The sequence below is a fragment of the Mesoplodon mirus genome, assembly GCF_964341445.2.
Source record: "Mesoplodon mirus genome assembly, chromosome: 13".
NCBI classification, from domain to species: Eukaryota; Metazoa; Chordata; class Mammalia; order Artiodactyla; family Ziphiidae; genus Mesoplodon; species Mesoplodon mirus.
Window position 1 is genome coordinate 46689879 of NC_138989.1, and position 109308 is coordinate 46799186.

At 39.4% G+C, this 109308-nt stretch overlaps 2 protein-coding genes across 2 annotated transcripts in view; both read left to right on the forward strand.

Annotated features, from left to right (window-relative positions):
• The window catches only part of DSG3 (desmoglein 3), a gene marked incomplete at both ends in the record, with an annotated part of 58953 nt that extends 34748 nt beyond the window's left edge, over positions 1–24205 (forward strand). The window contains 11 exons of the mRNA XM_082641315.1: positions 7905–8071; positions 8931–9059; positions 9335–9520; positions 11981–12249; positions 13435–13574; positions 14611–14835; positions 16762–17025; positions 20612–20751; positions 21054–21117; positions 22510–22796; positions 23717–24205. Of these exons, the coding sequence (XP_082497441.1) occupies positions 7905–8071; positions 8931–9059; positions 9335–9520; positions 11981–12249; positions 13435–13574; positions 14611–14835; positions 16762–17025; positions 20612–20751; positions 21054–21117; positions 22510–22796; positions 23717–24205 (2360 nt within the window). The remainder of the gene's footprint in view (positions 1–7904; positions 8072–8930; positions 9060–9334; positions 9521–11980; positions 12250–13434; positions 13575–14610; positions 14836–16761; positions 17026–20611; positions 20752–21053; positions 21118–22509; positions 22797–23716) is intronic.
• Positions 24206–42086: 17881 nt separating this feature from the next.
• DSG2 (desmoglein 2) lies at positions 42087–91131 on the forward strand. The gene is made up of 15 exons (XM_082640175.1): positions 42087–42174; positions 60017–60052; positions 62436–62570; positions 66542–66703; positions 66850–66994; positions 68018–68184; positions 70258–70395; positions 70510–70695; positions 74444–74709; positions 77460–77602; positions 77895–78122; positions 82858–83085; positions 84954–85075; positions 86296–86631; positions 88295–91131. Exons 1-15 carry the CDS (start codon positions 42136–42138, stop codon positions 89312–89314), a joined length of 3351 nt encoding a protein of 1116 aa, XP_082496301.1. The 5' UTR covers positions 42087–42135; the 3' UTR covers positions 89315–91131.
• The last annotated feature ends 18177 nt before the right edge of the window (positions 91132–109308 follow it).

A 109308-nucleotide genomic window follows, 5' to 3' on the forward strand; every position in this document is an offset into this window, starting at 1 on the left:
TTTGTGTCCTCTATATCGGCCACCCTTCCCCTGGTGCACAGTGGCTTTAGAAGGTTAATTTAGAAGAGACATCAGTGCATGAATCCATCCACCAACAAATAACAATATTAGTCCCTCTACAAAGAGCCTCCCCTGGACTTCCCTGGCAGTCCAGCGGTTAAGACTCTGTGCTTCCTCTGCAGGGGGCGCAGGTTCGATCCCTGGTTGGGGAACTAAGATCCTGCATGCCTCGCGGCATGGCCAAAAAATTAAAAAATAAAATAAAACAAAGAGCCTCCCCTTATGGCTGTGCCCCTGAAGGAATACCCCAGGAGGGTGCATGAGCGCTCAACTCCAGCACACTGCTTGCCAAGAGCTTCATGCTGCCAGGAGACACATAACAGCCTGCAGGAAGGGGCAATTTGCCCAACTGGTATGCCCAGAGTTGACACTTTTTCCTGCTTTGTCTCCTCTCTGGGGAAATACTTTTCCTCTTTGCACAAAAACACTGTACATGCCAGGAGAGGCCTTATCTCTACAAGTTTTAATAGTAGGCAAACTAAAGTTTGTAGAATGTTAATTAACATTTCCCCTCCTTTTCTAGATTACCTGTCGTGCTCTCAATGTCCTGGGACAAGATGTAGAGAAACTGCTTTTACTAACAGTCAAAATTTTAGATATAAATGACAATGCTCCAGTGTTCTCACAAAGTATGTTCATGGGTGAAATTGAAGAAAATAGTGCTTCGAGTAAGTATTTTGCAGTAACTACCATTTTTAATTTTTTTTTCAGATACAAGTATCACTATAGTACATCATTTTTACAAGCTAATTTATTCTCTTAGTTTCATCAGTAGTTTTGAAGAAAAATTTGTCAAGATAACCTGAGTCTTCCTTTCTTTTCTTTTTTTTTTTTTTTAATTTTTTGCCTTATAACAAATTTAATCAGTTATACATATACATATGTTTCCATATCCCCTCCCTTTTGCATCTCCCTCCCACCCTCCCTATCCCACCCCTCCAGGCGGTCACAAGGCACCGAGCTGATCTCCCTGTGCTATGCGGCTGCTTCCCACTAGCTATCTACCTTACGTTTGGTAGTGTATATATGTCCATGCCGCTCTTTCACTTTGTCACAGCTTACCCTTCCCCCTCCCCATATCCTCAAGTCCATTCTCTAGTAGCTCTGTGTCTTTATTCCTGTCTTACCCCTATGTTCTTCATGACATTTTTTTTTCTTAAATTCCATAGATATGTGTTAGCATACAGTATTTGTCTTTCTCTTTCTGACTTACTTCACTCTGTATGACAGACTCTAGGTCTATCCGCCTCATTACAAATAGCTCAATTTCATTTCTTTTTATGGCTGAGTAATATTCCATTGTATATATGTGCCACATCTTCTTTATCCATTCATCCGATGATGGACACTTAGGTTGTTTCCATCTCCGGGCTATTGTAAATAGGGCTGCTATGAACATTTTGGTACATGTCTCTTTTTGAATTATGGTTTTCTCAGGGTATATGCCCAGTAGTGGGATTGCTGGGTCATATGGTAGTTCTATTTGTAGATTTTTAAGGAACCTCCATACCGTTCTCCATAGTGGCTGCACCAATTCACATTCCCACCAGCAGTGCAAGAGTGTTCCCTTTTTTCCACACCCTCTCCAGCATTTATTGTTTCTAGATTTTTTGATGATGGCCATTCTGACTGGTGTGAGATGATATCTCATTGTAGTTTTGATTTGCATTTCTCTAATGAGTAAAGATGTTGAGCATCCTTTCATGTGTTTGTTGGCAGTCTGTATATCTTCTGTGGAGAAATGTCTATTGAGGTCTTCTGCCCATTTTTGGATTGGGTTGTTTGTTTTTTTGTTATTGAGCTGCATGAGCTGCTTATAAATTTTGGAGATTAATCCTTTGTCAGTTGCTTCATTTGCAAATATTTTCTCCCATTCTGAGGGTTGTCTTTTGGTCTTGTTTATGGTTTCCTTTGCTGTGCAAAAGCTTTGAAGTTTCATTAGGTCCCATGTGTTTATTTTTGTCTTTATTTCCATTTCTCTAGGAGGTGGGTCAAAAAGGATCTTGCTGTGATTTATGTCATAGAGTGTTCTGCCTATGTGTTCCTCTAAGAGTTTGATAGTGTCTGGCCTTACATTTAGGTCTTTAATCCATTTTGAGCTTATTTTTGTGTATGGTGTTAGGGAGTGATCTAATCTCATACTTTTACATGTCCCTATCCAGTTTTCCCAGCACCACTTATTGAAGAGACTGTCCTTTCTCCACTGTACATTCCTGCCTCCTTTATCAAAGATAAGGTGACCATATGTCCGTGGGTTTAACTCTGGGCTTTCTATCCTGTTCCATTGATCTATCTTTCTGTTTTTGTGCCAGTACCATACTGTCTTGATTACTGTAGCTTTGTAGTATAGTCTGAAGTCAGGTAGCCTGATTCCTCCAGCTCCATTTTTCGTTCTCAAGATTGCTTTGGCTATTCGGGGTCTTTTGTGTTTCCATACAAATTGTGAAATTTTTTGTTCTAGTTCTGTGAAAAATGCCAGTGGTAGTTTGGTAGGGATTGCATTGAATCTGTAGATTGCTTTGGGTAGTAGAGTCATTTTCACAATGTTGATTCTTCCAATCCAAGAACATGGTACATCTCTCCATCTATTTGTATCATCTTTAATTTCTTTCATCAGTGTCTTATAATTTTCTGCATACAGGTCTTTTGTCTCCTTAGGTAGGTTTATTCCTACATATTTTATTCTTTTTGTTGCAATGGTAAATGGGAGTGTTTCCTTGATTTCACTTTTAGATTTTTCATCATTAGTATATAGGAATGCCAGAGATTTCTGTGCATTAATTTTGTATCCTGCAACTTGACCAAATTCATTGATTAACTCTAGTAGTTTTCTGGTAGCATCTTTAGGATTCTCTATGTATAGTATCATGTCATCTGCAAACAGTGACAGCTTTACTTCTTCTTTTCCGATTTGGATTCCTTTTATTTCCTTTTCTTCTCTGATTGCTGTGGCTAAAACTTCCAAAACTAGGTTGAATAAGAGTGGTGAGAGTGGGCAACCTTGTCTTGTTCCTGATCTTAGTGGAAATGGTTTCAGTTTTTCACCATTGAGGACGATGCTGGCTGTGGGTTTGTCATATATGGCCTTTATTATGTTGAGGAAAGTTCCCTCTATGCCTACTTTCTGCAGGGTTTTTATCATAAATGGGTGTTGAATTTTGTCGAAAGCTTTCTCTGCATCTATTGAGATGATCATATGGTTTTTCTCCTTCAATTTGTTAATATGGTGTATCACGTTGATTGATTTGCGTATATTGAAGAATCCTTGCATTCCTGGAATAAACCCCACTTGATCATGGTGTATGATCCTTTTAATGTGCTGTTGGATTCTGTTTGCTAGTATTTTGTTGAGGATTTTTGCATCTATGTTCATCAGTGATATTGGCCTGTAGTTTTCTTTCTTTGTGACATCCTTGTCTGGTTTTGGTATCAAGGTGATGGTGGCCTCGTAGAATGAGTTTGGGAGTGTTCCTCCCTCTGCTATATTTTGGAAGAGTTTCAGAAGGATAGGTGTTAGCTCTTCTCTAAATGCTTGATAGAATTCGCCTGTGAAGCCATCTGGTCCTGGGCTTTTGTTTGTTGGAAGATTTTTTATCACAGTCTCAATTTCAGTGCTTGTGATTGGTCTGTTCATATTTTCTATTTCTTCCTGATTCAGTCTTGGCAGGTTGTGCATTTCTAAGAATTTGTCCATTTCTTCCAGGTTGTCCATTTTATTGGCATAGAGTTGCTTATAGTAATCTCTCATGATCTTTTGTATTTCTGCAGTGTCAGTTGTTACTTCTCCTTTTTCATTTCTAATTCTATTGATTTGAGTCTTCTCCCTTTTTTTCTTGATGAGTCTGGCTAATGGTTTATCAATTTTGTTTATCTTCTCAAAGAACCAGCTTTTAGTTTTATTGATCTTTGCTATCGTTTCCTTCATTTCTTTTTCATTTATTTCTGATCTGATCTTTATGATTTCTTTCCTTCTGCTAACTTTGGGATGTTTTTGTTCTTCTTTCTCTAATTGCTTTAGGTGCAAGGTTAGGTTGTTTATTCGAGATGTTTCCTGTTTCTTAAGGTGGGATTGTATTGCTATAAACTTCCCTCTTAGAACTGCTTTTGCTGCATCCCATAGGTTTTGGGTCGTCGTGTCTCCATTGTCATTTGTTTCTAGGTATTTTTTAATTTCCTCTTTGATTTCTTCAGTGATCACTTCGTTATTAAGTAGTGTATTGTTTAGCCTCCATGTGTTTGTATTTTTTACAGATCTTTTCCTGTAATTGATATCTAGTCTCATAGCATTGTGGTCGGAAAAGATACTTGATAAAATTTCAATTTTCTTAAATTTACCAAGGCTTGATTTGTGACCCAAGATATGATCTATCCTGGAGAATGTTCCATGGGCACTTGAGAAAAATGTGTATTCTGTTGTTTTTGGATGGAATGTCCTATAAATATCAATTAAGTCCATCTTGTTTAATGTATCATTTAAAGCTTGTGTTTCCTTATTTATTTTCATTTTGGATGATCTGTCCATTGGTGAAAGTGGGGTGTTAAAGTCCCCTACTATGAGTGTGTTACTGTCGATTTCTCCTTTTATGGCTGTTAGTATTTGCCTTATGTATTGAGGTGCTCCTATGTTTGGTGCATAAATATTTACAATTGTTATATCTTCTTCTTGGATCGATCCCTTGATCATTATGTAGTGTCCTTCTTTGTCTCTTCTAGTAGTCTTTACTTTAAAGTCTATTTTGTCTGATATGAGAATTGCTACTCCAGCTTTCTTTTGGTTTCCATTTGCATGGAATATCTTTTTCCATCCCCTTACTTTCAGTCTGTATGTGTCTCTAGGTCTGAAGTGGGTCTCTTGTAGACAGCATATATATGGGTCTTGTTTTTGTATCCATTCAGCCAATCTGTGTCTTTTGGTGGGAGCATTTAGTCCATTTACATTTAAGGTAATTATTGATATGTATGTTCCTGTTCCCATTTTCTTAATTGTTTTAGGTTCGTTATTGTAGGTATATTCCTTCTGTTGTGTTTCTTGCCTAGAGAAGTTCCTTTAGCATTTGTTGTAAAGCTGGTTTGGTGGTGCTGAACTCTCTCAGCTTTTGCTTGTCTGTGAACGTTTTAATTTCTCCATCAAATCTGAATGAGATCCTTGCTGGGTAGAGTAATCTTGGTTGCAGGTTTTTCTCCTTCATCACTTTAATTATGTCCTGCCACTCCCTTCTGGCTTGTAGAGTTTCTGCTGAGAGATCAGCTGTTATCCTGATGGGGATTCCCTTGTGTGTTATTTGTTGTTTTTGCCTTGCTGCTTTTAATATGATTTCTTTGTGTTTAATTTTTGACAGTTTGATTAATATGTGTCTTGGTGTATTTCTCCTTGGATTTATTCTGTATGGGACTCTCTGTGCCTCCTGGACTTGATTAACTATTTCCTTTCCCATATTAGGGAAGTTTTCAACTATAATCTCTTCAAATATTTTCTCAGTCCCTTTCTTTTTCTCTTCTTCTTCTGGAACCCCTATAATTCGAATGTTGGTGCGTTTAATGTTGTCCCAGAGGTCTCTGAGACTGTCCTCTGTTCTTTTCATTCTTTTCTCTTTATTTTGCTCTGCAGCTGTTATTTCCACTATTTTATCTTCCACCTCACTTATCCGTTCTTCTGCCTCAGTTATTCTGCTATTGATCCCATCTAGAGTATTTTTTATTTCATGTATTGTGTTTTTAATCGATGCTTGATTCATCTTTAGTTCTTCTAGGTCCTTGTTAACTGTTTCTTGCATTTTGTCTATTCTATTTCCAAGATTTTGGATCTGGGAAATAGAATCTTGGATCATCTTTACCATCATTATTCTGAATTCTTTTTCAGGTAGACTGCCTAGTACCTCTTCATTTGTTAGATCTGGTGGGTTTTTATCTTGCTCCTTCTCCTGCTGTGTGTTTTTCTGTCTTCTCATTTTGCTTATGTTACTGTGTTTGGGGTCTCCTTTTTGCAGGCTGCAGGTTCGTAGTTCCCGTTGTTTTTGGTGTCTGTCCCCAGTGGCTAAGGTTGGTTTAGTGGGTTGTGTAGGCTTCCTGGTGGAGGGGACTAGTGCCTGTGTTCTGGTGGATGAGGCTGGATCTTGTCTTTCTGGTGGGCAGGTCCACGTCTGGTGGTGTGTTTTGGGGTGTCTGCGGACTTTTTATGAGTTTAGGCCACCTCTCTGCTAATGGGTGGCATTGTGTTCCTGTCTTGCTAGTTGTTTGGCTTAGGGTGTCCAGCACTGTAGCTTGCTGGTCGTTGAGTGAAGCTGGGTGCTGGTGTTGAGATGGAGATCTCTGGAAGATTTTTGCCGTTTGATATTATGTGGAGCTGGGAGGTCTCTTGTGGACCAGTGTCCTGAAGTTGGCTCTCCCACCTCAGAGGCACAGCACTGACTCCGGGCTCCTCAATTTGGGATGATGTGTTGTCTATTCATGTATTCCACAGATGCAGGGTACATCAAGTTGATTGTGGAGCTTTAATCCGCTGCTTCTGAGGCTGCTTGTTCTAGCGCTTTGATACCATCTCAAGTAGATACAGCTGGAGCCAAACCACTTATTTATTCCTGCTAGTGTTGGAGGGTCTCCTGCAGAGGCAGGGGGTGGCAGTGGCTCACCATGAGGACAAGGACACTGGCAGCAGCTTCCTTTCTAATATTTGTGGTTGAGCTACTTGTCCACTGCCAGTGTACTATATTTCCAAGTTGTGATTGTGTTATCAAGTCAAAGCTTATCCTAGTCACAAAGCTAAGGAGGTGGCTTTAGGCAACCTGGATGCATCTGCATCTAAAAAGCTGGGCTTTTTTAGATTATAAGGGACAGAGATACACTCATTACTTGGATAATGGGGGTGGGGGGTGGGGAGGGAGAATTATAAGGCCATCCAGCAAGGGAAAAAATAAAGAGAAAATAGTCCCAACCTCAACACAACCAACCAAGGCTTAGTGAGAAGTGGAGGATTTTTACGGAAGGCAGTGCAGCTCACCTGATTGAGAGAGACAGAAAGAGATATTGCAAGTGACATGTAATATTTTTTTAGCACACAGATAGTTTTTGTTGTTGTTGTTGTTGGTTTTTAATTAATTAATTTATTTTTGGCTGTGTCAGGTCTTCGTTTCTGTGCGAGGGCTTTCTCTAGTTGCGGCAAGCGGGGGCCACTCTTCATCGCGATGCGCGGGCCTCTCACTATCGCGGCCTCTCTTGTTGCGGAGCACAGGCTCCAGACGCGCAGGCTCGGTAGTTGTGGCTCACGGGCCTAATTGCTCCGCGGCATGTGGGACCTTCCCGGACCGGGGCTCGAACCTGTGTCCCCTGCATTGGCAGGCAGATTCTCAACCACTGCGCCACCAGGGGAGCCCCACACAGATAGTTTTAAGATTTCCTTTTTTAATTTTTTAAATAGATTTATTTTATTTATTTATTTATTTAATTTTGGCCACGTTGGGTCTTTGTTGCTGCGCACGGGCTTTCTCTAGTTGCGGAGAGCAGCTTGCAGTGCGTGGGCTTCTCCTTGCCGTGCCTTGTCTCTTGCGGAGCACGGGTTCTAGGCGTGTGGGCTTCAGTTGTTGTGGCCTGTGGGCTCTAGAGCACAGGCTCAGTAGTTGTGGCACACGGATTTCGTTGCACTGCGGCAGGTGGGATCTTCCCGGACCAGGGCTCGAACCCGTGTCCCCATCATTGGCAGGCATATTCCCAACCACTGTGCCACCAGGGAAGCCCTCTAGTTTTAAGATCTTAAAAGACAAAGATCAGTTTGAAATTGTGCTGAACATTTCATGTGAACATAATGTCAATCTTTACAATTCTTTAATAAACTTCTCCCGTATTCCTAGACTCACTGGTGATGATCCTAAATGCCACAGATGCAGATGAACCAAACCACTTGAACTCTAAAATTGCCTTCAAAATTATCTCTCAGGAACCTGCAGGCACATCCATGTTCCTCCTAAGCAGACACACCGGGGAAGTCTACACTTTGACCAGTTCACTTGATCGAGAGGTAAAGCAAGGCACTGGGGAGCGTTCAGTAACTCAGGATTCGGTTGTAAGAATGCTAAGAGAGGTGACTCCTTTCTACCTGAGAATGAAAGGAGGAAGGAATAGAGGTTCCCAGGACTCACTTGGCCCAATCTAGGGAAACTCCTTGCATCCTAGTGTGATTCTGCTGGGGTGGAATGTGTACTTGAGACCTGCGCAATCAATTGTACCTGAGGAAACAAGTATCAGCATACCTGTGGGAGTTAAAGCGGGAGAGTAAGGGAAGGCATTGCATGCATGACAAAGACTGAACTGGGGTTAATCCCTCATATGATGGAGGAGAAGGAAATTTCTTAGATGGAGGGAGAAATTTCTATCTGGAGTAAAGCCTTCTCTGGTGTCGTGCTTCTTCTCCTGACTTCTTTCAAATTTACCCCTACTTCCGGAATACTAAAGAATCCCCTTCCTCTCTCTGCTCCATTGTCCTACCACATCTCCATCAATGCATGCTACCCCATCAGACTCTGTGTAACTTTTATACAAGTGATTTTCCAAACAGACCAACAGGGAAGCTCTGTAAGTGAGTTTCCCTCTGATAAACATCCCATCATCCTCGTTGTTCATTTTTGCTCTAAGTGTACTATCCTGCCCTAAGAAGCTCAGAGAAAACCTGAACTAGCCTCATAAAGACTTCCGCCCAACCATCCAGAGCCCCACATACCTCCTCTATGATGGACAATGAACAGTGCGTGTGGTCCTTCTAGAGAATGAACCATGAACTTGAATATTTTCACCTCCTTCCCACAGGAAGCAAGTAGTTGTCATTCGTATCTCTGGCACTAGAGATTAACCATTTTTCTTTATTTTTTCTCCAAATTTAGCAAGTTAGCATGTATCGTCTGGTTGTGAGTGGTGCAGACAGAGATGGAGAAGGACTAGAAACACAATGTGAATGTAGCATTAAAGTGAACGATGTCAACGATAATATCCCAACCTTCAAAGAATTGCAGGTGTGTCTTTCATTCCTTGAAAAATAACTATATACTTTTTTAATGTTATACCTTGCCATCTTAATCCAGGATTTGCCTGCTTGCTGGCTTTTATTTAAGCTCTCTGCACTTTTCTTTTAAAATAAGCTATTGTAAAATATAAGAAGTCAGTAACCAGCAAGGAGGCAATACATAATTAGAGAATTAATGACTAATGCCATTCAGGATGAATATAATTCATTTAGATAAAACCTGCCGATGAGTCTTAAATTTTGCTTTTTTTTTTTTTTTTTTAGTATTCAGCAAGTATTGAGGAAAACACTTTGAGTTCTGACTTGCTTCGATTTCAAGTAATAGATTTGGATGAAGAGTTCACAGATAATTGGTGTGCAGTGTATTTCTTTACCTCTGGAAATGATGGGAACTGGTTTGAAATACAAACTGATGCCAAAACTAACGAAGGCATCTTGAAGGTGGTTAAGGTAAGGTCTGATTTCCCTTCAGTGGGAAAAATGTTCTGTATTAACCAAAACTATTACTATATTTTAACCAAAACTGTCATAAATAAACTTTATTCACTTATGAATAATAATACCACTTCTTTATAGAAAACATAAAAAACACATAAAAGTAGATAGAATTTTGAAGACACACATAGCCCCATTACCTAAGAAAATTCTCTTAACATGTTGATTTGTTTCCTTCCAAGCTATCACACTTTCTATAGAAACACAAACACACTAATATACATATATTTATCAGTGTGCCTGTTTTATGCGCAAGAAAGTAAAACACACTTCCTGACTTAAACTCGGGAACAGACAAGAATACATGGAATAGTTGCTTGTGAATTTGTCAACTTACTTTAAATGGATTAGCTACGGTCCTCAGAGGGGGGAAAATGTGACATTTTCTAGAAAATGGAAATGTAAAAACTAAATCTGAAAAATAAAAAATAAATAATTGAGTAACACTTCCATTTAACAGGCTTGGCTACAATAGACCCTTCATCTGAAATAACATAAGGCTATTTATGCCTGGATATTGTATAGACTAGAAAAATATTACCACTATTTCAGGACATTCCTTGCCATAGAACATTGGACTATATGGGAGCTTCTCTCTTTAATTCTGTGACTCCAGTAGAATGACAGCTCCATAATATTCCTTAACAGGGAGATCCCTGGAATTCTAGATTGTTGGAAGCCACATAAGTGGTTGCTATTACTCTGCTTTTCAGAGTGGGTTACAGCCATCCTCAGTTGCAGGGGTTTTGTTATAAACTCCCAACAATGCCTAGGAATGAGATATTCCCAGTCTTCTGTGTTGGTGTCATCCAGTCCCCCAAACTAGAAACCTGGGCCTTATCCTTCAGTCATGGCATTTTCTCACCACCTAGAGCCAGACATCAAATTCTGTCCTAGAAACTGCCCTTAAAGTCTAGCCCTGGTGTTCCTTCTCACAGCCTGTGTTCTTCTCGGCCTTGCCCCCTCCCTTCCTGATGGACGTACCTACCTCCTGTGTATACTTCCCTTCATTCTCCTTCGACCACATTTTTCTTAAAGCCAATTTGGACCAGTTCCTCTCCTCTTTAAAAACTTTCCTTGTTCTCCATTGGCTGTGAAAATGGCCCTCAATCAAGATTGTCCATGTGAATCACCTGCAGCTTCTCCCAGCCTGTGGCAACTACTGGTTCAGTTGGTCTGCAGGGAAGGCCAGGCAGCAAGCGGTTCTTAAAGGTTCCTCAGGGGACTCTTAATATGCAGCCAGGGTGATGACCACCTGCTAGCCTTTGAGATGACCTTCAGCCCCCTCAGAATTGCATCCAAGGTCTCTCAGCAGTCATCTCCCTATCACCTTCTGTAATTCTGGTATTTGCAAGTGCTTTCACTCTGCCTGAATAACTCCTCCTCAACCTGTATCACTCTGCTCACATGAAAACCTCTCGGAAGCCTTTCCTGACTTTCTCAAGTACAAGTCTTCACTCGCTTTCACACACAGACTCTGTAATCTCTTTTGTCAATTACCCCTTATATTATAATTACCTATTTAAGCATCGTTCTCTTCTTCTCCACTAGGAAACACCTGAGCCCACAAAACCAGTCATTGCAAAGTTAAAACTCAAATCTGGATCTCATACCTTAATTATTTTCAGTTATACACAAATGTAACCAAAATGAACATTTCCTTAACCCATCACCCTTAAAAATTTACTAGTGAATGGAAAAAGCTATCCTGGGATACCTCAGGCCTTGATTTGGGCCACTCAATAACAGGATCAAACAAATAGGTAACACACAGGACTGTCTGAAAATGGTTCTATGAAGAGTCGGTGGGCCACCCACTCATCGTTTTGCAGAGGCCTATTTGCCAACCAAGTTTATTAGGATACTTTATCTTTGCCAACAGGGAATTTTTAAAGCCAGAAAAGATATTATTGCACAGGAATCCAATAACTATTCTGTGAATGGGCATAGCTGCCATTTACAGGAATGTATTATGGGCCTTAATTAGTTCAGTCCTTACAACAATCTGATGAGGTAAGGGTTTTTTACCAGAAGCAAAAAGTTGAGGATCAGAGATAGTAAATATTGTGCCCTGAGTCACATAGCTATTAAGTAGCAGAATCAGGGTTCAAACCATGTGACCATAGAAAATTTGTGATTCTTTCCACTGTACCACACAGCCTGAAGAAACTATAAAGGTGTTTTGTTAGTCTAAAAAGAAGTACTCTGCTTTGTAAGTATCCGTTACCAAACTGAGGTTTCATGAGTTACAAATTCTAAAGGATTCTCATCACAGCATTGCGAAGATCTGTGAAACCATTTCGCTGTATAGAAATAAAGGATTCATTCATAGCACGTAACATAGAGCTCTCTTGTCCTCTTTCCAGATCATATTTTTGTGACGCCTCTTTCCTCCTAATTTTATTTTTACTCTAGTCTCTAGATTATGAACAACGACAAAGTGTGCAACTTGTTATCGCCGTCAGAAACAAAGCTGAATTTCACACATCAGTCTCTCAACGTAGGGTCCAGTCAACCACACTCACAATCCAAGTAATAAATATGAGGGAAGGAATTATATTCCGTCCTTCTTTCAAGACATTTGTTGTCCCAAAAGGCATAAGCGGTACAAACCTGATCAATTATATCGTGGGATCATATCAAGCCATTGATGAAGACACTGGCAAAGCTGCCTTATCTGTCAAGTGAGATTTTATTTTAATATTTTATTATTCTTTGAATTTTTTTTATTTTATTGAAGTTTAGTTGATTTACAATGTTGTGTTAATTTCTGCTGTACAGCAAAGCAACTCAGTTATACATATATAATCTTTTTCATATTCTTTTCCATTATGGTTTATCACAGGATATTGAACATAATTCCCTGTGCTATACAGTAGGACCTTGTTGTTTACCTTGACTAGTTTTAATTTATAAACTATTACAATATAACATCTAAACTATTCTGTGCCAAGGATACAAAGAGATACAAAGCAGCCAACTCAAGGAACCATATAACTCAAGAAGAGGCATGCTATGAGCAAAGGTAGCATAAGCATAAGTTAAAGTGGAAACTAAGAAAAGAATGACTTAGCCTGTCTAGAGAGATCAGGAAAAAGTTTCATGGAGACTTTCAGTTGGGCCTTAAAAAAGAGTAGAATTTCACCAGAAGACCGTGGTGCAGTCAGATAGAACAGCACATACAAGACACATATGCCTAAAATAGTAGAGCACCATGCAAAGTAGCTGCTGCAGTATAAAGAGCAAGGACACAGGGACTTCTGTGGTGGTGCAGTGGTTAAGAATCCACCTGCCAACGCAGGGGACATGGGTTCGATCCCTGGTCTGGGAAGATCCCACATGCCACGGAGCAACAAAGCCCATGTGCCACCATTATTGTATTCTGCATGCCTTAGGGCCCATGTGCCACAATTACTGAGCCCACGTGCTGCAACTACTGAAGCCCACGCACCTAGAGCCTGTGCTCCACAAGAGAAGCCACCGCAATGAGAAGCCCGCGCACCGCAACAAAGAGTAGCCCCCGCTCACCCCAACTAGAGAAAGCCCATGCAGCAACAAAGACAAAACGCAGCCAAAAAGAAATTTTAAAATAAAACAATAATAATAATCTTCATTAAAAAAAAGAACAAGGACACAGTTATTTTACTGAGCAGAGCAGAAAATTGAAAAACCAGGCTAACATATACTTAAGGATTATGAAATACTGCTTGTCTGTGCTAATATGTTAAGCTTCTGCTGCTTTTATAAAAGTATATTTCATAGTCTTATACTAAGTATAAATATATTAAATATTAATGAGTCATCTTCATTAAATAGGTAACATTCCATGTTTAAAAAAAAACCTATTGTTGTTTTCTATTACAAAACAGATACATCTTGGGACGTAATGATGGTGGTTTGCTAACTATTGATTCAAGCACTGCTCAAATCAAATTTGTCAAAAATACTTTTCGGGATGTTACTTTCATAGCTAACAAGACAATCACAGCTGAGGTTCTGGCCATAGATGGTAAGAAAAAATATTTCATTTTTAGAGAAATGTTACTCCAACTGGCATTTCTTGATGAATAGATGATTGTGATTATTAACATATTACCTTTATCATTAGATGAAGTTAATTATCTGAGGTGGCTAAATCCAGGAGAAGACTGAGCATCCCAGCTTCTCACTGGAGTTTGTTGGACCAGTGAATTCTGTGTTGGTCCTATTGTTGGCTGTTGGGGCAGGAATTTCTGGGTTTGAGAAGGTGGATAAAGATTGAGACAGAAAGCCTATCAGGGAAGCTCAGCTCCAATGTGAGGTGCCTCTGTGAGTTACTTACACACAGAGTGAGTTACTTATAGACATCTCAAGCACTTATATCATTGAACAATAAAAATCTTTTGAAATGTTTTTAAAATAATATTCATGGACTATGTGTGTTTCCCTAAGTGTAAAATTAATTTATGCTCAAGGCGATCGGCAAACATAAAAATAAAACAAAAGAATAAACACCCAAAATCATATTATCTGGGAAAACAGAAAAAAGCACTAAGGGAAACAACAGAAATAATTCATAATACCACCACTGAGAGATTTTTATTTTATTGTTTTTGATTGTCAACATTAAAAAATTTTTCTTCAATAAACTTTATATTTTGGGTAATAAAAATAAATCATAGTTTATTCCAAATACTTTGGCTCAAGCTTTAGAAGCAAAAATCTTTCACACAGTCTGGGCTCGTGCAGTAGGATACATTTAAGAAAACTATTATTTTTATGTTGATTTCATTTGTAATCAGTGAATTTATCACCTTAGAGGTCTTGGTTCCAAGCTTATTAAATTAATAGCCATGCTTCTAATCAAGACATCTGCCAAGTTGATAAATTTAAATTTGCTCTCAACAAGGTGTGGAAATTGGGTGACTTGTGGGAATAACGAATACAATTTCTCATGAGTAGATATGCTAATCTGGTTGCATATGAGAGAAATTTTAAAGGTTTATTTAGTTATTTTTTGTACAACTTGTGTATATTTCTCTAACTCTAAAATGTTACTCTTATAGGAAAAACAGGTGAAACTGCTACAGGCACCATATATGTCCAAATAGGTTCTCTTAATGAAAATTGTCCAACAATTGTCCTGGAAAAGGAAACAATCTGTAGTTCATCACCTTCCGTGGTTGTCAAAGCTATATCACTGGACAGTGATAAATATACTGGCTCCTACACATTTTCACAGGACAAGCAAAATATAGGACTGTCAGTGTGGACGATCACAAGACGTGATGGTGAGTACTTGTAAAGCTGCTTCCGCAAATGAAAGTTGCTACTTCTTTATATTTCCAGAAGGTTAAGAGAGAGTTCTTTTGGGAGCAGTTCCTTTCCAGGAGTAGTTTTTAAAATTCTTTGTAATGAAGATGAGGTCCTAGCCTCATGAATTTCTTCTCTCTTCAGGAAAGAAAAGGGATGATACAATATAATATTAGCACTATTTAATATTTTCTGCTTTTCATGTGGACTCTAATTTTTGGATATCTTTATATTTTTAATTTTTTATCTGTACCTCCACAGCACCCCAAAAAAATAAAAATAAAAAGATTATAGTCCGGCACCTATTTTACTGCAGAGCTGTTTAGGTTTCTAAATACAGCCTTCATGTCTGCAGGCTGTCAACAGACATGAAGCACTGAAGGGGTCAGCCTGCTCAAGGCTGTCACTAGTCGGTCACTAGTCAGGAATCTTGAGAGCATGGTGGACTGAAATTTGTAAACCTATTAGCCAATGGGCAAAAGCTAATCCATCCTTCCTTTTCTCCGAACCTTTATCATGCTAATTTCACATTTCCTGTTTTCCAGGAGTCTCACAGAAAAAGCCATTAGACAATAAGAATCTTCTCCCTTTTAGGATTTTATAATGACCAGCAGGCCACTTCAAATCCTTTGTAAATGAACTCACTTATCTCTAGCTCTTTTCTGAACTACTCTTGCTTCCTTTCATGAATGTGCTTACTCTGTGGTACCTTAGTCATAGGGATCTGCCATTGCTAGAGTCACCAAAGGCATCTTGTTCTCCGTGGCCTTCTTTCCCGGGGTCTTACTGATCCTGGTGTAGGGATCTGGCTCCAAACTGTGCATGTAGCCAAATGGGTTTACCAGACACATGTCCAGTGAAAAAGCTACAAAAGAAACATCATAGAGAGACAGGACCTGGCATTAGACACACCTGTGTGGGTGAGGGTAGGCACGGTAGCAGTGGTTGGACTAGGTGGGTCAGGCACAATGTCAGGGGGCATGATGGGGTCAAGAATGATTCAAGGGATACAACCCTACAGCTTATGAGAGCTGCTGCTGGAGCCCACTTAGGAAGGGATAGCATAGCAATGAAGAATGGAGTACGATCATTGCTCATGAGTCAGAGAAGCAACAGGCCTTCACCGCAGGGAATCCCATACAACTGGCATTAGGCTCGTGGGATGAGTACTGACAGGAGCAGCTGAAGTAGCAGCAGCCAAAGCAGAAATTCAGTCTTGATAAGTCAGGCACCAAAGCATGGAGTGAGGCGGAAGGGATACATTCAGAGGTCTACACCAGGTTCCAGGGGTTGGTGCAGACGTACAGAAGAGTGGTTAAGTCCCAGAAGAAGGAGGCCTGGGATTTAAATGATGCCCATCTCCCCTCCTCTTTTGGGGGAAAATCAAGATAGGACTGAGGGGCTTCCCTGGTGGCGCCGTGGTTGAGAGTCCGCCTGCCGATGCAGGGGACACGGGTTCGTGCCCTGGTCTGGGAGGATCCCACATGCCGTGGAGCGGCTGGGCCCGTGAGCCATGGCCGCTGAGCCTGTGCATCCGGAGCCTGTGTTTCGCAATGGGAGAGGCCACAACAGTGAGAGGCCCGCGTAACGCAAAAAAAAAAAAAAAAAAAAAAAAAATATATATATATATATATATATATATATATATATGACTGAGTTTTCACGGGGGAGAATAATGGGCCCCTCTGGGGCAGACAGGAGGACAGGAGGAAGTACAGCCCCATACACCCACTGATCTCCAAGAGCCCTCATATCTGCTCAAGCCTCACCCTACTATTTGTGACAGTGATGTCTGTTACAACTCTGGTTCTGTTCACCAAAAAGAAAAAAAAAACGTAGTTTGCAGAGCAAGGAGCAAGATACGCCTTGTTCTACTGCTGATTTGTTTGGTTGTTTCCTTTCAGCCACCTCCGCAAACCTACAAAGCATGAAGCAGGTATCTCCCGGTGTGTACAGAATCCCCCTGATCATCACGGACAGCAAGGGCATGTGGTGCAAGACCCCGGAGAACTTGACTCTGGAAGTCTGTCAGTGTGACAGCAGTGGCACCTGTAGAGATTCGGGCACGACCAAAACCCCTGTCTCTGGGACCCCTAATAGAGAGAGTTCCAGGAGGCTGGGGCCTGCCGCCATTGGCCTGCTGTTCCTCGGTCTTTTGCTGCTGCTGTGTGAGTATGCCGCAGCATCATCCTGCTTGCACTGGGTGTCAGCACATGCAGAGGCCTTCCCGCTGCATGGACAATGCATCTCCGCAGTTGTTTTAGAGGCAAAGCTGGGGGGAAATGGCATTTTCAGGAAGAATCGGAAATGGCATTTTCAGGAAAAATCAGAAATGTTTAAAGCTAACACGTCACCTGCCAACAATCTGTATTTATAATACAGAAAAGCAAGTCGTATATGTTAGACATATAGAAAACAGCACGAGAGACTCAAGAAGGAAAAAAATGAAGCATGAATAGTCTACACACTGGCCATGATGTTCATGGTCAAAATAATGACTTTATCCATGAGTGTGGCACTTTCTAAAATGTCTTTTTTGTATACAGATCTCATGAAATTCTAAAATAAAATAGAACCCTGGCCAAATAAATTTAGGGAAAATATATAAGATATCATAAGCCTTGAGCTTTACAGTGCACATAAATATATCACAGACTCTGAGAAGTTATTGCTTAATCCAGAATTTCCTCAGAATAGCTTTCTACCTGAAAATATACTCCTGTAAGGCTCTCATACTTAATATATTAAGTTTATTGAACACATTGAGGGAAATTACACACATGTATTATTTTTCAATAAAACTAAAATTTATTTTTTTAATAGGTAGGTTTCAAAAATTACACTTAAAATCGTGTGAATCAATTAGTATTTTGACTGTAACAAGTCTCTATTTAAAAGAACTTCATGGCAAATTCTTATATTATAAATAAAAGAAATCCTTGATAAATTCACAGTCACTTCCCTAATTTATTATAGAACCATAGACTTTTAGAGTTAAAATGATTATTCAACCTCTTAATGTATTTTTTTTAATTTATGAGATATTTTTAAACCACAAAGAAGAACAGAAAATTGCCATGACAAGCACAAATATAACCACAACTCAGACTTAACAGATAGTAATATTTGCACATATATAATCATATAACATATAACTATCACTCAGACTTAACAGACATTAATATTTGCCATATTTATTCAGATCTCTTTTAAAAAAAGAAATAAATTACTATCCATACATTTAGTGGCCTCCTACACATGCCATATATTCTCCTTCCTCTTTCCCCTTAAGTGTTTACTATTCTAAAGTTAGCATGCATCATTTCATTTAATAGCTGAAACTGACACTCAGAGTTTCAGTTTTCCAATGTCATGATTAGTCAATTTCAAATCCAAAAATTTTTCAAGTACCTATATATGAGTCTTTATATAGATCAATCAAGTTCAATCAATCAAGTTCAATCAAGATCAATCAAATTCCCAAGAAAGGGAACTTGATTCTGGTTTTCATGTAGTAGTAGATTTATGCATGTCTAACTCTATGGAAAACATATACCATGATAAAGCTGTAATATATATAATAATATGATATAAAATAAAAGTGAACACTAAGGAATATTGCAGAGGTTTCACAGACTCAGGGGAATCATCCATTTGAGCCTTGGAAAATGAGTAGGATATAGAAAGTACAAAAAGAGGGAAAGGTGTTTCCAAAGGGTAACAGCATGAGCCAAAGCCAGAAAATGCTTGGCAGGTTTTAGGAAGCACACAGCCTTGAGAGGCTAAAGCAAGGGGAAATTGTGGAGAGTGAAGGAGATGAAACTGGAGAATGCTTTGGGACTAGTTTGAAAGAGCTTACACACACATGGAAAGGAGAGTTTGCTGAGAGTATTTGAATAAAAGACTAACACGATCATATTTGTATTTTAGAAAGATAACATTGGCACAGTGTGTACTGTAAATTAAAAAGGAAAGAACAGTTAGGAGGTTATTGTAATAGTTCACAAGGGATGATGGAGGCCAGGTTTTGAGCCATGGCATAAGACTGGAAAGGAAAGGATTGATGTGCAAGGCACGATGTGGGTACATGGAGAGGATCTGGAGACAAATGGATAGGAAGAGTGGAACAGAAGTCCATATGCACCACTGAATTTGGCTGCTACTGAAACCATTAAATGAAATTGAAAATATCAGAGAAAGCACAGATAAGTTGGGTGGCAATGATAAGTCTGATTTTGAAATGTTGAATTTTGAGGTATGCATATATCCTCTAGGCTACTGTACATTTAGGACTGTGGCTCAGGATGACAGTCAGAGGTAATATACTCCATTATTCCCACAATCAAATTTGCTTCTTGTGAAATATCACCATTTGCAAAATGTCGTACCTTGAATTTTGTGCAGGACAGAACTTTCTCTGGATGCATATGTAAAAACCTAATACATATTGCACACACAATGATAAACAAGATTTCTAAAAGACTATTATGGCCACCTAAAAATACTGATCATACAGATATATATTCATCACTTTTCAAAACTAATTTGTCCATTTATAATATTCAACCCTTCCCACACATTTAACAAAGTCATAGAATTAAGAATGGCAATAAGTAAAGAAAACCTTTAGAAGTATCACTTATATGAACATTACGTTAAATTTTGAGAAAATGTATTATGTCCAACTTACTTTATTTTATATACTTGGCCTAATTTTTTTCATTTATGTATATATAAAATATATAAAACTGACCTAATTTGTACAACTGATGTAGCCCATCCAAACAATACTGGCAAGTCCTCATGGCACTCAGTACCATCCTTTATAGATATTATCTCATTTAATCCTCACAACAATCTATGAGGTAGATACTATATATTCTCCCATTCTTTGGATCAGTTAATGGAGGCAAGAAAAGATGACATAATTTGTCCAGCTGGTGAATGGTGGAACCAAAACTCAAACCCTAGAAGTCTGACTCCAGAGGCTATATACTCTTAAATCTCTCACTAAGCTGCCAGTAAGTGAACAGAATTCAAACATTAGGATTCAGGTGGCCTCAGCAGGCCAAAGGTGGAGGTGGGGTCACTGACTACCTAGACTGAGAAGTGCCTCCTTTCTCTCTTGGCCCATTAGCCTGAGAATGATGTTAATCTTTATTGCTAAGACTGATATGCACAGAAAGAATGGTAATTACCCAGGCAGGAAGGCCCCCCCAAGCTAAGAATTCCTAAGTCACAATTAAGAGTGCAATGATATTAGATCATCACTCTAGTTGCTGAGGGAGTTTGCAAGTTAATGGCTATTCTCTAAGAGATCATTAGAGACCAGATTACCAAATCACTATAATGCCCACCTAAAATCTTGACTCTTCGGGTGTGTATTCACTTGACACGATATACATTGCCTCAACATGTACAAATAAATGCAATAATAAAAAAAATATATTATGGAAAATGATTGAGGAACTGAATGGCCACCTTTATCATTCATCAAACAGTGCCTATTTTAAGAAAACAATATACGTGTCTCAAGAATAATCTGATCTGTCTCCTTCAGTTTCATAGTCATGTGAAATTTAGTATGCTTAATTTACTAAATTTTATTTTGTAGAAGCGAATTTTGCTTTCTATTAGATTATCCATAAGCGTTAAAAATTATTGTATTTTCTTTGTAATGTTTCTGACAATTGCCATGTCAAATTGTTTCCAAGTGATTCAAATGTTCTGATATTTTGTTTTCCTATATACTAGTGGTCCCCCTTCTGCTGTTGACCTGTTGCTGTGGGACCGGTCCTATCGGGGGAGTGACCGGTGGATTCATCCCAGTGCCTGATGGTTCAGAAGGAACAATTCGTCTGTGGGGAATCGAAGGAGCCCGACCTGAAGACAAGGTGAGGATACACTTTGTAAAACATTTATTTCAATCATACAGAACAAAATTCGATTTATATTCATATAGATAAAGAGGTAATGGGGTATAAAAATGATACTTCTGACCCTCAAGGACCCATGAGAGTCAGTACTAAAATGAATGGAGCCTTTTAGGATCTTAGCTCTTCAGATGTCAAATCATAAAAATGTTACTCCTGGAAGAATTTGAAATTCTTGTAATGTCTCCATTTGCATATCTTACTTATATTGGTGAAATCTGGGTAATTTTTAAATGTATTTTTTTTTTGCATATGGTTTGTAGGAAATTGCAAATATCTGTGTGACACCTATAACTGCCAATGGAGTAGATTTCATGGAAAAGTCTGGTAAGTGAACATAAAATTTATTTTTGAAAGCAATAATGAGTTAAATAAGAAATATTGAAAAATAAGAAATGTTCTAAATTATTTTCTTAATAATTTGCATATTTGTGCACATACTGAGAGATGTTACCCCTGAAATAGGGTTTCAATGAAATGGTTTACTGTTAGTATATCAGTCAATTCTGTGACCTAGCTCTGGCTTCAATAAGTTCATTTGTCCACTGATGTCACCATTTTTTACTAGCTGAAGATTTGCTATACATTTCCAAACTTTAATAAACTGAAGTAGAGCTCTCAGGGGGTAAATTATTAATTTTTTAATAAGCAAAGATTTCACACATATAGAAAAATGTAAAGGAAAATATAACAAACACTATGTACTCACCACCCAACTTTGCCTATCAACATTAGTAATATTTGCAGTTAAAGCCTCATGTGTGCACATCCTAGGTCTTGTTGCACTTCTTCCTTCCCCAGAGCTAACAGGATCCTGATTTGAGTTCAATTACCAATTCTTATATTTAATCATAATGGGACAAGAATCGCTTATTTGTCATATAGGTGAAATTATTTATTTCTTTGGTTTACCAAATGACTATTTTACTCATCTTATCTCAACACTACAACTAAGGTGTAAACTAGAACCATAAGACCTAATGCCTAATATTCAGTTTTTTCTTAATTCCATGCTTAGCAATAGATTGTTTTTAAATGTCCAGCCTGAAAACTCCACATAAGATCTCCCCCAAGAATGTAACTGTCTTTATCAGCTACCTTAATCCTTAATCCTTACCTGCTTCTCCCATTATAATTACATAGCAAAAACTATATTCAGAATTCTCTAGAAAAAATAGCTTCCCATGAAAATGCAATGTAAAAGTAACAGGCAAAATAGTCACAGCTTATTAAATTTTCATTAAGCACCAAGACACCAAATTAGCATCTGCTAATTTGCATGATTACATTATGTATGCTTCCTCTTTGGTTTCCATATTGAGCCAATATGACAGCTTAATTATAATTTCTTTTTTCCTGAAAACAAACAAGCATTACATTAGAAGCTTTCCAATGCTGTGTGCTGAATATTCTGTTTTTACTTTTCCATTTCTGGCCGTTGTCACTGAAAATCTATTTCCTTTGTATATTTTTTCAATTAGCATGTTTTCAGAGCTATTTCATCTGCTAATATCCTCTGTTACGTCCTCACCTCCTCTGTTACTCTCACATAACAGACTGCGGGATGTTCTTATCACCTCGAGTCATAAAATTGTATTTTCTCCCACATACTTGCTTTACTTGGCAACTGCTCACGGATATCAAAGACCAGGAAAAAAAACAAAACAAAACAAAACAAATCACAGCATGAGATGTTATCGAATTTTCTCCTGTTTTTAGAAGTTTTTACAAATACATACGCTGGAGGGACGGGGGTGGAAGGAACTTCTGGAATGGAAGTGACCACCAACCCTGGAGCAGCTGCAGGATCTGGAGCCGCTGCAGGATCTGGAGCCGCTGCAGGATCTGGAGCTGCTGCAGAATTCGGAACAGCCGCTGGACTTAGCAACTATTCTGCAACTATTGTGTCCGGAACGATGAGAAGAAGGTATTCCATGGAAGGAACCAACAAGGACTATGGTGAAGGGGCAATAAACATGAACTTCCTAGACTCCTACTTTTCTCAGGTAATTTGGTGGAAAACTTTGTTATCTTGTTTACATTAGAGATCTTTCTACTTGACTCTACTTCAGTTTTACAGTTCGTTTGTTTGCAGCTTGGGGAAATACAAGAAAAAAAAAGTAGAGACTCCTTGTAAAATAATACAGATAACCTAAGATGGCTGCCAAAATCCAGCTACTGGTCAAAAGGAAGAAGGGGCCGGTAGACATAAGATGAGAGAATATGGCACCTCATTCCTCCAGCTGGAATAACAACAGAAAGCAAAACCTTTTGCATTTCAGATCAGCAGCATCCTCTTTAGGAATACAAAGCAGCTTATTTTCTATTTCCAATACCATGAAGGATGTCAGAATACATCTGCAAACATTTTTCTGAGAGTGTTAGAGTATTCTTCACATTGTCAAGGAGTCCATGTCCAAAAATGTTGAAGAACCATTGAGTTAATGACCCAAACATAAAAGGGGGAGCGAGGGCTGTGGTCCAAGATTAGGTGAAGTGTCAGGAAGCATAGAATCCAAATGGGACAAGGGTGCAAGAACAGAGAGGACTTTGGGAGGAAGGTTGCTTGCCTCTTGGTTGGTGCATCTTTAGAACGGATCTCACCTACAGTTTCGGTATCAGAACTGGCAACTGCTGGCATCTAGCCTGGTAGAGCAGATGAAGGCTGACACTGTGTGTGAGGAGAGACTGGCAGGAAGGGCTTGTTTAGGATGAGGATTCTTGGAATATTCCGAGGTGTGGCATGGGCCCTATTTACGGGTCAAGCTCTCACAAGATTACTGATACAGAGGATGCCCTTACTTCTATGGATTACCTAAATCACGCATTCTTGATCAAACCTTGAGTTCTAAGAATGGTATAATATTACATTTTTCCACTGAGTGTCTCTTACGATTCATTTTTTTCCACTTTTCTCCACCTTTAGAAAGCATTTGCCTGTGCCGAGGAAGACGATGGCCAGGAAGCAAACGATTGCTTGCTGATCTATGATAACGAAGGAATGGGTGCCCCTGGTTCTCCCACCGGCTCCCTGGGTTGTTGCAGCTTTATTGCTGATGAGTTTGATGACAGCTGCTTGGACTCACTCAGTCCCAAATTTAAAAAACTTGCAGAGATAAGCCTTGGGATGGATGACGAAGCCAAAAACTCTCAGCCACCCACCAAAGAGAGCGGTTCTGGGACTGAATCCCGTGGCCAATCCGTACAAGTCCAGCAGTCAGAATCTGTTAGGTATCAGATTTTGTCAGGCAGCCAGGGAGCGTCTGCTTTGTCTGCTTCTGGCTCTGTCCTCCAGCCAGCCATTTCCATCCGTGACCCTTTGCAGCATGGTAGCTATTTGGTAATGGAGACTGGCTCAGTTTCTGCTTCCTATGTGCAGCCTTCCACTGCAGTCTTTGATCCACTTCTCACATAAAATGTAATAGTGACGGAAAGAGTGATTTGTCCCATTTCCAGGGTTCCTGGCAACCTACATGGTCTGGCAGAGCTACAAGGGTCAGGTCGTAAAATCTGTACAGAAGATCCTTGTTCCCTTCTGATGTGACCAGAATGAACTGGAATTATATACTGGCCAAATATGGATATTTGAACCAAATTATTCAAAATAGCATAGCAAATCTCACAGTATTGGTCTGATTTGGCACTTATTTGCTACTCTCATAAACTGATCATGATTACAGTCTAAATTGTCTAGTTTATATCCCCAAACTGGATGTGTTGTCACTCTTACTTCTCAAATACTATTCAAGTCCTTGTAAATCTTAATGTTTTACAAAAAAATCTTGAGATCATATTCAGTGGGGAATTTTCCTAATAATTTTTAAACTTCAAATGCCATGTGTTTTAGTGGATTAAGTGCTTGGAGTCAAGAGCCCCAGTTGTTGAATCTTTCACCTTTTCTTATATCATTAATAATGATATGTCATAAGGTCTTTGCTAAAGCATTTTGAGCTGCTTGGAAAAAAAGAAGTAGTTGCAGTTGAATTTTTGCTGTCTTCTTGGTGCTGGGAGACCCTGTGTACATCTTTTGCTCAAGCTAATGGTATTGGTTTATGCATTAAACTTGCTGCATCTATATTCCTTACATTCTCTCAATAAGACAATTTTGAAATAGAAGTATCATAGAAAACTTAGGAAAGTTTAGTATGGTGTAAATATTTTGTGTTTTATTAAATCACCTTGAAAGGATCTACCTAAAGAAAATATTTTACATTAAGGTACTCCCTACATACTTCTCAGTAACAGTAATCCTGTGTTAATAGTCTTTGAAAATTACTCTTTACTTTTTAAATGTCAGTAAGTAGCTGTAACTTACATATCACTTATAGTGATGTTTATCTTGTTAACCGTGTCTACAGACTTCATGGGAATACAAAACATGGCTTTTCTCATAAGCAAAAGAGGCCTCTAACTAGAATAACACATAGTGAAATTTGTGAATGTGTATTATACACAGTGTTTCTGGTCAAAAAGCAATACAGAAAGGAATTATCAGTAACTCTATTTTATTAAGCCTCACTCCTTTTAAATTAAGGTGCTACCGCAATTTAATTCTTGAGCATAACAATGTTAGGCAAGCGATGGCTTAGAATATGTCATTTCAGGGGTATTACCCTGATGGCAACGCAGTTCTTCAAATCATTTCTGATCATTCAAGGTCTTCAGCCTTTAGCCCATAGAGAGCACCCTACCTCTTATCAACTTTTTTGTCCTTAACTGAGTCTTTACAAGGTCATTGCCTGGCTCCATGCTCTATTATCTCTAATTGTATATAAAATAATCCTTTCTGGGTTTTGCCGTATTCAAAACCTATATTTGTTTTTTAGATGGAATGCAAAGTAATAAAGTGGTTTTTTTTTAACCCAGAAGTGTCCAGTCCTGAGGGTTCCTGTGGGGGAAGAAACCCCCTAAATGTCCTTACATCTAACATTCTTCCCTCTCCCTGGTGCCATGACTACCAGGAAGGCATGTGCTAAGACAGCCCGAGAAGCACAGACAATCTGTTCTTCCAAGACTAGGCAGCTGTGGCAACAAGCTTGCAGGGTGCCCATCTTGAAGTGAGGGGAGCTAGACCCTTTGGAGCAGCCTGCCAGGTCCTGAGGAAGTCACCTTGCTATTACCACTGGGGCCTCTTCTCAATAGAGGGGTCTTGCTCTGGGATCTAGAACACAGAGTTGACTTGTGACTCTTGTTTATGCATGAGAATTAAATTAATAATCAGAATAACCCTTGTGCCAAGTTCAAATGTGTTTTCAGGATCCTCAAAGTATTTTAACATTGCCTCTTAAAATCAAACTTATGAAATGGGAATTTTGCTTCGTTGTCAAACTGCAGAGGAAACTATGCCATAGTAGTAAAGACTAATAAAGGAAAAATTGAAATTAAAGGAGTTTTAAAATAAAAATAGATCAATCTTGTCTAGGAGGACCTAAAATTGATTTGCCATGTAAATGAAATCCAAAGCAAAAATGTATCTGTATTTTTTCACTAAAAATAAAAATTGTTTTCAACAGAAAAACTTTTTAAAAGCTGTCTTTTGACTTAATGTATTATAATTTTAAACAGTATATACTAAAACTTTAACAGTCAAACATTGTTATAATAAAACTGTTTTGCAACAAATTTATGAGTACTTCCTTAACCATTTAGCAAAAGCTGAACTACTCTCTGCAGTTAATAACTGTTAAGAAATATGATGTAAAAAAGAGATTGCACATGCATTTTTATCAGTATTCTACATTGTTTTTCTAGTTGATACTTTTTCTGCATCCTCCCAGGCAGGAAGGAAGTACTGGGAGACTCAGGATAGAAATTTCGGGTAGAAATTGTGCTGGATAAGGTGCTGGACGAGGTCAGGGCAGACTTATTAACTGGATGATTTAACTCATTTATTATTTGTTTGATAATTTGGAATGGTCTCTCAGGCAAAAAAACTGACATTCTATGAAGACTCAGAGAGAAGTTGAAGTAAAGAGAAAGTAAGGTTTCCAGCCTAACATGGTGACAAAAATGTACCATGACCTTGGTGACAGCCATCAGCCCCTGCGGTGAGTTTGTCTCCCAGTAAATGCCTGTTATTTTTATGTCTTCCTTTAAAGGGATGCTACAAAACAACTCCTTTCAGAACTCAGATCTTGCTTTGGTTGACCCTCCTCATTCTTAAATGCAGACAATTCAACCTGGACCTGGGGTATGGGGAGCAGAAACTGGATTAGAGTGAATGTTGAGTGAAGAAAAGTGGATGGCTTAACTCAGCCTTCCAAATCAATCTCAGGAAAATGAAAGCTATGCAGGTAAATTCCAAAAAAATCACCAGTTCCTCTTCTTCACAGAAAGTTGAACAAATAAAAACAGCAAGATCAGTTTCTCTTATCTTAATTTTCAGAAATCAAGTAAGAGTGTAAAGGAGTACATTCAACTGACTAGCTTCACTGCAACTAGCAAATAAGAAATAACTAGCAATTAAGTAAAAATTATGGATCTTTCCTTCTTGTTATTAGCAATCCAGTATTTTCTCAACTCCTTTACTGAGTCTACAAAGAGTAATTCTGAATCCGTGATCACATGATTTAAGACTTGCTCAACAGCACAGTCTGAGATCATTTTTATGTAAGGGGGATAACTGATGAGAAAAGAAGATAATTATTTAAATTCCAGGTGCCAGAAACAACACGTTTTCCACAAAGAACACTGAGCTTTCTTCTGCTTTGCCTGATCCAGAGTGCACTGCAATTCCCTCTATGACAAGACATAGGCCATTCCAGGTTGGTGTCTTTTTGCTTTCTTTTTCTTTTATACATGGACTTTTTTTTTTTTTTTTTTTACAAATGCAAAAAAAAAAAAAAAAATCTAAGCACAATGCAGATGTAGTTAAAACTCAAGATAATGATGGTCTAAAAGTGCAAAGGATGCAGTTACCAGAGCAGGAAGAAACGTGACATTGGTGAGGTCTACCAGATGGCCAAGAGAGTTATATTCTAATTTATTTCTTACAGTAGCCCTGAGATTACAGTCACAAAAACAGAGACCCAGAGAAGCAAAGTAACTTCCTCAAAGTCATACAAGTGACACAAATCTAATTATATTATTATAATTATTATAATTTATAATATATCTCAATATATTTATAATAATGAATATATTATTATTTATAATATACTTCTTAAATATTTATAATTATAAGTATATAATATTTATTATATTATAATAATATTATTATATTGCTGAATTATATTATTCAGCAATAATAATACTTATTACTCTCTCGGAATAATCTGTTTATTTTCAGTTCTGACTTGAGTAGAACATGAAAAATTGGAAAGAAAACAATGAAAATTATACAATAAAAAGATTATAAATCTAGATATAATTCTAAAGGTTAAAGAAGCAGTACAATGTAGGCATATATATGTATACATATATACAATTGAAAGGTAGAGATAGAAAGATAAAAAGGTAGGGATAGATGAAAGAATGCAAATACATGATTTGTTGCTGTTTTGAAAAATATTTGGGTTTATTTTTCAGGTCACAGTGAGCAGTTCTCCTCCACATTTAATAACAGAAACAAGCTACCTGGAAGTCATGGAATCTCTTTTCCGGTAAACTCCTGAAGACTTACTTTGACAGCACACTATTTAGAAGAGGTTATGTGACATGTGTCTAGATATAAAAAATAACTTTGTATTTAAATTTTTTTATTTGATATTTATATATATTGCAAAATGATCACCACAATAAGTCTAGTTAACATCCATCACCACACATAGTTACAAAAAAATGTCTTTTCTTCCGATGAGGACTTCTAAGATTTTAACAACTTTCAAATATGCAGTTCAGTATTATTAACTATAGTGATCCTGCTGTACATTACATCCCCAGGACTTATGTATTTTATAGCTGGAAGTTTGTACCTTTTGATCCCTTTCATCCATTTTGCCCATCTCCCAACCCCTTACCTCTGGCAACCACCAGTCTGTTCTCTGTATCCATGAACTAGGTTTTTGTTTTGTTTTTTTAAAATAATAACTTTAAATGGTTCCTTCCACCTCAGTGTTTCCATGATTTGTGAAAAGCAACACATTTTAACAACTACAACAAATGTTTTATTCCCATGAAAGACATGGGACCATTGTATTTTTAATTTTATGCCTCGGAACATCTCTGATGTTTTCTGTGAGCTGAATTTTTATTAAATTAGCAACAGTAAATTTTGTATGAAAACAGAACATCAAATTATGATAAAAGCCAAACATTGATATTGAAAGAATATGTCCTCATTTCCTCATAAGGCAGAGGAAGTATTTATATTCTTTCATAATCAAGAGAAGATTGCAAAGAAGTTTCTTAATTATAAAGCAACACAGAATCAGGTAATCTTGGATTTATTTAAATGACATAATTGTATGGTTTCTACTCCTGCAAGGAGGCATTGTTACTAAGCCAAAAATGAGTATTTAAACACAAAATGTGAGATTAACTTAGTCATGGCTTCCCATGTCCTACTGACTAGTATTGATAATAAGATTGTATGGTCCTAACTAGGAGGAGAAACATACACACACACACACACACACACACACACACACACACACACACATACATATTTGCCTCCAGTAGCTATGAAGCTTGGTATAGCTGAAGCAGTGTCTTTCCATCATCCAAACCATGGATCAGACACTAATGCTCAGTAGTATTGCAGAAACAAAGTTTCTATACATACACACACACACACACACATATATATATATATATATATATATACACACACACACAATACAAGGAGTCTACTCTCTAGATGTATGATTAAAAAGAAAAGAATCACCTAAACTTCTTTAGGTAAGACACAACAAAGAGGCCTTGCTTGACCAAACTTTTAATTATTCTCATCCAGGGCTGACACCCACAACTTTTGATTCGTAAAAACATGTGAAATAAGAAATGGAGCTATTAGTCAAAGGTACAAAGTTTCGGTTGTAACTGATAAGTCCTAGAGACTAATGTACAGCATAGAGCCTATACTTAAAAATACTGTATTGTATACTTAAAATTTTGCTAAGAGGTTAAGTCTTATGTCAAGTGTTCTTGTCACACACACAAAATAACAGTAACAAACAGAAGGGTAGGAGGAAACTTTTAAAGGTGATAAATAGGTTTATGGTATAGATTGCGGTAACGGTTTCATAGGTTTATATTTATCTCCAAACTCATCAAGTTGCATACATTAATTATGTACAACTTCTTGTATGTAAAAAAAATGTTAATGTATAATAAACCCTTAGTCTAATAAATTTTGACAATATTTTTCTTCATCTTCCCTTTTCCTCTCAACTGTTATAAACTGCTATGGATTCTTCCTCAGAAGATATTTTATGGCTGCTGATGTTTGAAATCTAAGTTGATTTTCTAACTAGCCACTCTTTCTATACACATTTTCTTGGACCCTGGAACTGTCCTCTTTGTGCTGGTCTTTGAATATTCTTTTGAATTGCAAACCAACAACAAAGGCATATGCTGTCAGGATGATCCAAGACCTTCTCTATGCAACACTCTCCCAGGGCCTCCAGAACAAGCCAATGCATGCTATTGCCACCTTTACCAACTCTAGCTAGGGAAGGATGTCTCCACTGAAAGAACAAGTCAGGAGGTGTTATTGAATATTTTGATAGGAAACTGTGAGCTGTCAGGCAAAGAAAACCTGTTAGTTTGCATAAAATGAAAACTTACTACTGGAGGACCTAAGAGAAAATTATTAAATTTCATTCCATCTGTTAGTCAATCAAAAATAACTGTATATTATATTTTAGTGACTAACAAAAGATAAACTTGAAATTTTTGTTTTGTTTTGTTTTTCAATTGTGTGTTTTAAGTTAATGGTTAAGAGTTCAGGCTTTGGAGACAAAGTACTTGAGTTCAAATCCCAGCTTCACCACTTACTAGCTGTGTGTCTTTGGCAAGTTACTTACCTCTTTGCACCTCTCTGGACTATTGTTACAGAGATAATAACATTCCCTACCTCATGAGGTTTCTGTAAAGAAGTTACAAGAATGCACTTGGGACACAGCACTCATAAAGATTTGAAATAAAAATAATTATTACTATTTTTTCAATCTTTAAATGAACTCAAAAAGTTGAGTGGTGACATACAAAACTACTGAAACCATAAAAACTCAAAACATCTATATTATCTGATCCTAAGTCCTGTTTCACAGATGCTCAAACAGGCTGAAAAGTAATTTGTCCAGGGCTTCCCTGGTGGCGCAGTGGTTAGGAATCCGCCTGCCAATGCAGGGGACACAGGTTCGAGCCCTGGTCCGGGAAGATCCCACATGCCGCGGAGCAACTAAGCCCGTGAGCCACAACTACTGAGCCTGCGCTCTAGAGCCCGTGAGCCACAACTACAGAAGCTCGCGCGCCCTAGGGCCCGTGCTCCGCAACAGAGAAGCCACCACAATGAGAAGCCCGTGCACCGCAACGAAGAGTAGCCCCCGCTCGCTGCAACTAGAGAAAGCCCGAGTGCAGCAACGAAGACCCAATGCAGCCAAAAATAAATGAATAAATAAATAAAATTTAAAAAGAAAAGTAACTTGTCCATCAAAGGTAGAGTTAGGAATTAACTAGGCCAATTCTCTTCTTGTGATTCCAAACTGCCACTATAATATTTCTTTTTCACTAATCTTTTGCCTAACCACAGAGCTTGTCCTTTCTACTCTACTCTGCACTGGAAATTCCTCTGAATACACAAGCAAATAGAGATGAATTCATTCAAATCAAATTGTGACTTGTAGCCAAACAAGTAATGAGAATTTGACCAGGTGACTGCAATATTTCAGTTGAGCTCCCTTGGAAAAGGACAGAATGGGAGGCTTTTTTACCCTAAGAGTTCTAACTATGTCATTTCCACCAAGTAAAATAGGGCAGCTAGGTGGCTTTGGGCAAAAAAAATAGTTACTTCCAAATTAGCATAAAATTAGTATAAAATTAGCATAAAATGAATGATGCTACTGACCCAACTTCCAGTAGGATACGCATGTTAGGGAATGCTGGTAGAACAGTAATTACTGTACAAATAAAGTGACCACACTTTACATCCAGTTTCTATAGGATTTATGGTGCCAGGTGAAAAGAAGTTTTATTTACAAAAGCTAGTTGACCCAACATAAAATAGAAGGAAGTTAAATTGTCTTTATCTTTGCATATTTTATTACCTTATTTCTAGAATAGGATATGCTTAATGTTTTCATAATCACTACTTCCTACTTCCTTTAAAAATCTGACCATAACTAGTTGATAAGTTTTTTAATTGTTTGATAAATTAATTCACAGCAAAGTATAAATCACAGAAAATGATTTATTCTCCTCCTTGGAGTATATACCTTTAATACTTAAATATCTGCAGACTCAAAAAACAAAGTGAAATTTCATTATCATTAGGTCATAGGTCAGGAGGTGGAGTGTTTAGTGCACGGACACTTTCCTGTCAAATCACATATGTGGCACCTATCTGTCCATATAGGACCACGGAGCACACCTGAGATTCAGGTTTCACATTCTGACCAATTGACCTAATGCATCTAGTCTCTAAGAAATAAAAGTAAATAAAATGTTCCATAGAAATTCCATCATCTTTTTATTCCTGAAGACTAGAATAAAAATTGTCACCTGATTTAAAAAAATTTTTGGTTTTAGATGGCTTACTCATTCTTCTAAAGTGAAAATCCGAGTTATAAAGAACAATAAACCATACTCTACGGACTTGAGATTCTTATTACTGAAAATTCCAAGGTCCAAACAATGGAAACTCACAATGGCACTTTTATGAACCATAAAACAATTCTTCCATATGACCCTTCACATGGATTTTTCTTTGTTCAACAAGTTTTCCCTGTAATACTGCTCTGCTTAACTTGTTGGTCATAAATTTACTGATTACTTCAGATGAATGTTCTAATCCTAAAGTTAAGCAAGAAGTACAAGGATACACTCTCTTCTTCTTTCATACCCACAGGAGAGTTAGTCACAAGAAGTCTTTGTTGGCTGACTTGCCTTTATTGTAGCTGACTCTGCATGAAATGGGTGTGACTCTCTCCAAAGGTATGAATCATTCAGACATTGTTTCAGTAGAAGTTAAGAGAGGTCCACCTAAAAAAATGTTATAGCAAATTAGCAGACAATTCCCTTGTAAAATAAGAGGTCTGCTTTCAAGGTATATGGTAATGTTCATAATAAACACTATGATTTAAAAAAAATCTTTAACCACAAATGTCCTCAGACCAGCCGGTAAGGGTTACTGTGATCGTTAAAACTAAAATATCAGGAGCAATTTTTTTTCCCACTGCCTTTTTTGTATCACAGTTTTGTTTAACTGGTTTGATAATGTTTGAACATATTTCTGTCTAATAAAATCTCTAAATAGGAACTAAAGGAGGTGATGAAACTCAAACTAGGTCCACCGCAAAAAAAAAAAAAAAAAGTACAGTTCAAGCAAAACGGGTTTAAGAACACTTTCCTGAAATGCTCACATACCAGGGACATTTTGATTTTCTTTCTTATGATATCTGAAAGACTGCTTCAACTCTCAAATTTCCTGGGTGTGTACAGATGTAAGTGAGTTAATTAAATTATTATTTATCATATTAAAAGATTTTCAATTGCTTATGCTATAAAAGTAAAGTTACATAGAAATAATTTGCATTCGTAATATCAAATTTGGGATTCAAGAATAACAATATCATAACTTTTGCTCAGCAGGGTAGTAGTTCCCAATATTTCTTCTGTGTAATACGTGTGACAAACGACATTCACAAGCTCACACCCTCCCATGGACAAGTTCACCCTCAGGCTCCGTTTGCTTCCCCCGCTGGAATCAACCCTTTCTCCACCCAAGGGGGATGTCAAAAATACAAGTAAGTAACATCATTACTGAATAACTTTAAATGTGCTCTAATGATTTTAACAAGTAAATCAATCACAAATTTCAGAACTTGATAATTAATGTTACTGCATCGACTTGCATGGTACAAAAGTTTTTTTAAAACCACCAACAACGTTAGTTTTGAAAGCAAATTAAGATCAGTTAATTTCTTTGAATCCTTGTTTTTTCTTTAACATGGAAATTGTTCTTTATTTTTGAAATTTTGCTTCTCTCTACTACAGTATTTATAATCATCAATCAGATCATTTTGAAAAGGTCTTTAAAGCCAGTATTTTACTTTCACCTTTGCTCTCCCAAGCCATGGCATCCCTTCAATTTCACTTTTTCTTGATATGCAAGAATGTCACTTGTTTACGTGCAAATGAATGAAGTAACTGCCAGAAACCAGGATTCTTTTCTGTCTTCTGAGGGGTTTTTTGGTGGATCTCCCTAGGCTCATTAGTCACATTTGGGTCAGCATGATGGTTTCTGTCTGACGCTCTCAGTAAACACTCTTGTGCTGCCCGTAAGCCCTACAAGTCCTGTCACACAGTCCAGGGCTGCTATTAGCAACCAAACTCTCCTCCTCTCTTCCCCAGCCACTGCTACTTTCCTTATCTTTCCAAGAATTCCTATAAACAAACGCTAGGGTGAAATCAAAGCTAGAGATTTATTCTGAATTTTTTTTCAGAAAACGTAGGTGGAGAGATAAAGTCAACATTGTCAAGTGGCACACTCTTGTAATGAATACTAACTTTGTTCACCTCCAGAGGGAAAAGGGATTTTCCATATTGTTTATGGTTTCTGGTTTTGCACTTTGTTCCCTCTGTAAGGAAGGGAGTCTTGAAAAAGAGGAAGAACACAGAAATGTTCTCCACTGGCCTCTAAACACCTCAAACTTTATACTGTTCGGGAAGCCTTAGCAGGCCCATCTGTGATAAAATTGTGAGGTAGGGGGATTTTGTCCACAGTGAAGCAGGCCTCCCAGCACACCCACACCTCCGTTTGGTGACATTTACTCATGTCCTTCCAGGAATATAATGCTCTCTTCTCTTTTCCCCTTTACCCTCATTTTACACACACACACACACACACACACACACACACACACATACACACCTATCCTCCAAAATAACCTTGAAAATATTGGGTTGGCCAAAAGGTTTGCTCGTTTTTTTCTGTAAGATGGCTCTAGTAGCACTTAGTTGTCTTTAACTTCATTGAAACAATTTTGTTAGATTGTATGTGACAGCTGTCATATCAGCGTGCATTTAAAAAAACACTTGTGCTTGCTTTGGCAGCACATATACTAAAATTGGAACGATACAGAGAAGATTAGAATGGCCCCTGCGCAAGGATGACATGCAAATTTGTGAAGCGTTCCATATTTTTTGATTCACTTTGTTTTACGGCAGAAACTAACACACCATTGTAAAGCAATTATACTCCAATAGACGTTAAAAAAATAAAAAATAGAAAAAGACTTATCAAAATTGGTGAATTTTTGTGTAGCCATTTCATTATTGAAGGTGGAAGAAAAAAAGCAACATTTTTGGCATATTATGCTTTATTATTTCAAGAAAGATCAAAACGCAAAAAAAGATTTGTGCAGTATATGGAGAAGGTGCTGTGACTGATCAAATGTGTCAAAAGTGGTTTGCGAAGTTTTGAGCTGGAGATTTCTCACTGGACGATGCTCTACCGTTGGGTAGACCAGTTGAAGTTGATAGTGATCAAATCAAGATATTAATTGAGAAAATCAATGTTATACTACGCAGGAGATAGCCGACATACTCAAAATATCCGAATCAAGCACTGAAAATCATTTGCACCAGCTTGGTTATGTTCATCACTTTGATGTTTGGGTTCCATATAAGGTAAGCGAAAAAACCTTCTTGACCATATTTCCACATGCGATTCTCCACGTAAACCTGATGAAGATGTTCCATTTTTAAAACAAATTGTGACGGGCGATGAAAAGTGGATACTGTACAATAATGTGGAACAGAAGAGATCGTGGGGCAAGTGAAATAAACCACCACCAACCACACCAAAGGTCGGTCTTCATCCAAAGAAGGTGATGTTGTGTGTACGGTGGGATTGGAAAGGAGTCCTCTATTATGAGCTTCTTCCAGAAAAGCAAACGATTAGTTCCAACAAGTACTGCTCCTAATTACACCAACTGAAAGCAGCACTCAATGAAAAGCGTCTAGAATTAGTCAACAGAAAATGCATAATCTTCCATCAGGATAACTCAAGACCGCATGCTTCTTTGATGACCAGGCAAAAACTGTTACAGCTTGGCTGGGAAGTTCTGATTCATCCGCCATATTCACCAGACATTGCACCTTCAGATTTCCATTTATTTCAGTCTTTACAAAATTCTCTTAATGGAAAAAATTTCAATTCCCTAGAAGACTATAGAAGGCACCTGGAACAGTTCTTTGCTCAAAAAGATAAAAAGTTTTGGGAAGATGGAATTATGAAGTTGCCTGAAAAATGGCAGAAGGGTGAATACGTTGTTCAATAAAGTTCTTGGTGAAAATGAAAAACGTGTTTTATTTTTACAAAAAACCAAAGGCACTTTTTGGCCAGCCCAATATATTCACTATTCTTTCATTCACATGTTCCACTAGTATATACTGAAGACCTACAATGGATCAGGCACTGTTTAGGTGCTGAATACATAGCAATTCATAGAGAAAAATCCCAGCCCTCGTGAAGTTTACATTCTAATGAATGGTGACAGATAATAAATAAGTAAATGCACAGTCTTTTAAAGTGTGATGTGCCAAGAAGAAAAATGAAGTAGGAAAGGGCGATGGGGAGCCCTGGGGGTGGGAACAATTATAATTTTTATATGGGTGGTAAAGAGTGAGTAAACCTGGTACATGTCTGGAGCAGAACCTTCTCAGGAAAAGGAACAGAGAGTACAAGGACTCTGAGGTGGAGCATGCTTGGTGTATCTGTGGTGTTGTGTTACGATGTAAATAACTGATAAGAGATTAGCATGCCACCCTCCCAGGAATATGCATGTATCAGCCAAGGGAACCTTCAGCTAACGGATTTCAGACCTTAGTCAGTAGGAGGGAGAGGCATTCTGATGGGCCACGAAGACCTTGCTGAGGTTTGCTCGACAATCGTTGCTTTGTACACACCTCAATTCAGCATTATTATAGTCTCATCACCTTGTAAAACTAGTGTATGATTTATTTCGAAAAAAAATCTCTGACGATGTTGGTTGAGCACTCTACTTAGACCCAAGGATAGACAATTCTGTTTTCTTTGCTGAGCCAAATCTCATTTTGCAACTGTAGTGTCTTCCTCTAACTCTCTGGTCTGTGAACACTGTTGACAATTTCCTTAAGTCATTTTGGTTCGGGACTTTGCATCTGAGGAGTCAGTCCTCATCTACTGACTCACAAGGAGGAGCCTCTGGGGAACAGCTCAGCTAGAGCCTGTGACTCACCACGTGAGGCTCTCTATCAGGCAGGGTGTTGGCGGTGACTGTTCACCAAAGATAAGCTGGCTTCTTTGCGCTAGACCACGGGGCTGGCAGTCTACTGGGCTTATTACTCTGTAAGTTCTAGCTCAGAAAGGTAGCAAAGCTTTTCCCACCCTGTTGTTAGAGGCCCCACCCTCCAAATCAGCCAGTGCTCCTCTCTTACTGCCTAAGGCAGAGGCAGCTCTTGGTCCAACTAACTGGAGAATCCATGAAAATTTCAACATCCTGACACCTAGTGTCTGTGATGTCCCTCTTGCCTTGGCCTCTGTGGAAAAACACCATGATTCCTTCTCCAGGACAAAGGGGAAGGATGATCCTCTCCCATTTCTCCACCCCTAGTGTAATACACTCTCTTCTCAACCTGGCCCAGCTTTGCCTTGTCCATGTCCTTTCTGCCGCACTCAACTCCGGAGATACTATATCCCAGACCTCTTAATTATCAGCCAGGCCACTGTGAAACTCTGACTCACACCCACCATCCGCTACCCCTCTCCAGCTCCTGGGCTCCAGTATCGTTGGGGGAAACAGACAAACACCCACCAACACACGTGCATGTGTGTATGTGCACATGTATGCATGTGCATCTCACACACACACACACGCACTCACACACAATCCCAGACCAACATTTTCTGACCAGATCCACTATTAACCCATCCAGAGTGGATATTTCAAACACCTTCCCCCTGTAACTCTCCTTTTCCACTTGTAATTAGTTCCTTCCATGTGGGCTTGGTTCAACAAACCTTTTTTTTTTCTTCTCTTAAGGTAAAGTAGCTTTATCTTTTTCTTAAATTTAATTTATTTATTTTTTTATACAGCAGGTTCTTATTAGTTATCTATTTTATACATATTAGTGTATATATGTCAATCCCAATCTCCCAATTCATCACACCACCACCCCACCTCACCCCACTTTCCCCTCTTGGTGTCTGTACGTTTGTTCTCTACATGTGTCTAACAAATCTTTATTGATCATCTAATATGTGCTGGACACGAGGGGCTGGGCCCACTATGAATATGATATGGCCTCTGCTCTTAAAGAAGTAACAATCTTGAGAAAGGAAAACAGTCGAAGTAGCAGACAGGAAAGAACTAACCATAAACCACAGTGTGACTGCTGCTATGTAGGTTGTGTGAGTCACTTTGAACACAGCCACAGAGAATGAAAGGAAAGTTAAGTACAGTAATTGGAGAGAATGCAAAAAGGAGAATTGAGGATGACTCTCAGGTTCCTGGCTTGGGTGGCCAAGTTGACAAGGCATATGAGGAAGTAGCAAGCTTGAGCTGGAGAGGTATAGAGGGATAGGGAAATCTTTTTTGTCAGTATGCTGAATTTGATATCCCTACAAAATTATGGTAGTTTGATGTCCCTATGAAATGTCCAAATGGTAATGTCCCATGTTCGAAGCTCAGAAGAGAAAGTTGTGATGGATCTGCACAATGGGAGTGGCTACAGAGTTGTGCTAGGTACCAAGTAAGAAGAAAAGATAGAAAGGAAAGAACTCAAAAGGCATAAACGCTTAACAGGTTGGCAGAGAATAAGAAATGTATTGAGAAAGAATAGTCGAAAAGAAAGAAAATTAGGCGACTCTTTCTGCCTCCTAAATCTACCTGCAAATGTGTTCTCATTTCAAACTACTTGCTGGACTTTTCCCATTGGATATTGCTCTAATATCTCAAATTCAATTTTCACACACACACAAAAGTCTTTACTTCTGACTTTCCTGTTTGTGTCAACGTTATGAAAAAAAAATGCTTTTTTCTCAGATAAATCTGAAACCCCTGACTCTTCACCAACAGCTTTTATGCTTTGAGTTACTCTGTCCTGACAGGTTCAATGTCTCCTTCACAATTATTCGTCCTTTAAGAATTAGCTCACCACACCACTCCACCCCAACCTCACGGTCCAAAGCATGAGTTAGGTACTCTCTTCCCTACGTTTGCTTTATACCTTGCAAATAGTTCTACCACTGCACTTATAACAGTCTATATGTTAGGTATAGCTATACTATTTCATAAGCATCTATTTTTGTTTCTTGGATTACTTATCTTTGTATTGACAATAAAATGCAAATTAAATGTTTGGTGAACAGAGACAAACTAAATGTTGAATAAATGAACAAATGAGCAGAACTAAACCAGAAAACAAACTCCTCCTCTTTTCGTCCTTCTCCCTTTACCTAGATATATGTCATAGTTTTTCCTGTATCCACATACCCTTTATTTTTTTCATTTTTTAAACTGAGATACAGTTTACGTACAATATTATACAAGTTACAGGTGTGCCATATAGTGATTCACAATTTTAAAGGTTATGCTCCATTTATAGTTATTATAAAATATTGGCTATATTCCCTGTTCCACATACCCTTTATTAATCAACGTTCTATGAGAAAGCTTCTTGACTGCCATAACCAGTTTTTGTTGGTCTTTATGAAACCTTTTTTTTTTAACATTTTTGTTTTAGATAATTCTAAGAGATGATTCTAATAAGCTAATCACCTGTGTGTACATGTGAAACAAAGTATGCTGGGAAACATAACCCAGATAGATATTTTGAATATATCTAGATGTTAAAGCTAATTATTTGCACAAAGTACGTTTTTTAACAGATGCATTATAAGTACATGTCTTAAAAGTACATTTACCATAATGTTCAACTAATTTAGGGGGAAAAACCTGCAAGTTAAACCTTTCACATCTTGTTAACACTTCATTTTAAAGCAATCAGCACTTCATTGGGAATGGCATTTGTTCTTGTGCAAAGAGATTTATGAAAGAGATTGACTCTCATGCCAGCAGAAAAAAGTCAGGAGCTAGAGAACTAGCTGTGTATGATCTGACTTCCAACAAGTCCCTTCAACTCACTGAGTCATAAGTTTCAGAATTTTTAAAGAGGAACTAATTCAAGAATGACATACTATGGCATTGGATTGTACACGTATTGACACCTTCTCTCAAAGCCTTACAATAAATGTCTTATAGAGGAATACTTTCCTGAAACTGCCTTTGACGGCCTCCAGGGGAGAGTAAATACTCCAACAGAAATAAAATTTGCATTAGCTTTTCTCATTCTGGAATCTACAATTATCTTCATTACTAAACAGAGATCAAACTCTAGATAATGAGGCATAAATACTTACTTGCCTATAGGAGTCAGTTGCAAGAGCACTAATTTTAGGTAGGACTTATGTATAGTTTCCAGGGATGATTTGTGAGTGTTTTGGTAAAGGCTGCCTTGTTTAATTAGTAGCTTTCCCAGCAGTGATGGGGAATGAGAATTATCACCAAGGGTGCTACCAACCACACCTAATTCAAGAGAAAGGAGTGGAAACTAGACGACATTCTTCCCTCCTGACTCAGCTACGTAACCAACGTTTATTGAGAGTCCATCATGGTACTCTGCACTGTTCTAGTCACTGGAAACAGTGGGAAACTAAGCAGACACTCCTCCTAGATACTTAGTCCTCAGTTTAGCCACTGATACTTAAGTAACACTATGAGAAAAGTCACTCTGCATTTACTCCCTAAACAGAGGAAAATGTGGTTCTCAGCTCAAAGAGGGAGTGGTCCCTGGCAGCTTAGGAAGAAAGGGACTAAGGCAGAGATGGCCATTGTACTGGATCTGGAAAAGTGGCAAGATTAGAACTGGGGAAAGAAGGGTAGGAGATACTGGGGGAGGGAACTTTTAACCACAAAAGGAACTCTGCTATTTTGGCCAACTCTGATGTCAAATGTCTCGTTCTAGTAGCAAATCAACCCTTTATACTTTTATAGGCTCTTCCAATACTTCATTGTCAATAATTAGCCTTTCTTAGAAGTTTCCTAATCTGTTGTTGATTCTAGAGTTTCTGTTTTATTGAGAAGAATCCAACTTAATATTTACACTTGCAAAAATAATACCACCACCACCATTTGTTGAACTCGGATGTGCTAGACACTACAGAACACATCATATAGATTTTCTGATTTAATCTTCACAACAGTCCTATTTGTTGGATGCCGTTAATCCCATTTGACAGATCTGGAAACTGAGGCACAGAGAGGTTGTCCAGGTCACACAGCTAAGTAACTATTGCAGAGAGGATTCTGACCTCTAGTGACGCTTTGTGTAAGAGATTCTGTAAATCATATCGAAGCGTATATGTTTCCCTGAACCCCTCTAGAGTTTTCTCCCAGTCGAGGCTAGTTAACAAGGGGCCGAAGAACTGTCCATTTGGATCATGTGTGATTCTTCTAATAACCGCTTCTCCCTGAGCCAGACAAGCGGCAAACCTGTGGGAAGCACTGAAGGGGCCAGGGGAAGAGGTGAGAAGCCTTCGCGGAGATAACCACCCGAAATCCTGCTCCAGAACCTTCGCTCCCGGAGAGCGGGCCACACGCACCCGGCCGCGGTGAGGACGCGGGTCCGGGCGTCACTCGTCTTTTTCCTCCGCGCCACCTGGGCCTCGCGCACAGTTACAAAGCGCTGGACCTTCCGGAGGCCTCGGGCGGCCGGGCCGGCTCACTGGCCGCCGCGGGCCTCTGCTGCAGAGCCGGGCCACCCTCCGGCGAAGAGCGGGGCGGGGAGGGGAGGATGGCAGGGCGGGGCCTGCCACTCCAAGTCCCCAAGCCGGGGACGTCACGGCTCCAGGTGCGTGTGCGGCGGGGGGCGGGAGTCCACCGTGCGCCTCCCTCCTCCACGCAGGTCCCACCTCAGCGCGAGCAGCTCGGCCGGGCTCCGGGCTCCCGGCTCCGGGCTCCATTTTCTCGCGGAGGCCACACCTGGAACCGCGCCTTTGGGCAGGGCCGCACGGCCGCCGCGAGAGAGGGGACCCTCGGGGCGGGGACGCCGGGGAGGAGCGGCCGCGCGCGCGCGCACGGGGACGCGGGGAGCCGGCGGCGCCGAGGGGTGCTGGCGGCCCGAGACGGAGGCTGCGACGCGATGGCGCTGGGCGCGGGGGGTGCGCTGCTGCTTCTCCTGGTAAGTGCGGGGAGCAGGGGCGCGGAGCCTCGGGCGGGCCTGGGCAGCTGCGGGCGCCCAGCCCGCGCCCCGACCTGCCCGCTTCCGCCGGGCAAGGATCGGCCCGCCCGGCGCTCCCTCTTTGTGCCCCGAGGTGGGAAAGGGCCGAGCAGGCGGCGGCGAGCGCGGACCCTGCGGCTCCGCTGGGAAGGAGCGGGCGTGGGAAGCTGGCTGAACTTCCGTTTTTCTTGCCGCCACGCACAAGCCCTGGCGCATTTCTGTACCTGCGATCCGCGGGTGTAGTGAGCCCTGGAGCGGGTACACCTTTCCTGGAGGTCGAGGGCTTTGTCCGGAGTCTCCTCAGACGGCAACATGGAGGCGGTGGGAGCAGCGGCCGCGCCTCCTTCCCCGGGCTCCCGCCACCCGGGCGCGGCAGTGACCTGGGGAAACACCTGTGTTCCTAGACTGCAGGAAAGGGCCCCAAATAGTTTCTTTAATGTATTTTACAAAGTGAATTTTTTTGGTAAAAGCCACGTTACTTTTGAAATCACCCACATATAGTCTGAACTTAAAGTTCCCAAAGTTGGTGTTTTAAAACAGTCGCCTAGTATTAAAGGTAATGAACATATGTAATAGTTTTAAGATTTTTTTCATTTTAAAAGATTACACAAAATCGATATGCAGCGCCACAGTCAAAGGGGATTTTCAGAGGTTCTTAAAGGAACTGGCAAACAGTGTTCCGTCTCTCGATCTGCATTTCTTATGCCTGGCTTCTACATTCAGATGGGTTTTTAAATATGTTTGTTAAAGGAATCGTACAAAATTAAGAAATGTATCTGCTTTATAAGGGTTTGCTAGATGGGTTTTGATAAAGTGACAGTTATCCTGTTCATATAGGCGTGCATTCACCTTCCAGAGACTTAACAAATGTATGTTCACAGAGATTAGGTACAAAATCATACTGCTTTCTTATATAATGGTGAAAATAAAAAGTACAAGTACCTTCTCTGTATTGAAAGCGCTAACTTCCAAAAGATTGCCTTCTCTCTATCCCAGAATTACAATGAAAGAGGGAAAATATTTTTTTTCCTATATCTCACACAGGAAGAAACATGACTAATGAAATCTAGGGATTTCAGTGATATCTCACTTGCGTGCTATTTAGGACCTGCGGACCTTTGGCACACCAGTTACTTTTCATGCTTTTTATCCATTTTGCCTAAGTCATTGAGGTAATTTTCAATTCAAGTTTATTTTGTTAATAAAACTTTTCAAAGATAATTTGTGGTTTCCTTTTTGGCCTCCAGAGTAGCCAAGCAACTAGTTCCCTCATCATGGTACTTCCTGACTAAGGAGATTACAAAACTAGCATAGCACCTAGCTTAGTTTGAGGGTTAAATATTAAATCCTAGAAAAGAAATTGCCTTTGTTCTCAAATGATATAACAAGCAGGCCAGTTCAAGTACATTTACAGAGAAATAAGTATATAATTTAGGCATAATTTTTACTTTAGCAATTCAGTATTTTTACTTTATTGAGCAGTGATTGCTCCTTTAAAAAGTGATTATAACTAACTGAATAAGCAAAATTCTTGGACACTTCTTTGTATTTTCTGCAATACTTTGCATGATATAAATTTGAGTATGTTTATTTTTGGTCAAAGAACAGTGGGCATTTTGCCCACCGATGTGTTTGAAGTTGGAAGTTTAGATTTTAGTGAAGAATATTTGAAAGCAGCTATGCTGACAGAAGGACTTCTCCAGGACACAGCTCTTTTATAGAAGGTAATAGAAATTGTAGTGCATACGGGTCAGAGTTCAGTTGTAGATCACAGAATTCACTCCAGCTAGTTAAAGCAGGAAGATATTTATTTCAGGGTATTGTGTTGATTGCATCCGTGTGGCAAGGACTGAGGAAACTCCATTTTGAGCTGTCAGTGACTTCAAAGCCATCCGTCCAGCAGAGCCTAAGCACTTAGGGGGCTGCTGCCTCTCCTGTGATCAGGAGCCAACACTGCCACCCGGCAGTGTGGAAACGGCCATGATCAGGGTGCTACTTTGCTAGCTCCAGAACCATGCCACGTTTGCTAGGATGCATACCAACGAAATGTGCCAGGACTCTGCATCTTGGTACCCATGAATCTAGTACGGAATCTACTAGATGAACACTAGAGCCCAGAGTAAGATAGCTGCAAAAACCCAGCTCCATTCTCCTCTATGCTTGCCAGCAAGAACAGCAGACATGTAGCTTCTGCTTCACTTCCTTCTTTCACATCTCATGTAGATGCTGGTTGTTGAACCTAAATCACATTCAGAACCTTAGCTGCTGGGAGTCTATGATATGTGGTCTCTAGGTTTCCTCTGAAGTTCAGGGAGATAAACCAGAAGCGAGATGTTGAGTGGCACCCACATAGCTATCACACAGATAGAGCCCAACTCTATCAAAATGGGAAATAGAGGTAATATTGTAAATAAAGTCAGAGAACCTTTCCTCACCAAGAGTTCTTTACCTGGGTTTTACCGACTCCCAAATGGTCCATAGATAGAATTCAGAAGGTCCTTAGACATGGCTGGGAATAAATGACATACCTGTTCTCACTAATGTTTAACTGAAATGTAACATTTCTTTAAATTATGTGTAGGAAAGACACTGCAATAGCATAGCAGTACTTGTGAGTTTAGACAATAGAATTCATAGATATTTTCACATAATACTATAGGTATCTTAAAATACCATTTTTCTCATCATTAATAGACTTTCTACTATATTTTATTTTATTATTTTTTGTTTGTTTGTTCTTGTTTTTTGTGGTACGCGGGCCTCTCCCGTTGCGGAGCACAGGCTCCGGACGCACAGGCTCAGCGGCCACGGCTCACGGGCCCAGCCGCTCCGCGGCATGTGGGATCCTCCCGGACCGGGGCACGAACCCGTGTCCCCTGCATTGGCAGGCGGACTCTCAACCACTGCGCCACCAGGGAAGCCCTATTTTATTACTTAACATGTTGATAATGAAGTACATGACATGACTGCATCACAAATTGGTGTTTTTTAAATAATTCTGATAACTATTTCAATATAATTGAGTTCATTCATAATTCGATGTTTTTTATTTTATAAATTTAAAAACATTATTCTGAGAAGAGGTCCACAGGCTTCAACACCCTGCTAAAGAGGGCACTTGAAGAGATTTTCTGGTGGTTGCCTCAGTTTTGCCTTTGACATTAAGCTTGTCCTTCAAAATCAAACTACATTTTAAAGATTAAGTGGGAGCAAATTATACTGTGAATGGTTGTGTCTACTAATATGTTAGTTTGTTAGGGTTGCTATAACAAAGTACCAAAAACTGGGTGGCTTAAAACAGAAATTTATTTTCTCACAGTTCTAGATGCCAGAAGTCTGAAATTAAGGTGTGGGCTGAAACCTACAGGTTTCCTTCCTTGCCTCTTCCTGGGGTTGGGTGGTTGACCACCAATCTCTAGGATTCCTTGCCTTGTCGGTGCACACTCCAGTCCTCTGTCTTCACGTGACATTCTTCCTTCTCTTCATACCAACTTCGCTCTGTGCATGTCTGAGTCTGTGTCCAGATTTCCCTTTTTTATAAAAACACTGGTCCTGTTGGATCAGGGCTCACACTAATGACATCAACTTGGTTAAATCTGCAAAGACCCTGTTTCCAAGTAAGGTCAGATTCGGAGGTACTGGGGGTTAGGACTTCAATATATCTTCTTTTGAGAGACAAAATTCAACCCATAACAAGTAGGTTCAACTATCTATAAAGTATCAACAACTTTGGAGTTATACTTAAGGTTCTAATATGCTAGTGGATAGCAGATTTTAGAATAAACTCAAGTATAAGTGAGATGGTAAATATTGAAGCTTATAAGAATAATCAGTTATATTCAGGGATTTTAGAAATGTATGGTTTCACATTTGTTTTTGTTTCTAAAAAATTAATAGGTAATGGGGAAATGGCAACTCTTAACAGAAGTTTCTTTAATTATAAACTTAGGGGAAAGTACTTTACAAAAAGACATGAGCATTAATTTCATTTACATTCTCCCTGATCATTAGAAATACCTGATGAGCTAAATTAAAATCTCCAAGGTTAAAGTCCAGAAATGTATATCGATAGAAACTTCCCAGTTAATCTAATAATTAGACAGGTGTGAGAGAATGACCAATCTAAATTTTGCAAAATAGTTTATTCATGAATGAAGCATACAAATATTTATATGGAAAAGAAATTACACATTGAATAGGGGTTCATATTTTTAAAACCGCCAAATTGCAGTAAAAGTCAGAAAGCTTAATTGAAATTATAAATGAGCTTTAGATCAATTTTAGCATTTCTCAATCACAGCTTTTTTTCTCTTTCATTGTGCCACAGATTTTAACAGCTGATAACACTTTTCAAACATACAGTCCACATATGATGAAAGATTGTTTTCTCAGTTAAGTTTATCTTAAAGTTTCAGATGTATACCACATATGACATTGCACTCTTTTTTTTTTTTTTTTTTTTTTGCTGTACGCGGGCCTCTCACTGCTGTGGCCTCTCCCGTTGCGGAGCACAGGCTCCGGACACACAGGCTCCGCGGCCATGGCTCGCGGGCCCAGCCGCTCCGCGGCATGTGGGATCTTCCGGGATCGGGGCACGAACCCGTGTCCCCTGAATCGGCAGGCGGACTCTCAACCACTGCGCCACCAGGGAAGCCCCCATTGCACTCTTTTTGTTTACTTCTAATTATTTTAAAATTTATTGAGATTTTTATCATATGCAAAGCTTGATGATTAGGGTGAAGGAAGCTGGAACACCAGGATTTGTACCATAGTCTAATGGTAAGATGAATGATGCCCACAAGAATATAAACTAGGTAGGAACTAACCCCATAGGACCACTATTTAGTGATTCCCTGCTCAATTCTAAACCATGTGCTATAGACATTGGGAGACCAGTAAAAAGTCAGGTGGGTTCTGCCCTCATGGTGCTTACAGTCTAGTAAACAAGTAAATGGCTAAATTCCAAAGGGGTGATGGTAAGAAGAGTAATGATAAAAGAACACACAGTGCCATGGAGCCTACAGAAGGAGCTCCAGCACTGAGCATCCCAGCTAAGACCTGAGAATAATTATAAATTAATGAGATGATATGAAGAGAAAGAGGGGGAAGAATGTACTAGGTAGAGAGAAGCGCATATGCAAAGGCCTGAAGACAAGGATGCATGGTTCCTTGAAAAAACAGAAAGAGTCCATGTAGCTGGAACACAGTATGCAGAGCAGAACGACATGCTGAAAGGTGTCTGCAGCCTTCTTGATACCAAGGGAAGCCACAGAAGGCTTAATTGACAAGTGAGTGTTTTTAGGGAGGTGTTCAAATCATAAAGAAAATGAAAAGATGAATGTTAGTTGAGTTGGTCAGGAAGGGGTGGAGAAAGAAAGAAGAGATGGTAGTCGACTGGGTACAATTTTGCCTCATTATTAAAAAAAAAAAAAAACTTCCAGAATTTGGGATGCTGCGATCAGAGACGGCAGAAAAGCCCAGACAGTCCTGTGGAGGGAGGGTGCAGCCTGGCAGGAGGGTTGGTTTGGGAACAAGGGTTCTCGAGAAAATGTCGGGGCTGGGGGTGGGGGGTGGGAAGGGTGTGAAAGGGGCATTTTGATTGTCACAAGGTGCAGGATGCTACTGGCATTTAGTACTCCAAATGCAGGGTGGCTAAACCTCCAGCAAGAACAGAACCTTCAAGAAAAAATTGGCCACTCAGGAAGACTTTTCCTATCAGAAATGCCGATAGCTCCCCCGCTGAGAAATGGTGATAGGCAAATAGTGAGAGATTCTAATCAGGGATTCATCTTACTTACCTCTGTCTTTTTAAAATGCAAATGTCCTCTCAGTTGATTAAGCCTTGATACATTCATTTATTCAGCAAGTATTATTGAGCACCTACTCTGTGCCAAACACTTTTCTAGGTCTTACCTCAAAATCGCACCTTCATGGGAATTCCTTTCATCAGTCTAGCAGGTGCCTCCTGGCTGATGGAATGGGAAGGCAGGTTTGAGCGGAGACGAGAAGAAAGAGGTCCCATTTCCCCTATTCTAAAATACCTCCATCCCACTACTCTTTCAAGTTCCCTACGATACAAACTAAAAATACACAAATAAGTGGCCCATAAACTCCCTCATGTTGGAGATCCACTCTCCTTACACCCCAAAAGTGCTAACTGGGAAATGGGGCAGGGCGCCTAGCTCAATCGTCACCTTGTTCTAACACTGTCGATCGTCTCTTCTTTCAAATATCTCCTTCCTTTGCTTCCATAGTACTCTGCTGGGGGGTCCTTTCACCTCCGGGAGGCTGCGGTGGTGAAAGGCACAGGAGGTTATGCTGTACTCACATCACCAGGAGGCACAGGAGGTACATGGGGGAGGCAGGGCGTGGCCGGTAACAGCGGTGGCTGAGGCGCGCGCCCCTGGGACCGCGCGGTAAGCCCTGCCCCTTGAGCCGCAGCGCCCTACTCTCGAGCCTGCTGCGTCCTCCCTGCGCAGAGCGTTTCCTCAGGATTCTAGCTTAGCATTTCTACAGTTCGTGCTCTGAGAATGCATCCTTCTAACTACTCAGCCTCTGATCCCTTCCCCTATCCTCCACACGCAGGGCACTGCCAAGCACTAACGTCGTCCCCATAAAGACTGTTGCCTCCACCCACCCATCCCGGTGCCATTACCCTATTACGGGCCCTCATCACATCTGCTCTGGCTTATTTAAACTTCAAACCGTCTCCTGCCTCTCGTCGTGGAGCACTGCCAAAAAAAAATCTCTCCGAAGCTCTGGGGGCATAGTATCCGTCATCAGAAGCTGATCCTTATAGGATCAGTGAAGATCCTTAGCACAACTTTGTGTCCTTATTTTCTACTCACTACCGACACACGGTCTAGGTGTCAAATTGCACGCCTTCCTGTTCTTTACCCTCCCTCTGCAAGTTCTGGCCGGTGCGGTCTTTAAAGCAGATCATTTCCTTCCGCCTCCCATCTGCTCCCACCTGCTCCCACACCTAAACCTCTCCTGATTTCTCCAGAAGGAGGTCATTTCTGCCTTTTCTGAGCTCCCCAGAACTGCTTTTGCAGCTGCCTTTCACACAATGAATTTTTTCTACCTCTGTTATAGTAATTTATGTACACTTTATCTCTCCTGCTAAACTTCTTTGGAACAGGATCTACGTACCATTTATCTATACTAGCTCAATGCCTTAGACACAGAAGAATCCTTTAAAAACCTAAAAGCTAATGTATCTTTCTATGTTTGGAAAAAGGTGGGATAATAATCTGAATTTCATTTGTTTAGAAGAAACATTTAACGCTCAGATGGTGTGGGTGGTAAGTTTTTGTTTGACCTTTAACACATTTCGGCAGTTACTAGGTGTGCTTTCGCTATATGCCAAACAGCCTTCTAGATGCTTGTGAGCTGTCCCACCCACTATCATGAAGCCTACAGTGGGGGAAAGGAGAATGTAGGGAAACTAATTTGACATTTTTGAGCACCCACTGTGTGCCAGTAACTGGATTTACTGAATGTTATTAATGGATGAATCTGGGTAGAACCCAAGTCCCCCGACACCAAATGCCTCTCTGTCAATCCAAAGGCATCACTGTGACCTCCTTTACAAGCAGTTTTCTATAGTTAGTCATACGTAAGGCCTGAACTTCTGGAACTAGATTAATTGGTTCAATTTCATTACAAGATAGAATCATTCTAGAAAGGAAAAAAAGGAGAAGAAATGTACATTGAAATTTGCCTAATTGCACAGTCCTGCAGAAGTATTCTAAACAACTTTCTAAAACCATTGATTTTTCACTGTTCAGTTTTGCCAGTCCACTTATTTGAAGCCAATTGAAAATGCCTGTTTTCCACTTTGGACCTTGGAGTCAATTGTTGGTCAGTTTCTACTAGTTCCTGCAGTTTGACTTACTGACAGGACAGTGCCAGCTAGTGATGAAAAAGGACAATTTGAAGTTCTTGGTTTTCTTAAGCTTCTGGGGGGGGGGAAGAAATCTGGTTTTCTTCATTCTATTTTTTAATGTAATTTTCAGGAATATATTGCAACAAAAGGGTGGAAACAGCCCATCATTTTTGTTTAAGAAATTATGTATTATGTAGATGTATCTGAAAAGATATATTTTACAGATTTGCTTGTATTTTGCCTAATTCCAAAAGCATTTGTAGCAATTACAGAAAACACCAATAAAATGGTAAAATATTTCAAAAATGATAAATGCTCAGGATCAGTAAATCTTCAGCTAGAAGAAGAGATATGAACCAGGAGAAAACACTGTTTAAAGCAATTTTATTGTAGTTGATTACTACTTTTAAAGTGGAAAATCTTCTGGCGATGGGAATAACTCAGTTGCTGAATTTCCTTATTTGGAATGTATCATTTCACACATCTCTGTAATTAAGGGCTAATTCTCCAGTCTATGAATTATGCAGGCTCTCCTTCCCTTTCCTTTGCTACTCTGATTTTACACAACTGTTTACAAAAGTGGGGTCTCTGGACCAGCAGCATGAACATTACCCGGAAACTTGTTAGAATATAGATTTTTATATCCCACCCAAGCCCTACTGAATCAGAAACTCAGAAGTCTTGTGTTTCAACAAGATGATTCATGTGCCACTCAAGTTTGAGAACCACTGTTTATTAACATCCCTATTAGAAAATAATTGGGAATGGAAAAAGAAGATTAAATTTGAAAAAGCCTACTTTTAGCTACTTATTAGCAACTCTGATTTTTTTTTTAATGTTTTAGGGGCCAAGGAAATTGACTAAATAAAATAATGTTGACTTTTTTGGGTCTTCTGTTTATTTGTCTATGCCAAGTTAAAAATAGGAGCTGTCCATGATTACACAAAAGGCAACTTGAAAGGACAGTTCACAACATGCTCTAACAACTCAAGTGTAGCACAGCATTGCTAACTCTGTATTTTAAAATTCTTGGCACCAATAAATGTTTCCAAGGAAAATATCTCCCCCTTTAAAGTTAACTTCAATATGACTCACCCCAAATCATATTTATTACATTAAGATTAGCCCAGACATCTAAAGAGCAGGCAAAAGATTATGATCAATTTATAGAATTTATGATCAATTATAGAATTTATGTCAGACTTAAAGTATATAATTTTACTATCTAAAATTCAAATTCAGAGTTGAAAAATTAAAGTTCAAAATATTGCTTTTCTTGGTTGTTGAGTTTTTTTAAACAGCAGCCATGAAAACAAATGTATGTTTAAACTAGCTGTTGAGTGAGGCTGCCCTAGGAATTGTACTTATGTATGGGTCATTTATAAGTTGGATTTTTAAGTTGGGAATTTCTAAATATGGTATAATGTTTAGCCATAAACTAAGAAATTTTATAGACTACCTCACCTTCAAAAAAAAAAAAAAAAAAAGACCAGAGGAAAATAGTATGATAGGTGAAATTCTAACATAAGTCTAACATCAGGTTTATCAGACCTTCTTGTGGATACAGAGTCTACTGAGGACCAGTTCTGTGTATACAATTAGAAAATTCAGGATATGTAATCAGAGGAAATAAACAAGTGGCATCCATGACCTTTATTTTATCTCGTTTTATTTCCTTTAAATTATTTTAGCCAAAGCTGGAAACGCTTTAAGAATGGGTTGGGGGGGCTTCCCTGGTGGCGCAGTGGTTGAGAGTCCGCCTGCCGATGCAGGGGACACGGGTTCATGCCCCGGTCTGGGAAGATCCCACATGCCGCGGAGCGGCTGGGCCCGTGAGCCATGGCCGCTGAGCCTGCGCGTCCGGAGCCTGTGCTCCGCAACGGGAGAGGCCACAGCAGTGAGAGCCCCGCGTACTGCAAAAAAACAAAACAAACAAAAAAAAGAATGGGTTGGGTGTAAGCCAGGGACCTTAAGAGCAATTTCTGATTCTGCATTCTGTACAACGAAAGGGAGAAACAGAATTTTAAAACATTCTGCGTGGTTGGAAGGGTGAGTAGGAAAGAGAAGTAACAGGTTTTTCCGTGATTGTCTGCGGTGGGCATGAGGTTGAAGAGCAACAGCGGGCATGTGTTAGGTCACCTCTATTTGGGTACCGAAGATCATCCGTTGACCACCCTGCTAAAGTAGGCTAAAGTTCTTTCTGGCTGAATGGAAACAATAAGCCATTATAATGCCTCAAAGTTAAAACAATATTTTAAACTACTTTGTACCCCTCTACATCTCATCTTCAGTAAGTTATCTATTGGTCTGAGATATTAAAGTTTAAGGGGTCACCTAACCTTGGACTCATAGAATCACAAAAGAAAGCTTCAAAATCCTCTACTTCAGGCCGACAGCCTATTAGCCAGGAAGACCTGTCATCACTGACTTGTAAGTCCTCCACGATTCTGTTTGTTGAACTCATCAAGGTGACTTCAGAGCAGGAAGTCTTTTCTAAAAGTGCTGACCTTGGGAACAAAGAGTCATTGATTGATTGTATTTTTTCAGTGATATTTGACTTTCCCTGATGGCTCTGCCAAAACAAAAAAAAGAAAATTATTTTCTTTCCAGTTACCAAGAAGGCCAGTTTTTACAGGATGCATGGGATCTAACGGTAGAAATTTTTTTTAATTTTTTCTAAACTTCAGTAAATTGGGAAAGCTTTTGAAGGATTTTTCTGGTTCATCTAAAAATACTACTTCTTTGACTACAGAGACTAGAAACTTACGTTTCTTCTTCGGTCTTAAAGGCATGTCACACATGACATTTTTCTATCACCAAGTTCCTTTTGAGAAAAAAGAATGACAGATTTCATAGTTGGGAGAAACCATAATGGTCACCTTGTCCAGACCTCCTTCCAGTGCTTGAAATCCTTTTACAACATCACCACAGGACATCACTCAAACTTACAGAACTGAAAATGTTCAAAGGGAAGTGGGAAGGAGTGGGAATGGAGGACAGAAGACAGAGTGTGTCAGTTTCTCCATTTATATTGTCTGCAATATGCTACCAGTTTGGAAATTTACATAAATTCATAGTCCTCCCGAACTTGCATGACCTTCTTGACCCTAGCTATTACAGTAACTTGCAATCAGAGAAACATGGTCTAAGTTAGGGTTTCTCAACCTTGGCACTTTGCATCTAGAGCCAGATAGTGCTTTGTTGGGGGAGGGGCTGTCCTGTGCATTGTAGGATGTTGAGCAGCTTCTCTGGTCTCTACCCAGTAAATGCCAGTAGCACTTACTTCCCCCCGCCCCCAACACACACACTCTGGTTTGATAAGCAAAAATGTCCCCACACTTTACCAAATATCCCAGGTGACCACAGGATGTCACAGGAAAGGGGTGGGGGGATTTGTGTGCACAGAATCTCCCCCAGCTGAGAACTACTGTCCTAAATTAAGAATGTGTGCTGTGAGATACACATTCCTAAGGAAACATCCAAATCACTTACTTTAGGAAGGAGTAGTTAAGATCTCAACTATTTCCTTAGTCAAATAAACAAACAGTTCCACAACTGACAAAATGTTGGTACAACTCTCTTGGGTTGTTTGTACCATGAATGTGGAGCAAATATTTCAGTCTATCATGTCTTTATTAAGTGTCTGTGAAAACAGGCTATTGCAATAGATGCTCTAAAATGCAAACAGCAGAACTATTAGGTAGATTCCAAAAACCCTCAGCTTTAAGGTGCACATCAATTTTGGTAACTTTTTAGTGAAGTGTACTGAATTACTGAATTTTCACAAACCGAACATACCATGTAACCAGCAACGAGATCAAGAAACGTAACCGGCACCATGACACCGTCTTCACTGAATCCCTCCCCTCTACCACCACCACCTTGACCATGGCACTCTCATTCCCACCTCCTGGTCTGGCTATTCCTTTTGCAGGGTTCCACCTGACTTGCTCCCTCACCCCATTCCGGTCTCTATGCAGATGTAACCTCTTCTGAGAGCCTCCCCACAGTCTTCAATCTCTGTACTACCTTGGCCCTGCTTTAATTTTCTTTACAACTTTTATCACACCCTACTTTTGTCTGTCTCCCCAACATGTAAGAATCCAAGAGGACAGGAACATTGCAGGAGCTTGGGAAATTGAAGGCATGGATAAATTCAGATTTCAGAAATTTTAAGATGAGGAAAATGCAAGTCTTAGAAATGAGGAAATACCATCATAATTGTATTCACTGAGTGCCTGCTATGTGCCAGTCATTGCAATAAATACATTTATGTATTATTTCTTTTAATTTGTATAATAACTCTGAACAACGGTACACGTTAGGCTGCTTTCAAATGTAAGCACCAAAACCCAACTAAAAGGTTAATTAAAAGGAATGTTTAATATCGCATAACAAATGGTCAGGAGATGGGGTGGCTCCAGATTTGACCAATTTCGTAACTCAAAGATGTTATGGTTTCAGTTTGTCTTCTCTGCCATTTTATTAGCTTTCTACTCATGGTCACAGATGGCCATTGCAATTCCAAATGTCACATCCTTGCTCACCAGTCTCCAGAAGCAGGTAAAAAGAGAGGCTATGCGTATGTTTTTCTTCTTATCAGAGAGAAGAACCTTTTTCCAGACTCTCCTGATATCTCATTGGCCAAATTCTCTTACACGTTATAGACTGAATGTTTGTGTCCCCCGAAAATTCATATGGGATAGTGTTTGAAGATGGGACCTTTGGGAGTTAATTAAGTTTAGATGAACTTTTTGCTACTGAAAAATAATTAAAACACAGCCTCTGGTAACAACAAAGTTAATAAGAAAAGCTCTATCTTTATTCCCTCCCCTTTAAAGTGGCTGAGGAAACTGAAAACAATTTTATAATGTGTGTGCTACACCTACACGCCCAGATCTTGGCTTCTAAATACCATTCAGTATTAGAAATCAGGGCTTCTTGATGAAATGGTTGATTCTAAAGCTAGGACGGGGAAAATACAAGATGAGCCTGGAGCATCTTGTAATACTAGACAGTAAGAAAGAGCTCAAATAACAAAACATGGGGACATGTCAAAGGGACACAGAATCTAACCATAAAGATCTTGCAACGGCCAAAGCTGGAACTATTTAAACAATAAAATAAATTAAATAGTATTGGATTATAACCCACAGAATAAAATCAATATGCATGAGTCCAAGCTGATAAAAATGATTGAATTAATAAACAAATAAATGAGGGAAGAACAGACAAATCTTTCTTACTAAAGAATTCCAAATAATATATATAGGTGCCCCCCCTCGGAAGTGGAGCTTAACCCCTCTCCTCCCGGCGGCATCCCTACTCCAAGGGTGAGCTAGACTTAATGATACATTTCTAAAGAACACAGCAGGTGAAGGGAAAAACAGCAACTTTACAGTGGAGAAACCTACAAAGACTACTTTAACAAATATTGTCAGGTGAGTATCATGTACCCCTGATATGCTGTGAGGAAAAGGGCACTTCACCACCACTCTGTGGTGTTCTTTACAAAAACACATCACCCGGTTCTAAACATAAGAAAAACAACAGATAAATCCAAATCAGAGGACAGTCTGCAGGATAATTGGCCAGTACTCCTCAAAACTGTCAAGGTCATAAACAAGGAAAGCCTGAGAAATAGTCACAGACCAGAGGAAATTAAGGAGACAACAACTTCACGCAACGTGGGATCCTAGATTGGATCCTGGAACAGAGAAAGGACATTAGTGGTGGAAACAGTAAAATCTGAATACAGTGTAGAATTTAGTTAACTGCGCATTATCTAAATATACCAATTTTGATATCTTAGTTTTGACAAATGTACCACAGTTATTTAAAATGTTACCTTTAGGGACTTCCCTGGTGGCGCAGTGGTTAAGAGTCCACCTGCCAATGCAGCAGACACAGGTTCGAGCCCTGGTCTGGGAAGATCCCACATGCCACAGAGCAACTAAGCCTGTGCACCACAACTACTGAGCCTGTGCTCTAGAGCCCACAAGCCACAACTACTGAGCCCGCGTGCTACAACTATTGAAGCCTGCGCGCCTAGAGCCTGTGCTCTTCAGCAAGAGAAGTCACCACAATGAGAAGCCCGTGCACCGCAACGAAGAGTACACCCCACTTGCCACGACTAGAGAAAGCCTGCACGCAGCAACGAAGACCCAACGCAGCCATAAATTAATTAATTTTTTAATTTTTTAAATAAAAAAATAAATAAAAATAAAATGTTAGCTTTAGTGGGAAATGAGTAAAGGCACCCTTGGTACCCTCTGTACAATATTTTTGTAAATCTAAAAATATCCCTGAATTAAAAATTTATTTAAAAAGAAATGTGTGCTGAAACAAATATTGTATGTCAAATGTACTTCAGTTTAAAAAAAAAACATTTAGGGAAATTCTCAAAAATCAAATGCTGCTATAACTAAAGCATTAACAATAGTAAAATGTAAATGGGATAAAACCCCTTCAGAAGCAATGGGGCAAAGAAAAAAAAAGTGTGTGCTACGCAATTGTTGAAACTGGATGCTGGCTATGTGGATGCTCATTGTACTGTTTACTCTGCTTTTGTATATACAGTCATCTCTCCGTAATAGCAGGGGGTTGATTACAGGATTCCGCCCCCCCCAACCCAGAAACCAAAATACGTGGATTCTCAAGTCCCTTATATAAAATGGCGAGGCGCGTCTTACTCCGTATCTGTGGGTTCTGCATCCGCGGGTTCCGCGTTTGCAGATATGGAAGGCTGACTATAACTGCAATTTAAAAGTTTTTAAAGGTTAAAAATAGTAAATTCATGAAATAAAAGATTCTCTGCTTTCAAGGTATTAGCAATCAAGAGTGACAGAGTTTCTTGTGTTAACTACTGAGATAATAATGAATAGGTGGGGCTTCCCTGGTGGCGCAGTGGTTGAGAGTCTGCCTGCTGATGCAGGGGACACAGGTTCGTGCCCCGGTCCGGGAAGATCCCACATGCCGTGGAGCGGCTGGGCCCGTGAGCCACGGCCGCTGAGCCTGCGCATCCGGAGCCTGTGCTCTGCAATGGGAGAGGCCAGAACACTGAGAGGCCCGCGAACCGCAAAAAATATAATAATAATAATAATAATAATAATAATAATGAATAGGTGGACTTTGTTGTCTGTATCCCTCAACAAATGTACTGCATATCACAGTTCTGCAACTTTGCTACTTAAAGTGTGGTTCAAGAACCTGCAGCCTTGGCATCATCTGAGAGCCAGTTAGAAATACAGAGTATAAAGCTGAACTCCAGGCATACTGCATTGAAATCTTCATTTTATCAATAACAAGATTCCCAGTGAACAAAATACACATTAAAACTTAAGCACTGTTTACAGTCATGTAGTTTTCTTAACAAGTCACATCTAAAAAGTACATTCCAATAAAAAATGAAGGTACTCTTATAAAGAGTTTATGTTTGACTAGAAGACTATAAATTGGCCCCTTTTGCTTACATCCTGGGACACATGATATTTGGTCAGAATGATAACATTTACTTAAAATAACACATATTTAATATCACACCTTTGCTAGGCCCAATAAGATTCTAGGGAAGAATAAAAGTGGTAAATATTTTATCCAGCCAACTCCTCAGTGTGGCCCATACAGAGAAAAGAAACCAGTAGTTAGGAGGCTGGGCAAGAAATATATCACTTTTTAAGAATGTCCCCTGATGATGTGATAATGAGGAATCCTGGATCTATTCCCTAGTCTTTCCCTTCAAAAATACCCACCAGAGAAACATGAAGAGAGGAGTGATCCATTCAGCATTGCTTTCACTTGTTTTTTTATACCATGCCACCTCTGAAAGTACATAAATTTGGGGAGCATGACTTTGGTTGGAGATATCTCTGGCCATTGCTAGCTGGTAAACTAGTAATAGAGAGGATGAGGAAGAAATAATATATCTGACCATAAAAGAGAAAATTAGCCATGGTGGCTCATCTGCCCCAGAGAAACTCATATTAGAGGCTGAACATCCACCATCCTTAAGTATCTCTTTGCAAGGGTGGAAACAAGAACACGTGCTACAAGGTAGAGGAAAGAAAGGAAGGTGAAAGATCCATGTGTAGAACAGACCCTGCAAGAAGCCTTCAAAGGGATGTGAGTAAGCAAAAGAGACTGAAAAATTTTAGAGAAAGCCCTGCTTTCCATGATTTACCAACCAAGGCTTCATGGATCCGTGTGACCTGAGATGCACACGAAAAAGGCAGACAAGACAGAAAAATCCAAATTTAACACAGCTTACAAAGAATTAATACATAAATAGCAGGTGAGGAAGTAAAGGCAATAAATATAGACAACTATTTCAGGTTGGAATTATAGTAGAAGAAGGATATGGAGCAGTAGATTAAATGTTAACAGAAACAAGGAAGAGGTTTGTTTGTTTGTGTGTTTTTAAGATGGGGAAGGTCTAACTTTGTTTGACCAACCAATGGGAAGGAAATAAACATGTTTGATGAGCCAGCAGCAAACGAAGATAAAAGATTAGTGAAAGGAACAAGTTTCTTGAGAAGATAAATGTGGGAGAATAAGTGGAAAAGTGGAAAATAAAGCACACAGATGATGGTTAACCTTGGAAAGGCATCAGGACACCTCTTGGAGAAAGAAGGGAAGGAGAGGGTGATGGAAGATACAATCTCAGTCAAATAAAATGTGGGATCATCTAAGAGTGGGTTCAGAAGTGTGGTCAATGTGATTGGGGTATTGCCTGGAAGTTTGGGATGGTATGATAGAGATGCAATACAAGAAGCAAAAAGATAAGGCCGTTGTATAATTTATGGTCTGAATGAGTGCACTTTTGAGAATGAAAGGGGTGCTAACAGATGGGATGCCTGCACAACAGGACTTGCCTGGGCAAACGTAAACATACATAGTCACCCTAGAAACAAACATCACCCCTGTGGAGGGAGCATGGATGTGTGATGGGCCCATTCAATCTCTCTGGCCCACTCTAGCAATGTCAGTACAGGGTCAAAAAGAATCATACTTAGGCTTACAGAGTTGGGGGAAAAAGTGAGGCAGGAATATTAGAAGATCAAGAGATTGAGGATCCCTGAGTCATTGGCAATATCTTTGGAATGGCTGGCATTGGTGGAAGTGTTCTTAAGCCACTTGCCTCTTGTGGCAATTGAGCAAATTTATCGATTTCAATTAATTTAAGTGTAAATAGCCACATGTGGCTACCCTGTTAGAAGTGCTGATTCCGATTAAACCCAGAGAAGAGGGAAGCCAAGAGGAGATTAATGGACTATAAACAAAGTGCTGCAAAAGTCAAAAGGCAGGATGGGGGTTTGTTGTGCAGATTTAGAGTAAACATAACTGTATTTAGTTCTGTATAATGATGTGTAATATAAGTCCAGAGTGCTTGATAAGAACCAAAGAAAAGAGTTGGTAGGCCCGAGGAAGCTGAGGAATGAAGTCTGAATATGGGCAGTCATGTGTGACCCGAATATGGGGCATGATGGGAGTTAGCGGGGGAGGGGGAGAGGGGAGGGCATCTCACACTAAAGGCCTTGAGGAAAGGTACCTGGGTCCCTGAGAACATGAGGTGAAAACCACAGGGTAAGGAGGGAAGGACCAGAGAGTGGCTAAGATTTCAAAAGGAGAGTTTGTGTCTTTGTTTTTCAGATATGAGTTGTGTTCTGAGCTTCCTGGGGGAGGGAGTATGCATATAAAAGAACATGGATTCCTCTCTCTGGCCCTGGTCATGGTGGGAAGCCAAGGGGAAAATTAAAATTTGTTTCCTTTTGACAAAGACGGATAGTAGTGGTTAAATACCCCCTCCCCTTTTTTTAATGTCTGTAATATCCTAGGTGCTAGGTTATTCATTAACAAAGTATTTAAGCTGAATTGAGTGATAAATTGTATTAAACAACAAATAATTTTATTTTCCAGATCTGCTTTAACTTTGGAGATGGACTCCATTTAGAGGTAAGGAACCGAGGGGATTATTCCTGTCTTTTGGACTCAGGGGCTTAATTTCATGGAAGACAGTTGTGCCTTTCCCAGATTGAAAACACACACTCCTGCTGAAACTGCTAGGTAGCGTTTCGGGGGGCTCCAGGGAGCTCCAGTCCTTTATGTCTCAGTGCAGAAAGAATTCAGGGAGAGGCAAAGTGATAAATAAGAAGTGATTTATTAGACTAGGACACTTGTGAGGCTTACAAGGGAGCAGGCAAGCATTGCACTGCTCCGAGTACTTAGTGGGCTACATGTTTATAATCAAAGGAAGAGGAGGGAGGGGGAGAAGACCACCTTCTTTTTCATTCTTTGAGTCTGCAATCATTAACTCCTGCTACATGCTGGGCGGGGGAGTTTTTGACCCTATATGGTGCATCTGGGACCGTCATGGCACTATGGAAAAATTATTTCAGGTCTCAGTACAACGAGGGTCTTTCACTTTGAAATGTCACCTTTCCATAAATTACTGTGTTTTTGTGTGCAGAGAGCATGTCCTAGGGGTCATTAACTTGTTGACATCACTGGACAGGTTGTAGGCCTTATTTTCCACTAGTGTTTGATTGTTTGGGGGCATGTCTCATGCTTCTGTTTTGCATGGTTTTATTGCTAAGCAAGCCGATCTGGCTTTGATGCTAAGTGACTTGCTCTGCTTTAGGAGTCAAGCAAGCTTGTTTCAGGATTTTTCCTTTGCTTTCTTGAATGATCATTAACTTACTGGGGTCTCCCAAAGTCCCCTAAAGTTCTCTCTCTATCTACAATCCCCTAGTGGGATTTCTGAGCTAACTACCTGATTATCCTGCTCTATCCCTATCACCTCAGACTCAGCCATTCCCACTCAAACACATGCACAGGAACTTCTATCCAGGGATGTCTGTGCAGCATATTTTGACAATCTAAATGTCCATCAATGAGAGAATGGTAAAACAATGTATGGTACATGGAAGAATGTCCATGATGAGGTACTGAATGAAAAATCAAGGGGCAGGACTTCCCTGGTGGCGCAGTGGTTAAGAATCCACCTGCCAGTGCAGGGGACACAGGTTCGAGACCTGCTCTGGGAAGATCCCACATGCTGCGGAACAACTAAATCTGTGTGCCACAACTACTGAGCCTGCACCCTAGAGCCTGTGAGCCACAACTCCTGAGCCCCCGTGCCACAACTACTGAAGCCTGCTCTCCTAGAGCCCGTGCTCCACAACAAGAGAAGCCACCACAATGAGAAGCCTGCGCACTGCAACCAAGAGTAGCCCCCATTCACCACAACTAGAGAAAGCCCAAGCGCAGCAACAAAGACCCAATGCGGCCAAAAATAAAATTAAATAAATAAATAATGAATCACCCTTAAAAAAAAAAATCAAGGGGCACAATGAGATGTACAGTATAATTCCATTTTTATAAAAAAAGAGACCTTTTTACATGTGCAGATGTATGGTCATAAGAAAAGATCATAAAAGATATTTATCAAGCTGTTAACAGTGAATGCTCCAAAGTATGAGTGGAAAAAGTAGGAGGATGTTTTACATTTTTACATTATAAACTTTAATGTTATTTTAATGTTTTGATACATAATTTAATTTTTTTAATTATAGAAGAATTTTCCCACTAAAAACAAAGAAAAAAATCAGTGACCTAGTGATAACCAGTGTAAATATTTTGAAATAAAATACATGTTATATACAGCAACAAAATGAGTAAAACTGTAAACCTAGTGTAAAAATCATTTCTGATCTCAAAATACTAGGTCAGCTGTATTAAAATTTTCCTTGGATAAAATATATATTCATCTATTAAAGCAAAACTGAAAATTTATGGAATAGTTTTCTACCTAAAGTTTTTGATAAACCAAAGATGGGTGATTTAATCCTTTAACGTCATTCTTAAAACAATAAATTCATTAACTGACACTTGCACTAGTTTTAGTTAAGTTGATATCAACAGGTTACTGACATTTAGTCTTCAAACATTAGTAATTCATTTTTAAATTATAAGGCACCACAGAAAAATAAAACTTCATTTTCAGTCAGTAAGAAAAAAATTCTTGACTTGGTATGTTAATTTTAATTTGCCCATTTGTAAGATCACTCAATTACTCTCACCTTTTTAACTCTTCACTCTGGGAGATCTCTTCTAACTGATAAAAAACTGCTTTACTGGTTTGGAAACAAGCTCTTCGGGTATATAGTGTTTGCTAGAGTGTATATATTTCCCCTTTGAAAATGAAGCCTGTTAAAAAAATATGAAATTTATACCTTTAAATTTGCACAGCCCCTTTTCAACTTTTAGTAAATTTCAGGATGCCATACTAATGTCTTAGGGTACTTAATCATTTGGGGGCATTATTTTGTTGTTTTAGGCCTTACACTCAAGAAATGAAAACAAGCTGCTTCCTAAACGTACTCACTCAGTGAGGCAAAAGCGCGCTTGGATCACTGCGCCTGTGGCTCTTCGGGAAGGAGAGGATCTGTCCAGGAAGAATCCGATTGCCAAGGTACCTTCTGAAGAGGAAAGGAAATGAATGCGTATTGCTAAAGTGTGGTCTGAGGACTTTCATGTTCACTTTAAAATTTTAGAAAAATTATATGATGTACTTACTGAGGTTTTAATATTCCAGATATCACCTGGAAGAGCCTCTTTCCCATTCTGGAAGATGCAGCATTATTGATGAACATATATGTATTATGTAGGGCTTTGATTCAACTGAGAGTTGAATCTGGCACTAGTTGAATCTTTGTTTAACAGAGTGTTACAGTGCTCAAAAGGAGATAGTATCGTGTTGGGGGCGGGGCAGTGTTCTTTTTCCTACCACCCTCCTAGTTTCTCTGGCTGTAGCCCTGGAAGTTGGACTGACAAAAAAACAGATTAACAAGAGAAAAACAAACAAGCTTAGTAAGATGTCTATCACGCATGTAGCACATGGGAGTACCCAGAGGTGAGTAACTCAAAGGTTTGGTTAGGATTTGGGTTTATATAGCTACTTAGCAAAAGAACAATAAATTTTTAGAGAAGTGACAAGACGAAAAGGACCTTGAGTCTCCAGGAGCAGCAAACTGTGGGAAGGCAGCTAATAATAGAAAAAGCTAGTTAGTCAGGTTTGTTTTGTGGATTCCTCTGGTCCTGTCTCCAGGCTGATAAGGATCTAACTCCTGTGGTTAACTTTTGTCCTTCCTCATAGAGAGGGGTGGAAGGGCACCTTTACAAATTTATGTCCTGCTCTTAGGCAAATAGGGGGAGGGCAGAGAGCTTTCTTGTATCTGCTTCTTCTCAACTGCTTTCGGCTTGAAATAATTCTTATACCAGAGTTGCGTATTCTGCCACCCTACACATGAAAGTAGTTTTCAAAATGAAAAGAACTGATATCTAATAGGTGGTAGGGTGACCACACATCCTGCCTGAAACAGTCTGAGTTTGTAGCCATTGTCCTAGCCTAATCATTAATAACTCCCCTTTCACTCTCAAAATGCCCATTTTTTTGGATAATTCTATTAATATGTATCTCAGACTTAGCATGTGCAAAGTCTGAACTCTTGATTTTTCCCAAAAGCTGTTCTCCATAAGTTCTACCCATTTCAGTAAACGGCGCTATAATTCTACCCAATATTTCAAAAATGTAGCAAGTATTGTCAGTTCTATGCCAAAAATGTATTCCAGATCTGTCCACTTCTCCCCACCGCCACCCTCCTTGTCCGAGTCCTTGTCAGCTCTGACCTGTGCTACCAAAAGTGCCCCGACTTCGTCTCCCTGCCTCCACCCACCACAGTCCATTCTCCAGAAAGCGGCCAGAGTGATCTTTTGGGGGGGGTTTGTTTTGGTTTGGTTTTTCAATAAATTTATTTATTTTATTTATTTATTTTTGGCTGCGTTGGGTCTTCGTTGCTGCACGCAGGCTTTCTCTAGTTGTGGCGAGCGGGGGCTACTCTTCGTTGCAGTGCGCGGGCTTCTCATTGTGGTGGCTTCCCTTGTTGCAGAGCACAGGCTCTAGGCTTGCAGGCTCAGTAGTTGTGGCGCACGGGCTCAGTAGTTGCGGCTCACGGGCTCTAAAGTGCAGGCTCAGTAGTTGTGGCGCACGGGCTTAGTTTCTCCATAGCATGTGGGATCTTCCCAGACCAGGGCACGAACCCGGGTCCCCTGCATTGGCAGGTTGATTCTTAACCACTGCTCCACCAGGGAAGCCCCAGAGTGATCTTTTGAAAACAGAAATCAAAGCATCCCCTTAGTGAGACCCTTTCAACAGTTGCCCACTGCAGTGGAAGGAGTAAACTCCTCACTGCAGCCTACAAGAGCTCTTGGGATTCATTGGCCTTGACCTCCTCTCTGACCTTAGCTCCTGTCAGCCCCCAGCCCCCACTCTGCCACCTCCCTAAGCTGACACAAGCCATTCCAGCCTCCCACCCTTAGCACTTGCTGTTGCCTCTGCCTAGAACCCCCTCCCCACAGATATTTACAGTATCTCACAGCATCAAGCCTTTAGCCAAGAGTTACCTCCTGAAAGAATTCCCTTCCCGGCCTCACCCCATCTCAGTCCCCTCACTCGTTCTGCTCAGTTTATAGCTCATTCGCCTCCAGGACATTATGTCATAAGTTGCTTGCTTGTTGTCTGGTTCCCTCAGTAGAGTGTAAGCTCCCTCAGGGCAGGGGCTTAGACCTTAGGGCTCACAGCTCATGCCCTGTGCCCTGAGCAGTGCCAACATCCAGTAGGTGTTCAGTAAACATTTCTGTGAATGAGTAATTGTTCATATGCAAGTTGTACCTTCATCTTTCCCATCTTATAAACATTATACGTGATGAGCTCCTTAAAAGAAAGAGCAGCTACAGAACAGAAGACAACACTTTCCTTTTTCTAGCAGCATGTTGTTTTCATAGAAGTCTTCTAAAATCTAAATGTTTAATTACGGTTTTACATAATAGTATGTATATAAGGAGTTAAGCTTTTCGGTTTGCTTTGGTTTGGTTTGGTTTGATGAGATATCTGAGTCATTCACACATTCTTTCACACATTCTTTCCCTAAAATGCATCGATTCTTTGGGGTTCGATAAGTGTTAGCTGTTCTTCTTACTAATTTTAATTATAAAAGTTGTTCATCTTATTGTGGTAAATATTTCACAATACATATGTGTATCAAACGATCACATTGTACACTTTAAACCTACACAATGTTATGTCAATTATATTTCAATAAAGCTGGAAAAAAGTGAAAAAAAAAGTTGTTCAGAGTAAAATGTACGTAAAAAGCAAAAGATCTTGTATTTCCCCAACTTTCCAAATTCTCTGTCTAGGAGTAATACTGTCAACAGTTTAGTATCTTCCAGATCTTGTGAAATACATAAGTATGTATATACTTACATACTCTTACATGCATACATATATATACAAACCAACTATTATGTCCACACACAGTTTGGTTTTATTTTTAACGTAAGTGAAATTATATAATACATATAATTAGCGCATAGAGATCTAGAATATTCTCTATAAATACTGAAGTATATATGTATATGCACATACACATGTGTTGTGTGTGTATATGCATGTACTTGGCAAAGGAAGAGAGACAGACAAACAGAAACACAGAGAACAAGAAAGACAAACAGAGAGAGAAGCTCAGTGAAAAGTGATCATGGGCTGCCCCAGGATCACCGTTCCACTCTTGGAGCGGAGCAGCTGTAGCAGGAGATTGGAGCCGCATTGATCATTCTCAGCAGCAACCCCCAGCCCCAGTGCATGTTGAGAATCCGTGGGAAGAATGTGTAGCTAATCCTGAGATTTCAGGACAAAGAATTGGCCAGGCAGGTGGGTGGTGATGGCTTCAACGATATCTGAAGAAAAGAAATTGAGAATCCAGTAGGAGGCCACAGAGACACACTTACTAATGAAGAATGAGAGATACAGAAATGGCAAACAAACGAATTAGAGATACAAATAAAGCTGTTTATAGAGGACGAATGTGTTAACTACAGAAGACCCAGCAGGTTAGAACCCTGATTTGCTGAAGCATTCCAAGCAGGCAAACACTTGACTATTTTAACCCTTCTATGGAAGGATGCCTTATTCATACTATCCTGATAATCGAACAGAGTTATGAAGGTGATTTTGACTCTGCAATTTTTACCTTATGTGCTAAATTTAAAATCCATCCCCACCAAGATGTACCCCTCTAATGATACCTTAATTTCATAACAACCCTGAGAGGTAAGCAGTAGTGTCTCTTCAGGTTACAGATAAGAACACTGAGACACAGGAGGGTAGGTAACTGCCTCAGCATCACTACCTGGTGAGTGGCTGAGACAGGACCAGAACCAGGTCATCTGACACCAGCACCTCTTCTCTGGAGCACCTGTGCACAGCCCACCCTCCACCCATCAACATCTGACAGCTTCAGAGCGAACTTTTCCATTAAAAACAATTACCTATAAGTTATAGAGAGTTTAACTTGAGGCATTCCTTTCTTATTTTTATGTTAGATACATTCTGATCTTGCAGAAGAAGAAAATCTAAAAGTTACATACAAATACACTGGAAAAGGGATCACAGAGCCACCTTTTGGTGTGTTTGCCTTTAATAAAGACACCGGAGAACTGAACATCACCACCATTCTAGATCGAGAAGAAACACCATTTTTTCTGGTAAGAAGAACAATTTTACATTTATTTAGTTTGTAGTTCTTCTTGGGTTATAATTATGGTATGTTTTATTATTGTTTTGAAACTATGGTACTTGAATGACCTCAGCTTAAATCTAATCCCTTCTATTATTTATGTCGTGATTTCAGCTAATTGGTTATGCTTTGGATGAGAAAGGAAACAACTTAGAGAAACCAATAGAACTACGAATTAAAGTTCTTGACATCAATGACAACGAGCCAGTGTTCACACAGGATGTCTTTGTTGGGTCTGTTGAAGAGCTGAGTGCAGCAAGTAAGAGGTTATTTTTTTTTATGAATGAATATCCAAGGCCAGTTTATCCCCATTGTGTGACTGAACACTGAAACCTCTGTCTTAGTGGAGGCTGAGTATTACCCACAGGACAAATAATAATAAACGTATTGCTCTAGGTTTGGAACTGCTTTTTGTGTGTGTGTGTGTGTGGTACGCGGGTCTCTCACTGTCGTGGCCTCTCCCGTTGCGGAGCACAGGCTCCGGACGCACAGGCTCAGCGCACCGGCCCAGCCGCTCTGCGGCATGTGGGATCCTCCCGGACCGGGGCACAAACCCGTGTCCCCTGCATTGGCAGGCGGACTCTCAACCACTGCGCCACCAGGGAAGCCCTGGAACTGCTTTTTTTTTAATAAATTTTTTACCCTCAAACAGATGTGGTAGATTGATGTGATAGGTTAGGTCTCTATAGCAACTATTCAGTTTTAGTCTGTATCAGGAAAGCAGCCATAGATAACATGTAAACAAATAGGCATGGTTGTGTTCCAATAAAATTTTATTCACAAAAGCTGGTGGCTGGCTGGCTTTGGCTCACTGGCAGTAGTTTGCTGACCTTTGACATATTGTTTCAACTGTCAGACTTCAATGCAAGTGTTAAACACAGGAGAGATTTCTCTTTGATCAGAATGTAAAGAATAGCTACGCTTCTCCTGAATTGCTTATATTTTAATAAGCATGTATTTATCTTTTCATTCTTCTTTCTTTGTATGGGTTATTAGATCTATTATAAACAAATTTGTGACCCTCCTATAGCAAGTGTTCAGGACTTCATCCTAAGAATTGTATGTACTAACCTCAGCCTCACCCTCATCTTATTTTTCCTATTCCTACCTCCATTCACACTTATTTCCTCAAACGATTAAATGTTTTGATCTTGGTAAACTGATTTTGATAAATACCTGGAATCCTTTTTGGAACAAGTTGATATTATAAATAAAATAATAACATACATTAAGTATGCTAAAAGTTGAGTTTCATCTTGGACACCTTTGTTTCTGATGCCAGATACACGTGTGATGAAAATCACCGCAACAGATGCAGATGAGCCCAACACTCTGAATTCTAAAATTTCCTATAGAATCGTATCTCAGGAGCCTGCTAATTCTCCATTGTTTTACCTAAATAAAGATACAGGAGAGGTTTATACAACCAGTAATACCTTGGACAGAGAGGTAAATTAATATTTTACGTTATTCATCTTCTCAGCTCTCCTCTGTCTTTCCAGTTATTCTCTCTCTAATTCTTTGCTAGTTTTCTGACTTTGGTCTATGTTACTTACTCATAGGATAACTCGGAATGATCCTCCTCTAGGGATGTACTGTCTAATATGGTAGCCATCAGCCATATGTGGCCATTGACCACTTGAAATGTGACTAGTCCAAATTGAGATGTGCTGTAAGTGGAAAATATACACCAGATTGGGAAGACTTAGTATGAAAAAAAAGAATGTGTAAAATATCACCTTAATACTATTTTTGTTGATCACATGTTGAATTGATTATATTTTGGATACCATGGGTTAAATGAAATACATTTGTTTAAAATTAGTATTACCTGTTTCTTTTTACTTTTTTTATGTTTATTTATTTATGTCTTTGGCCACGCCACTCGGCTTGCAGAATCTTAGTTCCCAGACCAGGGATTGAACACGGGCCCCGGCAGTGAAGCACCAAGTCCTAACCACTGGACTGCCAGGGAATTCCCTCTTCTTACTTTTTTAAAGGTGGCTGCTAAAAAAATTTAAAATTATGTAAGCACTATCCTAGGGCCTCTCCAGTCAGGATCTGTTTGCTAGAGAGTTCCAAAGCAATGTTCCTTAATTTGTGTCTCTATAATGAAACGTCCAGAATCTTTGGTACTACTAATACATATACAGAGGGAGGGAAAAAGTTTGAAATAGGAAACCTATTTAGGGTAATAGAAGTATTTGTAAAGGAAAGAGTTACTCTAAATCCCAAATTGGAGGAAATTTTGAGTCACTTTCCTAAAAAGGGTGCTTTCTCAAACATTTCATTTTTGTTTCTAAGTCAAAGGGAACATTTTAGTTGAAAAAGGGAGAGAGAAGTTTTTTTAAATGCTACATACATAAAGGTCTTAACAGCATGCATAGTAAAATGTTGATGATCCAAAGAACAATGTATTATCATCAAATATAAATCATCACCCAGGCACAGTCAGCGTGTTTTGTATTACTTGGAAAAATGATTTGACTCTGGCCAGAGATGGAGAGGATGGTGCTCAGCATTCCTATCAAGGCCTTTGTAAAATTAAAGCATATTATTACGCCTAAAATTCTACTCTACCTTTTTGAGTAAAATGAGAATGGAAAAGTACTATTTCGAATTAGTAGTGTGATTTTTTTAATGAGCTTCTGTCTCTGGAAAGTTTAACCAGAAAATACTGGCTGTCACTTATTGGGCACTCACCACATGCCTGGTGCTATTACAAGCCTTTTATGTGGATTAACTCAAATTAACTTCACCTGTAAACCCTGTGAAGCAGATACAATTACCCCCATTTTACATAGAAGGAAACCAAGGATCAAAGGGATAATGTGTCCAACACAGCTAGTAAGTCAGAATTGGAACCCAGCTGGTTCCAAAGCCTCTGCTGTCCTGCCCCTCACTGAGCACAGGGTCCCCAGGCATTGGCACTGGCTGCCCGGCTCCTTAAACAACACCCACACTGAATGGAGTCATTGGAAGGGGACCACGTGGAAGAGAGGTTTCCCTTTGGAGTAATATCTGAGACGTTATTCTCTAGGACACGTTCTCCAAGAATCTAATCTCCCGGGATGTATGGACAAAGTTCACCACGTTTTGCCTTCACTGGTCAAGTGTTCTTGGGGGATTAAGTTTTCCTGGCTTAACTTTTAGCTGAAAATGGTGTGTGGGATAGAAAAAACCAAGTCCTAGAGTCCCATCACTTCCAGTATAGTGCAAACTACATTTTGAATGCACTCTTTTGTGCTCAGACTATTTTAAGGAGAGACTCATCTCCTGATAAATATCACCAATGACATAATTAAGAATTCAATATCAACAACTGCATTAGGCTTTTCTGCCCTTTTAGAAAAGCTCTGATGGCAAATAAACAGCATCTTCACAGGATTAACAGCAGATCATGAAACTTATTTATGAATAAAATATACTGCGGTTCATTCCCTTGATGATAAAGTGAACTAAAACCAGAAAGATAGAGCCATTCATTTTCATCCCAGCTGGATATTTTTTATTTCCCTGTAGGAACACAGCATCTATACTTTGACGGTAGAAGCAAGAGATGGCAATGGACAAGTAACAGATAAGCCAGGAAAACAAGCTCAAGTTCAGATTCGTATTTTGGATGTCAATGACAATAAACCTGTAGTTGAAAATGAAGTGGTAACTATTATTTTTATAACAAACATGCCTATGTATATTTTAGTCATAAACTAAAAATATATCACCTAGGTTTGTGTTACCTCAGAATAAAAATTGCCTGTTCATATTTTGCAGTATGAAGGAGCAGTTGAAGAAAACAAAGCCAATGTAGAAGTTTTACGCATAAAAGTGTTCGATGCAGATGAAGTAGGCTCCGATAATTGGTTAGCCAATTTTACTTTTGCATCAGGAAATGAAGGGGGTTATTTCCACATAGAAACTGATACTCAAACTAATGAAGGAATCCTGACCCTTATTAAGGTAAGTACTTAGTGTTCAAAACTGGAATGGGAGAAGTTGGTCCAAAGGAGGGAACTGATATATTTTGAGCTCCACATATTTACAAGTACTTTGCATAACCAGTTAACTGGCACCACAGTTGTAGAGATAGGAGCCATCCCTACTTGCCCACAGAAGAATTTCTTAAACAAAACTTAGAGGATGGATCTTTATCTAACAAAATAAGTAAAGAAGAATATCAGTGTATGTTTAAATGGTTTATGGTAGAATTACCTTATCAGATTTTAAAATAAAAAGCAAAGCTACAGCTTTCAAAATACTGTTTCATTAAGTCACAGACAAAAATTGATTCCAGAGGTTTCCACATTTTTACAAAAACTTAATATATGGCATAGTGTGTAAACCCTAATAGCAGGAAGAGGAATGATGATAATGTATAACCGAATAGAGAAAAATTAACTTGAGGTTTCATAGTAATAATTATTGATACCATTTATCAATAGGCTACTGTATGCATTTAGATTACTTTTTGTAAAGCAAAGGAAAATAGAAAAAGATTAGCTCATGTTTGAAGGGAAGACACATTTTATGATTACTGAATACATGGATAATGGCATCAGAGATGAAATAGATTTACTTGCTTATACAGAACTAAGCATACTTTTTAGTCACAGATTATAGGTGCAACCATGCCTGAGATACAAAGCCAGTAATACACATAAGGAGAAACAATCACTTAGTGATGAATAATAGAAATATCCCCAATGCACCATGGTAGCACAAAAAGGGGTTATCAAAGGGGGCATGAAAAAAAAATAGTAAATTTAGTATTAAAATGACAGCAACAGATTAAGAAAATTACACATTTACTTTTCCAATTGTATAAAGAATCACTTCCAAATTATAAAGGCAGTAATCAGATTTCATTCAAATGAATGGACAAGGAAGTTAGATAAAGAAGATATACAGATAGCAAATGTGTGCATAAAGGATACTCAACATCATTAGTCATTAGGGAAGATGCAAATTAAGACTATGTGAGCTACCACTGCACACCTGCTAGAATGAGCTACAGTCAAAGAAAGACTGACAACACCAAGTATCAGCAAGAATATAGAACTGGAACTCCTATATATTGCCAGTGGAAACATTAAATGGTAGAGCCAGTTTGGCAGTTTTATAAAAAGTTAAACATAGAGTAGTTATCCAGTGACCTAACAACTTAGTCCTAGGTATCCACCCAAGAAAAATAAAAACATACATCTACAAAAAGAAAAAAAAGAAAAAGAAAACTTGCATGCAAGTGTTCATAGTGGCTTGTATTCATAATGAAAAACTGGTAACAGTCCAAATGTCCACCAACTGGTGAGCAGATAAAATGTGGTCTATTGATACAATGGAATACTCTTGAGCAATAAAAAGAAATGAAGTACTGGTACATGCTACAATGTGGATGAACCTCAAAAACATTTTACTTTATACAGACACAAAATACTATGTACTGTATGATTCTATTTGGGTGAAATTTCTAGAAAAGGCAAAAAACACTTATATAGAAAACAGATCAGTGGTTGCTTAGGGTGGGTTATGATTTAGCTACAAATAGGCAAAAAGGAACTTTTGGGGAGTGATGGAAGTGTTCTAAAACCAACAGTCTTGATATTTGCAAAACCATATAGGCTTATGAGACATCCTCATGTTTTACACTTAAAATGGGTACATGTCATTGTAGGTAAATCATACCTCAATAAAGCAGTCTAAAAAAGATACAGGAGAAGAATAGATACTTTAAACTGTAGAAACAGAGATAGTAAATCATCACATGAGAAAAAGCCTCAGCTGTGTTAACAAATAAGTTTAGTATCTTTAATGCTATTGAAGATAGCAAAAATGGGAGTGATAAAATATGCTAACAGTTGAAAAACTAGAGGTATATGCCCTCATACATTGCTCTTGATGCTGAAAAATTTTCCATTCTCTTTGGAGCATGATGGCTATTTGTAACAAACACTACGAAACAGTTTTTATGTCGCCAGTACCTAGCTCATTTTTTTTTTTTACCACTGTCTTGTTCTTCCATGGTCTTTGAATACTAATGACATATGACTGAAAGATTTTATTTCTCATCCGGCATACATCATACCATCAAAATAAGTGTGTGGGGCTTCCCTGGTGGCGCAGTGGTTGAGAGTCTGCCTGCTAATGCAGGGGACATGGGTTCGAGCCCTGGTCTGGGAAGATCCCACAAGCCGCGGAGCAACTAGGCCCGTGAGCCACAACTACTGAGCCTGCGCGTCTGGAGCCTGTGCTTCGCAACAGGAGAGGCTGCGATAGTGAGAGGCCCGCGCACTGCGATGAAGAGTGGCCCCCGCTTGCCACAACTAGAGAAAGCCCTCGCACAGAAACGAAGACCCAACACAGCAAAAATAAATAAATTAATTAATTTATAAATTAACATCTTTAAAAAAATAAATAAGTGTGTGAAGTGCAAGAGCAACTTAAAAAGACAATAACTTTCACAAGGATTCTACAGTCACAAAGAGTGTATTTTTCTGTAGTCAATTTGTGTTGTGTTATTGTCCCAACATCACAGTGACCCATATAATAAAGGGGGCAGAAGTTATACATCCAAAACTATATAGAGAGGAAAACGGATTTCATAATAATCATCCAAAAACAAAAGTGAACATTGCAGTAACTCATGTAAACACATGTAATATATTTAATGATATACTGAAGAAACAGCAGAAATGGTCAGTCAGTACATCTAAATGGTCAGGAGCACTAGAAATAAAAAACAACAGGACCTACATAAACTTTGACTGGGTACTTCTTCCCTCTGTAGCTCAACAGGGGAAAAATAATTTGTATAGAAACGTTCAGAGCAGTATTAACTGCAAATAGTCAAAATGCCTAATAACAGAATGGCTAAGTAAATTAAGTGTATCTAAATAGTAGAATACTATAGAAATGTTTTTAAAAAGAAAATGGACAAATTGGAACATAAAATATGCATAGAGCGATAAACTGATTATATCAAATGTACTTAATAAATACCACAATTCACAAAGATCAAAGTATTTAGAGGAGGATTAATCTTTGATGGCATTAATAGCAAACCAGATATTAATAGACATTATGCTAAAAAGGAGGGGGTTAGATTCTCTGTGTAAACAAATTTGAAAATCCCTGGGCTTAACAAAGCTAAATAGTTGTTTTTTCCACAGGAGGTCTCGGTTTTATGATATGCCATGAGATAGAGCTGGCAGTGCTGCTGCTACTTCTGTAGCCCTTTTCACCAGAACACACCCCTGGAACACATTTTTTTTTTTTTTTAATTTTTTGCCTTATAACAAATTTCATCAGTTATACATATACATATGTTTCCATATCCCCTCCCTTTTGCGTCTCCCTCCCACCCTCCCTATCCCCTGGAACACATTTTAAGGAATGTTAACTTATACTGGATGTGCATTAACTTTTTTTTATTAAGGAAAAAAAATCACTTCAGATTGCTAAACATAAAAATATACGTTTTAAATGATTTTGACCTTAAATAAATTGGGGATGCTTCCTAAACATCCTTAACATTTATGAACATCAAAATTGACAGCCTTTTTAATGGCATGGTACCAATATAAGAGTTGGACTACTCAGTACTGCTGTAGTTTTCATGTTTTAAATTCTTATAATCTGACACTAAAACCACACATGTGTGTTCTAGTTGTTTCCCCTTTTAAAAACATTCCCTTTGATTTTGCCTTTCTAGGAAGTAGATTATGAAGAAATGAAGAATCTTGACCTCAACATTATTGTCACTAACAAAGCAGCTTTTCACAAATCAGTTAAGAAGAAAGATAAGCCTACATCCGTTCCGATCAAAGTCAAAGTGAAAAATGTGAAAGAAGGCATTTATTTTAAAAGCAGCATAATCCGATTTCACACTAGCGAGAGCGTGGAAAAATCAAGCCAAAGCCAAATAATGGGAAAATTTCAAGCTTTTGATGGCGACACTGGACAAGTAGCCCGTGTAAAGTAAGAGATAGTTATGAATATTGTTTCATCATTTTAAATGACTTTGAATGCCTATTTTCAAAAATCATAATGAAATGTTAACACTTCACTCCTTCAAACCCCGCCATTATAATCCTCCAAAGGTCTATAGATTAAATTTCCTAGAGTTGTACATGTCACTGAGAGGCAAAGAGGAGCTTTCCCAGGATCCCTTTCCCTCCACCACCCGAGTATGAGGCAGAGGCTGGGTTGCTCACCTCAAAACAGTTCTGGGTAGAGAAGGCTAAAAAGCAACAAAGATTAAGTTCAGAAAGACACTTTCTAAAATCTGTCTTAAAAGAGTATTAGAGATAAGAAAAAAACAAATAAAATTTACTGCAAATTCCACTTTATACAAGTTTGGTTAAGAGAAATAAAAATAGCTGCATAACATATTTTAACAATGGAGAATCCAGTTTCATTTGCTCATAAGCCTTGGAAATTGATCTTCATTTAAACCAGGCTATTTGAGCTAGGGATTGATGAAACTTTTGTAATGCTTGTCTTGGTCATGGTGACCTTTACTCAGAATATACTTATTGAGAACCTACTAAATGCCGCCCCTGTGCTGGAAGGTGCTGGATTGTGTCCACTCTGTAGCGACACCTAGGTTTGCAAGATCCATTCACATTTTCAAAGTGAATTTACATCTTAGATCTCAGAGCCATGCCATCAAAAGATGAATCTCTACAGAGCTATTATTTATGAAGTTCTACCTAGCTGTAGTTATTTGGTTGAATTTAAGAATCCCCACCCGCCACCCGAGACACAACAGCTTCTATGTTTTCCTGCTGTCGGTGCCAGAGTTGTCGGTTGCTTCACTCTCCTTAGGCCTATGTCCCTGGGTGCCAGCACTCATGAAACATTGTATTTAGATGCGTGGCCAACCATAGCACGAATGGGAATATGGAGGAAGCTCTTCAACAATCTCTTTCCTTTTAGTGAATCTCCTTTTCATGGAATTCATCAGCCAATAGTAACAAGTGACCTTTTTCCAAAATAATGTTAACAAACAGCTTCCATTGTGTTTTCTGCAATGTCTTGGTGACCCCTTTTTGCCCACCTTAACTTCAGGAACCAGTCCAGCTTCTCTCGAGTTTTATAGTCTACTTTTTATTTCCATGGCTCTAAACTTAAGAAGGCAGTCCCCACCTAAATCCCCAGAATTGAGAATGCGTGTTCCTTATGATTCCTCACACTGTCCCCTGAGAGGCTTAGATGTTCTAATTAATTATCCTCCAGTAATATTGTGAGTGTCTATTGAAACTTTAACTATTTAATTTTGGTTGCTGTTTTTAAGTAAGAGTTATGACTGTATCAAAAGATCATATGTTCTTCCTTGAAAAATAATGAACCATGTTTCTTTACTCCTCAAAAGTATTTTATTTTTAGCATACACTTACAGAACTTTAGAATAAGAATGATCTTAAAGATTAATTCAAACCTACTATTTTACAGATAAGGAATGAGAGGCACAGCTAAGTGAAATAATTTTCCAGTATTCACCTAATTTAGAAATGTTGATAAGGACAGCAGAAGAATCACTCTCTTAACTTTGTCATAATTTACTCTTTTACTGATTATTCATATGCATCAGTTGTTATGGATATTTGACATGACATGTGAGCTGCTATCCTACTTTGAATGGTGTCTAGTTTTCACAGTAGAAAACAGAAAATCCCTTAAATGAGACCACACAAAACATTCCATTGTGAAATGTGATTCTTATTACTTTGTCTTTGTCTTTGTTATAAGCATTATTTGGGAAAACATTGACAGCAGCTAAGTTCAAGCTTTAAAATTCCAGCCATGAAATTCAAAAATATTTGTGAAAATCCAAATGTATCATCATTTACTGGTATAAATATTAAAAGACAGGAAAGTTTAGTTCGAGTGTATATTAAATAGTCACTATAAACAAATATTGCCATATATTAACCACTCATTTTTGTATGCCTAAACAGCCACTTAATAGAAAATAAATCATTAATATTATTGGTTGAATCAAATTCTCATATGTTTGGTTTATATTTGTATTTGGATACATTTTAAACTCGATGGTATTAAATTACATATATTCCTGAAAATGTACTATGAATGTTCTCCTTGCCTTCCCAAAGCTGTCTCTTTTTGCACTAATTCTCCTTTGCTTTGAAGGAATAAACCCAGAAATCACCTTATCAGCCTTGTTTTCACTTTTAACCATTTCTAACTGAAAGAAGCCTATTGCTCTGAACAATCAACAATATCCCCAAATTTAAAGTACTTCCATTTAAGGCAGTCATTGATTTTTTAAATTGATATTTTTAAATATTGATAATATGCCAATAAATAATAGAATGTAAAACTGCTTTCCTCCACGAGTTCTTGTTGGGTAACTAAGTTATCCTCCAAGGTTAACTCCAAATTTAAGGAAAACTAGATTGAAAGCTGTAAGACAGACTGAAGAGCAACTCGTAAACCACCCGAGTGAGTAGGCAAGAGCGTCGCCCTTGCACATATGTCTTGGGTATGTTACAGAAATAAGGAAGTGTCCAAAGTAGGTGTGATACACAGTAAACAGAGGGGCTTTCAGGATAGTTTCAAGAAATTAAAAAACATTCCAAACTAATGCCTGTAATAAGAACATATATAATAAAGCAGAAATTAAGCTTAAAAGAGTTGTGGATATTAGTTGTAGATAGTCTCAATTTATCCAGAACTCAAAATTAATTTTGTCTACTTTCTAACAGATATTCCAAATTTGAAGATATAGACAACTGGATCTCTGTGAATTCTGCCACCTCTGAAATTAGACTTGTAAAAATTCCTGATTATGAATCCAGATATGTCCAAAATGGTACATACACTGCAAAGATTTTGGCTGTGACAGAAGGTAAGTAATTAAATAGACATTTTTTCTTGGTTATATGCATTTAGATTTTATTTTCCAGCATCAGAGACCTTTGTTTTGATCTTGTAGGAAGGCCAAATGGGTAAACCTTCACATTTCTACTTATTTAGTGGATTAAAAGATATTACTTGATCTGAATATGAAAATATATCTAAGATAGAAAGCATCCTAATTTGGTTACTACCTTCTCCTTACCAAATTGGCAAGAGAATTCAAACTATGTCCATATGAGCAGTATAACCAGAATATACATTATCTTTCTCTTATTTTTAAGACTATCCTGGAAAAACCATCACTGGCACTATTATTATCACAGTTGAAGACATCAATGACAATTGTCCCACGCTGGTCAACCCTGTGCAGACTGTCTGTGATAACGTGCAATACGTGAACGTGACCGCAGAGGACCTGGATGGACCCCAAAACAGCTGGCCTTTCAGTTTCTCTGTCATTGACAAACCAGCTGGAATGGCAGAAATGTGGAAAATAGTAAGCCGAGAAAGTAAGCAAAATCACTGGACTATATGTTTAAACATGATAGAAATCTAAAATCCTTATAATACAGGCTTTTTTCTTTGCATGAATTATATTTCCAATACAATTGAGTTTGTAAAATGAGGGTGTGAACCTCAGGCATAGTGTCTTTGATCTGCCTAATAATAAATACCCTATTTGGAGAGAGTGAAGGAAAATAGATATCTGATATCTTTAAAGTAGCTGGGTATTCTCCAAATCGCTCTTGAAGTAGTTGTCTCGTAAACTGAGGAATACCTTGCCTTTCCAAGCACAGCAATCAGAGTAGGTGCCTTCTAAAAATCTTGATGTATGGTAACGATGATTCCATTAAAAATAACTCTTACCGAACATATACCATGTGCCAGGCACTCTGCTATCCCTTCATATGCATTATCATGTTTACTTCTTACCCCGTAACCTCATTCCCTGATTACAGCTGAGGAAACTTTGGCTTAATTAGAGTTAGATAGCTTGTTTGAAGTCAAGAAGCTGGTAAATGATGGACAAAACATGGAAAGGAGTCTGTCTGTCCCCTTGCCCCCCATTCCAGAAGGATGTGTGCATAAATCCGTATCTTGGGACATACCCCCTTATTGACGTGCTCTATTGGCTTCCTTCAAGGTGGTTTCAAATGTAGAGAAATCTATCCAGAAGAATCTTTTTGTTTTAAACAGGTAGTGCTCGTTTCAGAAAAGTTTTAAATGTAATACCCCAATTTTTGGTAACTTTTAAGTTTATTGTTTTCTTAGGCTTAGCAAATTTTACAGTCATTTTAAGAGGATTTGAATCATGTTTGGTCCAATTTACAAATTAAACACCTTTAACATTTCAATATATTTATAAATTTAGTATATTTGGCTTCCTTTTTATGTATTTCAATGATCTGAATTAACAAATAAAACTTTCTTGTGATTCCTATACTCTAAAATTCCAGTAAATTTAACTTAAAATACATCAAACCTGACATCCTCTTCAATGGTCCAATACTGAACAAACCAGTGATATTTCAACCTAAAACCATAAATCTAAATTAGTAACATAATTACACATTTTAAATTGGAGTTACAAAGCTGTCACATTAATAGGGCTAATTGTCCTTAAAATATTACAAGTGTATAAATATAATAACAAATGCAAATAATTTCTTTACAATGCAAAAATATTAAAACTCAGTCTTTAGTTTGTTTAAATAGTCCTATACTTAATTCTGAATCTTCTTAGGATTTATGTACTCACTTGCAAAGGATAGTTATGTTGTTGGTTAACTCAAGTGGTCTCCCCAGTAAGGGGTGACATTCACCATCTTGATTAATTGAGGTTACTTAAGATCAAGTTTTCAACTAGCATGAGCCCTGGGATGCAGACATCCAGATGATTCTTCTTATGGTAATTAAGTCACAGGTCTCAAGACTCACGACGGGGTTGGGCCCCTGGCTCACATTATCTCATTCTGTACTCACAGAAGTCTGGGACTCCCACCTAGGCTGAGTGCTTGATTGGAGTTTGCCTTTCTTTGACTAAGATAGTAAATGTGTTTTGCATTGAACTTGCTGGGACTCCAAGACTTACTTATTTATATCTAAGAAACGTGATGTTTAGGAAATGCCAGGCACTGGTCTAAGCACTTTACTAATATTAACAACCCTAGAAGTTTGGCATTACCGTCATCAACATTTTACAGATGAGGAAACAAAGGCGCAGAAAGTTTAACTAACATTCTCAAAGTTACAGCTAGTTGAAGAGCTGGAATTAGTATTTGAACCCAAGCACTCTAGCTGTGGAGTCTCTACTCACTACCTTTATGCTCTGTTGCCTTTCCAGATACACAATGGATTTTCTGTCTAAAGATAAAGATGTTTGAATTGGATGGGCTCTTGAATTTTTTCCTAGCCTTAGAAACATAAAACTCTTTAGGATACACATACATGTTAGAGTGTTATAACAGGAAGTCACTGAGCTCATACTGTATATATCTAGACAGTTGAGAGAGATAGGGTTCTGTAACGCAGGCTTTTTTCTCCTTGGCTGTATAATGAGATGATTGACCAACTATCGTGATAATAAATAGCTCCTAACTATTTTATTTATTTGGGAAATGTTTTAAGTACAGAAAATTACAGAGACTAATAAGGCAGATACCTTTGTACTTCCCACCTAGAATTAAAAGAATATTAACAATTTGAGTCAGGCCTTTTTTTTTAACGATCACTGACAAAGTAGAAGTCCCCTTTGTGCCCTTCCTCCCCTTTCCATCTTTCCCCTCAGAGCCAATCATGAATTCAGTTACATTCTTCCAGGCCATGTTTTCCTATATTTCTTTTAATAAGTTCATATTCCTTAAATAAATGACTAGATGCTTTCCTCGCTTCTCCAGAGCTTTGGGGATGATTTAATAAGTATATTTCTAGCTTTGGAGATCAAATTCCATAAAATATGGACCTTAAAATGAGAAGAGGATGTCTCTTACTTTCAAAAATAAGTAAATAAAACAAAAAAACCTCCCAAACACCTCATTTTTTATCTTTGTATTCATCCATCTTTGCCTTGCAAGTAAATTATTTTTTAATAAATATTATACATATATCAGAAAAAGTTTTAAACTATTCTAACTGATCGTTATTTTTACTCATGGGAAAACTTGTCATTATTTTTATTCATGTTGAAAGAAAATTTCTTAAATAATCATCAGTCAGATTTTTTAAAAAATAAGATAAAAGGTTATTTGCACAACACTTTCTGTGTAATATTCTTGCCAAAAATGTGTAGCCTGAATCCAATCATGAGGAAACAGTCAGACAAATTCAAACTGTGGAAAATTCTTTAAAATAAGTGGACTTCAAAAAGGTCAAAGTCTTGAAAGGCCAAAAGGAAGTTAGGACTGTTATAGATTATTAATAGAGACTAAGGTGACAGCTAAATGCAGGGCATAATCTTTGATTGGATCCAGGATCATAAAAAAAACAAAAACAAAAGCCAGAGAGAGTAAGAGCAAGAACCGTAAAGGGCATTTTTACAACAGTTGAAAAGGTTGAATATGGGTTATATATTAAATATATATGTATATTAAATATATTTATTTATTATTTATATATTAAATAATAAATAAATATCATATATATTTATTTATTAAATATATTATTATATCAAGAATTAATTTCTTGAGAGGGTTAATATCCTTTGGTCTTAGAAGATTTATGCTGAAGAACGTCATGAGATCTGCAACTTACCTTGAAATAGTTCAGGGGGAAAAAGTGTGCATGTAGAGAGAAAGTATTATTGTAAAATGTAAACAATTTATGAAGGGTTTATCAATATTCATTGTAATAGTCTTTCAGGTTTTCATATATACAGTGAAATTTGTAAAATTTCAAATATACAGTGTTAGGAACAAAAAGGATGGGACTGGATGAAACAAGATTGGCCCATTGTTGAAAACTATTAAAGCTGGAGATGGGTACCATGGGAGTTCATTATGCTCTTTCCTGGATTACGTCTGTTTGAAAATTGCCTTAATAAAGTTCTTTTAAGAAATAGTAAAATATGGGGACTTCCCTGTTGGCCCAGTGGGTAAGACTCCGCAATCCCAATGCAGGGGGCCAGGGTTCAATCCCTAGCCTGGGAACTAGATCCCACACACCTCAACTAAGAGCCCGCATGCTGCAACGAAAATCCTGGTGCTGCAACTAAGACCCGACACAGCTAAAATAAATAACTAAATACATATTAAAAAAAAGAAATAGTAAAATGAAGGTCATTCGATGGAAATGTCATTTAACTCTCCGCTTGTTTGTCACTGTATCCCAGTAATGGAACAGTTCCTAGCATCTGGTAAACCACACACATTTGTTAACATTAGTCATCATAAAAGGAAGGTATGTCCAGATCTGATCCTTCGCTATTCACCTGCATATGTGGACTAATTTCATCAAGCACACAGTGTGAATTCAATAGAGAAGTTACAAAATAATAAAGCTTCTAACTGGAGCTAACAATTATTAGCTATTAAAGAATGCTTCTGTAGACTCACAAATGTAGAGAACAAACTAGTCGTTACCACTGGGGAGAGGGAAGTGGGAAGGAACAATATTGGGGTAGGGGATTAAGAGGTACATCTACTATGTTAAAATAAATAAGCTACAAGGATATATTGTACACCACAGGGAATATAGCCAATATTTTATAATAACTATAAATGGAGTATAACCTTTAAAACTTGTGAATCCCTGTGTTGTACACCTAAAACTTATATAATATAATCAACTATACCTCAATAAACTTTTTTAAATTTATTTATTTTTGGCTGCATGGGGTCTTCGTTGCTGCACACGGGCTTTCTCTAGTTGCGGTGAGCGGGTCTACTCTTCGTTGCGGTGCGCGGGCTTCTCATTGCGGTAGCTTCTCTTGTTTCGGAGTGCGGGCTCTAGGCACGCTGGCTTCAGTAGTGGTGGCAAGAGGGCTAATTAGTTATGGCTCATGGGCTCTAGAGCACAGGTTCAGTAGTTGTGACGCACAGGCCTAGTTGCTCCGCGACATGTGGGATCCTCCCAGACCAGGGCTCAAACCCACGCCCCCTGCACTGGCAGGCAGACTCTTAACCCACTGTGCCACTAGGGAAGTCCCTATATCTCAATAAATTTTTAAAAAGAATGTTTCTGTAATTTAATCTTGCCCTTCCTTGGTAATCACTCATTTTTATTTCCTTTTTTATCTTGTCCTTGCAGGTACCAGCGTGCTACTGCAACAAAAGGAACGAACGCTTGGGAGTAGTGACATTCGCTTTCTGATTGCAGATAGTAAAGGCTTCAGTTGCCCTGAAAAGCAGGTCCTTAAACTCACAGTCTGCAAGTGTGTGGAAGGCGGTGGCTGTCTAGAAATGTGGCATGACTCCTACGTTGGCCTCGGACCTGCAGCAATCGCGCTTATAATGTTTGCCCTTCTGCTCTTGCTACGTAAGTATTTTAAAAGCTACACTTCAGCTCTTTTAGTAATGTTAGTACCTTTTTAGGGTTTTTTTTTTTTTTAGTATTTTGTTACTACAGTAGTCATTGATTTCTTTTGTTTTTCTATAATCACACTAGAATGCTATTGAGGGTGAGTAGGGAAGCAAGGATTGATCATTGATAAATTCACCAAAAGTTATTGAAGTGCTCTTCAGAATTTTGTTTTATAAGAATGTATCATCTCCTGATTTAAATAACCAAGGTTATTGTACATGCTCTTCAACACCCTTTTAACCTAAACCTTGTTGGTGTCTCCATTTTGATAAGCTCTGCGTGAGGGAGGGATGTCTGTCTGTTCTTCCATACCCAGTGCCGCGAACAGCACCTTGTGCATAGAAAGCTGTCAGAAAAGATTTGATGCATGCATTTAGATTATGGTTACAAGGTTATTTTACAAACTCATCTTTTTCCCATCGATCCTTGCTTTTCACATTCATCTTGTCAGAGCTCCACCTCCCCAGACCCTCTGCTTGGCTTGCCCCTTCACCTGCACCAACAGGAGCCAGACCCTCTGAGTGCTTGTATGTTTCCCAACAGTGACAACCAGCCCTCCCCTCCCTGCATGCCCTCCAACGACTTTGGGTTTCCTTTAACTGAAGAACAGAAGACTGCAGCCTGGGGTCTTGTGGAACCAGTCCACTTGACCCCTGCTCATGGGCAGAGAAACGCCTCCAGGGCAGCCTCAGTTATTACAGTGTCAGAAGACGAGCTTGTCAAAGCCATTAGTAGATGTTCAATTGAATGCACAGCACTCAACAGTTTATAGTGCACTTTTATACCATCATCTCCATTTAATGGGTAAAAATACAGACATGGTGGTAAATGACTTGTCTCAGCTTACCAAGTTTATAGGTAGGTAGGACTACATCTTTTACCTGGAGATTCCTTGCATTGCCTTCTCATCTCAGATTTCCCAGCACCTAACATGGTGCCTCGTACATGGCACACACTTGATAAACATCTGTTGAATTACCCCTGGCTGATTTCAGTCTTTTCATTACGCATAGTAACTATAGAGACTATTACATAAAAAGGAGCCTAGGGAGTAGCCAGGTCTTCCTTGGAAGCTGCCACATGGGAGCGTCAATAAAAGCTAATTTGGGGTGGGCTGCTTGCAGATGTGGTTCTTTACTCTGTTGATCAAGGGGCCAGTATTGGCCTTTACTTCGTCCTGGAGGTAGAATAAAATTGAAGGAGGGAGCTCTGAAATTTTATTAACTTCTAGATGAAATGTTATATATATTCTAAGGGTTTTTAATGTGGAATCACTTTAGAAAATAGTACTTAGGTAATTCAAAGGTTAACTGGAACCTCAGTGAGTCATGCCTTCTGACAAATTCTACTCTAGGGTAAAGTGGTGAAGTATTATAGAAGTTCTAATGTTCTTGAATATTTGAATATATTAAAGCTTCTACCCTTAGGGATTTCTGATTTCTTTTTTAACACATATATATTTTTTAGATGGTGAATTTGCTCATATTAAAAATTAAATTGGTTTAATAAAAAACAAAAATTTCAGCCTTTAAGTTGGTTTTGATGATTTGGATAGTATCAAATCCAGTCTCGGTGTTCCACTTGTTGACCACAGTCTTTGTGATGGCCAAGAACTCTGAATCCATAAGACTCCCTCATCCTGCCTTTAGGCTTTGGTATAACTCACCCAAAACAGGCTTGGTGACGTTAGATCAGGGGAAGAAAAGAAAAACAGAAAAATAGGGCTGTAAATAAGTGAAGACTGAACTCAGGAAGTGATATGCAAACTCCAAAATTATGCAACATAAATTTGAAAATCTGCACTCAATTTTGTTTCTATCCAGTTGTACCACTTCTACTACTGAAGTGCCATTGTGGGAAGGGCGCCAAAGGCTTTACCCCCATCCCTGGTACCATAGAGATGCTGCATCCTTGGAACAACGAAGGTGCACCACCTGAAGACAAGGTCAGATAATCAGATGTCAACAGAACATGTCTTCTTTTCTGCTTTAAAGGGGCCTTGGGAAGTGTTTCTAACACCTTAGGTCATGAGAGAGTAAAGTGGTTACTACAGATTTCATTCACATGCCTTCATTAAACACAGGGCTCGAATAACAACTTACTTTGTATTTGTTGCCAGGACAGAGCTGAGATGGTTCTGCTCTACCCTGACAGGTCCTAAGTTACAGAGAATGTAGAAGAAGCATCCGGCAGTGACACCGAGAATGTAGAACAAAGGTTAAAGAGAGGAAGAGTGTGTAGGGATTTAGGTAGAAATGTTTGTCCTGATATTAAATGGCTGTCTTCCACAGCCAGGTGCTTCTCCATTTCCATTCCACGCGATGCATAGGGCCGGCAGAGGGGCACCCACAACCTCCATTACAGCTGTAAAATGTTGCAAAATCCCCTCCCCTACCTACTTCATAGCCATCTCCCATCATCTCTCTATTGCATCTTCACCCGGGGGTCTCTTCATCATCATCTGCCATAAGCATCCTGCTTAATAAGATATGATTTAGAATCAAGTGTCAGAGAACTCGGAATAACAGTGGCTTAAATATAAACATGGGCCGTCTGGGACGAATGTGATGATTCCTCCACGGCATGGCCCCAGGCTCCTCCTTTCTCCTGTTCGTCCATGGAGGAGTTCCACTATCCTGCTGTCCCCACCCTCCAGACACCAGCTACCATCCCCACATTCCAGCCTGCAGATGGAAGAAGAAAAACGAGGAACCACTTTTTAAGAACACGTCCCAGAAGTTGCATACACCATTTCCACTTGAAATCCCATTAGCCAGAACTTAGCCTAGCAGCAACGGAGGCTGGGAAAGATGGTCTTTATTTGGGGCAGCCATGTGTCCAGAATGTAAAACAAAGTAAGTGTTCTAGAACCGTAAAAGAAGGCATCAAACTCTAGAGGAAAGTTGAAATGCCACTGGTGCCAGTAGAGTGAATGGGCTGAGACCATACTTCAAAGTTTTTTGTTTTCTCCTTGGGTGAAAATCAGCTAACAAAACCAGAAGGTAGAGCGGAGATCTTCAGAAGACTCAAACAGAAGTCATTCAAGCAAAGTTTTCCTAATTTGCCTCTGTGGAAATATCTTATTCCCTGCATACGCTCACTTAGCTCAGGTCCTTCTACCAACCGTACTGACCGTCCGTGACTCGGCTGTATTTGCTCTCACAGGCAGTGCTGCCTCTTCTAGAGGCAGACCACAGAGACAGTGCAGCTGTAGGCGGCGGAGCAGGGGCTGTGACAACCAAGGGTGCTACCGTGAAAGGAAGCAGCTCCACTTCCTTTATCAAAGGGCAGCATGAGATGTCCGAGGTGGACGGCCGATGGGAAGAATACAAGAGCCTCGCCTCAGGGGGGGCCACCCAGGTTACAGGGACGACAGGAGCCTTGATGACCACGGAAACCCATAGGACCACAAGAGCCACGGTGGCGTCTAGAGAAGTGGCCGGAGCTCGAGCAGCTGCGGTGGCAGTGAACGAGGAATTCTTAAGAAGTTATTTCACTGAAGTAAGTGTTGGTTTTTATGTATTGGCGGGGAAAGGGCGGGGGGACATTTCTATGTGAACGGGATGTTATTAGGGTAATCATTTTCTTGGATCTAAATGGGACATTGTTCCTTTCGTTAAGAGAATGCTTACAGGCAATGAGAAAGGAGAGGTGTGACCCACTGGGTCAGTCAGTCAGCTCAATTATGTGGTGACAACAAATGACCCCACGATCTTGCTTCTCGCCAGGGCATATTTCCCACATTCGTGCTTTTGCCCCTCGATGCAGCTCTGCTCTGCCCTATGTGGCCCACATTCCAAGATGTGTGCTGAGAGCACAGCTTGTGCCCAGGAACCTGGCGTCCTTGGGGCGCAGGGAACAGAGCAATGCCAAACCTGGCAATGACCCCCAAAGCCACTGCCTTTTCCCACTCATGTTTCATTGGCCAAAGCGAGTCACATGACCAGGCTGATGTCAGTGGGTCAGAAAGTGCTGTCCCTCTGCAGGAGCAGACTTGATAGGGATACGCTGGGTAGGGTGGGAGGGGAGAGACTATGTGACCTAAAAAACACAATCTGTTATGTCCCTTTCAGTGTTTTCTTTTGAAGGCAAGTACGTGGTTCACTATTGAGGTGGTTCATAAAAAATTAGAAGGAAAGTTGCAGGAAAGATGATGGGATGCAGTCAGAAAGCTCATGCCTGGGATTAGAAATTAGAAGCTTCTCTTGAGAACAAGGTCATGCCTGGGAATGGGATGGGCAGAGTCAGATTGCTAGGGTCCTGAAGGACCCTTGAGAGGAGTGAGGGGATGGGCTTCCACAGAGGCCAGTTTATTTCTGTCCCCTCCCATCTGCATGGCTGCAAATTACCTGTGTGCTTCCCCACTTTCTGCTCCCTCCCATCCTCCCTTCTTTCATACCATCTGCCCACCCCCAAGTAGACGGGGAAATGGTGATTTGGTCAGTGTCAAGGAAGAGCACTTCTTGTCCATTTCCTATCTCACTGCCAGGCTCCACTCTGGTGTCCTGTTTTATTTCAGTATCTTTTTCCCTCTCTGCTCTAATCCTGCATGAACCAGTCTTGATTATGTATGTGTGCTCAGCTTTTAATTTGGAGATCATTTCGAACTCATCAGAAAATTTGCAAGAATAATAGAAAGTTTGAACTCCTATATACTCTTTACCAGATTACCCAAATAGTAACATTTTGCCACATTTGCTTTTTGCCTTTTCTCCCTCCCTCCCTCCATCTCTCTGTCACTCTCTCTCTCTCTCACACACACACCCACACACCCACACACGCACACGCACATCCTCTTACGTTACCACAGTACAGAGATTGAACAGTGACACAGTGCATATTTCAGTTTAGCCAGTTACCCCCAAAATGTCTTTTATAGCCACTGTTTTTCCCGTCTAGGGCCCTGCTTTCCATTTAGTTGTCATGACGCTTCTGTCTCCTTTAACCTGAAACAGTGTCCTCTGCCTTTCTCATCTTTCATGATATTAATATTTTTTTAAGAATACAGGCCAGTCCTGTTGTAGGATGTCCTTCAATTTGTGTTTCTCTGGTGTTTCTTGTCTAACTACAAGACTGAGGTTAAACACTTTGAGCAGGAATTTAGAGTCTTGTTCTTAAAGGAAGTGCGTCACTCATTATATGCCTGTCTTTCTTTCCGTTTTAGAAAGCTGCCTCTTATACCGAGGAAGATGACATTCACACAGCCAAAGATTGCCTTCTGGTTTACTCTCAGGAAGAAACTGACTCTCTCCAGGGTTCCATTGGCTGTTGCAGTTTTATTGAAGGAGAGCTAGACGACCGCTTCTTAGATGACTTAGGATTGAAATTCAAGACACTCGCTGAAGTTTGCTTGGGTCAGAAAATAGGGATGGATACAGAAATTGAGCAGAGGCCAAAACCTATGAGAGAAACAGACGTGAAGGCAGCTTCACATTCATTCTATGAGCAAACCAGGGTTAATTCCGAGAATACTTATCCCTCCGGTATCAGCTTTCAAGTTCCAAAACCTTTGCATGAAGCAAACACAGAGAAAGTCACTCAGGAAATAGTCACTGAAAAATCTGTGTCTTCTAGGCAGGCTCAAAAGGTAGCTGCACCACTTTCAGATCCATTGGCTTCTGGTAACGTGATAGTGACAGAAACTTCCTATGCCACGGGCTCCACGGTGCCACTGAGCACTGTGGTCCTGGACCCCAGACAGTCCGAAGGCCTGATGGTGACGGAGCGGGTCTATGCCCCGGTGTCCCCCTTGGGAGAGCAGCAGTACGCTAGCAAGGGTAGCATGGTTACCGAGAGAGTCATCCAGCCTCACGGGGGCTCACCTGGCCCCCTGGAGGGCACCCCGCATCTGCCCAGTGCACACTATGTTATAGTACAGGAAAGAGAGCGCTTCCTCACCCCCAGCTCCCGTGTGCAGCCCCCTCTGGCCACGCACAGTGTAGCCGTAGGACAGAACATGACAGTGACGGAAAGAGCGCTAACACCAGCTTCCACTCTGCGATCTAATGACCAGATTCCTGCCGAAGCCTCTGTAATGGCCAAAAAGACTGTGCTTTCTGGAGCTGGAGTCCCGGGCCCTCTGCCAGACTTGGGCTTCGAGAAGTCTAGTCATTCTAATTATACGATAACCGCATCTTCCGCCAGGGTCTCCAAGCTTAGCACAGTCCAGCAGTCCTTCTCCTAACCATACACTGCCCCAGAGTTTAGCTAGCAGTGACTCATTTCATGTTTTCAAAGGGCCTGGCTTTTCATGAGCCTTACAGATGTAAGAGGCACATAGACCTTGGGCTTCAAATTTTTCTCAGTCACTAATATGCAGAGAACCTCACTGTCTCAGCTTCCAGGAGTGCAATTCAGAAATGCCCCAGGACTTACTGAGGGGGCATAATGATGATGCTGTGACTTAGGTGCCTCTGAGTGACTTATGGCCAAACAGTACTCACAATACTCCCAAAGCAAGTTAAATAGAGAATAAATCTGGTTTCTAAGAATTTTATCAAATTAACAAAGTGTCCAGTTCATGAGCCATCCAACAGAGCCCCCCATGAAACTGAGTGGGCCTCTTTGCCTACCATGTTAACATTTAACATTGCTGTTCTGTATTCCATACGTTCCTGCGCCTAGCAGATTATCAACAACTTATTTATCCAAAGATACATGCACAGTTTGAGTGACCCGTTTTGCTTGTTGGATTTCCTTAAAACTAGAGGCCCTTCAATCCACGTAAGGTTAATTGAATTTTGGAACACTGACATGGTAAGAACACACATTGTGTGTTTCTGTGCATGTAACTGTGTGTGTGTGTGTGTGCATGTGACTCTGAGTGTGTGTGTGTGTGTGTGTTGTATGACCTCAAAAATAGCATTATACCTTCCCTTTATCACTCAATAATCATGAAAATATTAAATACTTCAAATTCAGTAGAATAATTCAGGGCAAAATTCATAAATATAAAATCACTTTATTTTTATAGGAATAATATACTATTAAAAAACTCAGGATACATTATCTTCTAATTTAGTACATCTAAATTAACTATATACACTGTGGTAAGAACCCTTTTCACTGCTATAAATCTTCAGTGCCTACCATGGTTGCCAAATCATATTTGTACAATTAAACTGAATTTTAGAAGCTACTCTCTTTTATCTATACTTGCAAAAAATACTGAAAGACCCTATAATTTCTATAATTGTGAGTTTGAAATTATGATTTATTCCATATCTCCAAGTCATTGACTATCTGGTCATGGCTTACTACATGGAATATTAAATATTGTGTGGCTGACGTGAATTTGTACATCTTGCCTGTCTTTCTGAAAAGTGATTTGGGTGTTTTGGCCAAATAAATAGAGTATATTTATTGCTCCTTGAAGAAATGATCCATTTCAGATTTCAAAGTATAAGTGCACATCAGTAATCAATTATATAAATATCCTCCAAAATAATTTCCATAAATTTTAAAGGCTGTGATTTCATGAATTTTTAATATATTTACTAGGAAAATGAATCTCTAAAAATTCATTTTGTGGCACACTTTTTAAAATGTGTTATGCAAAAGGTTTATACTTTTTTACTCCCACTGACATATATGAATAAAAAGCAAATATTTTTAGACACCATAAGCCTGTGGCCAAAATGAAGGTCACTGTTCCATGCTATAAAATTTCTATTCTCTACGTACTAATTGGTTTTGCTTTTTTTTTCATTATAGACTTAGTAGTTATTTTTTGCCAAGTCTGAAACAAGAATATCACTACTGTGTGAAAATGTGAATGTGACCTGTGTACTCCAGACAAAACTTGGTCTTAAATTTCCTCCTCAGACGGGCTTAAAAAACCTAACATGTCTCCTATATATAACGTCACCACGTTTTCTAAATGATTTTCTTTGTTCCTGAAAGGGTGATTTTTATTAGTTTTTACATTTGTCCTATGGAAGAAACGTTGTATTTGTATGTGTATCATCAAAATATTTAAATAAAAAGGGGAACTTCTCTGCAGCCTTTTGCACATATCTTCTTATTGTCCCCATCCTCTAACTGCCCATATCTTCTTTTTTTTTCCTTGTTAAATAAGGTCTATTTTTTAAATTTAATTTTATTTATTTTTTTATACAGCAGGTTCTTATTAGTGATCCATTTTATACACATCAGTGTATACATTGTCAATCCCAATCTCCCAGTTCATACCACCACCACCACCACCACCACCCCACTGCTTTCCCCCCTTAGTGTCCATACGTTTGTTCTCTACATCTGTGTCTCAATTTCTGCCCTGCAAACCAGTTCATCTGTACCATTTTTCTAGGTTCCACATATAGGCGTTAATATACAATATTTGTGTTTCTCTTTCTGACTTACTTCACTCTATGACAGTCTCTAGATCCATCCACGTCTCTACAAATGACCCAATTTTGTTCCTTTTTATGGCTGAGTAATAGTCCATTGTATATATGTACCACATCTTCTTTCTCCATTCGTCTGTCGATGGGCATTTAGGTTGCTTCCATGATCTGGCTATTGTAAATAGTGCTGCAATGAACATTGGGGTGCATGTGTCTTTTTGAATTATGGTTTTCTCTGGGTATATGCCCAGTAATGGGATTGCTGGGTCATATGGTAGTTCTATTTTTAGTTTTTAAAGGAACCTCCATACTGTTCTCCATAGTGGCTGTATCAATTTACATTCCCACCAGTAGTGCAAGAGGGTTCCCTTTTCTCCACACCCTCTCCAGCATTTGTTATTTGTAGATTTTCTGATGATGCCCATTCTAACTGGTGTGAGGTGATAACTCCTTGTAGTTTTGATTTGCATTTCTCTAATAACTAGTGATGTTGAGCAGCTTTTCATATGCTTCTTGGCCATCTGTAAGTCTCCTTTGGAGAAATGTCTATTTAGGTCTTCTGCCCATTTTTGGATTGGGTTGTTTCTTTTTTTAATATTGAGCTGCATGAGTTGTTTATATATTTTGGAGATTAATTCTTTGTCCATTGATTCATTTGCAAACATTTTCTCCCATTCTGAGGGTTGTCTTTTCATCTTGTTTATGGTTTCCTTTTCTGTGCAAAAGCTTTTAAGTTTCATTAGGTCCCATTTGTTTATTTTTGCTTTTATTTCCATTACTCTAGGAGGAGAATCAGAAAAGATCTTGCTGTGATTTATGTCAAAGAGTCTTCTGCCTATGTTTTCTTCTAAGAGTTTTATAGTGTCCGGTCTTACCTTTAGGTCTCTAATCCATTTTGAGTTTATCTTTGTATATGATGTTAGGGAGTGTTCTAATTTCATTCTTTTACATGTAGCTGTCCAGTTTTCCCAGCACCACTTATTGAAGAGGCTGTCTTTTCTCTATTGTATATCCTTGCCTCCTTTGTCATAGATTAGTTGACCATAGGTGCATGGGTTTATCTCTCGGCTTTCTATCTTGTTCCATTGATCTGTATTTCTGTTTTTGTGCCAGTACCATATTTTCTTGATTACTGTAGCTTTGTAGTATAGTCCGAAGTCAGGGAGTCTGATTCCTCCAGCTCCGTTTTTTTCCCTCAAGACTGCTTTGGCTATTCGGGGTCTTTTGTGTCTCCATACAAATTTTAAGATTTTTTGTTCTAGTTCTGTAAAAATTGCCATTGGTAATTTGGTAGGGATTGCATTGAATCTGTAGGTTGCTTTGGGTAGTATAGTTATTTTCACAATATTGATTCTTCCAATCCAAGAACATGGTATATCTCTCCATCTGTTTGTATCGTCTTTAATTTCTTTCATCAGTGACTTATAGTTTTCTGCATACAGGTCTTTTGTCTCCATAGGTAAGTTTATTCCTAGGTATTTTATTCTTTTTGTTACAATGGTAAATAGGAGTGTTTCCTTAATTTCTCTTTCAGATTTTTCATCATTAGTGTATAGGGATGCAAGAGATTTCTGTGCATTAATTTTGTACCCTGCAACTTTACCAAATTCATTGATTAGTTCTAGTAGTTTTCTGGTGGCATCTTTAGGATTCTCTATGTATAGTATCATGTCATCTGCAAACAGTGACAGTTTTACTTCTTCTTTTCCAATTTGTATTCCTTTTATTTCTTTTTCTTCTGATTGCCGTGGCTAGGACTTCCAAAACTATGTTGACTAACAGTGGTGAGAGTGGACATCCTTGTCTTGTTCCTGATCTTAGAGGAAATGCTTTCAGTTTTTCACCACTGAGAATGATGTTTGCTGTGCGTTTGTTGTATATGGCCTTTATTATGTTGAGGTAGGTTCCCTCTATGTCCACTTACTGGAGAGTTTTTATCATATATGGGGATTGAGTTTTGTCAAAAGTTTTTTCTGCATCTATTGGGATGATCATATGGTTTTTATTCTTCAATTTTTTAATATGGTGTGTCACATTGATTGATTTACATGTATTGAAGAATCCTTGCATCCCTGGGATAAATCCCACTTGTCATGTTGTATGATTCTTTTAATGTGTTGTTGGATTCTGTTTGCTAGTATTTGGTTGAGGATTTTGGCATCTATAGTCATCAGTGATATTGGTCTGTAATTTTCTTTTTTTGTAGTATCTTTGTCTTGTTTTGGTATCAGCATGATGGTGGCCGCAAAGAATGAGTTTGGGAGTGTTCCTTCCTCTGCAGTTTTTTGGAAGAGTTTGAGAAGAATGAGTGTTAACTCTTCTCTAAATGTTTGATAGAATTCACCTGTGAAGCCATCTGGTCCTGGACTTTTGTTTGTTGGAAGATTTTTAATCACAGTTTCAATTTCATTACTTGTAATTGCGCTGTTCATATTTTCTATTTCTTCCTGGTTCAGTCTTGGAAGGTTATACCTTTCTAAGAATTTCTTCCAGGGTGTCCATTTTATTGGCATAGAGTTGCTTGTAGTAGTCTCATAGGATGCTTTGTATTTCTGTGGTGTCTGTTGTAACTTCTTTTTCATTTCTAATTTTATTGATTTGAGTCCTCTCCCTCTTTTCCTGATGAGTCTGACTAATGGTTTATCAATTTTGTTTATCTTCTCAAAGAACCAGCTCTTAGTTTTATTGATCTTTGCTATTGTTTTCTTTGTTTCTAATTCATTTATTTCTGCTCTGATCTTTATGATTTCTTTCCTTCTGCTAACTTTGGGTTTTGTTTGTTTTTTCTCTAATTTCTTTAGGTGTAAGGTTAGATTGTTTATTTGAGATTCTTCTTGTTTCTTGAGGTAGGCTTGTATAGCTATAAACTTCCCTCTTAGAACTGCTTTTGCTGCATCCCGTAGGTTTTGGATCATCGTGTTTTCATTGTCATTTGTCTCCAGGTATTTTTTGATTTCCTCTTTGATTTGTGGTCTCTTGGTTACTTAGTAATATATTGTTTAGCCTCCATGTGTTTGTGTTTTTTACATTTTTTTCCCTGTAATTGATTTCTAATCTCATAGCGTTGTGGTCAGAAAAGAAGCTTGATATGATTTCAATTTTCTTAAATTTCCTGAGGCTTGATTTGTGGCCATGATGTGATCTATCCTGGAGAATGTTCCATGCACACTTGAGAAGCAAGTGTAACCTGCTGTTTTGGGATGGAATATCCTATAAATATCAATTAAATCTATCTGGACTATTGTGTCATTTAAAGCTTGTGTTTCCTTATTAATTCTCTGTTTGGAAGATCTGTCCATTGGTGTAAGTTAGGTGTTAAAGTCCCCCACTATTATTGTGTTACTGTCGATTTCCTCTTTTATATCTGTTAGCAGTTGCCTTATGTATTGAGGTGCTCCTATGTTGGATACATGTATATTTATAATTGTTATATCTTCTTCTTGGATTGATCCCTTGATCATTATGCAGTGTCCTTCCTTGTCTCTTGTAACATTCTTTATTTTAAAGTCTATTTTATCTGATATGAGTATTGCTACTCCAGCTTTCTTTTGATTTCCGTTTTTATGGAATATCTTTTTCCATCCCCTCACTTTCAGACTGTATGTGTCCCTAGGTCTGAAGTGGGCCTCTTGTAGACAGCATGTATATGGGTCTTGTTTTTTGTATCCATTCAGCAAGCCTGTATCTTTTGGTTGGTCCATTTAATCCATTCACGTTTAAGGTAATTATCGATATGTATGTTTCTATGACCATTTCTTAATTGTTTTGGGGTTTTTTTTTGTAGGTCCTTTCTTCTCTTGTGTTTCCCACTTAGAGAAGTTCCTTTAGCGTTTGTTGTAGAGCTCGTTTGGTGGTGCTGAATTCTCTTAGCTTTTGCTTGTCTGTAAAGCTTTTGATTTCTCCATCGAATCTAAATGAGATCCTTGCTGGGTAGAGTAATCTTTGTTGTAGGTTCTTCCCTTTCATCACTTTATATCATGCCACTCTCTTCTGCCTTGTAGAGTTTCTGCTGTGAAATCAGCTGTTAACCTTATGGGAGTTCCCTTGTATGTTATTTGTCATTTTTCCCTTACTGCTTTCAATAATTTTTCTTTGTCTTTAATTTTTGCCAATTTGATTACTATGTGTCTCGGCGTGTTTCTCCTTGGGTTTATCCTATATGAGACTCTCTGCACTTCCTGGACTTGGGTGACTATTTCCTTTCCCATGTTAGGGACGTTTTTGACTATAATCTCTTCAAATATTTTGTCAGGTCCTTTCCCTCTCTCTTCTCCTTCTGGGACCCCTATAATGCCAATGTTGTTGCATTTAATGTTGTCCCAGAGGTCTCTTAGGCTCTCTTCACTTCTTTTCATTCTTTTTTTCTCTCTTTATTCTGTTCTGCAGCAGTGAATTCCACCATTCTGTCTTCCAGGTCACTTATCCGTTCTTCTGCCTCAGTTATTCTACTATTGATTCCTTCTAGTGTAGTTTTCATTTCAGTTATTGTATTGTTCATCTCTGTTTGTTTGTTCTTTAATTCTTCTAGGTCTTTGTTAAACATTTCTTGCATCTTCTCGATCTTTGCCTCCAGTCTTTTTCTGAGGTCCTGGATCATCTTCACTATCATTATTCTGAATTCTTTTTCTGGAAGGTTGCCTATCTCCACTTCATTTCATTGTTTTTCTGGGGTTTTATCTTGTTCCTTCATCTGGTACATAGCCCTCTGCCTGTTCATCTTGTCTATCTTTCTGTGAATGTGGTTTTTGTTCCACAGGCTGCAGGATTGTAGTTCTTGCTTCTGCTGTCTGCCCTCTGGTGGATTGCCCATATCTTACTGTCCCCATCTTCTTATTGCCTATATCTTCTTATTGCCCCCATCTTCTTATTGCCCTCATATTCTTATTGCCCTCATATTTTTATTGCCCCCATCATAGTTTACAAGGAATATAGCTGGTCGTCAGGGAGGAGACAGCACTCTGAAGGCAGGTGTTTATGGGACTTTGGCATCTTAATTCGAACTGCTTACATGCTGCTCAGCCAGCCTCCTTGCAAGAATATATTTCCCTTCCTAAGTAGGCTAGAAAACAGAAGGCCCAGTAAATTTGAGTTTCAAACCAATAATGAATCATTTTTTAGTGTAAGTTATGTCCCATAGTGAAAAATTATCTATTATCTGAAATTCAGGTTTAACTGGGAGTTCTGTATTTCTATTTGCCCTGTCTAGTAACCTTGTTCTAAGGGACCAAGTTTTGCTCTCTGTCCAGAAATTAACATTGGAGGAACCTGTGGATTTGGCTGAAGAAGGCTTTCACATCTGACCGCAAGAGATGAAATCATTCAACCAGTGTGGAGAGGCTGTTATAGTTTCTTATGGTTTACAAGAGAAAAGATCAGAGTTTCTGCCTATACTATAGTGTCACATTAATAAGTATTTCACAACACGGGTGCATCAAGACATCCTAAAGTGTGAAGACTGTTCTGTGACCGCAGGGCTCCCACCCCAAGTGGCACATGGGAGCAACTCTTGATTGATTTCCTAAATCACTACAGACATATTCCAGTCACCACTACATCGAAATTTATACAGTAAGACGTTGCTTATCAAGCATCATCTAGAAATGAGGTGTTTCACATAATAGCTGTCAGGTAATTAAATCTTACTTCTTTAACATACAGAAATCTCTTGGTTTCAATATATTAGTGTAGTTCAAATCCTCTATCACTATTGATTTTTTTGTCTACTTTTTCCATTAATTGCTGAGAGAGGAAAGTTACCATCTCCAATTGATTGTGGTTTTGTCTGTTTCTTCTTTAATTCTTCCTCCGTTTACTTCTTGTACCTTGAAAATTGTTATACCTGTGTTATTAGATACAAATACATTTAGAATTATTGTGTCTTTCCAAAGAAATGACTCATCATAGAATGTCTTTATCTCTGGTTCTATTTTTTGTCTTGAAATCTGCTTTGCCTAACATTGTCACCACTCCAGCTTTCTTAGGCTTACAGTCTGCATGGTATATCTTTTTTGACCCTTTTATTCTCAACCTGTCTATGCCTTTATATTTCCAATGTGTGTTTCTTGTAATTATCATATAGATAGGTCTTGCTTTCTTATGGAAAGTTTTAATTTACTTACGGCAGTTATTCACATGGATGAGTTTAAACCTACCATCTTGGTGTTTGTTTTTTCTTGGCTCATCTGTTCTTTCATTTCTCTGCTCCTTATTTTCTGCCTTTGTGTGTTGTGTGTTCTAGAATTCCATTGTAGCTCTTCTACTGACCTTTTAACTATACCTCCTCATGTTTATTTTTTTAACTGGTTGCTCTTGTGGAAATCTAATTAAAAACAAAATCTCCTGCAAACCCAGAAAAACTCTCACAAAGGTAGAAGAGAAAGAAAACAGATTTATTATTGAATAAGCATTAAGCCAGAATGCGATGTGCATCATAAGCAACCCATAAAGAAATTGCAAAGACAGAGGAAATCTCTTACCAGGCACACAACTGATTACGTACTTGTTCACAAGATAAACGATAACTAGTTCTCAAGCAAGACGTGCCAGAACCATTTTCATACATAGCTCATCTTAAATTCTGGTAACTGAGGTGGCCATTGTGTTTGTTGATTGCCCTTATCCAAAGAATAAAACTTTTAATATCTATGACAGGTAGCTAGTTATGATTTGGAGCCAGGCACCCATAGAGAAGGAGAGATAGGGGTCCATTCTTCCTTGATGTTCAAAGAGATGGCTCCCAAGTCCTTGAGAAAGACATTCCTGCCTGTAAAGCTGGCAAAAAGCTTATTTAGTTTTTAAAAGATTGATATACCATCTGAAAGGGCAGAGAAAGAATTAAAAATTACCAGTTTTCTAAAGTAAAGAAGGGGTGGGGGTGGAAATTTCTTTCCCTTTTCTCATTAGGAAAAATTCCACTTTTTCTTTTTTAAGATTGCTCCTTGGGCTTCCCTGGTGGCGCGGTGGTTGAGAGTCCGCCTGCCGACGCAGGGAACAAGGGTTCGTGCCCCGGTCCAGGAAGATCCCACATGCCGCGGAGCGGCTAGGCCCGTAAGCCATGGCCGCCGAGCCTGCGTGTCCGGAGCCTGTGCTCCGCAATGGGAGAGGCCACAACAGGGAGAGGCCCGCGTACCGCAAAAAAAAAAAAAAAAAAGATTGCTCCTTGCCCTTAGATTCTAGGGCTACACTGTATGTGGCAAGTGGCTACCAACTGAACAGCACAAATATAGACCATTTCTATCATTGTGGAAAGGTTTTTGGCACCATAGTTCTAGAAATTACAGTGTGCATCTTTAATTTATGTAGTCTGCCTTCAAATATTCTACTGCCTCACAGTGTACATAAACCTTGAACTTACACCTTGTGGATCTTGCTATGTCACTAAGGCTCCGACCTTCTTCACACCCATACTGTCATCAAGAGGCCCTCTACCATGGCCTCCTGTCCCCCACACCTTCCTTGATACACCCCATTGGCTATAATGCATTATTGGCGTGAATATTCTGAAGCTCTATCAAGCCCATTTATGAGTGGAAATGGACTCAAGGTTCCACAGATTAGAGAAGCTCCACCAACCCATGAGCCAAGTGGAGAAAATGAGATGAGGTATGTGTACCTCTCAAATCCACATATGCTTGGAGCTGTAGATTCCCCATGTGCCCCTTCATGTCGTGCTCCTACCCTTCTCACCTGCTTTTAACCCAGGGATGCTTCACCAAGTATCCTTGCCCTCTGGCTTCTAGATGGGTTTGGCCAGTGGGAGGCATTGGCTGGAGATTGGTGAGAAAGAGAACAATAAGGTCTGGGCATTTCTTCCCCGTCTCCTACTGCCAGCACTTGCCAGGCATCTCTCTCTACAAAGCAACTCCCTTTGAGTTCCAGGACCCACTCCCTCTCTTTGCACCTGAAGGCCTGTTGGTGATGACTGCCCCCTCCTCAAATGTTTCCAGACTCAGGATCCTGGACCGTCCCATGAGTTTTCCCCCCACCTGCCTCACTTTTTGTATTTGATCCGTTAAACTCTCCTCACTTCTGTCTGCTTCCTGGGGCGGCGGGGACGGCCGGGGCAGCATGGGAGAGGACACTCACTGACTCAGGTATTCAGCTGCTAAACGATGATTCATTTTTAAAGTTGTAAGACCCGCCCCCCTTTAAAAATCCTGTTATGTTAGTCTTCTCGGGTTGTTATGACACAGCACCTCACACTGGGGGCTTAAACAACAGGCGTTTATTTTCTCACACATCTAAAGGCTATAAGTCTAATATCAAGGTGTCAGCAGGGTTGGTTTCTTCTGAGGCCTCTTTCCTTGGCTGTAGACGGCCGTCTTCTCCCTGTATCTTCACATGGTCTTTCCTCTGTACGTGTCTACGTCCAAATTTCCTCCTTGCATATGGACATTGGTCATATTGAATTAGGGCCCATCCTGATGACCTTGTTTTAACTTTACCTCTGTTAAGACTTAGCTCCAAACACAGTCACATTCCGAGGTACTAGGGATTAGGATTTCAACAGTTGAATTTTGAGGGAACAGGACTCAGCCCGTTAACACCTAGTAAACAAAACAGACTTAGCTTGAAGAGCTGTACTATTTTTTCCCATGAAATCCATGAGTTTCTTCATCCAACTATTTGGTTAATAATTAATACACATTGCTTGAAACAGTAATAAAATTTAAACCTGAGTTGAAAGTAGCCTGAACGAAGACACTGAAGAGTATCTACTGAACTTTTAGAGAAAACCTCAAAGGCAATCAAAGCAAAGCACACCTGGTTGGACGGATTCCAAACCCGGGGACCTAAGATCATTGGCAGCACCAAATACCCCAGCTCAGCAGCATTGGACGCGGGCTTCATATAAGCTTTTCTGCTTCCTCAGAGGTTTCTGCAATCCATGCACCACAAATGACTCTTCAGCTAAGCGAGGGGAAGCATAATGATCCTCTCCCATGGAACTCATTCCAAGGATTTTTTTTTTTTCTTACTTGCTTCTGAGGCTTCTCTTTTTTTTTTTTGCGGTACGTGGGCCTCTCACTGTTGTGGCCTCTCCCGTTGCGGAGCACAGGCTCCGGACGCGCAGGCTCAGCGGCCATGGTTCACAGGCCCAGCCGCTCCGCGGCCTGTGGGATATTCCCGGACCGGGACACGAACCCGTGTCCCCTGCATCGGCAGGCGGACTCTCAACCACTGCGCCACCAGGGAAGCCCTCCTGGTTTTCTTTTGTATTCTAAATTTAGGTCACTACAAATTATTCTCCCCCTATCTTCCCTACTAGTTTTGAAAAATGTTGATACAAAGACCTTAAAATAAGATATGTTGATCTTCTTCATCATGACTTCTGTTATAAGTTTTATGAGATAATTCATGTTCACTTCAGTGTATGGTGTGTGATAAACGTGTACAACTTAGTTCTAATTTATTTCTGAGGTGTGCTTAGTGTTTGAAGGATTCTAATCAGAAATTGACACTCCAGGGGTGGTTACTTAGCCCTTCAAAGATCATTATCAAAATCCACATCGGAACTACATTCACCATCCTATGATAAACCGTAATGGAAAAGAATATAAAAAAAGAATGTATACATATGTATGACTGAATCACTTTGCTGTACAGCAGTAATTAACACAACACTGTAACTCAACTATACTTCAATTTTAAAATATATTTTTAAAAATCCACATCGGAAGATTTGCTAACTAGCATAAGGGATAGAAGTTTGTTAATTGGTGAAATGAGTGGTTTTGAGACTGGCGATTGTTGAGGCATTGGGTACACCCCCCTCCAACATGCAGATCCATGAACAAGGCATGAAAATATGGGGGTCCCAAGAGTCGGATGGCTCCACTGAAGCACTGGAGTCTCACCAGTCCTGTGTCCTTCCACTCCCAGGAGATTCCTGCCATCTGGCCAACCACAATGCTGTCTCGTCCTGTCATCTGAACACGATTCCATCTACCTTTCATCAACTGCTAGTCAGAAGGGACTAGGGCAGAGTAGAAATGCCGTGAGTTACAAAATCAGGTTGTATGACTTTCTTGACCTGTCTGCTAATAAATATTTGTACATTTTGTAGACTTAGTTTAATGTTTGTTTTGTAATAAACCATTGGTACAGCCCCCAGCTATCTCCGACTAGCAGAAATTATCAGTATTTTAAATCTTAAAAAGTTGTCATTTGCTAACCAGAATGTCCACTTAATTTATTTTCTTAGAAGATGTACTGCCTGGGTTCAACCCCTTCTTTCTGTCACTCCAATTTTCTCACTTTTAAAGTGTTATTTTACCAAAATGTTTTCTTGTATTATGGGTATTTTGTTGGGGAAAAAAAAGGCAAAACGCAGATTAAAGAAGAAAAAGAAACTATTTTGTGTATATTAATCTTATCCCCAACCTCACTAGGAATTGAGATCACTGAAGGCAGGAATCTGTCTTCTCATGATACGCTCAAACAGGACAATTGTGAATTTTGAAAATCCAACAACATTTTCAAAGTAGATTTACTAAACCTACGCGTGATCTACGATGTGTCTAATCTGTCCATCCTTCATTTAACTTGCAACCTCTAACTTGCTGCATCCCAAGCCCAAGTTTGTTCTCATTGTAGTCTTATCAATAAACTCTGAGAATATAAAGAGAACTATGAAGGTTTTAGTGGAGAACGGGAATTATTTGCAATGACTCAACATATGTGTTTATTTCAGGGTTCCTTTCTATATTCCGGTTGCTTAGATTGTCAAGACATTCTACTCACTGTATTAAAGACTTGTTTTATTGTTCTGTCCTTTTACTCAAGGCTGGCATTGGGATGGAACCCAGATGTCCCACTTCCCCTCATCTACTGCTCTCAGCTTCTTCCAGCAAGTTTGGTTTCACAACACTCTTGAGTTGGACCCTGCTGGAGTAATCTCGAGCTTTGTCATTCCCAACCCCTCTAAGGACCACGCCTACCATTGCCCCAGTTTTACACGGGCTCTTTATCAGAGGAAAAATATTGGGGTGAGGAGGGGAAAACAGCCCTTGGAGTACTGCTATGAAAAAAATAAGAAAACGCACATAATACAAACATCATAATTGCTTCTAAATATACTCTTGGTAGATGAAGCCCAAGCTGAGTTGGCTTAGCAGTGAATTATGTGTACGTTCACCTAGTAGTAATTCACATGCTTCTCCATTTGGAGATCCTCTGGACCACAGAAATAGATGGAATAACAGAAGCACAATGACCTAAGCAAGTACATGCTCAAAAACCACTGCAACAGTACCATTGGAGTGAGTGTTATATGCATTGTGGCCACAAGATGGCACTATGCATGCAGCAAAGGAATCAGTCGATCAGTATCAAAACTACGAGGGAAAAAATTAAGCAATTTAATAAATTCATCAGCAATGCAAACTCACAAAGGCCAATACCTGCCTTTGCTAACTGTGCTCCGCCCGTATAAAGTGTGATCTGCTTCAGGATTACCTGGGAAACGAGGCCCAGATTATGGAAGTCTGATGAAACCTGTAAGCTCCTTCGGTGGCGAAATACGCAGCGTCTTTTCCGAAGATAAGTCAGGAGGCTTCGGTCCTATTAAAAATGCTGCACTTTGGAGGATGGATTGGCCCATGGATTTACAAATAACGGACTCAGCCCGGTGTGGGCTAATTTTAAGAAGAGATGACTTTTTCTGCAAAACGAGATTAAATTAAACCAACATTCGTTGTCTTCTCACTGTGGGCAGAGCACTGTTTAGTGCCTTAAAGTTTATTCAAAGGTGAGTAAGACCCAGCCTTTGCCCTTCAGGGGCCCACACAGTAGTGCAGGTGGTAGTCACAAACCCTTATTCCGAAAACCAAGACGGCTTGTAATAAACAAGACATCAAAGATAGAAAACGCTGAGGCTACTGGGCGAGATTAATTCCCCTTTGAGGTTGTGGAGATGCGAATACCTAAGGAGACTTCTTAGGGAGCAGGGTTTTTCATGAAAAGTGAAGATTAAGTAAACAGGGATCAGCTGGATCAGAGGCTCACCTCACAGGGCTGCGGGTAGCTAGTGTTTGGGAAATGACATGCAGAGGACGCAACAGAAGGTATGGATGGAGGGGTACGTACAGATCGAAGGTGAAGGCCATGGGACCAGACTCTATGCAACCGAGAGTCACGTGACATTTCTGAGCAGGACAATCTTATGATCAGGGTTTGGAAAGAGCCCCCAGGTTGTAGTGGGGGATGGTCTGCGGGTGGGAAATACTAAAGCAAGAGGGCGGAGGGGGGGGGAAAGTTAAAAATAACTCCAACCCATGGGAACCTTAAACAGTAACCTTTTCTTCCTGATGTTCATTGATTTTTCCATGTATCCCGGTGCCTCTTTCCTTGGGGTAAAGTAAATTTTAAATGTTATGTCAACAAGGTCACTGAACCAACAGAGAGGCCAGATGTAATTATAGCAAAAATGTTTTCCTAAACAAAATCGGGAGATTGCACTTAACAAAAGATTTTCTTTCCTGATTTGTGAATATATTCATATACAAAGTCTTACAAAGTTAAGCAATCAAAATAACACTGAGTTATTTACTTAATGAATCCATAAACATTTAAAAATAATGAAAATACCTGCAGTTAGACTATTCCAGAAAATCATTGACCTGTGTTTGTCCCCATGACAGTTTGGGTTTTCTTTGGTCTCCCTTATGAAACTGTAAGCTTCCTGAGCCAAGTACTTTGTCTTTGTTTATTCTCGTATCCTTAGTACATAACACACTGCTTTATAGATTACAGGTACTCAATTATTTTTTGTTGTTGTTGTATTGACCTTAAATTAAACTGAGTACTATTGAAATTAATTGAATGGCATTCCTTGCCTCACCAGGTATTTAGCCAACATTCTATTGGGAAACTTCAAACATGCAGCGAATTTGAAAGAATTTTCAGAGAATACCCGTATTCCCATCACCAAATTCCACCATTAGTATTTTACTAATTCTTTCTTTATCACATATCTATCTACCTACCCATTTCTCTATCCATCCATCAATCCATCTTATTTTTTAATCAATTTCAAAGTAAATTATAGCCATAAGTACACTTCCCCCTAAATTTGTCAGCGTGCATATCTTTAACTAGAGTTCAAGATTTGTTTACATTTTTTTCCCTCTGAGTTAAAATTACAGACAATGTAATGTACCAATTTTAAGTGTGCATTTGCTAAGTTTTGACAAATGCCTACACCTGTGCACCTCAAACCCCTTTCAAGATGTAGAAATTATCACAACAAAAATACTAATGCCTCTTCCTACAGAGGCCCCACTCCCAACCCCAGAGGCAACAACTTTTTAAATTATTTTTTTAATTTTTTTAGTTTTGCCTCTTTATAACTTCATGTAATTTGGAGTCTTACATTATATACTTTTGGGGATAAGTCTTTTTTCATTCAGAATAATGTTTTTGAGATTCACCTGTGTTGTGTGTATCAGTAATACATTTCTTTTTGTCAGCAGTAGTGGTCTATCATATAATCATGTCAAAGTTCATTATCCATTCTCATTTTGATGGACACCTGGGCTGTTTTCCAATTTTGTGTTATCAGGAATAAAGTTACTATGAACATTCTTGTTCAGGTGTTTGCAGCCATATGTTTTCATTTCTCTCGGGCAAATAACTAGGATTGCAATTGCCGGTCATGGGGTAAATGATGTTTAGATATTTTCAGGAACTCCTTTTTACAAAATGCTTGGCAATTCTCCCCCCTGGTTTGACAACCTAAGAGAAACCTTGAGTAAGAGCAGCCATACAAGCTCACTGAATGCTATACACCTCACTCAAAACTCCAGAACATCAGAGGGGTCTTTCTACTCCATGTGATACACACCAGCTATAGACCAAATGTTTGTGTCCCCCCAAAGTTCAAACTAACTCCCAATGTAATGGTTTTAGGAGGTGGGGGCTTTGGGAAGTGATTAGGTCATGAGGACAAAGCGCTCATGAATGGGATTAGTGCCCTTGAGACCCCAGAGAGCTCCCTCAACCCTTCCACGATGTGAAGACTCAGTCTGTGAACCAGGAAGGGGGCTCTCACCAGACACTGAATATGCTGGCACCTTGATCTTGGACTTCCAAGCCTCCAGATCTGTGAGAAATTAATTTGTTCTTATAATTTGTTTATAAGCCTCCCAGGCTATGGTGTTCTGTTATAGCAGCTCAAATAGACTGTCAATACACACACACACACACACACACACACACAGAACTGAAAGCTGATTAGATGACAGAGGGATGCTTAGCCCGAGAGTAGCCATCTATAGGGTGTCTAGAAGCCGAAAAGATAAGACTGATTCAAAGATCTGCTCACAAAGCGATGATGGTGAGTAACTGGTCCAGTTAATTCCTTTCTCTGCAAATTTGAAATGGAGACACTGGAAAGAAGTATTTAGTTAAAAGTGGACACAGAAGGAAAAAGAGACAAACAAAGCACTCTTCCAATTCTTTGAAAGCAGCTAAATCGGTGGTTAAAGAGATAAATGGGGATTCTTGCTTTTCTAAGATATGAGCTTTTTCATCCAGGAGTTTCCCTTGCAAATGAACAGGAATAATCTAGAGAATTCTCAGAAAGGGTAGTATTGATATAATCTACCTCATTATTGCTAAAGCAGGATTTAAATTCTTAAAAATTAGAAAAACTGGCTTAGGGATCCACCTACCCTAGCCACAGACAATAGCTCGGTTGAAAAGGAAATAAAGGCAATGATCAAGAGGAATATTCTCTCTCTTTCACTTCTGTCTCTCTGTCTCTCTTTCTTTCTTTCTCTCTCTCTCTCTCTGTCTCCAGTAATGTTTGGTCATAAGTACAAATCAGGGGGTTAGAAAAAAGCAGCAGAGAAATATAAAAGAAGTAAAAGGAACATAGAGGGAAACAAATTCTCCAGGTCTTCCCCCCTCCAGCTCTGACACCCTGGTAACGGGGATGAGTAACCTCTGCTACCAGGCTCTTCCTGTGACACTGCCAGTGACCCATCAAAAGATAATTGGATTCAGCAACTAAGTTTCTGAGATTTCACCTCAGGAGATAATCTTACAATGAGGCCCAGATGTGTGTAGAAGGATGTTCATCACAGTGTTGTTTATCATGCAAACATTATAAATTAAAAGTCAGCTCTGTGCAGTGCCATCTGTAGATTAATGAGATGCTTTAAAGTTACAAAATGGTGATATTTCTAAATTACTTTCAGTAATTGCAAGAATACAAGGGAACGTGGAATCGGTATTTCCACGGCTCCATCCAAACTTGGTGACAGTGTGTGTCAGCTACAGCAGGCTTAATGGCCCACTTTTCATATGAGCAAACCAAAGGGTGTGGCCCCGTGTACAGGCTGCTCGGCAAAGCTTTCACATGCAGTGACCTTCGCCCCTGGGTGGTCCTCACTGTGATCAAAACTTGTAACTGCAGTCAGTCTTTAAGAGAAGAAAATAAATGAGCATTTCACTTTGAAATAATAGTACTCTGAAGCCACAGAGAGACACTGATACATGACAATGGTGGTGGAAGTAATAACAGTATCCAGTATTTACTGGGTACTTTCTTTGGGCAGACACGATGTTAATTAAGCATTTCTCATACTAATCTATTTTTATCCTCTCAACAATCCTAGAGATACATCCTATTTTTCCTCCCATTTTATGGATGAGTAAGCTGATGGTTAGTGCAGTTACACAATATGTAAAGCTAGATGATCCGTCTCATGCCTTCTGCATCATCAGAGGTTTAGCCCAAGCTAAAGAAATGATGACAGGAAGAAGAGAAAGTCAATTGTAAGGGGCACTTCAGGGCTGCAGAAATCTGTTTATTGCACCTTCCCATCTTTGGGTTTTTTGGGACAGAGAGGGGCTCTTTAAAAACAGTTCAAGAGCCAAAGATTTAGGAAACGGTTTTTTCCTCAAATACTCTATTTTTCATCATTACAAACAAAAGCACAAGGCAGAAATTTCCATGTACCTGTGATCTATGAGGGTTAATCCTCTTTAGCTATCACTTAGCAACAGGGTAACAAATGGAGGTTGGCATCCCCAGGCTGATCAGCATTTTTCTTTTTTAGTCAAAAAAGATCAGAGTTATTACAAAATACAGCCAACAACCCTGAGGCTTACAGGGGTTTTAAAGGTCAGGCAAAATTGTTGTCGATTTGCTTTGAGTTTTTTTCCTTCACTGCAAAATAAGTCTTCTTTGTTTGTTTGGCTTATAAAATGCATATAGTCTTTGAAAGAGACGAGAGTCTGGGCTGTGGGGAGGGTCCCCAGCTCGCTTAGTCTCTGAACCCCTGGGAGGTCTTGTGCCCATTACTCAGCCTCTGCAACGTCTCAGCTTTCTACATCCACAGAAATCCCCACCAGCCCACGATAGTTAAGATCAGGGGTGAAATGCTCTGAAGCCTCCAAAAAAATTGTCAAGACTAGATTTCAGCAGTGAAGAAAACAGCAATGATTTGCAATAAGTGAGGAAAACACATTCACAGTCTCAGGGCTGAAATGAGCTTGGAAAGTCAGCTAGACCTAGCCTCCCATTCAGAGGCACCTCCTGACCAATGAAAGTAGGAAAGTGGGGTGTGGGTGGGCTCCACTGTTTTTGTTATCCACTCCCATTCACAGCTTCTGTGTCAGGAAGTTCTTCCCTAAGTCTCACTGGAATCCCTCATGGAACTGTTTCAAGCTAATCCCTTCTTATACTCTTTATAATGGAAGCATCTATTTTTCTTATGATTTTCCTTAGTCTTTTATTAATTTGACAGGCATCATGAATTCACATGGACCTGTCCCTTCTCCAGGTTCAATTTTTCAATCATTCATTAGAAAGACATTTACCGGGCCTGGCACTAGACTAAGTCCTGGACATACAAAGATCCTTACAACACGGTCCTCGCTGGCGAGGAGCTTATGGTCTCCTGCGGTGACGCAGATACTTAATGAAATAATGGCAGCAGACTATGCTGTGTGAACTTCGGGAGTGTTCTGTTTTTGAAACTTTGCATTTTGATGAGCAACCATTCAAAACCACCTTAATTTTTCCATGTCAAAGTTTCAGCTCTATTTTTTGTTTGTTTGTTTGTTTGTTTGTGGTACGCGGGCCTCTCACTGTTGTGGCCTCTCCCGTTGTGGAGCACAGGCTCCGGACGCGCAGGCTCAGCGGCCATGGTTCACGGGCCCAGCCGCTCTGCAGCACGTGGGATCTTCCCGGACCGAGGCACGAACCCGTGTCCCCTGCATTGGCAGGTGGACTCTCAACCACTGCGTCACCAGGGAAGCCCCAGCTCTATTTTTATCACTAAAATCCAATTATTTCTTAACTTCCACTGGGAGAGGGAGGAGCTAGGCTGGGGAGGGCAGGGCCGCCATAGTAGATGGGCACGCCCTCTAGGAGCAAAATGAGATAAAAGGAACATCAAACTGTGTCCAGTTCCGTCGTACGTGCATGGAGTGGCAGTAAATTAATCTCTCTCCTGGATTTAAGGTACCATAAATTATAAGATGGACCCTTTGCTTTAAAGAGGCCAGAAATGGGAGTGAGAACGACAACATATACACCCTCTGGATTCTAGAAACCCAAGGGGAGTGCAAGGAAATACAGTGGTGCATTTTTACTGTTTTCCTTTCTGGCTGTTGCCAGCTAATGATGCGTCATGAATGTAGCTAATGACGGATTGCAGAACACCAAGTACCTGCTGCCTATTTCACAAGTCATCCTGCAGAAGGGACGTCATGGCCCCCATGTAATACCTGGGGAAAGAGAGGCTCAAAGAATCAACCTCGACCTTAGACCCAGGATTTAAACTCGGGAGGTTTACTTACAAAGTCCACGATTGTTCCACTC

Excerpts from the sequence above, each read along its gene's own strand:
- DSG2 (XM_082640175.1), top strand. The coding sequence starts at position 42,136 with ATGGCGCTGGGCGCGGGGGGTGCGCTGCTGCTTCTCCTG. Across the intron at positions 60,053-62,435 it reads GAGATGGACTCCATTTAGAG|GCCTTACACTCAAGAAATGA; the intron begins GTAAGGAACCGA and ends TTGTTGTTTTAG. Across the intron at positions 66,704-66,849 it reads AAGAAACACCATTTTTTCTG|CTAATTGGTTATGCTTTGGA; the intron begins GTAAGAAGAACA and ends TCGTGATTTCAG.